The sequence below is a fragment of the Mobula hypostoma genome, chromosome 7 (genome assembly GCF_963921235.1).
Source record: "Mobula hypostoma chromosome 7, sMobHyp1.1, whole genome shotgun sequence".
In the NCBI taxonomy this organism is placed as follows: domain Eukaryota; kingdom Metazoa; phylum Chordata; class Chondrichthyes; order Myliobatiformes; family Myliobatidae; genus Mobula; species Mobula hypostoma.
In genome coordinates, this window is record NC_086103.1 from 15,981,540 (window position 1) to 16,125,718 (window position 144,179).

Genomic DNA, 144,179 nt, shown 5'->3' on the forward strand with positions numbered 1-144,179 from the left:
CTACAGCTTTGTGGGAACCACCAGAGTTCTGTGTTCTGCTGGGGCAAGGCGGACGCTGCTCTTGGTTGTATAACAGAATACAGAACACTACAGCACAGTACAGGCCTTTCGGCCCACAATGTTGTGCCAACCCTTTAACCTACCCGAAGACCAATCTGACCCTTCCCTCCATGTGCCTGTCTATGAGGCCCCTGAGCAAATCAGGGTTTTTCTCTCAATGGTCGAATGGCCTAATTCTGCTCCTATGTCTAAAACCCCTGAAGGGAACGAGAGTTGTCAAAACACAGTGAAACAAGAGAGGTTCAGAGGTGATTTGATAGAGGTGTACAAGATAATAAGACGCATAGTTCAAGTGGACAGCCAGAGACTTTTCCCCAGGGCGGAAATGGCTAATATAAAGGGGCATAATTTTAAGGTGATTGGAGGGAAGTATTCGGGGGAGGGGGGCATCAGTGGTAGGTTTTTTACACTGAGAGTGGTGGGTGTGTGGAACGAACGCCTTGCTAGGATAGTGGTTGTTAGGGACATTTAGCTAGGCACATGGATACAGAAACATGGAGGTCTAAGTGACAGATTGATCTTGGTTAAGAGGTCAGCACAACATCATGGGCTGAAGGGCCAGTACTATACTGTACCGTTGTATGTTCTAGCTGCCATTAATCCCCTGGGGCAAGGGTCAGGGGTTAACAGAAACCTTTAAAATGTATTAATGGCATCTCAGTCACCGTGGAAACACATTTTTCCCCAATTCAGAGACATCCAGGGAAATTCCATGGGATCTGGGGCCGGTTCGGCACTGGAGTGGTTAGCACAGTGCTTTACCGTACCAGTGACCGCTGCTGACTGTAAAGAGGTTTACGTTCCCCCCGAGACCATGTATATTTCCTCCGGATGCTCTGGTTTCCTCCCACATTCCTAAAATAGAGGGTTAGGTGGATGTAATTGGGAGATCATTGGGCCGGGGTGGCCTGCTACTGTGCTACATCTCCAAATAATAAATGAATCTCCCAGAGGAGAGTGTGGCCTAACAAACAAACATGGTTCCCAGTCACCAACACCCCCCCCATCTCTCCACAGCTCAGCATGTAAGGGACAAGGCCTTAAACGTGAGCTGGGAGGGGAAGCATTTACATATAGATGATCGCTTGAATGTTAGAACTCTAATTACTTTGTTTAAAAAGCAGCATTCAGGACTCCGCACCTCCCAATTGTAAATGAATGAATGGGTTTCACAGGGGGTTAAGCCCCAGCCTGTGGCAGCAATGAGACAAAGGCATTGCCCGCAGCTTCCAGTTCAGTCCCAAAACCCTGCAGACCTGGTGAATTCATTAGAAAACCCTGCCCCCTCCCACACACCCCACTCACCCTCGCACCCCTCCTCATACAACCCACCCTCACCTCTTGCACCTCCCACTTCCCTTCCCCACCCTCATCCCTCCCACCCCCACCCACTCCCACCTCCCACTCTCCCTCTCTCACCCTTCCACCCCTCTTCCATCATGCTCTCATTTCCCACACCCTTGTAGTAACCCTCCCAGAGACCCCCAGCATGTCTCTGACCCTCCCAGAAACCCCCAGCACAGCGCTAACACTCCCAGAGACCCCCCCCAGCATGTCTCTAAACCTCCCAGAGACCCCCAGCACGTCTCTAACCTTTCCAGAGACCCCCACTACATCTCTAACCCTCCCAGAGACCCCCAGCACAGCTCTAACCCTCCCAGAGACCCCCAGCACAGCTCTAACCCCTGTGTTATTTGAGTCAGTGGTCACAGCATGAAGCATTGATTAGGAGAAGGCAAAGCAGAGACTCAGCATGCAGACATTGTGCCGTCTTTGAGCTCTCTCGGACACCGAGAGAAAAATACCCACTTCCCCGGCCTCACATCTTGTTGTAGGGGTTGATGAGTGGGACGGTGTCTGCACCAACCTCATCCCCTTTGTGAATGGGAGAGTGACAGCGAGGAGAATCCGGATCATTGTCTCTCGACAGGTTGGTGTAGTCCTGCAGAGAAACACAGCATCAGAAACAGCACTCGTCGGGTTTCGGCAGGAAAAGGACCAATAGACACGGAACATAGAACAAGACAGCACGCACCCACTGCGTTGTGTTGTGCCAAACTTTAACCCCAGACCAGGCCCTCCCGGCCCTTTGCAGCCCCCAGTTTAACCCCAGACCAGGCCGTCCGGCCCTTTGCAGCCCCCAGTTTAACCCCAGACCAGGCCCTCCCGGCCCTTTGCAGATCCCAGTTTAACCCCAGACCAGGCCCTCCCGGCCCTTTGCAGATCCCAGTTTAACCCCAGACCAGGCCCTCCCGGCCCTTTGCAGCCCACAGTTTAACCCCAGACCAGGCTGTCCGGCCCTTTGCAGCCCCCAGTTTAACCCCAGACCAGGCCCTCCCGGCCCTTTGCAGCCTCCAGTTTAACCCCAGACCAGGCCCTCCTGGCCCTTTGCAGCCTCCAGTTTAACCCCAGACCAGGCCTTCTGGCCCTTTGCAGCCCCCAGTGTAACCCCAGACCAGGCCTTCTGGCCCTTTGCAGCCTCCAGTTTAACCCCAGACCAGGCCCTCCTGGCCCTTTGCAGCCCCCAGTTTAACCCCAGACCAGGCCCTTCCGGCCCTTTGCAGCCCCCAGTTTAACCCCAGACCAGGCCCTCCTGGCCCTTTGCAGCCCCCAGTTTAACCCCAGACCAGGCCCTCCCGGCCCTTTACAGATCCCAGTTCAACCCCAGCCGAACCACAGGACTATTCACAATGACCAGTTAACCTCCTGACTGCTACGTCTTTGGACTGTGGGAGGAAACCAGAGCATTTGCAGGTCATGGGAAGGAACGTAGAAACTTCTTGCAGAGGACATCAGAATTACCGAACAGAGCATAGGAACATCAGAAACAGGAGCAGGTGTTGGCCATCTGGCCCACAGAGACTTCTCCGCCATTCAATAAGATCATGGCTGATCTGGCCATGGACTCATCTCCACCTACCTGCCTTTTCCCCATAACCCTTAACTCCCACTAATCTTGGCAACTTTGTACACACAAGCTTTTAGTTTAATGCCTTCTTTTATTTCCTTAATTATCCATACTGGCTCTCTCCACCTTTCTGTCCTTGCTTTTAATGGAATATACTTTTTTGAGCACTGTGAAAAATCTCTTTGAAAATCTTCCACTGTTCCTCAACCGTCTCATGATATAGCCTGTATTCCCAGTCTACACTAGCCAAATCCTCCCTCATTGGCGCCTCCATTGTTTAGGCATAATACACTGGTTTTACGAGGGGTGATTGATAAGTTCGTGGCCTAAGGTAGAAGGAGTCAATTTTAGAAAACCTAGCACATTTATTTTTCCTACATTTACACATTTAGTCCAATGGTCGTGGAGCATATGGATCCCTTCTTTGTAGAAGTCGGCGTCTTGGACCTCCAGCAGTGGTCCACAGCAGGGGTGATTGATAAGTTCGTGGCCTAAGGTAGAGAGAGATGAGGAGAAACTTCAAACTTTCCACATTTTCACCTAGAGTTGAACTGCACGTGCATGTAACGAGAGCTGTATAACTCATCTCCTTCTACCTTAGGCCATGAACTTATCAATCACCCCGGCTGTGGACCACTTCTATAAAGAAGGGATCCGTATGCTCCACGACCGCTGGACTAAGTGTGTACATGTAGGAGGGGACTATGTTGAAAAATAAATGTGCTAGGTTTTCTCAAATTGATTCCGTCTACCTTGGGCCACAAACTTATCAATCACTCCTTGTAGATCGAAATATTGCACCCTCCATTTGTACGAGAAACTCAGTCATACTGTGATCACTCTTTCCAAGAGGATCCCTAACTACAAGATCATTAATTTTACCTGTCTCATTGCATAGGACCAGATCTAAGACAGCATGTTCCCTTGTAGTTTCAGGAACATAACATGTTGTTCAAGAAAGCCATCACAGACACATTCTATGAAGTCCTCCTCAAGACTCTACCTTGACCAACTTAATTTCCCCAATCTATGTGCAAGTTAAAATCCCCCATGATAACAGCTGTTCCATTTTTACATGCCTCAGATATTTCTCTGTTTATTGCCTGTGCCACTGTCATGTTATTAATTCGGTGGCCGGTAGACAACTCCCCAGTGATATGAACTCACAATTGAACTCGGAACTCCAATACCCTGAGCTATAATAGTGTCACATGAATTGCCATGCCCTGCCCCATCGTATCAGCATTTCCAAATTGGGATACTGTACATCTTAACATCTTGTACACCTCTATCAAGTCACCTCTCATCCTCCTTCACTCCACAGAGAAAAATCCCAGCTTGCTCAACCTATCCTCATAAAACATGCTGTCTAATCCAGGCAGCATCCTGGTAAATCTCCTCTGCACCCTCTCTAATCCAGGCAGCATCCTGGTAAATCTCCTCTGCACCCTCTCTGATCCAGGCAGCATCCTGGTAAATCTCCTCTGCACCTTCTCTAATCCAGGCAGCGTCCTGATAAACCTCCTCTGCACCCTCTCTAATCCAGGCAGCATCCTGGTAAATCCCCTCTGCACCCTCCCTGATCCAGACAGCATCCTGGTAAATCCCCTCTGCACCCTCTCTGATCCAGGCAGCATCCTGGTAAATCTCCTCTGCACCCTCTCTAATCCAGGCAGCGTCCTGATAAACCTCCTCTGCACCCTCTCTAATCCAGGCAGCATCCTGGTAAATCTCCTCTGCACCCTCTCTGATCCAGACAGCATCCTGGTAAATCCCCTCTGCACCCTCTCTAATCCAGGCAGCGTCCTGGTAAATCCCCTCTACACCCTCTCAAATCCCCTCTCCATGCAATAAAGTGTTGCAACTGCTCCCCACTGAGCCATCTGACCTTGTTCTATCACGATAGTGGCTGGTGTAACTCTAGGATCACGGTTCAATTCCCGCTGCTGTCTGTGAGGTGTTTGTATGTTCTCCCTGTGACCATGTAGGTTTCCTCTGGATTCTCTGGTTTCCTCCCACATTCCAAAGACACACCGGTTAGTAGGTTACCAAGTTGTGGGCGTGCTTCGTCAGTGCCAGTAGCGTGGTGACACCTGTGGGCTGCCCTTAACACATCCTCAGTCCGTGTTGGTGATTGACACAAGTGACGGATTTCACTGTGCCTTTGATGTTTCAACGTACATGTGACAAATAAAGCCAACCTTTAATCTTTTCTACCCATGCCTCTCCCTCCTACTGAACACAAAGCTGCTTCTTTGTTTCAAAGTTCTGATGAAGGGGCTCGGATCGGAAACACCGACTGGCTGACCTGCTGGACGCCTTGCCACCACCGAGGGCTTGTCACCACCGAGGGCTTGTCACAAAGCCAGCGAGCTCTCTACCTGTGCTGTGCACCACTTGCATTCTGTATGAGATTTTATTAACGTGTTTGTGGTGAAATTTTGGTTAATGTGCTGTTTGTGATATATTTATTTTGTGGGGTGCACCAAGGTCGAGAGGAACGTTGTTTTGTTTGCTTGTATAAATGTACAGTCAAATGACAACGAACTTGGACTTGAGGATTTCCAGCATTAGAGCAGAATCAGAATCAGGTTTATTATCACCGGCACGTGACATGAAATGTGTTAACTTAGCAGCAGCAGTTCAATGCAATACACAATGCAGAAGAAACAAAATAAATCAATTACAGTATACATATATTGAATAGATTTAAAAACCATTCAAAAAAACCAGAAATAATATACATTAAAAAGTGAGCTGGAGCTCAAATCCACAGAACAAGGGACAGAGAACCAATGTAGCAAAATGCTGGAGAAACTCCAGGAATGCTGGAGGCCTGGATAGAGTGGATGTGGAGAGGATGTTCCAATAGGGAGGGAGTCTAGGTCCAGAGGGCAAAGCCTCAGAATAGAAGGATGTCACTTTAGAACAGAGATGAGGTGGAATTTCTTCAGCCAGAGGGTGGCGAATCAGTGGAATTCATTGCCACGGACAGCTGTGAAGACCAGTCATTGGTACATTTAAAGCAGAGGTTTATAGGTTCTTAATTAGTCAGGGAATCAAAGGTTACAGCAAGAAGACCGGAGAATGGTGTAGAGGGATAATAAATCAGTCACGATGGAATGGTAGAGCAGATTTGATGGGTTGACTTGCCTAATTCTGCTTTGCACACAAAATGCTGAGGGAACTCAACAGATCAGGCAGAATCTACGTAGGGGAATAAACGGACAATGTTTCCTTAGGACCTACTGGCTTGTACTCCTTCCCCTCCACCTACCTTCTTATTGTTCCCCTTCCTTCCAGTCCTGATGGATGGTTTCGACCCGAAATGTCGACTGTTTATTCCCCTCCATAGCTGCTGCCTGATCTACTGGGTTCCTCCAGCATTTTGTGTGTGTTTCCAAATTCTGCAGAATCTCTTGTGTATTCTCTGCTCCTTAGGTGTAAAGTCCTGGGAAAGGTTTCACTGCTAATGTGATGGTTTCTCTGCAGCAGCAGTGTTTGGGTTATGGCTAGAGATAACGGGGGCTTTGGAATGAGCGACGTCCAGTGAAGGGAGTGTTTTTTCTTGTTGTGTTCCTGAGACTGAGGTGATCTGGGTCTTTTAAGCAACACACATCAAAGTTGCTGGTGAAATCAGCAGGCCAGACAGCGTCTCTAGGAGGAGGTACAGTCGACGTGTTGGGCCGAGACCCTTTGTCAGGACTAACTGAAGGAAGAGCTAGTAAGAGGTTTGAAAGTGGGAGGGGGAGGGGGAGATCCAAAATGATAGGAGAAGACAGGAGGGGGAGGGATGGAGCCAAGAGCTGGACAGGTGATTGGCAAAAGGGATACGAGAGGATCATGGGACATGAGGTCCGGGGAGAAGGAAAAGGGGGGGGGAACCCAGAGGATGGGCAAGGGGTATAGTCAGAGGGACAGAGGGAGAAAAAGGAGAGAGAGAAAAAGAATGTGTGTATATAAATGAATAACGGATGGGGTACGAGGGGGAGGTGGGGCATTAGCGGAAGTTAGAGAAGTCAATGTTCATGCCATCAGGTTGGAGGCTACCCAGACGGAATATAAGGTGTTGTTCCTCCAACCTGAGTGTGGCTTCATCTTTACAGTAGAGGAGTGGCCACATATTTTAATACCACATCCCATTCCCATTCTGACATGTCTATCCACGTCCACCTTATCTAGTACTTTCAACATTCGGTAGGTTTCAATGAGATCCCCAATCTTCTAAATTCCAGTGAGTACAGGCCCAAAGCTGCCAAATTCTCCTCATATGTTAACCCCTTCATCCTCGTGTACCTCCTCTGGACTCTCTCCAATGACAACACCTCCCTTCTGAGATCTGGAGCCCGAAACTGTTAACAATACTGCAAGTGTGGCCCGACTACTGTATTACAAAGCCTCAGCATTATCTCCTGAAAGCAGACTACAGGAAGTTAGGAAGGAAGTTGAGAAGCAGGATGACAAAGGTAGTCATTTCAGGATTACTGCCTGTGCCATGTGACAGTGAGTATAGGAATAGAGTGAGGTGGAGGATAAATGTGTGACTGAAGGATTGGAGCAGGGGGCAGGGATTCAAATTTCTGGATCATTGGGACATATTTTGGGGTAGGTGTGACCTGTACAAAAAGGATGGGTTGCACTTGAATCCCAGGGGAACCAATATCCCGGCAGGGAGGTTTGCTAAGGCTATTAGGGAGAGTTTAAACTAGAATTGCTGGGGGGTGGGAACCAAACTGAAGAGACGGAGGAAGAGGTGGTTGGCTCACAAATAGGGAAAGCTTGGAGGCAGTGCGAGAGGGAGGATAGGCAGGTGATCAAGAAGGTACACGCTCAGACATGGTTTGAGATGTGTCTATTTTAATGCAAGGAGTATTATGAACAAAGCGGATGAGCTCAGAACGTGGATCAGTACTTGGAGCTATGATGTGGTGTCCATTACCGAGACTTGGATGGCTCAGGGGCAGGAATGGTTACTTTGAATGCCGGGTTTTACATGTTTCAGAAAGGACAGGGAGGGAGGCAAAAGAGGTGGGGGCATGGCACTGTTGATCAGAGATAGTGTCACAGCTGTAGAAAAGGAGGAAGTCATGGAGGGATTGTCTACGGAGTCTCTGTGGGTGGAAGTTAGGAATAGGAAGGGGTCAATAACTCTACTGGGTGTTCTTTATACACCACCCAATAGTAACAGGGACATTGAGGAGCAGTTAGGGAGACAGATTCTGGAAAAGTGTAATAATAACAGGGTTGTCGTGGTGGGAGATTTTAACTTCCCAAATATCGATTGGCATCTCCCTAGAGCGAGGGGTTTAGATGGGGTTGGGTTTGTTAGGTGTGTTCAGGAAGGTTTCTTGACACAATATGTAAATAAGCCTACAAGAGGAGAGGCTGTACTTGATTTGGTATTGGGAAATGAACCTGGTCAGGTGTCAGGTCTCTCAGTGGGAGAGCATTTTGGAGATAGTGATCACAATTCTATCTCTCTTACCATAGCATTGGAGAGGGATAGGAACAGACAATTTAGAAAAGCTTTTAATTGGAGTAAGGGGAAATATGAAGCTATCAGGCAGGAACTCGAGAAGCATAAATTTGAAACAGATATTCTCAGAGAAATGTAAGGAAGAAATGTGGCAAATGTTCAGGGGATATTTGCGTGGAGTTCTGCATAGGTACCATACACCTATCCAGGAGTCTCTTAAAAGACCCTATTGTAATCTCCTGCACCACCGTCGCTGGCAGCCCATTCCACATGCTCACCACTCTCTGCGTAAAAAACTTACCCCTAACATCTCCTCTGTACCTACTTCCAAGCACCTTAAAACTGTGCCCTCTCATGTTAGCCATTTCAGCCCTAGGAAAGAGCCTCTGATTATCCACATGATCAATGCCTCTCATCATCTTATATACCTCTATCAGATCACCTCTCATCCTTTGCCGTTCTAAGGAGAAAAGGCCAAGTTCACTAAACCTATTCTCATAAGGCATGCTCCCCAATCCAGGCAACATCCTTGTAAATCTCCTCTGCACCCTTTCTATAGTTTCCACATCCTTCCTGTAGTGAGGTGACCAGAACTGAGCACAGTACTCCAAGTGGGGTCTGACCAGGGTCTTATATAGCTGCAACATTACCTCTCAGCTCCTAAACTCAATCCCACGATTGATGAAGGCCAATACACTGTATGCCTTCTTAACCACAGAGTCAACCTGCGCAGCTGCTTTGAATGTCCTACGAACTCGGACCCCAAGATCCCTCTGATCCTCCACACTGCCAAGAGTCTTACCATTAATACTATATTCTGCCATTGTATTTGACCTATCAAAATGAACACTTTACACTTATCTGGGTTGAACTCCATCTGCCACTTCTCAGCACAGATTTGTGTCCTATCGATGTCCCGCTGTAACCTCTGACAGCCCTCAACACTATCCACAACACCCCCAACCTTTGTGTCATCAGCAAATTTACTAACCCATCCCTCCACTTCCTCATCCATGTCATTTATGAAGAGAAGAGGTCCCAGAACAGATCCCTGAGGCACACACTGGTCACCGACCTCCATGCAGAATATGACCTGTCTACAACCACTCTTTGCCTTCTGTGGGCAAGCCAGTTCTGGATCCACAAAACAAGAACCCTTGGATCCCATGTCTCCTTACTTTCTCGATAAGCCTTGCATGGGGTACTTTGTCAAATGCCTTGCTGAAATACATATACACTATATCTACTGCTCTACCTTCATCAATGTGTTTAGTCACATCCTCAAAAAATTCAATAAGGCTTTTAAGGCACAACCTGCCTTTGACAAAGCCATGCTGACTATTCCTAATCACATTATGCCTCTCCAAGTGTTCATAAATTCTGCCTCTCAGGATGTTTTTCATCAACTTACCAACCACTGAAGTCAGACTCACTGGTCTATAATTTCCTGGGCTATCTCTATTCCCTTTCTTGAATAAGGGAACAACATCTGCAACCCTCCAATCCTCCAGAACCTCTCCTGTCCCCATTGATGGATGCAAAGATGCAAATAGTTTTTTTAACCTTTCTTTTGCCTTCCTCCTTTCTTAAAGAATGGAGTGACATTTGCAATTTTTCAGTCCTCTGGGACCATACCAGAATCAAGTGATTCTTGAAAGATCATGACCAATGCATCTGTTATCTTTTCAGCAACCTCTCTCAGGACTCTGGGATGTAGTCCATCTGGTCCAGGTGACTTATCCACCTCAAGACATTTCAGTTTGCCTGGCACTTTTTCCTTGAAATAGCAATGGCACTCACTCCTGCTCTCTGACACATACAGACCACTGGCACACTGCTAGTGTCTTCCACAGTGAACACTGAAGCAAAGTACTCATTAAATTCATCTGACATTTCCATAATGGCTTTTACAACCTTTACAGTTTCTCACAAAGATTCAACATTCTCTGACCCTACGTTACCTCCTTCTAAAGATGTAATTCCATCTCTTACCAACAGAGCCACACCACCGCCTGTGCCTTCCTGCCTGTCCTTACGATACAAAGCATATCCTTCGATATTAAGCTCCCAACAATGGACTTCTTTCAACCACAGCTCAGTGATGCCCACAACATCATAATGACCAATATCTAATTGCACCACAAGTTCGTCCACCTTATTCCAAATGCTACGTACCTTCAGTACAGTCCTGCATTCTTCACCCTTTTGAATCTTGCCTCTGTGGTACAATTTAACTCTTTGCTCTGCCTGCATTTGTACTCAGTCATTGGCTTGTCCTTCTTTCCATTCATGTTACATCCATCATCTACTTGTAAACCTGCTGGCTCATCCTCAGCTCTATCACACTCGTTCCCATCCCCCTGCCATAGTAGTTTAAATCACTCCCAACAGCTCTAGTGAACCTGCCCACAACGATATTGGTCTCCCTCGGATTCAAGTACAACCTGTCCCTTTTGTACAGGTCCCATCTGCCCCAAAAGAGGACCCAATTATTCAGAAATCTGAATCCCTGCCCCCTGCTCCAATCCTTCAGCCACACATTTATCTGCCACCTCATTCTGTTCCTATCCTCACTGTCACATGGCACAGGCAGCAATCCCGAGATTACTACCCTTGAGGTCCTGCTTCTCAGCTTCCTCCCCAACTCCCTGTAGTCTGCTTTCAGGACCTCCTCCCTTTTCCTGCCTGGGTCATCGGTACCAATGTGTACCGTGACCTCTGGCTGGCACCTCCACCCCGCCATCCAATGGAATGGTAATAAACCTGATTCTGATTCCTTGCCCCTTGACCTCTCCCCATGCCCTCTCCTGAATACAATCAAAGTACATTTTATTACCATATAAAACCCTGAGGTTCATTTTATTGCGGGCATACTCAGCAAATCGATAGCATTGGAACGCTACCAGGATCAATGAAAGATCAACCAGAGTGCAGAAGACAACAAACTGCAAATGCAAATACAGATAAATAGCAATAAATAACAAGAACACGAGATAATGAGTTAAAGAGAACCTGTTCACAGAACTGCACCATCTGCTTCCCGATCAGTCTCACAATCTGACTAAAGGACGGCCTCTCAGTGGCTTCCAATCTCCAGCACTGGGTCATGATGTCGTAGCTGGGGAACAAAGTTCAAAGGTCAGAGGTAGGCATGGGTCATCTCCCCTGTTTCATGACTGCAAGACCCTGTCTCCCAGGTCAAGGTCAGGCAGCACCTCGGCCTGGATGTCACAGCTCTCCCAGACCCCGGCGTCAAATCTCCAAAGTTGTGGGCCTCTGGGCACTGTCGCCCTGCACCCAGGGTTCAGCCACACCATAGATCATGGAGTCCACACAGAAACAGGCCCTTCACTGCAACAAAGATGCCCTTCTACACCAATCCCTTTCCTTTTTTGCGTGTGAAGCCCATTTCCCTCAGCGCCAATGATTGAGGTTCACCTCCTGCCGCTGGAGTTTGTACGCTCTCTTCACTGTTCCCTCTCGGGTGAACGGCCACACACTGAAATGCTCCCACACACACAGCCTTCGTTGCTGCGCACATGGAATTTTATTTTATCTAACGTTTTATGAAAGTTCGGTGCAGTTTTCAGGCCGTTCAAAATTTTCCTGTTCAGAGCTGTGGTTGGTCCATGCAGCTGATAAAAAAAAATCAGAATGAACTCTGGTTCTCCCTGTGACGTGTGGGTTTCCTTGCTCCAGATTTCTCCTACATTCCGAAGACGTATGGATTCGGCTTTGTGAGTTATGGGCATGACATATTGGTGGGCTGCCCCAGCGCATCCTTGGAATGCAAACAATGGAAAACCTGCAGATGCTGGAAATCCAAGCAACACACCAGGCAGCGGGCAGCGGGCCGGGTAGCAGGCCAGGCAAGGCAGCGGGCCAGGCAGGGGGCCAGGCAAGGCAGTGGGCCAGGCAAGGCAGCGGGCCGGGCAGGGGGCCAGGCAAGGCAGCGGGCCGGGTAGCGGGCCAGGCAAGGCAGCGGGCCGGGCAGGGGGCCAGGCAAGGCAGCGGGCCGGGCAGGGGGCCAGGCAAGGCAGCGGGCCGGGCAGGGGGCCAGGCAAGGCAGCGGGCCGGGCAGCATCTTGGAAAGAAGTAAACAGCCGACGGTTCGGCTCAGTACCCGATCCTTGGACCGTGCAGGTCGCTGACGCAAATGAAGCATTTCGCTGTATGATTTTATGCTTTGCGTGTGGCAAATAAAACTAATATTTATTATTTATCTTTAAACCTTTCCTATCTATCAACTTACCTCAGACCATTAAACATAGAAAACAGGACAGTAAAGGCTTTTTGGCCCAAGATGACATGTCGACTTTTTAAACTACTCTCCGTGTTTCTATCATCCGTGTGGCAATCTGAGAGTCTCTCAAAGTCCCATTCTCGAAAGGTGGGACCGTTTGGGAGGATGGGAGGTGATAGACAGGACATACAGAGATGTAGTTACACGCAAGGTGCAGGACACCTTTTGATTCCTAACTGGTGTGACAAGTGTCCTGAGCTGCTTATATTTCAATGCAAGAAGTATCGTAGGAAAGGCAGATAATAGTGATGAAGATGAGGTAGCTGGTTTACAAACAGAGGGGCAATGTGCAGTGTGGGGAGGCTATTGATAGGGTAAATTGCAGTCAACAAGATGAGTTGCAATGTAAAAGGCAGACTGTCCAATTGATCAGCTCATCTACACCCTCAGACTGTCCAATTGATCAGCTCATCTACACCCTCAGACTGTCCAATAGATCAGCTCATCTACACCCTCAGACTGTCCAATTGATCAGCTCATCTACACCCTCAGACTGTCCAATTGATCAGCTCATCTACACCCTCAGACTGTCCAATTGATCAGCTCATCTACTCCCTCAGACTGTCCAATAGATCAGCTCATCTACACCCTCAGACTGTCCAATTGATCAGCTCATCTACACCCTCAGACTGTCCAATTGATCAGCTCATCTACACCCTCAGACTGTCCAATTGATCAGCTCATCTACACCCTCAGACTGTCCAATAGATCGGTTCATCTACATCCTCAGACTGTCCAATTGATCAGCTCATCTACACCCTCAGACTGTCCAATAGATCAGCTCATCTACACCCTCAGACTGTCCAATAGATCAGCTCATCTACACCCTCAGATTGTCCAATTGATCAGCTCATCTACACCCTCAGACTGTCCAATTGATCAGCTCATCTACACCCTCAGACTGTCCAATTGATCAGCTCATCTACACCCTCAGACTGTCCAATAGATCAGTTCATCTACACCCTCAGACTGTCCAATAGATCAGTTCATCTACACCCTCAGACTGTCCAATAGATCAGCTCATCTACACCCTCAGACTGTCCAATTGATCAGCTCATCTACATTCTCAGACTGTCCCCACCGGTCAACCAAATGACCCATGATCTGGAGTTCCGTGCAGAATTCCGACCAGTTCCCTGCTGAAAAATGTGGGGGATTTTGTGTTTCTTTTACCACAGATTTGTGGCAGCCTTGTAACTACCCTTGTCAGTCCCAAGCCCGACTGCAAAAGGAGGTTTGGTCATGGGGCTGGTAGCCCATCCCGTGAAGACCTGGGGCTAGAGGAACGCCAACAGAAGCTCCGAAGAGCTCATCCCTGGGAGAGGAGGGATGCACCAAGAAGATGGGAAAGACTGCCTCAGGGCTGCTGAGCTGAAATAAATGGCAGCATTAAACGTCTCAACTACCAGAGTTTTTAAAAAAGTGAATTTGTTCCAAACCTTCATTAGTGCTGTTGGAGATGGTGATCTCCAGGATAGGGAACAGGCAGGACTCAGATATGGGCCCCTGGATACTGCTCTCAGAGCCGGTGTGATGGGAGTCCTGAGGGTTCAGCCCGTGCACTTCCCACCTGTACCGAGCCGTTCAGAAGCCGTTCCCCGGTCCAGTTTTATTGGAGAGTTCCCAATGAATCCCTCCCACTGCCCAGATCACTGTCTCATCCCTCCCCGCCCCACCGTTCCCATTGCCTCATCCCTCCCCGCCCCACCATTCCCAATGAATCCCTTCCTTTGCCTCATCCCTCCCCGCCCCATGGACTGACTGGCTTACAGCTCAGGAGGGGCGGTCGCTGGTCGTCCCATCTGAAAACCTGATCTGATCAGCTTGTAGAAGGTGCTGTCTACCGGAACTCCCGGGTACGGGCTCGAACCTGCAGTGGGAACACACACTGTTTGTCACACTGCTCAGGGAAGTTTCTGTGTGTGTGTGTGTGTGTGTGTGTGTGTGTGTGTCTGTGTGTGTGTGTCTGTGTGTGTGTGTGTGGTGTGTGTATACACAAAATGGTGCGTGTGGCTATGTGTGTCTGATAGTGTATGTGTGCACATGTATTCAGAATGGTGTGTGTGAGTGTGTGTCTGTGTGTGAGAGGGTGTACAGAATGATGTGTGAGTGTGAGAGAGTGCGTGCGAGGGCGTGTGTCTGAGGGAGACTGTGTGTGCCAGCAGCAGTGCAGGCTGTTTACCCAGAGAGAAGATCTCCCACAGGAGGATGCCGTACGACCAGACGTCGCTCTGCACCGTGTAGACGCAGTCGAAGATGCTCTCCGGGGCCATCCACTTCACAGGCAGGCGAGCCTGGGGAGGGAGCAGAGTCAGTAACACTGGCCCGGGACGGCAGCAGGGGCACTGCGGAGAGTGTCCGCGATGGGGAGGGGAGGAAAGAGGGTGGGGAGAGGGGAGGAGGGGTAGTGAGGGGAAAGGAAAGATGAGAGAAGAGGGGAGAGTGGGGAGGGAGGAGAGAGCGGGAAGGGAATGGGCAGAGTAGATGGGATGGGTGATCACTGGTGGAACGGAGAGTGTTTAGATACTGAAGATGGTTGCCCAGACTAATGGCAAGTTTAGTCTGTACTGGACATACTGGACATGAGCTATTGGGACAGGACAGGAGGTGGGTGGGAAGGACCGGGGGGTTGGGGGGAGGCTGACAGCGGCGGACAGAGAGCTGATTCAGCGGCTGCCCAGTCTCAGAACTCACGTTGCCCTTCACCACGTAGTTGGAGTCGTTCATGATGTCCCTCGCCAAACCGAAGTCGCAGATCTTGGCCACTCGGCCCTGTGAGAGCAGGACGTTCCTGGCAGCCACGTCTCGATGGATGCACTGTAATCAGATCCGGTCCAGTAGTCAGTATCCCTGGCCTGATCTCACTATCCCTCGGTCCTCCACAGCCTCATGACTCACCAGATAACCAGCCTTCAGCGCTGCGGAGTCTTTTGGCTCACAAACAGGCCCTTTGGCCCATCGAGTATGTACTGATAATCAAACACCACTGTCACCCATCCGATATCTTTCTCTCCAAATTAGACCATAACATACAGGGGCAGAATGAGGCCATTCTGCCCATCGAGTCTGCTCCTCCATTCCATCATGGCTGATTTATTATCCCTCTCAACCCCATTCTCCTGCCTTCTCCCCGTAACCTTTGACACTCTGACCAATCAAGAACCTATCAGCCTCCGCCTTTAAGTGTGCCCAGTAACTTGGCCTCCACTGCCATCTGTAGCAACGAATTGACCATAAGACAAAGGAGCAGAAGTAGGCCATTCGGCCCATCGAGTCTGCTCTGCCATTTTATAATGAGCTGATCCATTCTCCCATTTAGTCCGACTCCCCTGCCTTCTCACCATAACCTTTGATGCCCTGGCTACTCAGATACCTATCAATCTCTGCCTTAAATACACCCAATGACTTGGCCTCCACTGCTGCCCGTGGCAACAAATTCCATCGATTCACCACCCTCTGACTAAAAAAATTTCTTCGCATTTCTGTTCTGAAAGGGCGCCCTTCAATCCTTAAGTCATGCCCTCTCATACTAGACTCCCCCATCATGGGAAACAACTTTGCCACATCCACTCTGTCCATGCCTTTCAACATTCGAAATGTTTCTATGAGGTCCCCCCTCGTTCTTCTAAACTCCAAGGAATACAGTCCAAGAGCGGACAAACGTTCCTCATATGTTAACCCTCTCATTCCCAGAATCATTCTAGTGAATCTTCTCTGTGCCCTCTGCAACGTCAGCACATCCTTTCTTAAATAAGGAGATCAAAACTGCCCACAGTACTCCAAGTGAGGTCTTACCAGCGCCTTATAGAGCCTCAACATCACATCCCTGCTCCTATACGCTATTCCTCTAGATGAATGCCAACATTGCATTCACCTTCTTCACTACTGACTCAACCTGCAGGTTAACCTGAATTGCACAGATTCACACCAACTGCCCCCAGATGCCACTTGTCAGCCACACAATTCACAGTGGCTGGGTAACCCAGCAGCTCCGCACGTCACGAGGATGTGCGAGGAAACCGGTGCACCGCAGGAAGCCCATGCGGACAGAGAGAGAACCTGCAGACCGTGGAGAATGTGAATGTGAGTGTGAGTGTGAGTGAGTGTGGAGAGTGTGAGTGTGAACATGAGTGTGAGTGTGAACGTGAGTGTGAGTGTGGAGAGTGTGACTGTGAACATGAGTGTGAGTGTGGAGAGTGTGAGTGTGAACATGAGTGTGAGTGTGTATGGACAATGTGAGTGTGAACGTGAGTGTGAGTATGAGTGTGGAGAGTGTGAGTGTGAACATGAGTGTGAGTGTGAGTGTGAACGTGAGTGTGAGTGTGGAGAGTGTGAGTGTGAACATGAGTGTGAGTGTGTATGGAGAATGTGAGTGTGAATGTGAGTGTGAGTATGAGTGTGGAGAATGTGAGTGTGAACGTGAGTGTGAGTGTGAGTGTGGAGAGTGTGAGTGTGGAGAGTCTGAGTGTGTACGTGAGTGTGAGTGTGGAGAATGTGAATGTGAGTGTGAGTGTGAGTGAGTGTGGAGAGTGTGAGTGTGAACATGAGTGTGAGTGTGAACGTGAGTGTGAGTGTGGAGAGTGTGACTGTGAACATGAGTGTGAGTGTGGAGAGTGTGAGTGTGAACTTGAGTGTGAGTGTGTATGGAGAATGTGAGTGTGAATGTGAGTGTGAGTATGAGTGTGGAGAATGTGAGTGTGAACGTGAGTGTGAGTGTGAGTGTGAGTGTGGAGAGTGTGAGTGTGGAGAGTGTGAGTGTGTACGTGAGTGTGCGTGTGGAGAATGTGAGTGTGAAGTGAGTGTGAGTGTGAATGTGAGTGTGAGTGTGGGGAGTGTGAGTGTGAACATGAGTGTGAGTGTGTATGGAGAATGTGAGTGTGAACGTGAGTGTGAGTGTGAACGTGAGTGTGAGTATGAGTGTGGAGAATGTGAGTGTGAACGTGAGTGTGAGTGTGAGTGTGGAGAATGTGAGTGTGTACGTGAGTGTGAGTGTGGAGAATGTGAGTGTGTGAGTGTAGTCAGGCACCCTCCCTCTATCTGAGCCATACTCACATTTCGGGAGGACAGGAACTCCATGCCAGTGGCCACCTGATGGGAGAATCTCAGTAGATCCTCCAGGTTCAGCTGCTCCTCGTCCGCTGTACACAACACAGCAAAGCAGGACAGCGTCACGGATAGTGACCGCACGCAAGGTGGCCATTCGGCCCATCCCACCCCTTCTTCTAGCACCTTGCCAATGCACTCATCCGTTCCTTAAACCTCTACCTCCCCCCAGCCAAACTCCCTATTTACCAAGTCTCTATTGGGTAACTTGGTCATGGAATGATAGTGAGGTACAGCACGGCAACAAGCTCTTCAGCCCATCGAGTGTGTGCTGACCATTTACACAGATCTCACTATATTCTCTCCCACGTTCCCATCAACAACCCCCCAGATTCCACCACTCACTCTATGCCAAGGGGCCAATTAACCCAGCAGCCTGTGCACCATTGGACTGTGTGAGGAAAGCGGAGCACCCAGAAGGAACTGCCCGGTCACGGGGACAACGTACAAACTCCTGATGGACAGCGGTGGGAACTGAACCCGATCATAAAGTGACTGCACCAACCAGCCGGAATGACTCTCTGCCTTTGTCCGTCTGGCCCAGGTTACCACCCCAGGATAACAGGAGCGTGATGTTATTGTGCCTCAGGTGTGGGAGTTCAATCCTGGTGTCCTCTGTAAGAAAGTTTGTATGTTCTCCTGATACATGGCATGAATTTCTTCTGGGTACTCAGGTTTCCTCCCACAGTCCAAAGACAGACCAGTTAGTAGGTTAATTGGTCACTGAAAATTGTCCTGTGATTAGGCTGGGGTTAAATTGGTAGGTTGCTGTGGGTGATGCAGTTCATTATCAGAAGGACCTGTTCTGCATTGTACCAATCAGTCAGTAAGCTCGGGACAGTACTGACCACTGGCCAAGGTGCGACCCCACCCCGGACCCGGGAACAAGCATTACCAATCGGTCAGTAAACTCGGGACAGTACTGACCACTGGCCAAGGTGCGACCCCACCCCTGACCCGGGAACAAGCATTACCAATCGGTCAGTAAACTCGGGACAGTACTGACCACTGGCCAAGGTGCGACCCCGCCCCCTGACCCGGGAACAAGCATTACCAATCGGTCAGTAAACTCAGGACAGTACTGACCACTGGCCAAGGTGTGACCCCGCCCCCCCCGACCCGGGAACAAGCATTACCAATCGGTCAGTAAACTCAGGACAGTACTGACCACTGGCCAAGGTGCGACCCCACCCCTGACCCGGGAACAAGCATTACCAATTGGTCAGTAAACTCAGGACAGTACTGACCACTGGCCAAGGTGCGACCCCACCCCTGACCCGGGAACAAGCATTACCAATCAGTCAGTAAACTCGGGACAGCACTGACCACTGGCCAAGGTGTGACCCCGCCCCCCCGACCCAGGAACAAGCATTACCAATCGGTCAGTAAACTCGGGACAGTACCGACCACTGGCCAAGGTGTGACCCCGGCCCCCCGACCCAGGAACAAGCATTACAAGCACCGCTAGTGACCTGAACGCTTACCCTCGGAGTCCTGGTGTTCAGACTGAGAAATGATCGGACTGCTGCTCCCTACACTCATCCTCATGGGCATGTAGTTGCCCGACCTGCGGGAGAGAAGAGGGCAGAGCGTTGGTTCGTGTCCTGGGAAGGATTAGGGGAGGAGACACAACATGATCTGTCCAACTGGAGGTGATCTAGCATTCAGTTTGAGACGACTAGGATGCAATCAGTGCTGAGGCATTGCTCAGACCGGACTTGGAGAACTGTGAGCAGCTTTGGGCCCTTTGGCATTGGAGAGGGTCCAGAGGTGGTTCACAAGAATGATTCCTGGGATGAAAGAGTTAAAGTATTAAGAGTATTTCATGGCACTGAGCCTGTCCTCACTGGAGCTTAGAAGAATGAGGGGGGAATCTCACAGAAGCCTGTCGAATATTGAAAGGCCTAGAAGGAGTGGACATGGAGAGGATGTTTCCCATAGTCTAGCACCAAAGGGCACAGCCTTAGAATAGAGGGATGTCCATTTAGAACGGAGATGAGGAGGAATTCCTTTAGCCAGAGGGTGGTGAATCTGTGGAATTCATTGCCGCAGATGTTGTGGAGGCCAAGTCATTGGGTTTATTTAAAGCGGAGGGTGGTAGATTCTTGATTAGTCAGGGAGTCAAAAGTAGCGTGGAGAAGGCAGAAGAATGGGGTTGAGAGGGATAATAAATCAGCCATGATGGAATGGTGGAGCAGACTCGATGGGCCAGAAATGCTACTCCCATGTCTTCTGCTCTATAGACAGAGAATTGAACCTGATCAGCATTCACCAACACTGTAGTAGCATTATGATCAGGCCAAGTTAAAACATAGAACAGTACAGCACAGGAACAGGCCATTCGGCCCACAATGTTGTGCTGCCCAGCTAAACACCAAATCAGAAGCACCCAAACACTAGTCCCTCCTACCTACCGCTGTTGAGGCCTCTGTCGGTCAGAGTAGACCGTGGGTATTACATCCAGCTGTCTAAGTACGCAATATACAATATGGAGGGCAAGCTCCCTGCCTCCATGCGTCTGATGAATGGCAGAGACCGATACAGTTTGGTACCAGCAGCATGACGGGAGTTGCCAGTCGGGATTGAACTCAATGTAGGACTGCCTTAGGGACTCCAGCTCCAGATTTTTCCCTCGAGGTTTATTCTCAAAGCTATCCCCATGAGTGGGTATAACCACAAGGCTGCAGAGGTTTGAGATCAGAGTTTGCCTTCTCCTAGATGAGCTGCCAACCATGGCTGACGAGCCCCATTTGACCAAAGTGACTGGCTCTAAGGTCCTAGTAACCCACCTTTGCCCCTTCTCCTGTCAGCAGAAATGGTTCCGCTGGGCTTAATAGCTAAGTCACATGTGAAGGCCAGGAGCTGGACTTGGTTGTCAGAGGTTATTTGAGGTGAATGCCATTGGGAGCATTTACTAGGTAGTGGGAGCTTGTCTCCATTACCATCCCTGGCTATAACAAACTTAAGGAACCTACACCATGTCCATATCCCTCCATCTTTCTCACATGTGCCTATCTAAACTTCTCTTGAAAACCTCTCATGTATTTGTCTCTACCACCATGCCAGGCAGCACAGACCAGGCATCCACCACTCTCTGAGTAAAAAACTCACCCCTCACATCCCCCTTGAACCTACTCCCTCTCATCTTCAATACATACCCCCTTATATTAGACATTTCAACCCTGGGAAACAGATACTCCCAGTCCACTCTATCTCTGCCTCTCATAATCTTAAAAACCTCTATCAGATCTCCCGTTGGCTTCCGACGCTCCAGAGTCATGCCCTCTAAACCAGGCAGCATCCTCTGCTCCCTCTCCAAAGCCTTGACATCCTTCCTATAGTGGGGTGACCAGAACTGTACACAATACTGCAGATGCTGCCTAACCATAAAGTTATAAAGTTGCAACGGAATCTCCTGACTTTTGAATTCAGTGCCTTGATTAATAAAAGCAAGCAGCCCATAAGCTTCTTAACCACCTAGTTGACCTGTGTCGCCACTTTCAAGGAGCTATGAACTTGGATCCCAAGATCTCTCTGTTCAACAACACTGTTAATGATCTTGCCCTTAACAGTGTACTGTTTCCTTGCATTTGTCCTTCTGAGGAGCAACACTTCACATTTATCTGCCAGTCACAGCAAACTGAGCAGTACCTGAGGGGGGGTGGGGAAGAACCATCACTGTTTCAGGTTGAAACCCTATTTGACACTTTAATCAAACTCCAGGATTATTTCTGTATGGCTGACATTTCACCGACAAGTAGAATATCCGAAAGAACCCAGGCAGTGCAGGAGACCCAGGGAGCAGACGAGATAAGCTGAGGGAGAGCTTTGACCTCAGTGCCAAGACTAGAGTGGCAAGGGAGTGTGAGTCCATGATCTTGTCCTGTTAATGTAGAGGGGGGCTTGACCTGGAAGCAGAGGAGCGGAGACAATTTAGCGATAAATGATATTTATCGCAAAATAGCAAGCCACAAGGGCCACAAATCAAAAGAGAACAAGAACTGAAGACGACGAGATAACGAGGTAACTTAAGACTTGGAGCCACTGGTTGAGGCTGGCTGGTTGGATGAGTGAACAAAGATTGGATGAGTGCTGGGTTTAAATAGGCTGCAGGTGACTCCTGTTAGCTGGGTGGAGACTGGGGGGGGGGGTGCAGGCCGGGAGGAAGGCGAGTAGAGTCACGTTTAGGGACAGAACACATCATCGCCTATCTGTATGATGCCATACAAAACAAGTGTCACATAACAATGGATAATATTAAAAAAGAGTGGGAAGAGGAGTTGGGCACAGAGATAGAGGGGGTTGTATGGAATGAGGCTTTGGAGTATGTTAACTCCTGTTCCATCAATGCCAGGCATTGTTTAATACAATTTAAAATCCTACATAGACTACATTACTCAAAAATAAGGATTCATAAAATATTCCCAGAGGTGTCCCCAATGTGTGAGAAATGCAAGTCCTCAGAGGCAAATTTGTTACATAGTTATGCTTTATGTCCCAGGATACAAGAGTATTGGAAGCAAATATTTGAGGTCCTATCGAAGGTACTAAAGGTTCAGATAATACCAGACCCCATTTTAATAATTTTTGGAACTTCTGCGAGGTCAAATAAATTCCAGGCCACCCAGCAACAACTCCTGACCTATGGCATACTTAATGGAAAGAAACTCATACTGATGTTCTGGAAAAAGGAGGAAACTCCATCACTCAGACAATGGCCGGCTGCATTAATGGATACTCTGCATCTAGAGAGGATAAGATACGTTAACAACGACAGACTCAAGGAATTTGAAAAAATCTGGCCACCATTACTGTTGTATTTAGAAGAGACCGACAGCTGAACTAAATGTGGGAGACGGTAGGACCTAAACAGCACATACAGGAGGGGTGAGGGGAGGGGAGGGCTGGGAAGGGGCAAGGAGATGGGGTGGTAGGGTTTCCTTTGCTTTTTGCTTGTTCACCATACATACATTCATTTGATTTTCATTATGGTGTTATAAGAAAGAAAAAAAAGCATTGCACTCTAGGACATTGTCAGTTGTGGTTAAGCTGATGTTGCTTCAGAATAAAAACATTTGAAACGGAAGGGGAGTTGAGAAGCCAGATGTGGGTAGGATTGATTGGAAGAAGGTTGAGCCTATGGCAGATGATGTGAACCCGGTGCGGAGGACAGAATCTCCCTCACCTCTGGCCTCCTTTCAGCTGGGATACGTTCTTGTAATGATTCTCACGGTCACTGTAGGCCAGGCTCCGCCCCTTCTGTTTCAGGAAGTTCAGTAAATCGCCGTAGTGACAGTATTCGGTGATAACGAGAACTGGGCCTGCAATAAGAGGGGATCAGGTTAAAGAGCCTGTCACACATTGTTGTGTTAGTGAAAAGCACCTCCCTCGTAAACCAAAACTCTCAGCGTCAAGCAACCAGTCCCTGCAATCATCGACTCGTAACAATTCAGATTAATAACCTCACCCACCTCGATTTAGCCCCTCTTTCTCCATCGCCATTATCTCTGTCTATTTATCTGTCTATCTGTCTCTCTATTTCTTTACCTTCCCTCTCTATATTTATGCAAACATTAAACAGTACCCCACAGAAATGGGCCCATCAGCTCATGTACTTTGCACTGAAATATTAATCTGCCTAGTTTCATTGATCTGCACCCGGACCATAACCCTCTGTACCCCTCCCTTCCATGTACCTATCCAAACTTCTCTTGACTGTTGTAATCGACCCCACATCCACCACTCGTTCCACTCTCACCGCCCTCCGAGGGAAGAAGTCCCCCTCATGGTTGCCTTAAACATTGCACCTTTCACACAAAACCTATGACCTCTAGTTCTAGTCTCACCCAAATCATTGGAAAAAGCCTGCTTGCATTTACCCTATCTATACCCCTCATAATTTTGTATACCTCCATCAAATCTCTGCTCATTCTCCCACGCTCCAGGGAATAAAGTCCAAACCTGTTCAACCTTTCCCTATAACTCAGGCCCTTCAGACCCAGCAATAACCTCATAAATTTTCTCTGTACTCTTTCAACCTTATTTACATCTTTCCTGTAGGCGGGTGACCAAAACTGCACACAATACCCCAAATCAGGCCTCACCATTGCCTTACGCAATTTCAACATAATATCCCATCTCCTGTACTCAATACGTTGATTAATGAAGGCAAATGTGCCAAAAGCTTTCTTCACAACCCTATCTACCTGTGACGCCACTTTCAAAGAATTATGGCCCTGTATTCCCAGATCCCTTTGTTCTACCACACTCCTCAGTGCCCTACCATTCACTGTGTAAGACCTACCCTGGCTGGTCCTACTGAAGTAGAAAACCTCACACTTGTCTGTATTGAATTCCATCTGCCATTTTTCCAGCTGGTCCAGATCCCTCTGCAAACTTCGATAATCTTACTCAATCTCCACTACACCCCCAATCTTCAAGATTCAAGATTGTTTATTGTTATTGTTCAGTACACAAGTGTAAAGGAGAACAAAATGATTTCTACAGCGGATCTGATGCAAGCATAAAGAACACAATGAAGGCATTCCTATAAAACTCAATCTACAAAGAACTGTTGAGTGTGACTGTGTACACATAAAAATATCTTATATACTGTATCAGATACTAGAGAGCACCCCCGTGGCTGTCCCCCTTGACAATAAGTACTCCTGTTTGAGTACTGTTGGGGGGGGCAGCCTACCTGGGGGAAACAACAGTGGCCGTGCCTCCGGCACAGAGTCTGGCCTCGTGGCTCAGAAGGGTGGGGAAAGGAAGAGGAAGACAGCAGTGATAGGGGACTCTATAGTTAGGAGGGTCAGACAGATGATTCTGTGGACACAGGAAAGAAACGTGGACGGTAGTTTGCCTCCCAGGTGCCAGGGTCCAGGATGTTTCTGATCGTGTCCAAAATATCCTGCAGTGGGAGGGAGAACAGCCAGAGGTCGTGGTACATATTGATACCAATGACATAGGTAGGAAAAGGGAGGAGGTCCTGAAAGCAGACTACAGTGAGTTAGGAAGGAAGTTGAGAAGCAGGACTGCAAAGGTAGTCATCTCGAGATTACTGCCTGTGCCACGTGACAGTGAGTATAGGAATAGAATGAGGTGGAGGATAAATGCGTGGCTGAGGGATTGGAGCAGGGGGCAGGGATTCAGATTTTTGGATCATTGGGACCTCTTTTGGGGCAGGTGTGACCTGTACAAAAAGGACAGGTTGCACCTGAATCCCAGGGGGACCAATATCCTGGCGGGGAGGTTTGCTAAGGCTACTGGGGAGAGTTTAAACTAGAATTACTGGTGGGTGGGAATGGAACTGAAAAGACAGAGGAAGGGGTGATTGGCCTCACAAATAGAGAAAGATTGGAGACAGTGCAAGAGGGAGGATAGGCAGGTGATAGAGAAGGGACATACTCAGACTGATGGTTTGAGATGTGTCTATTTTAACGCAAGGAGTATTGTGAACAAAGCGGATGAGCTTAGAGCGTGGATCAGTACTTGGAGCTACGATGTGGTGTCCATTACAGAGACTTGGATGGCTCAGGGACAGGAATGGTTACTTAGAGAGCCAGGTTTTAGATGTTTCGGAAAGGACAGGGAGGGAGGCAAAAGAGGTGGGGGCGTGGCACTGTTGATCAGAGATAGTGTCATGGCGTAGAAAAGATGGACGTCATGAAGGGATTGTCTACTGAGTGTCCGTGGGTGGAAGTTAGAAACAGGAAGGGGTCAATAACTCTACCGGGTGTATTTTATTGACCACTCAATAGTAACAGGGACATCGAGGAGCAGATAGGGAGACAGATTCTGGAAAGGTGTAATAATAACAGGGTTGTTATGGTGGGAGATTTTAATTTTCCAAATAATAATTGTCATCTCCCTAGAGCGAGGGGTTTAGATGGGGTAGAGTTTGTTAGGTGTGTTCAGGAAGGTTTCTTGACACAATACGTAGATAAGCCTACAAGAGGAGAGACTGTAGTTGATCTGGTATTGGGAAATGAATCTGGTCAGGTGTCAGGTCTCTCAGTGGGAGAGCATCTTGGAGATAGTGATCACAATTCTATCTCCTTTACTGTAGCATTGGAGAGGGATAGGAACAGGTAATTTAGGAAAGTGTTTAATTGGAGTAAGGGGAAATATGAAGCTATCAGCCAGGAACTTGGAAGCATAAATTGGGAACAGATGTTCTCAGGGAAAGGTACGGAAGAAATATGGCAAATGTCCAGGGGATATTTGCATGGAGTACTGCACAGGTACGTTCCAATGAGACAGGGAAAGGATGGTAGGGTACAGGAACGGTGGTGTACAAAGGCTGTTGAAAAACTAGTCAAGAAGAAAAGAGAAGTTTATAAAAGGATCAAAATATTAGGTAATGATAGAGATCTAGAAGATTATAAGGCGAGCAGGAAGGAGTTTAGGAATGGAATTAGGAGAGCCAGAAGGGGCCATGAAAAGGCCTTGGCAGACAGGACTAAGGAGAACCCCCCCCCCCCCCAAGGCATTCTACAACTATATGCAGGGCAAGAGGATAAGACGTGAGAGAATAGGACCAATCAAGTATGACAGTGGAGAAGTGTGTATGGAACCGGAGGAGATAGCAGAGGTACTTAATGAATACTTTGCTTCAGTATTCACTAAGGAAAATGATCTTGGCGATTGTAGGGATGACTTACAGCGGATTGAAAGGCTTGTGCATGTAGACATTAAGAAAGAGGATGTGCTGGAGCTTTTGGAAAGCATCAAGTTGGATAAGTTTTCGGAACCAGACGAGATATATCCCAGGCACTGTAGGAGATGAGTGAGGAGATTGCTGAGCCTCTGGCAATGATATTTGCATCATCAATGGCGACGGGAGAGGTTCCGGAGGATCGGAAGGTTGCAGATGTTGTTCCCTTATTCAAGAAAGAGAGTAGAGATAGCCCAGGAAATTATAGACCAGTGAGTCTTACTTCAGTGGTTGGTAAGTTGATGGAAAAGATCCTGACAGGCAGGATTATGGACATTTGGAGAGGTATAATATGATTAGGAATAGTCAGCATTGCTTGTCAAAGGCAGGTCGTGCCTTATGAGCCTGATTGAATTTTTTGAGGATGTGACTAAATACGTTGATGATGGTAGAGTAGTAGATGTAGTGTATATGGATTTTGGTAAGACATTTGATAAGGTACCCCATGCAAGGCTTATTGAGAAATTAAGGAGGCATGGGATCCAAGGGGACCTTGCTTCGTGGATCCAGAATTGGCTTGCCCACAGAAGGCAAATATTGATTGTAGATGAGTCATATTCTGCATGGAGGTTGGTGACCAGTGGTGTGTCTCAGGCATCTTTTCTGGGACCCCTACTCTTTGTGATTTTTATAAATGACCTGGATGAGGGCTGTCAGAAGTTACAGCGGGACATTGATAGGTTGCAAAACTGGGCTGAGAAGTGGCAGATGGAGTTCAACCCAGATAAGTGTGAGATTGTTCATTTTGGTAGGTTAAATATGATGGCAGAATATAGTATTAATGGTGAGACTCTTGGCAGTGTGGAGGATCAGAGGGATCTTGTGGTCCAAGTCCATAGGATGCTCAAAGCTGCTATGCATGTTGACTCTGTGGTTAAGAAGGCAAATGGTGTATTGGCCTTCATTAATCGCAGAATTGAATTTAGGAGCCGAGAGGTAATGTTGCAACTATATAGGACCCTGGTCAGACCCCACTTGGAGTACTGTGCTCAGTTCTGGTCGCCTCACTACAGGAAGGATGTGGAAACTATAGAAAGGGTGCAGAGGAGATTTACAAGGATGTTGCCTGGATTGGGGAGCATGCCTTATGAGAATAGGTTGAATGAACTTGGCCTTTTCTCCTTGGAACGATGGAGGTCGAGAGATGACCTGATAGAGGTGTATAAGATGATTGAGGCATTAATCACATGGATAGTCAGAGGCTTTTTCCTAGGGTTGAAATGGCCAGCACGAGAGGGCATAGTTTTAAGGTGCTTGGAAGTAGGTACAGAGGAGATGTCGGGGTAAGTGTTTTTTTTTTACGCAGAGAGTGGTGAGTGTGTGGAATGGGCTCCCGGCGACGGTGGTGGAAGCGGATACAATAGGGCATTTTAAGAGACTCCTGGATAGGTACATGGAGCTTGAAAAACGGGTAACCCAGGGTAATTTCTGGACTTCTGGTTATGGCGTGGTGCTGAGCAGACGTGTGTCAGAGCTGCTCCGAAAAGCTTTGAAATTACGCAACCAAACAACCTCGAATTACCTGAACAGCTCCAGTTTGTCTGATTGGAATTAAAATTGTACATTGTTATTATTTGACAAAGGAAAGACTGTCTAAAATGTTTCCCAATGTTGATAGTCAATGTGATAGATGTAAAACTGAGACAGCTATATTGACACATGTCTTGGTTGTGTTCTGTATTGAAACATTTTTGGAAATCTACTTTTTCTACAATTTCTAAAGTTTTAAGGATTAATTTACAACCTAATAAATTGACAGTTTTGTTTGGTATAATCCCTCAATATATTCATGGTATTTCTCTATCAGACCAACATGTAATTGCATTTGTTACATTATTAGCCAGAAGGGCTATTTTATTAAAATGGAAAGATGCCTCTGCTCCCACTTTGATACAATGGTTCTCTCAGGTGATGTTATGTCTTAGTTTGGAGAAAATCAGAAGTCGAACTTTTGATCCTCGGTTTGATTTCGAGAAAAGGTGGGGTTCATTTGCTTGCTATTATCATCTGATTTGAGTTAATTAATCTAGTTTCCTTCTGATTTTTGTTTAAATGGATTTGAGTTGGCGGATTGATGTTTTTCCTTTATGGAAGCTTGTTTGACGTATAGCTCCGGGGTTGTGCTCCCAATGGGTTTTTTCCCTCGTTTTTTTTTAGTTAGTAGGGGTTCTTTTTTTTCTTTCTTTTTTTCTTTCAAAAAAACATTCTTAACATTTTATTTTTTCTTCTTATTATTGATATACCTGTATTGCTTAGCTTTGTTAATCAGTTATTTGTTAATTTAATTCTTTATTGTACATATTGACATATTGACTTGATTATCTTAATGTGTTTTTTGTTGATCGTTAAGAATAATTAATAAAAAAGATTTTTAAAATGAAAATGGAAACTGAGTGATAGCCTAAGTGCCACAGAAACCAACAAAGCGACGCAAAAGTCTTCGAAGTTAGACCCCACCTGTAACCATGCGGTGCAAGCTAACGACAGTGCTAGTGAAGAAGAGGCAACCGCTAGCGCGGCAGCAGGCCCAAACCAAAGCCTAAATGCTATTCAGACAATGAAAGATGACCTTGCGTCGAGATTTGATGGGCTACTAAACGCTATTCGGGAGTACAAGCTGATCTGAAAGCTGTCACAGTGCGCATTACAGAAGCCGAAGATAGAATTAGCACTGCTCAAGATGATATCGCCTCTCTGCGTAATCAGAATACAACCATGAAAGCAGCTATGGAGGCGTTAGTGTTTAAAGTGGATGATTTGGAAAAACCGTAGCCGCCGTTCCAACCTTTGCCCGGTGGGTCTTCTGGAGAAGGCGGAAGGGGCTGATATGGTCGATTTTTTGGAAAAATGAATCCCCGAGGTGCTTGGTGCTGAAAACTCCCCTGGGCCCTGCTAATTCAGAGAGCGCACAGAATTGGCAGGGCTAACGAAGTTGAAGTACCGTTGGCTAAGCGACCCAGGGTATTGATAATGAAGTTCCTAAACTACGCGGACAAGACCCGGGTTATGAAGGCTGCCAGGCTGGACGAACCTGTACTTTTCGACAATCAGAGAATCATGTTTTTCCCCGATGTCTCTGCTGAACTCCTCAGGCGAAAGAAAATCTTTGATCCAGTGAAGAAAGAGTTAGCCTCCCTCTCCATCCCGGACCTATGGTATGGGATAATTCACCCCGCTAAACTGCTGGTGACCTACAAAAGAAAACGCCACACCTTTGACAGTGCACCGGCAGCGGAGAAATCTGAAGACTACAACTTGGAGGCTGTGGGCAAGTGAGACAGTACAGCAGTTTTTTGACTTTTGCGTGAATAGGTATGTTCATGGTGCCTACGGGACATAAATTAATGCTAACGAACATTAGCGGTGTGTTACCCACTGCATTGTTTATGTTAACGAATTTGCATCGGTTCCCATTATCTTCAGTGGCACTGTAACTACGACCAGGTTAAATTTGATGAAGACTCTTGGTATAATTTGGTTGTAGTATTCTCTACTAATGATAACGTTGGGGCTCTGTTCTGGCTGTTGGCCATGCTGTTCCTCACCATGACGATGGCACGGGACCAGTTAAGCTCCATAACTGGGCCCTCTTTCGGAGCCGTCAGGAGGTGTTCATCGTGGGGTAGGTAGGTGTATTTCAGTTCGGGAAGTATACTTAGTTATGTTTACAATGTCCTAGTTATTATTTACTGGTTTTTACTCTTTTTTTTGTTATGTTGTAATCTCAGTTAGCAGTCATTCTAAATCAATTCAGCTCAACATGATTGAAATTATAATGTATTGTCCATTAATGAGGCAACAAAAAGTTTGATGAGACTGAAGCAATCCTATTTTGAGCAGGGTGAAAAGGCGCAGTAAACAGATACAAACAGAAAGGGCAATAAATTCCACACAATCAGATGAGGAGGTGACAACTGCTGACCCAAAAGAAATAAACAATATCTTTTTGAGATTTTACCAAAATCTGTGTAACTCAGAATATCCAGATTCAGCTCCACAAATACAAAAGGAATTTCTCAACTTGTTAGAATTTACACCCCCTGGATGAAACGTCCTTGACCTTGAGTTTAACTTAAACCTAAAGTTAAAGGCATCCGTTAGTCTTGTGAGAGCATGGATCTGCGCCTAGAAAGTCTTCACTCTGGGCAAGGTTGTATGGAAGACCGGCAGTTGTCCATGCTGCAAGTCTCCCCTCTCCATGCCACTGATGTTGTACAAGGGAAGGGCATTAGGACCCATACAGCTTGGCACCGGTGTCGTGGCAGAGCAATGTGTGGTTAAGTGCCTTGCTCAAGGACACAACACGTTCCCTCAGCTGGGGCTCGAACTCACAACCTTCAGGTTGCTAGTCGAATGCCTTAACCACTTGGCCACGTGCCCACACAGAGTTTAGCTTAGAGGCTAAAGAATTGTCTGAAGCTATAACTAACATGAAGGGAGGGAAAACTCCTTGGCCCGATGGAATTCCGATTGAAATATATAAAATCTTTAAGACTAAATTAATACAACCTCTGCTTGATATGTATCAGGAGTCATTTGACACTGGATCCCTTCCCCCCTCTCTTAATATGGCAGTAATTACACTGCTGTTCAAACCTGGAAAACCACCGTCCCTACGTGGATCTTATAGGCCAATCTCACTTCTGAACAATGATCTCAAAATTCTCTGTAAGGTATTAGCTAGGAGGCTGGAGCCACTCTGGCCAAAAATGGTCCACCCTGACCAAAACGGATTTGTTAAGGGAAGGCAGGGCTTCCACAACATTTGAAGAGTGCTTAATAGACTTTATGAAAAATCTGGAAGCTCTGATAGCGCTATTCTGTCATTGGATGCCAAGAAAGCCTTCGACAGAGTGGAATGGCAATATCTATTTAAAGTTTTAGAAAGATTTGGTATAGGGGGAAAATTTCTAAGGTGGATACAGCTTCTTTATTCTAACTCACAGGCTGAAATTTTAACTAATGGGTTTTTTTCAGCACCTTTTAAACTCCAATGGGGAACAAGACAGGGCTGTCTCCTATCTCCCCTCCTGTTTATCCTGGCCGTTGAGCCACTTGCTATGGCAATTCGAAAACAAGCTAATATAGCAGGAATAACTATAGGAGATATAGAACATCGCATAGCCCTGTATGCGGATAACGCAATTTTGTTTTGCTCCAACTTGAAACAAACATTAATTGACCTGATAAGTACTTTTGGTACTTTTGCAGGCTATAAAATAAACAACAACAAATCTGCAATATTATTCATGGATAAAGATGAGAGACTCAATCCCTCACTTCAAACTCCGTTTATGGTGTCAGAACAGGGTTTTACTTATTTGCGTGTTAACATTACTCCTACTATTGATAAAATTATCCCAACTAATTATAATCCTCTTACAGACTCAGTTATTCAACTTATAAATAGATGGATGAAATTGCCCATATCTTTGATTGGACACATAAACATTCTAAAAATGTCAATTTTACCGAAGTTCCTGTACCTTTTCCAATCTATCCCACCTTCTCCTCCATCATCTTTCTTTTATTTATTAAAGAATTTTTTTTCTAATTTTATCTGGAATAATAGACGTCCAAGACTCAGGCTTTCCCTGTTATATTTGCCGTATGATAGAGGCGGCTTACAGCTACCAAATCTTATATGGTATTTCTGGGCTGCCCAAATTAGAGAAGGAGTGTTTTACTTTGTTAAGGATCACTCCCCTACTTGGGTCTTGGTGGAATGACAGTGGATCAATATCCCTCTAGAACTATATGTGTATTCAGCAAATAAGAAAAAACTGGTCAAACAAACTAAAAACCCTTTCGTAAAAAATACAATAATGGTTTGGCATGATGCTGTTGCTCATGGTGGGGGACATGGTGGAGGATTACAAATACCTGGGGATACGAATTGACAATAAACTGGACTGGTCAAAGAACACTGAGGCTGTCTACAAGAAGGGTCAGAGCCGTCTTTATTTCCTGAGGAGACTGAGGTCCTTTAACATCTGCCGGACGATGCTGAGGATGTTCTACGAGTCTGTGGTGGCCAGTGCTATCATGTTTGCTGTTGTGTGCTGGGGCAGCAGGCTGAGGGCAGCAGACACCAACAGAATCAACAAACTCATTCGTAAGGCCAGTGATGTTGTGGGGATGGAACTGGACTCTCTGACGGTGGTGTCTGAAAAGAGGATGCTGTCCAAGTTGCATGCCAGCTTGGACAATAACTCCCATCCACTACATAATGGACTGGTTGGGCACAGAAGTACATTCAGTCAGAGACTCATTCCACTGAGATGCAACACAGAGCGTCATAGGAAGTCATTCCTGCCTGTGGCCATCAAACTTTACAACTCCTCCCTTGGAGGGTCAGACATCCTGAGCCAATAGGCTGGACCTGGACTTATTTCATAATTTACTGGCATAATTTACATATTACTATTTAACTATTTATGGTTCCATTGCCATGTATTATTTATGGAGCAACTGTAACGAAAACCAATTTCCCCCTGGATCAATAAAGTATGACTATAACTATGACTATGATTTGGGAGAGACATCACAGTTATCCCAGTTTACTCCTATCTTTGGTAATGATAGCTTCTGGCCCGGCAGAGCTGGCCCTAGTTTTAAAACTTGGTCGGCCAGAGGCATAGCTAAGGTGTCTGATCTTTATAATGGCAATACATCTATGTCATTTGAAGAACTCAAGGCCACATATGGAATTCCAACAAAACACTTTTTTAAAATACCTTTAGTTGCGAAGTTTTATTATGTCTAGGCAAGATTACAGTTTGACACTCCCTCCTTTATCTACCCTAGAAGACATCACTCTGAAATTATCTGAAGCTAGGGGACATGTGTCTGTATTATACAATTTGTTTGCAAGTAAATGCAAAGAGTCATCAAACAACATACTACAAGCATGGAGAACTGACTTGCATGAGAATCTGTCAGAAAGAAGCTTGTTCCTTAGTTCAAACCCAATCAGTGAACACTCATTCGAAATTACTACAATACAAGCGGATAACGAGACAGTACATTACTCCAGTCAGGTTTCATCACTTTAACCCCAACATTCCAGACACAGGCATTAAATGTAACCACCAAAAGTGGTCTCTGTTCCATTGTATGTGGGAGTACCCCCAGATAATCTGCTTCTGGAAGAAGGTGCTGGATTTGATTAGTCAGATTATTGGAAAAAAGGTGCCCCTTGATCCTAAATTATGTATTCCGAATATTTATCCAAAGGACTTTGTAACCTTCAAAATTGTAAGGTCTCTGCTTAATATTTGTTTTTTGGAAGCCAAACACTGCATGGCCTATTCATGGGAGAAACCAACAACCAGTGGACTCTCACAATGGCTGAAAGGGATGTCTTCTTATCTTGCTCTAGAAAAGATAAGCTACATCACAAAACACAAACTTGGCAAATTTCGGGAAATTTGGGACATTTTCTACAAGTTTCTGGAGAACAATATTCAGGATGATGAAAGTAACAAACTGAATTGACCGCTTTTTTAATGGTGGGGTGTTTGCTCTTTTTGTGTGTTTTTTTTTCTTTTGATTTCCCATGTTTTTTTTCTTTTCTTTAACTTTGTTGTACTTTCAAACCTATGGATGATCTAATGTGTTTTCTTTTTATTCTGTAAAAGCAATAAAGAGATGTTTAAAAATAACCCTAGGTAATTTCTAAAGTAAGTACAAACTGGCACAGCATTGTGGGCCAAAGGGCCTGTATTGTGCTGTAGGTTTTCTATGTTTCTATATAGTGCATACTTGGTGTCATATGCAAATATGTTGATCCAGTTTACCACATTTTCATCTAGATCAGTGATATCGATGACAAACAGCAACGGACCCAGCACCGATCCCTGTGAACTCCACTAGTCACAGGTTTCCGGTCAGAGAGGCAACCATCTACAAGTACTGTACAAAAGTCTTAGGCACACCTAAAAAAAATTCTGTTAAGCAAAGTTATTTTCAAAAATAATTAAATAAAAACATAAGAACATAAGAAATAGGAGCAGGGGTCGGGCATCTGGCCCGTCGAGCCTGCTCCACCATTCAATAACATCCTGGCTGATCTGACCATGGACTCATCTCCACCTACTTGTCTTTTCCCCATAACCTTTAATTCCGCTTCTATGCAAAAATCTAATCGGCCTTATCTTAAATATATTTACTGAGGTAGCCTCCACTGCTTCATTGGGCAGAGAATTCCACAGATTCACCACTCTCTGGGAAAAAAAGCAGTTCCTCCTCATCTCCGTCCTAAATCTACTCCCTCGAATCTTGAGGCTATTTCTAGTCTCAAAAATTTCTAAGTATCAAAAAAGTACTATAAAAAGTAATAAACAGTAAAAAAATTAATCAAATCAATATTTGGTGTGACCATCCTTTGCATTTAAAACTACATCAATTCTCTTAGGTACACTGTTGTGCAGGTTTCTAAGAAAATCGGCTGGTAGGTTGTTCCAAGCATTTTGGAAAACTTGCCACATTTCTTCTGCAGACTTTGGCTGTCTCACTTGTTTGTCTCTGCAAGTAAGCCCAGCCAGCCTCGATGATGTTGAGATCAGGGCCATATCATCTTTTCCAAAATTTGTTGTTCTTCCTTTCACTGAAGATAGATCTTTATGTGTCTGGGCTCATTGTCCTGCTGTAGAATGAAGTTGGGACCAATCAGACGTCTCCCTGATGGTATTGTGTGATGGATGAGAATCTGCTTGTACTTCTCAGCACTGAGGATTCCATTAATTCTGACCAGATCAGGAACTCCATTTGCAGAAATACAGCCCCAGACCTGCGGGGAACCTCCGCCATGCTTCACTGTTGGCTGCAGACTCTCATCACGTAGTGCTCCACAGCTCTTCTACGGACAAACTGCCTCCTGTTTGACGCATCAGTTCAGAACACCCGCTGCCGTTGTTCAGCACTCCAGTACATGTGTTTTTGTGCATAGGTGAGTCTCTGGGCTTCGTTTCCAATTTAGAGGAATGGCTTTTGGCAGCACCTCTTCCACGAGACCACTTCTGACAAGACTTCTCTGGACTGTGGAGGGGTGTTGTTGGGTTCCAGTGGTTTCTGTGAGTTCAGGACATGTTCTGATTGAGAAGGGACATCAGCTTGATGTATCTCTGGTCTGCTGAACTCAGTTTCTGTGGCCAACCATTGCATTTCTGGTCTTCATCCTACCCATTTCTTTGTGCTTCTTCAGAATAGCTTAGTCAACACAAATTGAAATTTCTGCCTGGGAGAGACTTGGCTGATGCAGAATGACCACCTTATGTCTTGTGTCTCTTAGCATGGTGTAACATTTGGTGATTTGAAGGTTAAACTGTCACATCGGCCACTCCCTCACCTTTTAGTTTGGTTGTCCTTTGCCCAGTTTGATTCCTTCTATACCTGTTTCTATTTCAGTTAATCAGTTTAGTTCATTCCACTCATTATGTCATTGATCATTAGCAGCTGTTTCTTACCTTCGTTTAATCATGCACTGGGCTAGATGCCTACAGACTAATCAAGTTTTTATTTGAAAAGTCTGTTACTTAATACTTTCTTTAAAGAAATACAAAAAATTTCTCTAACATTTAACGTTTTGGAAAATGAATGTTTGTAAAACTAAAACTTGCTCTTTTCCACTGACACGCTAATGCAAAGATGAAAAATAAATGTCTAAGACAAAAGGTATATTAAAGATTCAGAGGCCTAAGACCCTTGCACAGTGCTGTGCAACCACACTTCAGCTTCTCCCCGTAAACTCCAATGTGAGTCCAAGTTACTGCCTCATCCTGAAAGTCAAGCAACTGAACCTCAGAACATAGAACATGAACCAGTATAGTACAGGAACAGGCCCTTCAGTCCTCAGTGTTGTGGTAAACCAATTAAATTAGTCATCAAATGGCTGACTAATCCCTTCTGCCTACACAATGTCCATTTCCTTCCATTTTCCTCACATTCATGGCCTGCCTAAACGTCTCTGAAAAGTCCCTAATGTATCTGCAGAGCATCCTGAGCAGCTGCATCACTGCCTGGTTCGGAAATTGCACCATCTCGGATCGCAAGAGCCTGCAGCGGATAGTGAGGTCAGCTGAGAAGATCATCGGGGTCTCTCTTCCCACCATTACAGACATTTACACCACGCGCTGCATACGTAAAGCAAACAGCATTGTGAAGGACCCCACGCACTCCTCATACAAACTCTTTTCCCTCCTGCCATCTGGAAAAAGGCACTGAAGTATTTGGGCTCTCATGACCAGACTATGTAACAGTTTCTTCCCCCAAGTCATCAGACTCCTCAATACCCAGAGCCTGGACTGACACCAACCTACTGCCCTCTACAGTGCCTATTGTCTTGTTTATTATTTATTGTAATGCCTGCACTGTTTTGTGCACTTTATGCAGTCCTGGGTAGGTCTGTAGTCTAGTGTAGTTTTGCGTAGTTCAGTGTAGTTTTTGTATTGTTTCATGTTGCACCATGGTCCTGAAAAACATTGTCTCGTTTTTACTGTGTACCGTACCAGCAGTTACGGTCGAAATGACAATAAAAAGTGACTTGGCTTGACTTGACCACCACGCCAGACGGCACAATCCAGGCCCCCGACACTCTGTATAAAAAAAACTTGCCCCTCTCATCTTTGAACTTAGCGCGTTTTGCCCTCTGGTACTAGAACGTTTGTACCTTGGAAAAAAGATGCTGTCTGTCTACTCTGTCTGTGTCCCTCAATCTTATAAACCTCTATCAGATCTCCCGTCAGCCTGCACCGCTCCAGATAAAACAACCCAAGTTTGTTCTACCTTTTGGTATATCACAGGTCTTCAATTCCAGACCCCGTGAACCGCTTCTGCACCCTCTCCAAAGAGGGTATCTTCCCATTATGGGTGACCAGAACTGCACCGAACACTCCAGATGTGGCCTGACTAGAGTTTTATAAAGCAGCAACATATCTTGCTGACTTTTGAACTTAACGCCTTGACTAATAAGCAAGCATGCCATAAGCTGCCTCAGCCTCCTTGTCTGCATTCTCACAATCTTTCATGTACGAGGGTGAGGGAATGTTTTGCTTCTCCCACCAGACCGTCCCTGTACCACCCTCCCGCCCTCCTTCCTCTCTCACCTCGGAGTGTGCATGCCCCCAAGAGGTTGACCACATTGGAGTGCTGGCCCAGGTGGCTCAGTATCTTCAGCTCGGAGATCAGGGCCTCTCTCTCGGTGGAGTGGGCACTGGCTGTGGACGCAGAGAGAAAGAGACTCAGGAGAAGCCACAGTCTGGTCGTCTCTGGCAGTAATGGCTGCAACCGGGTCAAGCAGGCAGCCCGGAGGAAATGACATACCAAGAGTGTGGGTCAGAGGAGAGAACTAAAGGGAGGGACCTGAGAGCCAAAACTCCACCATGGACGGACCCAAGCCCGGCTGTGAAAGAAGGGGGGCTGGGCATGGGGTTAGCAACCCCATCTTGTTAAAAACCCAGTGCCAACAGACACTCCAAAGGTCTCATCCCTGGGAGAGGAAGGATACAGAAGGAGATGGGTTACACCTGGGAACAACATGAAACACAGGCCCAGGACAGAGGGCTGTTGGCAGCCTATGCCCCAGTCGGGTTGATGGGCCTTAAGAAGAAGGAGGCCTGAGGGGTGACTTAGAGGTGCTGAGTATGTGGGATGAGCTGCCAGATGAGAGGGCAGAGATTGGCACAATTATAGTGCTTAAAAGCCTCCGGAGTCCACGGTGAAGGTAAACTACTGGCATGACCCTTGGTGTCGGAGATGGGAAGAGGGTTGTGACTGTGGAGGGAAGGGTGAGGAGGGAATTACGCCTTGGCAGAAGGGCTGAGGGTCTTGACCCCTCCGGTATCAGTGGCAGGGAAAAGGTCATGAACCCAGTGTCAGAGACAGAGAGAAGGTCGTGACCCTGATGTTGAAGTTTGGGAAAGGACCATGAAGCCAGGAGGGGTGACGAGAGGGTTATGGCCCAGGTTGGAGGTGAGGAGAATGTCACAACCCTAAGAGGGGACATGGAGAGGGTTACACTCTGCGATACGAGGATCATGACCCTGGCAGGGGGAGCGGCAGGAAGGTCGAACTGAACTCTTACGTTTCAGCATCTTGACGGCCACTTTGGTGGCCTCGTGTTCCTGACCCAGGCCGAAGGCCGTCGCCTCCACCACCTTCCCAAAAGCTCCCGCACCAAGCACCTTCCCTGGGAAGAGAAGCATTTAGGATGAGACCCATCCGACTGGCCCCCGTTCTCCACATCTTCCTCACATCCCTACCCTATCCATGTCCAAACACCCCTCAACCTCCTCTTCACCCCCTCCACTCCCAATCCCTCTCTCCACCATTCCCTTCACCCTGTTTATTCCCAATTCCCTCTCAAACTCCCTTTCACCCTTTCCACTCCCAAATCTTCCCTCAACCTCCCCTTCACCCCATCCACTCCTAACCACTCACTCCATCCACCACTCTATCCACTCCCAAACCCCGTCTCTATCCTTCCCTTCACCCTATCCACTCCCAAATCCTCCCACAACCTCTCTCACCCTATCCACTCCCAACCACTCTCTCCACCCACAACTCTATCCACTCCCAAACCTTCCCTCAAACTCCCCTTCACCTTTTCCACTTCTAACCTCTTCACCCCATCCATTCCCAACCCCTCTCTCCACCCACCACCATACTCACTCTCAATCTCTCTCTCTACCCTTCCCTTTACCTTATCCAGTCCCAGCCCCTCCCTCAACCTCCCCTTCACCCTATCCACTCCTAGCCCCTCCCTCAACCTCCCCTTCACCCTATCCACTCCTAGCCCTTCCCTCAACATCCCCTCAACCCTATCCACTCCCAATCCCTCCCCCAACCTCCCCTTTACCCTATCCACTCCCAAAACCTCCCTCAACCTTCACCCTTTCCACTCCTAACCCCTTCACCCCATCCTTTCCCAACCCCTCTCTCCACCCACCACCATATTCACTCTCAATCTCTCTCTCTACCCTTCCCTTTACCTTATCCAGTCCCAGCCCCTCCCTCAACCTCCCCTTCACCCTATCCACTCCTAGCCCTTCCCTCAACATCCCCTCAACCCTATCCACTCTGAAATCCTCCCTCAAACTCCCTTCACCCTATCCACTCCCAGCCACTGTCTCTACCCTTCCCTTCACCCTACTCACTCCCACCTCCTCCTTCCACACCCATCTGCTGTCCTCCCATTACTCTCTCACCTTACTCCCCTCAGCCTAACCTATCATGGGTTTATCCTCACTCCTTTAACCCTCAATCCACCCCTCACGCATCCCCCCTGTCATTTTTTTATTTCTTTTATTGAGGTACCATACAGAACTGCCCCCCCCCACCGCCCAGCGAGCCGCACTACCCAACAACCCACTGATTTAACCCTAGCCTAATGACAGGAAAATTTACGATCGCCGGTGACCCTGTCTTTGGAATGTGGGAGTAATCGGACACTCAGAAGAAGCCCATGCGTTCACAGGAACAAACATATAAATTGATTTATGGAGGACACCAGAAGTGAACTCGAAACTCCAACTCCCTGATGTGTAATAGTGTTGTCCTATCCCACACCCACCAAACCTCCCCTTATCTCACCCCCAACTGCCACTCTTCCCCCTGTTACCCATTACCCACCCACTCCTCTCCCATCAACGACTCCACCACCTTTCCCTTCCCTGCCCACCATACCTCTGGGATGTGAGGTTCAGGCCTTGTCCCGAGAAACCCTGGACACCAGGACTGATCCCAGAATCAGGATGTGATGAGTTTCGAACCCCCGATTCTCACTTGCTGTCCTCTCTGGACACACAGCCGGCTCCCCCCCGCACCCCCACACACCCCTGAGGCCCCTGGTGCGAGGGGTGGAGGGAGAGTCTGTACCTAGGCGGAGTTTCTCCCTGGGGAACTCCCACTTCTCGTTGTAGGGCAGCTGGGTGGGGTCGATAAAGGTGTAATCATTCCCGTTGACTGCCTCGATGATCTTCCAGCGCACCTCGTACTTGGGTTTCTGGAGGATTGTAAGAGTGCAGAGGTTAGAGAGAAATGGGGGTGTGGTGGTGAGATAGAAATGGGATGAGGTGGTGAGATTAGAAATGGGGGTGTGGTGGTGAGATTAGAGAGAAATGGGGGTGTGGTGGTGAGATTAGAGAGAAATGGGGTGAGGTGGTGAGATTATAAATGGGGGTGTGGTGGTGAGGTTAGAGAAATGGGGGTGTGGAGGTGAGATTAAAGAAATGGGGGTGAGGTGGTGAAGTTAGAGAAATGGGGGTGGGGTGGTGAGGTTAGAGAGAAATGGGGGTGTGGTGGTGAGATTAGAAAAATGGGGGTGTGGTGGTGAGATTAGAAATGGGGGTGAGGTGGTGAAGTTAGAGAAATGGGGGTGGGGTAGTGAGGTTAGAGAAATGGGGGTGGGGTGGTGAGGTTAGAGAAATGGGGATGTGGTGGTGAGATTAGAGAAATGGGGGTGTGGTGGTGAGGTTAGAGAAATGGGGGTGTGGTGGTGAGGTTAGAGAAATGGGGGTGGGGTGGTGAGGTTAGAGAAATGGGGTGTGGTGGTGAGATTAGAGAAATGGGGGTGTGGTGGTGAGGTTAGGGAAATGGGGGTGGGTGGTGAAGTTAGAGAAATGGGGGTGTGGTGGTGAGATTAGAGGGGAATGGGGGAGGGAAATGGGGGTGGGTGGTGAGGTTAGAGAAATCGGGGTGGGGCTATGGACCCCCCCCCCCCCCCGGCTGGTGCCTGTCCTGGGTAAGACTGACCTGTTTGTACTTGTAGAAGAGGAAGGCCACAATGAATATCAGGAACACCACCATGAAGACAGAAACCCACAGCACCCTGCTGTACAGCAGGTTGGCCTCAGGGTGACCTGTCAGATTAAAGGCAAATATTAACTTTATTTGTTGCACGCACATCAAAACATTGAAACATACGATATGTCGTTTGTGTCAATGACCATCACGGTCCGAGGGCAGGGGAAGCCCGCAATTGTCGCCAAACTCAACAGTGCCAACACAGCCTGCCCACAATTTACTAACCCTAACCCATACACGTTTAGAAAGCTGGGGCTTTATAAGCCTTTGGTCAGACCACACTTGCAGTACAGTATTGTGAGTAGTTTTTGGCCCCTGATTTAAGGAAGGATGTGCTGACATTGGGAAAGGTCCTGAGGAGGTTCATGAGAATGATTCCAGGACAGAAAGGGTTTACATATGAGGAATATTTGACGATTCTGAGCTGGAACTCACTGGAGTTCAGAAGAATGAGCCTGGATCTAATTAAAACCTTTTGAATATTGACAGGTCCAGATATGTGGAGAGGATGTTTCCTGTAGAGGGTGAGACTGGGACCAGAGGACATAGCTTCAGAATAGAGCGACCTCCATCTAGAACAGAGATGAGGAGGAATTTCTTTAGCCAGAGGGTGGCGAATCTGTGGAATTCATTGCCAAGTCATTGGGTATATTTAAAGTGGAGGTTGATATGCTCTTGATTAGTCAGGGTGTCAAAGGTTACGGAGAGAAGACAGGAGAATGGGGTTGCGTGGAATAATAAATCAGCCATGATGGAATGGTGGAGCAGACTCGATGGGCTGAATGGACTAATTCTGCTCCTGGGTCTTAAAGTCTTTTGGAATGTAGGAAAAAACCAAAGCATCCAGAGGATACCCATGCGGTACGTACAAACTAGTTACAGGCAGCAGCGGGAATCGAACTGTTATTGATGGTACTGTAAAACATTACACTAACTACCTGGAGAGATGGGTTGTCGCCCTGGGGACTCCAGAGGGCATGGGATCCCCCCTCCCTCTTCCCGTTCTCCCAGACTTCCCCCCCCCCCCACATGTCCACCTGTTCCCCTGTCCTTATGACCAGAGTGTACTGAAAATCCTGGCTTCACCTACCTCATCCTCATCCCCTTCCTCAACTTCCCTCACCCCCCCTCACCCTCAATTCCCTCCTGAACTCTTACTCCCTTCCCTCACCCTCACCCTTACTCTACTCTCTCAATTTCCCTCATCCTCACTCCCTTCCCTCTTCCCCACTCCTCTCCCTCACCCTTGCTCTCTTCTCTCAACCCAACTCCCCTTCCCTAACCCTCACTCCCTCTCTCAACCTTCCTCACCTTCACCTCACTCCCCTCCCTCATCGTCACTCCCTTCCTTCATACCCTCTCCCCTCCCTCACCCTCATTCCCTTCCCTCACCCTTATTCCACTCTCTCAATTCCCTTACTCTCACTCCCTTCCCTCTCCCCCACTCCTCTCCCTCACCCTTGCTCTCTTCCCTCACCCCAGCTCTCCTTCCCTAACCCTCACTTCCTTTCTCAACCTTCCTCACATTCACCTCACTCCCCTCCCTCAGCCTCACTCCCTTCCCTCATCCTCTCACCTTCTCCCTTCTCCTCCAACCTCGTTCCTACTCCCTCAGCTCACCACCTCCTACCCCTCTGTTCAACCACCTATCCATCTCTCATCTCTCAGCCTCTCCCTTCATTCACCACCTCCTCCTCCCTCAATCCCTTCCCGCCTCTCCTGACATCCTTTTGCCCCTCCGTCACCCCTCTCCCTAACCCTCTTTCTCATTTCTGGCCCCCCTCTCTCACCTTCTTCTCTCCATCTCTTTCTCCTTTCTCACCAATCTCCCCATCTTTCACCCCTCCCAAACCCGGCCCGGCCCCAACCAGCACCTCCCTGCTCTGGGGCCCAGAGCCGTAGCTCTATATCTGACGGACCGTGTCCTCGGACTTCCCTCCCTCAATCCCAGTATAACTGCACAGGAGGAAGTGATTGCAGAGGGAAGTGCAGGAGATTTGCTCAGTGTCAGCAGTAAGGGAATTGGTAGACTGCGGGGTTGTGATAACAGAACTCTTCAAAAATATCCACAAGACCACACAAGTTCTCATTCATCCCTCCCATCTGTCCAACAATCTCTGACACCCTACCATCAGGCAGGAGAGACCATAGCACTAAGACGAGGATTGTTAGGATAGGGAGCAGCTTTCCCCCCAGGTCGTGAGACTACTGAACTCCCTGACACCACACAGCTCTTACAGTAGCATTATGCTGTTCACTTTTTAACTTGTATTGCACTTGTATTGTTTATGAATTTATTTGTGGTAATAGTACTTTGTGTTGTGCGCCTTGGCCTGAAGGAACGTTGTTCCATTTGGTAGGTACGGCTGAATAACAATAAACTGAACTGGAGCTTAAAGAAGGTGAGCTTGGGTTTGAAAAAGGGAAGTCTCTCTGACAATCCCCAGGAGGTATCTGAGAGTGTGGCTCGTGAGGTAACTGGCCGACACGGTGCCGCGATGGTGTAGCTCTCAAAGTGAGAGTTCAGTACTAGTGCTGTCTGTGATAAGTTTGTACGTTCTCCCCATGACCCCACAGGTTTCCTCCTGGAGCTCCTGTTTCCTCCCACAGTCCAAAGACGTAACGGTAAGTAGGATAATTAGTCTTTGAAGTTGTCCTGTGATTAGGTTTGGGTTAAATCATTGGGTTGCTGGGTTACACAGCTCATTGGACTGGAAAGGCTTGTTCCACTCTGAATTGCTAAATAAAATAAGATTAAGAGTTTTAAGATTTAAGGAAGGACTTTGATAAAGTTCCACATTACCAGTCAACAAGGGGGAGACTGATGATAGGTCAAAATTACAGTCAATAAGATGAGCTGCAATGTAAGAGGTGGACAAAATGGAAAAGGGTGACTACAGGACTGATGGTGAGGTATCTGAATGTGCGCAACAGATGGAATAAGGTCAGTGAACTTGTAGCACAGTTACACATTGGCGGGTATGACGTTATAGGCATCACTGAATCTTGGCTGAAAGATTGTAGCTGGGAGCTTGATGTCCAAGGATACACATTGTATTGACAGGCAGGTGGGCAGAGGGGGCCACGTTGCTCTTCTGGTAAAAAATCATTTGAAAGAGGCGACACACATAAAAATTGCTGGTGAACGCAGCAGGCCAGGCAGCATCTCTAGGAAGAGGTGCAGTCGACGTTTCGGGCCAAGGCCCTTCGTCAGGAATAACTGAAGGAAGAGAGAGTAAGAGATTTGAAAGTTGGAGGGGGAGGGGGAGATCCAAAATGATAGGAGAAGACAGGAAGGGGAGGGATGGAGCCAAGAGCTGGACAGGTGATTGGCAAAAGGGACATGAGAGGATCATGGGACAGGAGGTCCGGGAAGAAAGAAAAGGGGGAGGGGGGAAGAAAGAGGTGACATAGAGTTGGACAGAGCTAAGGAATTGCAAGGGTAAAAAGACCCTGATGGGAGTTATATACAGACCCCCAAACAGTAGTAAGGATGTGGTCTACAAATTACAGCGGGAGATAGAAAATGCATGCCAAAAGGCCAATGTTTCAACAGCCATGTGGGGTTTCAATATGCAGATAGACTGGGGAAAGCAGGTTGGTGCTGGAAGTGTATGCTCATGTATTTTAGTAGAAGAAATAAAGGATAGACTATTTTCTAACTGGAAGGAAAACTCAAAAATCGGAGTCCTTGCGCAGGATTCCTGAGCCGATGGTGAGGAAGTCAAATGCAGTGTCAACATTCATTTCAAGAGGACTAGAAAATAAAAGCAAGAATGTAGTGTTCACACTTTATAAAACACTCGTGAGGGCTCACTTGGTGTATCGTGAGCAGTTTTGGGCCCCTTAGAAAGGATATGCTGACACTGGGGATGGTTCGAAGGAGGTTCATGAAAATTATTCCAGGTTTCAAAGGCTTGTCATATGAAAAGCATTTGATGGCTTTGGGCCTATACTCATGAGTGTAGAACATAGAACATAGAATAGTACAGCACAGTACAGGCCCTTCGGCCCACAATGTTGTGCCGACCCTCAAACCCTGCCTCCCATATAAGCCCCCACCTTAAATTCCTCCATATACCTGTCTAGTAGTCTCTTAAACTTCACTAATGTATCTGCCTCCACCACTGACTCAGGCAGTGCATTCCACGCACCAACCACTCTCTGAGTCAAAAACCTTCCTCTAATATCCCCCTTGAACTTCCCACCCCTTACCTTAAAGCCATGTCCTCTTGTATTGGGCAGTGGTGCCCTGGGGAAGAGGCGCTGGCTATCCACTCTATCTATTCCTCTTATTATCTTGTACACCTCTATCATGTCTCCTCTCATCCTCCTTCTCTCCAAAGAGTAAAGCCCTAGCTCCCTTAATCTCTGATCATAATGCATACTTTCTAAACCAGGCAGAATCCTGGTAAATCTCCTCTGTACCTTTTCCAATGCTTCCACATCCTTCCTATAGTGAGGTGACCAGAACTGGACACAGTACTCCAAGTGTGGCCTAACCAGAGTTTTATAGAGCTGCATCATTACATCGTGATTCTTAAACTCTATCCCTCGACTTATAAAAGCTAACACCCCATAAGCTTTCTTAACTACCCTATCCACCTGTGAGGCAACTTTCAGGGATCTGTGGACATGTACCCCGAGATCCCTCTGCTCCTCCACACGACCAAGTATCCTGCCATTTACTTTGTACTCTGCCTTGGAGTTTGTCCTTCCAAAGTGTACCACCTCACACTTCTCCGGGTCGAACTCCATCTGCCACTTCTCAGCCCACTTCTGCATCCTATCAATGTCTCTCTGCAATCTTTGACAAACTTCTACACTATCTACAACACCACCAACCTTTGTGTCGTCTGCAAACTTGCCAACCCACCCTTCTACCCCCACATCCAGGTCGTTAATAAAAATCACGAAAAGTAGAGGTCCCAGAACAGATCCTTGTGGGATACCACTAGTCACAATCTTCCAATCTGAATGTACTCCCTCCACCACCACCCTCTGCCTTCTGCAGGCAAGCCAATTCTGAATCCACCTGGCCAAACTTCCCTGGATCCCATGCCTTCTAACTTTCTGAATAAGCCAACCGTGTGGAACCTTGTCAAATGCCTTACTAAAATCCATATAGATCACATCCACTGCACTACCCTCATCTATATGCCTGGTCACCTTCTCAAAGAATTCTATCAGGCTTGTTAGACACCATCTGCCCTTCATGAAGCCATGCTGACTGTCCCTGATCAGACCATGATTCTCTAAATGCCTATAGATCCTATTTCTAAGAATTCTTTCCAACAGCTTTCCCACCACAGACATAAGGCTCACTGGTCTATAATTACCCGGACTATCCCTACTACCTTTTTTGAACAAGGGAACAACATTCGCCTCCCTCCAATCCTCCAGTACCATTCTCGTGGACAACGATGACATAAAGATCCTAGCCAGAGGCTCAGCAATCTCTTCTCTCGCCTCGTGGAGCAGCCTGGGGAATATTCCATCAGGCCCCGGGGACTTATCTGTCCTAATGTATTTTAACAACTCCAACACCTCCTCTCCCTTAATATCAACATGCTCCAGAACATCAAACTCACTCATATTGTCCTCACCATCATCAAGTTCCTTCTCATTGGTGAATACCGAAGAGAAGTATTCATTGAGGACCTCGCTCACTTCCACAGCCTCTAGGCACATCTTCCCACCTTTATCTCTAATCGGTGCTACCTTCACTCCTGTCATCCTTTTTTTCTTCACATAATTGAAGAATGCCTTGGGGTTTTCCTTTACCCTACTCGCCAAGGCCTTCTCATGCCCCCTTCTTGCTCTTCTCAGCCTCTTCTTAAGCTCCTTTCTTGCTTCTCTATATTCAATAGACCCATCTGATCCTTGCTTCCTAAACCTCATGTATGCTGCCTTCTTCCTCCTGACTAGATTTTCCACCTCACTTGTCACCCATGGTTCCTTCACCCTACCATTCTTTATCTTCCTCACCAGGACAAATTTATCCCTTACATCCCGCAAGAGATCTCTAAACATCGACCACATGTCCATAGTACATTTCCCTGCAAAAACATCATCCCAATTCACACCTGCAAGTTCTAGCCTTATAGCCTCATAATTTGCCTTTCCCCAATTAAAAATTTTCCTGTCCTCTTTGATTCTATCCTTTTCCATGATAATTATAAAGGCCAGGGAGCGGTGGTCACTGACCCCCAGATGCTCACCCACTGAGAGATCTATGACCTGACCCGGTTCATTACCTAGTACTAGATCTAGTATGGCATTCCCCCTGGTCGGCCTGTCCACATACTGTGACAGGAATCCATCCTGGACACACTTAACAAATTCTGCCCCATCTAAACCCTTGGAACTAATCAGGTGCTAATCAATATTAGGGAAGTTAAAGTCACCCATGATAACAACCCTGTTATTTTTGCACCTTTCCAAAATCTGCCTCCCAATCTGCTCCTCTGTATCTCTGCTGCTACCAGGGGGCCTATAGAATACCCCCAATAGAGTAACTGCTCCCTTCCTCTTCCTGACTTCCACCCATATTGACTCAAAAGAGGATCCTACTACATTACCCACCCTTTCTGTAGCTGTAATAGTATCCCTGACCAGTAATGCCACCCCTCCTCCCCTTTTTCCCCCCTCTCTATCCCTTTTAAAGCACTGAAATCCAGGAATATTGAGAACCCATTCCTGCCTCGGTGCCAGACAAGTCTCTGTAATGGCCACTACATCATAATTCCATGTATGTATCCAAGCTCTCAGTTCATCACCTTTGTTCCTGATGCTTCTTGCATTGAGGTACACACATTTCAGCCCTTCTACCTTACTGTCTTTACACCGTTTATTCTGCTTCTCTTTCCTCAAAGCCTCTCTATATGTTAGATCCGGCTTTAGTCCACGTACTTCTTTCACTGCTCTATCACTCTGGGTCCTCATTCAGTAGAATGAGGGGTGACCTAATTAAACCTACTGAATGGTGAAAGGCCTCAGAAAAGTGGATGTGGAGAGGATATTTTCTATTGATAGGAGAGTCTAGGACCAGAGGACACAGCCTCAAACTAGAGAGACATTCATTTAGAGTGGACTGGGGAGGATGCTGTCCTGTGGTGGGGAAGTTTAGGACCAAAGGCACAGCGTCAGAATAGAGAGACATCCACTTAGAATAGAGATGAGGAGATGATGTTTCAGTAATGGGGGAATCTAGGAACAGAGTAAACAGTCTCAGAATAGAGAGAACGTCCATTTTGTGGGTGTTGCACAAGTTTTCCAGCAACTGCAGAATCTCTTTTCTGTTTAAAATTCCATGACACGTGTCAGTGATAATTAAACAAATTAAGAATATATATAAAATAACTTTTAAACCATTGTTCAAACCAGATTTGGAGTATTGTGAGCAGTTTTGGGGCCCATGGGAGGTTCATTAGAATGATTCCAGGAATGAAAGGGTTAATGTACTAGGTGTGTTTGATGGGTCTGGGACTGCACTTGCTAGAGTTTGGAAGGATGAGGAAAACCAACAAATATAGAAAGGTCTGGATAGTGTGTGTAACCCTCTCACCGTAGTTAGCAGCTTCTGTGAATTCAACCCAACAGCAACATATCTCTACAACACACGGGGAATAACGATGAGAAGAACATTTCCAAAAAATAAACACGTCTTGGGTAAACATGGTTCGGGTAAACACAAAAACATAAAATTTTTAATGTTCCTTTAAGGGGAAAAAAAAGGCTATCACTTGTATGAAGACTGATACACCCAAGCAAATCTGCTGTTCACCAAGAAGCAATAATTTAATCTACAGCAGTATAAACTTCAATTGAAATTTGTATTTTAAACTACAACAATCAAAGTAAAGAAAAGGACCCATCATATATAACGTGCACGTAATCGTCGGAGCTCGAGCTGGATTACCCATCTGGTTTGCTTCACTCCATTTACTCATGGTACAGAAACAGTTCTGTGCTGAAAAGTCAGTCCAAGCGAAACATAAATACCCACACAGCATACAAGGACAAGGAGTCGAACTTTCTCCAAGGTTGTATGATAACTAGCTAACTAAAAAGTTATCTGCATATTCTCTGTGAGACCAAAGTTGATATGAGGATTTTCTGACATCAGTGTCTATACTTCCAAATTTACTTCTGAGCATTTCACCATGTCCTTCATTCAAGTTTGTTATCTATCTCCATCCTTCCGTCTTTCTTCTGTGCTCCCTGTAGAAAATGGCTTACCGTTCTCTCCAGAATATTACCCAGACAAATCCTATTGGTTAACTTAAACAAGCCTAATTTATTGATCAAGTGATTTTTATTTTAAGCAGCAAAAATGAAACACTCAATTGTATAAGGGAACTTTCTTCTATACGTATAGCCGACCAGTGGTGCAGTGCCATCTGCACTGGACTTTGAGGTGAACGGTCCTGGCTTCAAGTCTGGCCGGTTTCTTGCATGCTTTCCATCCGTTCTAGACTGAGCATCGAGCTAGCAACTTGGCCTTGTGAAAAACAGACAAACACCAAAGAAACAGCAAGGTTGCTACCCAATGTGCCAAAGGAGCAGAGAGGAACTAGCTAAGTAACTTCCTTTTATATACGTTTGCAGTTTGCGAAAATCTGCAGAAAATAAAATGCCCAAAGCGTAACTATATTAATGAAATAAAGCATGGTCTTAAACCAGGGCATTACAAGTGGATGTGGAGAGGATGTTTCCCGTAGTGGGGGATTCTAGGACCAGAGGGAACAACCTCAGAATAGAGGGATATCCATTTAGAGGAGACCGGTGTGGAGGGGGATGAGGAGAACGGAGGGGGATGAGGAGGCCGGAGGGGGATGAGGAGGCCAGAGGGGGATGAGAACGGAGGGAGATTAGTAGAAAGGAGGGGTATGAGGATGCTGGTGTGGAGGGGGGATGAGGAGGCCGGAGGGGGATGAGGAGAATGGAGGGGGATGAGGAGAACGGAGGGGAATGAGGAGAACAGAGGGGGATGAGGAGAATGGAGAGGGATGAGGAGGCTGGAGGGAGATGAGGAGAACGGAGGGGGATGAGGAGGCCGGGGGGGGGGGATGAGGAGAACAGAGGGGGATAAGGAGGCCGGAGGGGGATGAGGAGAACAGAGTGAGACAAGCGGCTTTTGGGGATATTGGGGAAGATTTCATCTTTAGGTTTTACTCACTGCTGATTAATACATGGAAGGTCAGAGATGAGTTCATTTCTTGATTGGATGCCAAGAACTTGTAGAAGCCACTCTCAGTTTCTTTCACACGTACCAGTGACAAAGTGCTCTTGTACCTGTCAAAAGTCACGTTCTGGAGTCACACTGGGACAAGCCAGTCGGCCCAACCCGTCAATGCTAACCAACCAGGTTCTTCTGCTCTGATGCTGTTTACCAGCAGTCAGTGTGGAGGATCCATTCCTCCCCTCAGTCTGTGTGTTCCACCCTCGTCCCCAGCTCCCTGGTCCCTCACCTCTCCCCTCAGTCCGTGTGTTCCACCCTCGTCCCCAGCTCCCTGGTCCCTCAGCTCTCCCCTCCCCTCAGTCCGTGTGTTCCACCCTCGTCCCCAGCTCCCTGGTCCCTCAGCTCTCCCCTCCCCTCATTCCGTGTGTTCCACCCTCGTCCCCAGCTCCCTGGTCCCTCACTTCTCCCCTCCACTCTGTGTGTTCCACCCTCGTCCCCAGCTCCCTGGTCCCTCACTTCTCCCCTCCCCTCAGTCTGTGTGTTCCACCCTCGTCCCCAGCTCCCTGGTCCCTCACCTCTCCCCTCCTCTCTGTGTGTTCCACCCTCGTCCCCAGCTCCCTGGTCTCTCACCTCTCCCCTCCCCTCAGTCTGTGTGTTCCACCCTCGTCCCCAGCTCCCTGGTCTCTCACCTCTCCCCTCCCCTCAGTCTGTGTGTTCCACCCTCGTCCCCAGCTCCCTGGTCCCTCACCTCTCCCCTCCTCTCTGTGTGTTCCACCCTCGTCCCCAGCTCCCTGGTCCCTCACCTCTCCCCTCCCCTCAGTCCGTGTGTTCCACCCTCGTCCCCAGCTCCCTGGTCCCTCACCTCTCCCCTCCCCTCAGTCCGTGTGTTCCACCCTCGTCCCCAGCTCCCTGGTCCCTCAGCTCTCCCCTCCCCTCAGTTCGTGTGTTCCACCCTCGTCCCCAGCTCCCTGGTCCCTCACTTCTCCCCTCCCCTCAGTCTGTGTGTTCCACCCTCGTCCCCAGCTCCCTGGTCCCTCAGCTCTCCCCTCCCTTCAGTCCGTGTGTTCCACCCTCGTCCCCAGCTCCCTGGTCCCTCACCTCTCCCCTCTTCTCTGTGTGTTCCACCCTCGTCCCCAGCTCCCTGGTCTCTCACCTCTCCCCTCCCCTCAGTCTGTGTGTTCCACCCTCATCCCCAGCTCCCTGGTCCCTCACCTCTCCCCTCCCCTCAGTCCGTGTGTTCCACCCTCGTCCCCAGCTCCCTGGTCCCTCACCTCTCTCCTCCCTTCAGTCTGTGTGTTCCACCCTCGTCCCCAGCTCCCTGGTCCCTCACCTCTCCCCTCCCCTCAGTCTGTGTGTTCTACCCTCGTCCCCAGCTCCCTGGTCCCTCACCTCTCCCCTCCTCTCTGTGTGTTCCACCCTTGTCCCCAGCTCCCTGGTCCTTCAGCTCTCCCCTCCCCTCAGTTCGTGTGTTCCACCCTTGTCCCCAGCTCCCTGGTCCCTCACCTCTCCCCTCCTCTCAGTCGACAAGGAGGCCTGTTGCCCATGGCTTCACATCCCACCGAGTGGTACAGCACAGAACCAGGCCGCACAGACCAAGTAGTTCATGATGGCCAGTGTCCTCCCTGTTGATTCCAATTGCTCACATTTGGCCCATAATCCTCCTAGCCCCTTCCTGCCATGTACCTATCCAAAATGCCCCTCAAATAGGACTCGGACTGACTGACCGGTGTCGGATTAATGAACAGCCTACCACCAACGAGGTCTCATCTCATCTCTCAGACAGTGGGCTTTTTACTGCTTACCTGTGGTCTGCTACATGTGCATTTCGAGTTAACTTATTTATGGTAATACTTTGCTTTATGTTCTGTGTGTGATATATGTTTTGTAGGGGCACTGTGGTCCAGAGAAATGCTGTTTCGTTTAGATGTATATGTGCACAATCAGATCTCAATAAAGTTGAATGTGAAAATGTTGCCATTGTACCTGCCTCTTCCACTTCCTGTGGCGCTCATTCCAGATACTGTACTCACTAGCCCCTGTGTGAAGAAGTTACCTCTCAGGCTGCTTTCCAATCTCTCTGCTCCTGTATCTGTGTCCTGTAGTGTTGGACTTCTCAGTCCTGGGGAAAAGGCCATCCCTGTCCACTGATCCACAGCTTCTGTGAGGGCTCCCTTCCTGCCTGCTCTCCAGGGCATAAAGGTTCAATGTGGCCCACCTCTCCCTATCACAGACATTACAGCACAGGAACAGGCCCTTCAGTTCTTTGTGTTGTGCTGAAATAATTAGGCTAATTATGGGTTTGGGATACATCTCTGCCAAAGGAGGTGTAGGGCACTCCTTCCCTCCGCTAGCCTGCAGGTCACCCTTGGGCAAGGTGTAGCACCTGCTTAGCCCCCCATCAGGGTCACATGAATCCATGGGAGCAGGTGGTGGGTGGTGTGAGCAGCCGGTGCAGATCACAAATCCTGGTTATGTGACCACTGATGCCAGGCAGACAGTCTCTGAAGAGTATTGGTAATGACTGGGATCACCCGTCTTGTAAAGACACTGCCCAGAGGAAGGCAATGGCAAACCAGTTCTGTAGAAAAATTTGCCAAGAAGAATCATGGCCATGGGACACGGCTCATAATGGTGGTGGTAATTAAGCTCATCCTTCTAAGGTCCATATCCCTCCATTGACTGCATATTCATGTGTACATCCATTGTACATATCTGCCCCTACCACCACTCTGCAGGTTATAAACACTTGCCCTCTACATCTCCTTTGAACTTGCCCCCAATCCCCCCACCAAAAAGCATGCCCTCTGGTATTACACATTTCAACCCTGGAAAAAAGAAGACTAGTCAATTATCCTATCGTGTCCCTGAAGATATTATAAACCTCTATCAGATCTCCCCTCATATCTCTGCTACTCCAGATAAGACAAGCCTAGTTAGTCCACCCTCTCCTTTTGGTACATGCCCTCTAATCCAGACAGCATCTTGTAAACCTCTTCCAACTCCCATAGTCCACACTGCACTGTATTCTCCTAATGTGCCTAAGTTCTTCTGCAGACTCTCTGCTTCCTCAACACCACCTGCCCCTCCACCTATCTTCGTATCATCGGCAAACCTAACCACAAAGCCATCAATTCCGTCATTCAAATCATAAAAAGATGCAGTCCCAACACCGACTCCTGCAGAACACCACTAGTCATCGGCAGCCAACCAGAAAAAGATCCTTTTATTCCTATACTTTGCCTCCTACCAGTCAGCTAATCTCCTATCCAGGCTAGTGCCTTTCCTGTAATATCACGGACTCTTATCTTGTTAAGCAGCCTCATGTGAGGTACCTTGTCAAAGGCCTTCTGAAACTCCAAGTAAACAACATCCACCGATTCTTCTTTACCTCTCCTGCCCGTCATTTCCTCAAAAAATTCCAACAGATTTGTCAGGCAAGATTCCTGCTTTAGAAAACCATATTGACTTTGGCCTATTTTATCATGTGCCCGAGAACACGTCCTTAACAATTAACTCCAACATTTTCCCAACCACCAAAGTCAGACTAACTGGCCTATAATTTCCTTTCTTTTGCCTCCCTCCCTTCTTAAAAAGAGTGGAGTGACACTTGCAATTTTTCAGTCCCCTGGAACCATTTCAGAAACTACTGATACTTGAAAGATGCCTCCACAATCTCTAAGATATTATAAACGAGCCTTTTGAAGAGGTGGTCACAACCAGAGTACAGGCTTCAGACAGTAGATGGGAGAGCACCAGGAGAGGTAAGAGGATTAAGAAGTCAGTGCAATTCCCCTCAGCAACAAGTCACCTCCCGACCCCCCTTTGGAAACTGCCAGGGGGGTCGGGAGGTGACTCATCAGACCACAGCAGCAACAGTCAGCTGGTGCCACCGTGGGGGGCTCTGAGACTCGACCGGGAAGGGTAAAGTCAGGCAGTGCTACAGATCAGAATCAGGTTTGTTATCACCGGCATGTGAAATTTGTTAACTCAGCAGCAGCAGTACAAAGCAATACATAACAATATTCGAAGCAAGAAGGCTACGAGCGGAACGGCTAAGGAATTTTGGAGAGAAGGCATTTTACTACTCGGGATAAAGAGAGGCAAGACTGCGCAGGCGCGTGACGTTAGCCAGTAGAGCGGGAAAAGTTTTCAAAGAAGACCGCCATATCCAGTGGGCAGCAGAGTGAGAGGAAGCAGAGTGATAGGGCTTTGGCTCAATGGGCAGTAACGAGGCGAGGTAGGTTTACCTGTGTTAATTATGGAAAGGAAGTATGTGTGTGAGGCCGGTTTTCTGTGCTCAGTGTTAGATGTAGGAGGTCCTGGAGTCTCCCAGCCTCCCGGACGGCCATATCTGCACCCGGTGTGTCGAGCTGCAGCTCCTAAGGGACCGCGTTAGGGAACTGGAGTTGCAGCTCGATGACCTTCATTTGGTCAGGGAGAGTGAGGAGGTGATAGAGAGGAGTTACAGGCAGGTGGTCACACCGGGGCCACGGGAGACAGACAAGTGGGTAACAGTCAGGAGGGGGAAGGGGAAGAGTCAGGTACTAGCGAGTACCCCTGTGGCTGTACCCCTTGACAATAAGTATTCCTGCTTGAATACTGTTTGGGCGGGACAGCCTACCTGGGGGAAGTGACAGTGGCCGTGTCTCTGGCACAGAGTCTGGCCCTGTGGCTCAGAAGGGTGGGAAAAGGAAGAGGAAGGCAGTAGTGATAGGGGACTCTATAGTTAGGGATCAGACAGGCGATTCTGTGGACTCAGGAAAGAAGTTCGGATGGCAGTTTGCCTCCAAGATGGGTCCTGGATGTTTCAGATCGTGTCCAAGATATCCTGCAGTGGGAGGGAGAACAGCCAGAGGTCGTGGTACATATTGGTACCAATGACATAGGTAGGAAAAGGGAAGAAGTCCTGAAAAAAGACTACAGGAAGTTAGGAAGGAAGTTGAGAAGCAGGTCCACAAAGGTAGTAATCTCAGGATTACTGCCTGTGCCACGCAGCAGTGAGTATAGGAACAGAATGAGGTGGAGGATGAATGCGTGGCTGAGGGATTGGAGCAGGAGGCAGGGATACAGTTTCTGGATCATTGGGACCTCTTTTGAGGCAGGTGTGACCTGTACAAAAAGGACTGGTTGCACTTGAATCGGAGGGGGACCAATATCCTGGCGGGGAGGTTTGCTAAGGCTACTGGGGAGAGTTTAAACGAGAATTGTTTGGGGGTGGGAACCGAACTGAAGAGACTGGGGAAGAGGCGGTTGGCTCACAAATAGAGAAAACTTGGAGACAGTGTGTGAGGGAGGATAGGCAGGTGATAGAGAAGGAACGTGCTCAGACCGGCGGTTTGAGATGAGTCTATTTTAATGCAAGGAATATTATGAATAAAGTGGATGAGCTTAGAGCGTGGATCAGTACTTGGAGCTATGATGTGGGTGGCCATTACAGAGACTTGGATGGCTCAGGGACAGGAATGGTTACTTAGAAAGCCAGGCTTTAGATGTTTCAGAAAGGACAGGGAAGGAGGCAAAAGAGGTGGGGGCGTGGCACTGTTGATCAGAGATAGTTTCACGGCTGCAGAAAAGGTGGACGTCATGGAGGGCCTGGAAGGTGGAGATTAGGAATGGGAAGGGGTCAATAACTCTACTGGGTGTTTTTTATAGGCCGCCCAATAGTAACAGGGATATCGAGGAGCAGATAGGGAAACAGATCCTGGAAAGGTGTAATAATAACAGATTTGTCGTGATGGGAGATTTTAATTTCCCAAATATCAATTGCTATCTCCCTAGAGCGAGGGGTTTAGATGGGGTTGGGTTTGTTAGGTGTGTTCAGGAAGGTTTCTTGACACAATATGTAGATAAGCCTACAAGAGGAGAGGCTGCACTTGATTTGGTATTGGGAAATGTACCTGGTCAGGTGTCAGGTCTCTCAGTGGGAGAGCATTTTGGAGATAGTGATCATAATTCTATCTCCTTTACAATAGCCTTGGAGAGCGATAAGAACAGACAAGTTAGAAAAGCATTTAACTGGAGTAAGGGGAATTATGAGGCTATCAGGCAGGAACTTGGAAGCTTAAATTGGGAACAGATGTCATCAGGGAAAGGTATGGAAGAAATGTGGCAAATGTTCAGGGGATATTTGTGTGGAGTTCTGCATAGGTAAGTTCCAATGAGACAGGGAAGTTATAGTAGGGTACAGGAACCGTGGTGTACAAAGGCTGTAGTAAATCTAGTCAAGAAGAAAAGAAAAGCTTACGAAAGGTTCAGAGAGCTAGGTAATGTTAGAGATCTAGAAGATTATAAGGCTAACAGGAAGGAGCTTATGAAGGAAATTTGGAGAGCCAGAAGGGGCCATGAGAAGGTCTTGGCGGGCAGGATTAAGGAAAACCCCAAGGCATTCTACAAGTATGTGAAGAGCAAGAGGATAAGACATGAAAGAATAGGACCTATCAAGTGTGACAGTGGGAAAGTATGTATGGAACCGGAGGAAATAGCAGAGGTACTTAATGAATACTTTACTTCAGTATTCACTACGGAAAAGGATCTTGGTGATTGTAGTGATGACTTGCAGCAGACTGAAAAGCTTGAGCATATAGATATTAAGAAAGAGGATGTGCTGGAGTTTTTGGAAAGCATCAAGTTGGATAAGTCACCAGGACCAGATGAGATGTACCCCAGGCTACTGTGGGAGGTGAGGGAGGAGAATGCTGAGCCTCTGGCAACGATATTTGCATCATCAATGGGGACAGGAGAGGTTCCAGAGGATTGGAGGGTTGCGAATGTTGTTTCCTTATTCAAGAAAGGGAGTAGAGATAGCCCAGGAAATTATAGACCAGTGAGTCTTACTTCAGTGATTGGTAAGTTGATGTAAAAGATTGTGAGAGGCAGGATTTATGAACATTTGGAGAGGTTTAATATGATTAGGAATAGTCAGCATGGCTTTGTCAAGGGCAGGTCGTGCCTTACGAGCCTGATTGAATTTTTGAGGATGTGACTAAACACATTGATGAAGAAAGAGCAGTAGATATAGTGTATATGGATTTCAGCAAGGCATTTGATAAGTCACCCCATGCAAGGCTTATTGAGAAAGTAAGGAGGCATGGGATCCAAGGAGACATTGCTTTATGGATCCAAAATTGGCTTGCCCACAGAAGGCAAAAAGTGGTTGTAGACGGGTCATATTCTGCATGGAGGTCGGTGACCAGTGGTGTGCCTCAGGGATCTGTTCTGGGACCCTTACTCTTTGTGATTTTTATAAATGACCTGGATGAGGAAGTGGAGGGATGAGTTAGTAAATTTGCTGATGACATAAAGGTTGTGGGTGTTGTGGATAGTGTGGAGGGCAGTCAGAGGTTACAGCGGGACCTTGATAGGATGCAAAACTGGGCTGAGAAGTGGTAGATGAAGTTCAACCCAGATAAGTGTGAAGTGGCTCATTTTGGTAGGTCAAATATGATGACAGAATATAGTATTAATGGTAAGATTCTTGGCAGTGTGGAGGATCAGAGGGATTTTAGGGTCCAAGTCCATAGGACGCCCAAAGGATCTATGCAGGTTGACTCTGTGGTTAAGAAGGCATACGGTGTATTGGCCTTCATCAATCGTGGAATTGAATTTAGAAGCCGAGAGGTAATGTTGCAGCTATATAGGACCCTGGTCAGACCCCACTTGGAGTACTGTGCTCAGTTCTGGTCGCCTCACTATAGGAAGGGTGTGGAAACCATAGAAAGGGTGCAGAGGAAATTTACGAGGATGTTGCCTGGATTGGGGAACATGCCTTATGAAAACAGGTTGAGTGAACTCGACCTTTTCTCCTTGGAGCAATGGAGGTTGGAGAGGTGACCTGATAGAGGTGTGTAAGATGATGAGAGGCATTGATTGTGTGGATAGTCAGAGGCTTTTTCCCAGGGCTGAAATGTCTGCCACAAGAGGGCACAGGTTTAAGGTGCTTGAGAGTAGGTACAGAGGAGATGTCAGGGGTAAGTTTTTTACACAGAGAGTGGTGAGTGCATGGAATGGGCTGCTGGCAACGGTGGTGGAGGCGGATACGATAGGGTCTTTTAAGAGACTTGTGGGTAGGTACATGGAGCTTAGGAAAATAGAGGGCAATAGGTAAGCCTAGTAATTTCTAAGGCAGGGACATGTTCGGCACAACTTTGTGGGCTGAAGGGCCTGTATTGTGCTGTAGGTTTTCTATGTTTCTATGTAATAATAGAGAAAGAAAACAAATAAATCAGTAAATCAATTATAGTAAGTCTATACATAAAAATAGTTAAATTAAAGATAGTGCAACAACGCAAATAATATACATTAAAAAAATGTGGTACTGGTTCAATGTCCATTTAGGAATTGGATGGCAGAGGGGAAGAAGCTGTTCCTGAATCATTGAGTGTGCGCCTTTGGGGTTCTGTACCTCTTTCCTGAGAAGAGGGCATGTCCTGAGTGATGGGTGGGGGGGGGCGGCGGTGGTGGTCCTTAACAATGAAAGTCACCCTTCTGAGACATTGCTCCTTGAAGATGTCTTGGATACTATGGGGACGAGTACCCATGATGGAGCTGACTAATTTTACAACTTCCTGCAGCTTCTTTTGATCCTGTGTCAGAATGCTCTCCATGATATATCTACAGAAGTTTTTTAGTGTTTTACGTGACAAGCCAAATCTCTTCAAACTCCTAACTAAATATAGCTGCTGTCTTGCCTTCATTATAGCTGCATCAATACTTTAGTCCAGGTTAGATCGTCAGATCTTGACACTCAGGAACTTGAAATTGCTCATCTCTCCACTTCTGATCCCTCTATCAGGACTAGTTCTTGTTCCCTCATCTTACTCTCCCTGGTCCACAATCAGCTCTTACGTCTTACTGATGTTGAGTGCCAGGTTGCTGCTGAGACACCATTCCACTAGTTGGTATATCTCGTTCCTGTATGCCCTCTCGTCACCACCTGAGATCCTATCTGAGTTACAGGGGTCTCAGTAATTGGGGGACAGAAAGGAGACTCTGGGATGGTGTGTTGCCTCCCTTGTGCTAGGGTCCATGATGTATTGAAGTGACTGCAGGATTTTCTCGAGGGGGGAGGAGGTCAGCCAGAGGTCGTGGTGCATATTGGAACCAATGACATTGGCAGAAAAGGGGAAGAGGTTTTACGAGGTGAGTCTATAGAGCTGAGGAAGAGTCTGAAGAGAACAACCTCCAAGGTAGTAATCTACAGATTTACTCCCACTGCCACGGGCTCGTGCAGGTAGGGATGGGTGATAGCATGGATAAATGAGTGGCTGAGGAGATGGTGCAGGGGACAGAGTTTCAAGTTCGTGGATCATTGGAACCTTTTCTGGCGAAGAGGTGACCTGTACAAGAGGGACAGATTGCACGTGAATTGGATGGGAACCAATATCTTGGTTTGGAGTGAGACATCCCGGGAGAGTTTAAACTAGTTTTGCAGGGTCTGGGAACAGGAGCATCAGATCAGTAAGGGGAGGATTGGACCAGAAGGTAGATGTCAGGGAAGGTATTGAAAATCAAAATAACAGGTATGATGGCCGTACTGGACCTGGTGTTGGGTAATGAGCTCGGCCAGGTGACTGACCTTGCAGTGGGTGAACAGTGACCACAACTCCTCAACTTTCAGGATGGCTATAGATAAGGATAGGTATGGTCCTTGTGGGAGAACTTTAAATTGGAGTAGGGCAAAACATCAGAGGGACAAAGGGACTTAGGAATCCTTGTGCAAGACTCCCAGGTGGTAATTTACAAGGTGAGTCTATGATAAAGAAGGCAGATGCAATGATGGAATTTATTCTAAGGGAATAGAATATAAAAGCAAGGAGATAATGCCGACCCTTTATAAGACACTAGTCAGGCCACACTTGGAGTATTGTCAACAGTTTTGGGCCCCTTATCTCAGAAAGGATGTGTTGTCATTGGAGAGAGTCCAGAGGAGGTTCATGAGGATGATTCTGGGAATGAAGGGGTTAACAAATGAGGAGCGTTTAGGTGAGGGTTAGGGTCTCATTGAAACCTACCAAATGTTGAAAGGAGTAGATAAGGTGGATATGGACAGGATGTTTCCTATGGTGGGGGTATCCAGAACTAGAGGGCACAGCCTCGTAATTGAGGACCAACCTTTTAGAACAGAGGAACGGAGCAATTTCTTTAGCCCGAGAACAGTGAATCTGTGGAATGCTCTGCCACAGACTGTGGTGAAGGCCAAGTCTGTGGGTATGCTTAAGGTGGAAGTTGATTGTTTCCTGACTGGTCAGGGCATCAAAGGATATGGTGAGAAGGCAGGTGTATGGGGTTGAGTGGGATCCGGGATCAGCCATGATGGAACGGCGGAGCCAACGTGATGGGCTGAATGGCCTAATTCTGCTCCTTCGTCTTATGGTCTTTTGGTCTAAATTATGAGGGCATTGGCAGGAGCTAAGGAGAGTTAATTGGGAGGGTGTTTTAAGACCAATTGCAGAGTACAGCAAAGGCATGTTCCTGTGGGAAGGTAGAATGGGGATGGAAAGATAAGAGAATCTTGGATGTCCAAAAAGTTGATGAAAAAGGAAAAACTTCAGAAGTCAGGATCAAACGGAGCACGTGAGGAGTATACAGAAGACAGAAAAGAACTAAAGAAGCAAGTTAGGAAAGCCAGGAGGATCAGACAGGATTTACACAACAATGCCAAACACAAGACAATATACGAAGGACACTTCACGTTATGGATCACATACAAAAAAATAAAACTGAAGCAATAGTGATAAGCGTGGACGCTGAAAAGGCATTTGATTCAGTTAATTGGAACTTTCTTTACAGAGTTTTACATAGATTTGGTTTCCATGACACAATCATTAAAACTATACAGGCACTATATGACAACCCTACTGCTAGGATTAAAATCAATGGATATTTATCTAATATTTTTACCATAGAAAGGGGCACGAGACAGGGTTGTGCATGCTACTCTTCGCATTATATCTGGAACCATTAGCTCAAAACATCAGACAAAATGAAGATATCAGGGGAATTACTATCAAAGGGACAGAGCATAAATTGGCCTGTTATGTGGATGACATTTTAATCTATTGAGGGCAGCCAACGTACTCTTTACAATCCTTTGAACAATATGGTCAATTATCAGGATACAAGATCAACATAGATAAAACTTAATTACTTTCATATAATTATAGCCCACCAAGAGAAATTGAAAGTAGATATCCCTGGGCATGGCAAACAGAGTCTGTCAAATGTTTGGGCATCATTATGCCAAAAGATTTGGCAAAATTATCAGAATGTAATTGTCAGCCTATATACAAACCCCATTTCCAGAAAAGTTGGGATATTTTCCAAAATGCAATAAAAACAAAAATCTGTGATATATTAATTCACGTGAACCTTTATTTAACTGACAAAAGTACAAAGAAAAGATTTTCAGTCGTTTTACTGACCAACTTAATTGTATTTTGTAAACATACACAAATTTAGAATTTGATGGCTGCAACACACTCAACAAAAGTTGGGACAGAGGCATGTTTATCATTGTGTTACATCACCTTTCCTTTTAATAATACTTTTTAATCATTTTGGAACTGAGGATACTAATTATAGTAGATTTGCAATTCGAAATTTTGTCCATTCTTGCTTGATATAAGACTTCAGCTGCTCAACAGTCCGTGGTCTCCATTGTCTGATTCTCCTCTTCATGATGCCCCATACATTTTCAATAGGAGATAGATCTGGACTGGCAGCAGGCCAGTCAAGCACACGCACTCTGTGTCTTCAAAGCCACGCTGTTGTAGCCCGTGCAGAATGTGGTCTGGCATTGTCCTGCTGAAATAAGGCTGGACGTCCCGGGAAGAGACGTCGCCTTGATGGCAACATATATCTCTCTAAAATCCTAATATACGCCTCAGAGTCAATGGTACCTTCACATACATGCAACTCACCATGCCGTGGGCACTGATGGACCCCCATACCATCACAGATGCTGGCTTTTGCACCTTTCGCTGATAACAATCTGGATGGTCGTTTTCATCTTTGGCACGGAGAACTTGACGCCCGTTTTTTCCGAAAACTAGCTGAAATGTCGACTCATCTGACCATAGCATACGGTTCCAGTCTTTCGGTCCATCTGAGATGAGCTCGGGCCCAGAGAACTCGCCGGCATTTCTGCATAGAGTTGATGTATGGCTTCCTCCTTGCGTAATACAGTTTCAAGTTGGATTTCTGGATGCAGCGATGGACTGTGTTGAGTGACAATGGTTTTCCGAAGTACTCCGAGCCCAGGTGGCTATAATTGTCACAGTAGCCTGACAATTTCTTAGGCAGTGCCGCCTGAGGGCTCGAAGATCACGCACATTTAACAGTGGTTTCCGACCTTGCCCTTTACACACTGAGATGTCTCTGAATTCCCTGAATCTTTTCACAATATTATGTACTATAGATGTTGAAAGACCTAAATTCTCTGCAATCTTGCGTTGAGAAATGTTCCTTTTGAACTGACTAACAATTCTCTCACGAATTTTGGCACAAAGGGGTGAGCCACGACCCATCCTTGCTTGCAAAGACTGAGCCTTTGATGGACGCTGCTTTTATACCCAGTCATGATACCTCACCTGCTACCAATTAGCCTGCTTAATGTGGAGTCTTCCAAACCGGTGTTACTTGAATATTCTGTGCACTTTTCAATCTTATTTTAACTCTGACCCAACTTTTGTTGAGTGTATTACAGCCATCAAATTCTAAATTTGTGTATGTTTACAAAATACAATTAAGTTGGTCAGTAAAACTATTGAAAATCTTTTCTTTGTACTTTTGTCAGTTAAATAAAGGTTCACGTGAATTAACATATCACAGACTTTTGTTTTTATTGCATTTTGGAAAATATCCCAACTTTTCTGGAAATGGGGTTTGTGTAAAAAAATTAAGGAAGATATAACAAGATGGAACCTAATTCCTTTTTTTAGTCTCAGTTCAAGGATTGAATCTATTAAAATGAATATACTGCCCAGACTATTATATCCCTGTCAGACCCTACCAATAGAGATTAATCAAAATCAATTCAATGAATGGAACAAAATGTATTCAAGATATATATGGCAAGGTAAAAGGCCTAGGGTTCTTCTCAAAACTTTGCAATTAGCCAAGGAAAAGGGGGGATGCGGCCTACCTTCTCTTTGAGATTATTATTTTGTATCACAGTTGAGAGCTGTGATATGTTGGTGCAACCCATCATACGACACTCAATGGAAAAACATTGAGGGGGGATACTTTCCATCCCCATACAGGCAATTTTGGCTGATAACAACCTACAGAGGCACATAAATACTATTGATAACCCATGGGTGAAATGGACTCTTAAAATATGGAAAACTATTATAAAAGAATATAAACTAGAGGGAGATATTGCAATTCCTAAATGGTGTGCATATGACTCGGATTTTACGCCGAATAAACTGGATACTAGATTTAAGGAACACACATCAAAGTTGCTGATGAACGCAGCAGGCCAGGCAGCATCTCTAGGAAGAGGTACAGTCGATGTTTCAGGCTGAGACCCTTTGTCAGGACTAACTGAAGGAAGAGCTAGTAAGAGATTTGAAAGTGGGAGGGGGAGGGGGAGATCCGAAATGATAGGAGAAGACAGGAGGGGGAGGGATGGAGCCAAGAGCTGGACAGTTGATTGGCAAAAGGGATACAAGAGGATCATGGGATGGGAGGCCCAGGGAGAAGGAAAAGGTGGTGGGGGGGGGGAGCCCAGAGGAAGGGCAAGGGATATTGTGAGAGGGACAGAGGGAGAAAAAGGAGAGTGAGAGAAAGAATGTGTGTGTATAAATAAATAACGGATGGGGTACGAGGGGGAGGTGGGGCATTAGCGGAAGTTTAAGTCAATGTTCATGCCATCAGGTGGGAGGCTACCCAAAGATGAAGCCACACTCAGGTTGGAGGAACAACACCTTATATTCCATCTGGGTAGCCTCCAACCTGATGACATGAACATTGACGTCTCTAACTTCCGCTAATGCCCCACCTCCCCCTCGTACCCCATCCGTTATTTATTTATATACACACATTCTTTCTCTCTCTCTCCTTTTTCTCCCTCTGTCCCCCTCACTATACCCCTTGCCCATCCTCTGGGTTCCCCCCACCCTTTCCTTCTCCCTGGGCCTCCTGTCCCATGATCCTCTCGTATCCCTTTTGCCAATCACCTGTCCAGCTCTTGGCTCCATCCCTCCCCCTCCTGTCTTCTCCTATCATTTTGGATCTCCCCCTCCCCCTCCCACTTTCAAATCTCTTACTAACTCTTCCTTCAGTTAGTCCTGACGAAGGGTCTCGGCCCGAAATGTCGACTGTACCTCTTCCTAGAGATGCTGCCTGGCCTGCTGCGTTCACCAGCAACTTTGATGTGTGTTACTCTCTACTTGTACATAGTTTTCTCCTTTTGCTTGTTCTTTCTTTCCTCTCTTTTTTATAAGTGTATACCTCAGATAAATAGTATGTGGAGATTTGTGGCATATATGACTACATGATATATATATATAGAATATCTGAAATACATCTTATGGAAATGTTTGTTTGATGATGAACTTCAATAAAAAAAAATTATAAATAAAAAGGAAAGCAAGGAGAGGCCATGGAAAGTCCTTGGCAAGTAGAATAAAGGTGAATCCCAAAACATTCTATACATACATCAAGAGGAAAAGGATAACTAAAGAGAAGATGGGACCACTCAGGGATAAAGGGGAAAACATTTGCTTGGATGCAGAGAATATGAATGATGTACTTAATTGAGAACTTTACTTCAGTATTTACCAAGGAAAAGGATGTTGAGGACCAGGAGATCAGTACTGAGTGTATAAATGCTTCAGGGCCTTTAGAGGTCAAGGAGGAGGAAGTGTTGGTCCTCCTAGAGGTCAAGGAGGAGGAAGTGTTGGGCCTCCTAATGAATATTAAGGCGGATACGTCCTCAGGGCCTGATGGGATTTACCGCAATTTATTGACGGAGGCAAGAGACGAGATTGCTGGGCCCTAGACCTGGAGGACTAGCAAGTGGCTAACGTTGTACCTCTATTTAAGCAGGAAACAAGAGGAAATCCTGGAAACTAGAGCCCGGTGAGTCTCACATTAGATGTCGGGAGACTGCTGGAGAAAATTCTTCGGGATAGGATATATGTGCATTTGGAAACCCATGGCCTAATTAGGGAGAGTCAGCGTGGCCTGATGCACATCAGGTCATGCCTTATCAACAGATATTTTCTGACAAAATGACGAGAGAGAGATTGATGAGGGTAGGGCAGTGGATGTTATGTGGCGCGTGGCCAAGTGGTTAGGGCGTTGGGCTCACAATATGAAGGTCGTGGGTTCGAGTCTTAACCACACACTGCTCCAGTCCACCCAGCTGAAAATGGGTACCAGCAAAATGCTGGGGGTTAACCTTGCGATGGACTGGCGTACTATCCGGGACGTACTCTCAGTCGCTTGACGCCACAGAAACCGGCATAAGCACTGGCCTGATGGGCCACAAAGGCTCGGGACAGACTTTAACTTCTAAGGGCAGTGGATGTTGGCTACGTGGATTTCAGTAAGGCATTTGACAAAGTCTCTCATGGGAGGCTAATCCAAAAGATTAAGATGCACAGGATCTGTAGCGAATTGGCTGTTTGAATTCAGAACCGGCTTACACATAGAAAACAGGGGGTCGTTGTTGGAGAGACTTATTCCAGCTGGGTGTCTCTAATGAGTGGAGTTCCGCAGGGATCTACGCTGGGATCTCTGCTGTTCGTGATATATGCACATAACTGACTTGGATGAAAATGTAGATGGTGGGTTAGTAAATTTGCAGATGATACCAAGATTGGAGTTGTACGTAGTGAGAAGACTGGCAAAGAATATGGCGTGACATAGATCAGTTGCAGATGTGGGCAGAGAAATGGCAGGTGAAGCTTAACCCAGATAAATGTGAGGTGTTACAGCTTGGTAAGGCAAAATGCAAGGAGTTAGTACACTGTTAAGGACAAGACCCTTAACAGTGTTGTTGAACAGAGAGATCTTGGGATCCAAGTTCATAGCTCCTTGAAAGTGGCGACACAGGGTGATAAGGTGGTTGAGAAGCTTATGGAATGCTTGCTTTATTAGTCAAAACATTGAGTTCGAAGGTCAAGAGGTTGCAACTTTATAAAATTCCAGTTAGGTCACATCTGGTGTATTGTGTACAGTTCTGGTCACCCACTATCAGATGGGTGTCAGTCCTTGGAGAGGGTGCAGAAAAGGTTTACAAAGATGGTTTAGAGGGCATGTGCTATAATGAGAGGCTGGATAAACTTGAGCTATTTTCTCTGGAGCACCAGAGGCTGAGGGGAGATCTGAGAGAGGTTTGCAGGATTATGAGAGGCAGATCGAGTGGACAGAGCACCTGTTTGCCAGGGTTGAAATGTCTAATACCAGAGGGCATGCATTGAACGTGACAGGGGGTAATTTCAAAGGAGATGTGAGTTTTTTTTACAGAGATTGGTGGGTGTCTGGAATGCACTGCCTGGGTGGTGGTAAAGGCAGATACATTAGAGACTCATAAGAGACAATTGGATAGGCACATGAAAGCATTCTTCTAGGGTGCATCACAACCTGGTATGGAAGTTGTCCTGACCAAGACCGGAAGAAGCTGCAGAAGATCGTGAACATGGCACAGCACATCACACAAACCAATCTTCCGTCCTTGGACTCACTTTACACCGCACGCTGTCGGAGCAGTGCTGCCAGGATAATCAAGAACACGACCCACCCAGCCAACACACTTTTCATCCCTCTTCCCTCCGGGAGAAGGCTCAGGAGCTTGAAGACTCGTATGGCCAGATTTAGGAACAGCTTCTTTCCAACTGTGATAAGACTGCTGAACGGATCCTGACCCGGATCTGGGCCGTACCCTCCAAATATCCGGACCTGCCTCTCGGTTTTTTTGCACTACCTTACTTCTTGTTTTTCTATTTATGATTTATAATTTAAATTTTTAATATTTACTAATTTTAACTATTAAAAAAAAATTTAATATTTATTATTGGTAATCCAGGGAGTGTGAAGCGCAGATTCAAATATCGCGGTGATGATTGTACGTTCTAGTACTAATTTGGCGACAATAAAGTATAAAGTATGTGAGGAAAATGGAGGGATAAGGACATTGTGTAGGTGGGACGGATTAGTATTTGGGTGTTTTTGCTTTGCTTTTTAGCTGGTTCAGCACAACATTGTGGGCTGAATGGCCTGTTTCTGTGCTGTACTCTTCTAGGTTTAAGATGTTATAAAGTCGTTTGGTGAAAGCCACATGACCATGGAAGCCACAGGCCTGAAGAACCTTCCAGCAATCGAGTGGCCCAGGACACAGGACTCTGGTGATCTGCTGTCAGCGGCCTGTGCCCAGTAGGGGTGACAGGCCTAACTGCATATCAAAGCCGAGAGCCAGGCGGAAGGTGGGTGGTTGCCAGAGTGGGGTTGGGACGGGGACCATGTTCCCAGTAGTGCCGGGTTACCTGTACTCCTCTACAGTGGTCATGGTTGTTGTGTGATCGGTGTAGTTGCTATTGCTCGGGTAGATCCAGTGATAGTCCAGCATCTCGGGGTATGACTCAACCATCACGCTCAGCTGCAAGTTGGCCCCGAAGTCTACGTACAGCTCGGTCTTCTGCTCCGTGAATACTTGGAGGTAAGGCTCTTCTGCAGAGACGTGACATGACAAGGCAAAGATAAAGATTAGCTCTATTTGTCACATGTTCTTTAAGGTTGTCATAGCCAGTGTGGTAATGGGGACAAGCTCCCACTACCTATTAAATTCTCCCAATGGCATGCAACTCAAACAGACTCTGACAACCAAGCCCAGCTCCTGGCCTTCACGTGTGGCTTGGCTTCTAAGCCCGGTAGAACCGTTTCTATCGACAGGAGAAGGGGCAAAGGTGGGTTACTGGTGCCTTAAAACTTTGGACACATGGGGCTCATCAGCTTATCTAGGAGAAGGAAAACTCTGATCTCAAACCTCCGCTGCCTTGCGGTTATACCCACTCATGGGGAAGGCTTCGGGAGTAAACCCTGAGGAAAATCCAGAGCTGGAGTCCCTAAGGCAGTCAGTCCTGGGTTGAGTTCAATTCCTGTGACATCAAACTTTATCGGTCTTGGATTCATCAGCTGCGTGGAGATGGGGAGGGAGCCTGTTGCCCGGGCAACAGCTTTCCCATCCTATCGTTCTAATTTGCATACTGCCCAACCAATGGATGGTCTCTTGCTGAACATCAAAACATCGAAACATACAGTGAAATATATTATGTGCGTCAACAACAACACAGTCTGTGGTTGTGCTGGGGGCAGCCCGTAAGTGTCACCACGCTTCCGGCGCCAACATAACACGCCCACAACCCACTTAACCCTAACCCGTACGTGCTTGGAAGGTGGAGGAAACTGTGAGCTTTCCCTGGCTATTCCAGTTTCCTCCCACACTCCAGACATACCAGCGAAGTTCATTGTTCGTTGTCCCATGATTAGGTTCCAGTTAATTGGGGGTTGTTGGGTGGTGTGACTTGAGGGACCGATTCCACACTCTATCACTAAATAAATGCATCAATAAACACAGCACATATGAGGCAGTCACGCAAAAACACGGTATATCCTGATTTGATGGAGACAGCCGTGAGAAGCACAGAGGAACATCTGGAGAAACTTCTGAAATGCCCGTTTCACTGCCGCTGCTACTGTGCGATCGAGAATCTCCGGAGGGGAAGGCCCCAGATCCTCGGCTTTGCCTATTGCCTGTTGCCGGGGTCGGGGTCGAAGCGCTCGGCAGAGATGGTGCTCCGTGTCGGAGGGCTGGTTGGAGGCTCGAAGTTTTCGGACAGACTCAAGAGTCGGCTGTGGTCGGGTGCTTCCAGGGTGCTGCATCGGCAAGTTTGCGGCGCTGGAGGTTCATGGCAGGGAGAGTTTCTCTTCCTTCTACCGTCTGCGTGAGATGATGGGACTTTCGAGAGACTTTGAGACTTTTTTTTACCATGCCCATGGTCTGTTCTTTATCAAATTATGGTATTGCTTTGCACTGTTGTAACTATATGTTATAATTACGTGGTTTTTGTCAGTTTTTTTAGTCTTAGTTTGTCTCATTCTGGAGGAACATTGTATCATTTCTTAATGCATGCATTACTAAATGACAATAAAAGAGGACTGAGTGTCCTCATAATCTAATATCCCGGCCCTGACTGTCGGTGCGTGGGTGACAGCAAGAACAAGCTCACGACAGTCTGCTCACCAGGTGCTCGTGTAACTGGAGACAAAAACAGTCCAGGTTGTCTTTCACTTGGGAGGGGCCAGTCCCCAACCCAACCCAGCGTGCCCCACCACCTCCAGCGTCTCTCACAGGTGCAGCGGCCACAGGCGACCCCACGGCTTGAGGGCTTGTTCTGCCCTACAACCGGGGCCTCCCCCGCTGTCGGTCTCGCCAGAGCCCCAGTGAATGGGCTACACACCGGAGCAGGGCCAGGGAGATGACTGGGATGGGCGAGGTTTGACTGGGTCCGCATGAGCGCCCACAGGAAGGATGGAAAACCTGCCATGGATATTGCAGGGGAAATGTGGGAAGGCGGCAGGCAGGGGTTGGGTTACGGCAGGGAGCTGCTCCTGATTAGAACCAGAGTCCCGTTTATTATCACAAACATCTGCTGTGACATTTGTGGTTTTATGGCAGCAATACAATGCAATACGTAAACAAGTACGATAAATTATAATAAAAATAAACAGTTAAAAGAAGAGGAAAATGGTCATAGGTCATTGTCTGATGGTGGAGGGAACGTTGAGTCCTGTACCTTCCCCCTGATGGTAGCAGTGAGGAGAGGGCGGTGGGATTCTCCACGATGGATGTTGCCTTCATGAAGCATCGCCTTTTGAAGATGTCCCTGATGTTGGTGTCCATGATGGGGCTGGCTGAGTTTACAACTTTCTGCAGCCTTTTCCGATCCTGTGCAGCGGCCCCTCCGCACCAGACGGTGATGCAGACAGTTAGACTGCTCTCCACGGTCCATCTGTAGAAATTTGCTAGTGTCTTTGGTGACATATAAAATATAGCCAATGTCACGTCTTACTCATGATTGCATCCTGGGCCCAGGACAAACCCTCAGAGATGTTGACACCAAGGAACTTGAAGCTGCTGGCCCTTCCCACCGCTGTCCCCTCGTGTGTCGAGTTCCTGCGAGCTGTTAGGAGCCTGAACTGTCTCTAAGTCAGAGCTGAACTCGTGGGTGAAGGACCTGCACGGTGCTGTACTGTTCCATTTTCCATATTCTTCTCCAACAATCATCGCTTTGTCATGGTGAAGAGGCTTGTGAATGCCTGAAATCCCAACAGTGCAGTTTCGCCTTAGATCCTCATAGGCTCATCCACGGTGGCAAAGGTTAAGGGGGAGGATCCGGACAAAAGTGACACAACACTGGAGCCAACCACAGCGGTGAAGAGGGATCACTGCTCAGCGCTCGCGGCCTTACCTGCCTGCACCCCAGACGCTGACTGTAGCGGCTCGGGAGAGACAGCAAGCGCACGTGTACCACTCACAGCCGGCTGAAGATCCGTCTCCATCCTTCCTGTCCTAACCACCGGCTCGTGTTCTCAGGATGTCAATAATGTGGGCAGAACCAACAAGTGGTTGCAATTTGGCCTTCCTGCCTGTAGAGGTGGAAAAAATGGAATCTGGGCTTCCCGGAGGGAATCTCTACAGGAATGAAGAGAGAATGATTTCTCCAGTCACCATTATTGTGAGCAGTTTTGAGCTTCATATTGAAGAAAAGACGTGCTGGCATTGGAGAGGGTCCAGAGGAGGTTCACGAGAATGATTCTGGATATGAAAGGGTTAACATATGAGGAGTGTTTGATGGCTCTGTGCCTGTACTCACTGGAATTTAGAAGAATGAGAGGGGGATCTCATTAAAACCTATCAAATATTGAAAGGCTTCAACAGAGTGGATGTGGAGACACAGATAGAGTGGATGTGGAGAGGATGTTTCCTATAGTGGGGGAGTCTCGGACCAGAGGGCACAGATAGAGTGGATGTGGAGAGGATGTTTCCTATAGTGGGGGAGTCTAGGACCAGAGGACACAGATAGAGTGGATGTGGAGAGGATGTTTCCTATAGTGGGGGAGTCTAGGATCAGAGGACACAGATAGAGTGGATGTGGAGAGGATGTTTCCTATAGTGAGGGAGTATAGGACCAGATGGCACAGATAGAGTGGATGTGGAGAGGATGTTTCGTATAGTGAGGGAGTCTAGGACCAGAGGACACAGCATCAGAACAGAGGGATGTCCATTTAGTACAGCATGGGATTTCTTTAGCCCAAGGGTGGTGAATCTGTGGAATTCATGGCTGTGGAGGCCAAGTCATTGGGTATATTTAAAGCAGAGGTTCTCTATTCAGGAGAATAGAGTTGTAGGAATAATAAATCAGACATGATGGAATGGCAGAGCAGACTCGATGGGCTGAATGGCCTGATGGATTATGTCAGTATTAACAAGCCTGATTCTGTGGGATTGAATAGCCTTTTCTGTTCCCATTTTTCACGTCCCCACAAGGAAATGGTTGCAGTTCACAAATACTTGAGAGCGTCTTCGCAGAAGATGAAACATAAAGGGCTCCCGGAAACAGTAAGGAACCAAGTGCATCATGAGAATGAGGAACTCCGTGGGTAAGAATATGCAATATTACAGAAGTTGAGCCTGAGAAGAATGATGAATCCCACCGACCCAAAAACAGCCACCTTAGAGTAAGCAGATTTCAGCCTCTGTAGACTTAGGATGGTACAGGGCCCTAGAGGAATATGTGAGCCCTATTTTAGAAAGGACAGAGAGGGGAATCTGGGAACATTGGACTATTTATTGGACGATGAAGAAGGCTTATGGCACGCTTGCCTTTATTAATCGAGACACTGAGTTCAAAAGTCAGGAAATTATCTCATAGAAAAATACAGCACAAAACAGGCCCTTCTGCCCATCTAGTCCATGTCAATCCATTTAAACTGCCTACTCCCATCGACCTGCACCGAGACCAAACCCTCCATACCCTGGACATCCATGTACCTATCCAAACTTCTCTTAAAAACGGAAATCGAACCTGCATCCACAACTTGTGCTGGCAGCTCATTCCACACTCTCACAATGCTCTGAGTGAAGACGTTTCACCCTTCACCCTTGACCCATGGCCTCTAGTTGTAGTCTCACCCAACCTCAGTGGAAAAAGCCTGCTTGCATTTACCCTATCAATACCCCTCACAATCTTGAGACCTCTATCAAATCTCTCATTATCCTTTGTTGCAGCTTTATAAAACTCTGGTTAGGTCTGGTTGCCCATTCCAGGATGTCAAGGCTTTAGAGAGGGTGCAGAAGAGATTAGCCAGGATGCTGCCCACTTTTGAGGGCATGTGCTATACTGAGAGGTTGGACAAACTTGGCTGTTCTGGGGTGGTGGTAGAGGCAGATACACTGGAGACTTTTAAGAGGTGTTTAGATGGGCTCACAAATGTGAGGACAATGGAAGGATATGGACATTGTGTAAGAATGAGAGATTAGTTTAGACGGCTATTTGGTTGCTAATTTAATTGGTTCAGTACAACACTGTGGGCTGAAGGGCCTGTTCCTGTGCGGTACTGGTCGATGTTCTGTGCTCTATATATTCGCCAAGATGCTGGAATGCTGCGTGAAGGTTGTAACAATGAAACACCTGAAGGAGAGATGTGCGCATCGAGGGGTCAGTGATGGAAAGGCTGAACAGCTTCAAGTTCCTGGACGTCGGCCTCTCTGAGAATCTCTCCTGGGCCCTACACACTGACGCAGTCACAAAGGAGGCACAGTGGCTACAGTTCATTAGGAGTTTGAGGGGATTTGGTAAGTCAAGAAAGACTCTAGCAAATTTCTACAGATGTACCACGGAGAGCATTCGAACTGGTTGCATCACCGTCTGGAATGGAGGGGCTGCTGCACAGGACCGGAAACAGCTGCAGGGGGCCGTAAACCCAGCCAGTTCCATCGTGGGCACTGGCCTCCCAGCTTCGAGGATCCATCACGAAGGATCTTCACCATCCAGAAGAGGCTCTCTTCTCATTACCACCATCAGGAGGTACAGGAGCCTGAAGAATTTTAAGAACAGCTTTGTTTCCTCTGCCTTCGTATTCCTGAGTGGTCCATGCTGACTACCTGTTTATTCCTCTTCTGCACTTTTTAATTTGTAACTTATAGAAATATTTCATATCTTGCTCTGTACTGCCGTCACAAAGCAACACGTTTCGCAACATATGTCAGTGATAATCGACCTGATTCTGATTCTGAAGTAAAGGTTTTGTGGCCAGTCTTCTGGAATTGCTTGAGGGCGTCATTTATGGGGCACATAAGCAGGAACCCATGGGTGCCCTGGATCTGAATTTAATCTTCTATTCCCTGTGTTATAAGGAAAGGTTGAATAGGTTATGATATTATCCCCCGGCACAAAAGAGATTGAGGGGAGATTTGAGAGAGGTATACAAAATTATGAGGGGTATAGACAGGGTAAATGCAAGCAGGCTTTTTTCACTGAAGATGAGTGAGAAGGGAACTAGAAGTCATGGGTTAAAGGTGAAACATTTAAGAATATGAGAGGGAACTTCTTCATCGAGACACAGAGCACTACAGCACCAAAACAGGCCTTTTGGCCCATCTAGTCCATGCTAAACTATTGTTCTGCCTAGCCCCATCAACCTGCACCAGGACCATAATCCTCCATACACTCTCCCATCCATGTACCGATCCAAACTTCTCACAGAGGTGCACCGTCAGCACGACCCCATTTCAGCCCAGGGCGTTGGAGTGGGGAGTGCAGTCCCTATGCAGTCGGTACGACCATCCTGTGAGAGCATGCGTCTCACAGAATGATAGTATCCGGCTTCCTGCCACAGTAAACAGACCAGCCGGTCCTGTGATTCAGCTAGGGTTAAACTGGTGGGTTGCTCGTTCCGCGCTGTACTGTATCTATAAATAAATAAATATCAACAGCAAACCCGCATTCCAGCGCCCTCTGAGTGAAGACATTCGCCCTTCACTATTCCTGCGCCTGCGGCCCCCTCCTCAGCCCTTGCGATCCTTCACTCTGCCAACGGCTTATCAGCAAAGGAACGCAGCCCCAGGTTGCCCCCCCCCCCAGCACAAGAGATTCACTCCTGCTGACCCTGTCTTTGGACACTCACACCTGGAGTGAGGGGGCTGCTCTCGCCATCTCCCCACCCTCAGGCACAGAGACGGTCAGGGTTCACAAATCACAATCAGAACCAGGTTTCATATCACCAGCTTGTGCCACGAAATTTGTTGCTTTGTGGTGCAGTACGTTGGAATGCATGTAAAGCCATAAATTACAATAAGCATATATAAAAACTTGAATTAAATTAGTAGTACAAAAAGAGAGGGAAAATAGTGAAGTAGTGAGGAGGTGTTCGTGGGTTCATTATTCATTCAGAAATCGGATGGCAGAGGGGAAGAGGCTGTTCCTGAATCATTGAGTGAGTGTCTCCTGGCTCCTGGACCATCGCTTTGCTGGTAACAGTGAGAGGAGGACATGTCCTGGGTGATGGGGGTCCGTGACGATGGACGCCACCTTTCTGAGACATCACTTTTGAAGATGTCCTCGATGCTGCGGAGGCCGTTGTCAGTGATTGAGTTGACTGAGTTTGTAACATTTTCCCGATCTGGGCCAGTGGCCCCTCCGTGCACAGTCAGTCAGGGACATCCTTACCAATAACATGCAGAGAGGAGACAGACTGCAGCTCCACAATTTCCCCAGACTCTTCCCCCTTCAGCAGGCAGGTGTAGATCCCAGTATCGTTCTGGCTCACATTCAGAATGCGTAGCTCTGAGGTTAGTCTGAATTTATCCCCATATTCCCGACGTTCTTTCAATTCGAGAACCTGGTGAGGGAAAATGCAGTTACAAATGGATCTCTGCGTTTGTCCAAGCAGGAGGGAAGTCCAGAGCGTTCGGTCCAAGAGTCACAACCCTTCCCCATCCCACAGACACTCTCCCAACCCACTGAATCCCCTCCCACAGCCAACAGATACTCTCCCCATTACTGACTTCCCACCCACTGAATCCCCACCCACAGCCTATAGACACTATCCCCATCACTGACTCTCCCCGCCCACTGAATCCCCTCCCACTGTCCACAGACACTCTCCCCATCACCGACACTACTGATACCCCTACCCACTGAATCCCCTCCCATGGACACTCTCCCCATCACTGAATCCCCTCCCACAGCTCACAGACACTCTCCCCATCACTGACTCCCCACCCACTGAATCCCCACCCACAGTCACAGACACTCTCCCAATCACTAACTCTCCCCACCCACTGAATCCCCTCCCACAGCTCACAGACACTCTCCCCATCACTGAATCCCCTCCCACGGACACTCTCCCCATCACTGACTCTCCCCACCCACTGACCCTCCCACAGCTCACAGACACTCCCCTCCTCACTGACTCTCCCAGAGCTCACTGACTCTCCCATTTTTCTCTCTCTATTTCTCATTGAATCTCACCTGTTTCAGAACGGAAGTACAGTACAGGAAGAGACAGGTGGAGATGTGACCTGAAGTCTGCTGTTAAGGAGGGGAGGTGGAGGACCAGAGGATGCTGAGTCTGGGAGACAGCGTTCCCTGGCTCAGTGAAAGGATCTAGAAGATTGAACCTCTGATTAAACCCACAGGTTGATCATGATCTGCAGCTGGACAAGAGGCACAGGTCCGGAATTGTTACTCAGCCACCAGGGCTTACAGAGATGGGGTGGGGGGAGAGAGAATCCCCCTGGATTTTCACCTTCTGTTTACTGGACGGCTTGGAGAGATCAGACATGGAGACGATGATTCCAGTAGTGGGGGAGACTGGCACCAGAGGGCACAGCCTCAGGATACAAGGACATCACTTTAGAACAGAGATGAGGAGGAATTCTTTAGACAGAGGGCGGTGACTCTGTGGAATTCGTTGAGAAGGCTGTGGAGGTCAGGTCATTGGGTGCGTTTAAGGCAGAGCTTGATGGGTTCTTGACTAGTAAGAGGTTAACGGTTACTAGGAGAATGTCGGAAAACAAGATTGAAAAAAAAATTCAGCCATGGTGAAATAGTGGAGTAGACATGATGGATTGAATGGCCGAATTCTACTCCAGTATCTTCTGGTCTTATGATGGAGGGTTCTGGCCGAGCTTCCATGAGAGGGACTCTCGTAAAAGCCCACCCCAGTGAGGTGAGCGAGTTGGCCAATGACCAGGTCCCACGTAACCCCAGGCAGGTGGGAGGAGGCTCCCAGCGCTGGTGTGGGTCTCCCTCCTACTGCTCTACTGGAACAAAACAAATCTGACTCGATAAAAAAGGAGAATAAATTTCAAACTGACCTTTCCCTGCGGAGTTACCCAATTCACAATTATCCTGAGGCTGTCACTGAGGCCAGTGCATGTCGCCACGAATGGTTCCCCTCTCAGACGCAACTGATGCTTGGGTTCGACTGAAAGATGGAACTCTGGAATTGGACAAGAAGTGGCTGAAAGATTGTGGAGAGAACGTTCTTTTCCCCAAGCAAAGGCTCCGAAACTCTCAACGTTTCACACAATTCTTCACTGTGGCACTGAATGCACGGTTACATCATGGTCTGGTACGGCAGTCCGAATGCACAGGAACAGAAGAAGCTCCAGAGAGAGATGGAGTCATGCCAATATATCACAGGCACATAACTCCCCACCATTGGTAGTGTCTACAGGAGGTGCTGCATCAAGAAGGCAGCATTGATCACCATCATCCAGGCCAGCTCATCTCCTACTGGCTCCTCTCGGGAGAAGGTACAGAAAACAAAGCCCTAGACCACCAGGTTCAGCAACAGCTACTTCCCCTCAACCACCTCGCTTTTGAACCAACTGGTACAAGCTTCAGTAAAGCAACACTGGGACCACTCTGCACCTTTTTGTTCTGATTATATTCTATCATGCTTAATTTTGCATATTATTTATCTCTGATTTATATCTTTTCCAGTGACTGTTGTTTATCTGACGCTCTGCGAGCCAGTGATGCTGTTACAAGTAAGCTTTTCGTTACAGCTGTGCAATATTCTGTGGAAGTTGGCACAATGCTACTACAGATTAGCGCGTCGCAGGTTGGAGTTTAATCCTGGTTTCCTCTGTAAGGAGTTAGTTTCTATGTTCCCCCCCATGGACGTGGGTTTGCTCCCACAGTCCAAAGGTGTACCAGTTAACAGGTTAATTTGTCATTGTAAATTGTCTTCTAGTTAGGTTAGGGTTAAATTGGAGGTTGTCAGGGGTGCTGGGCGAAAAGCTGGAACGGTCTGTTTTGTGTTGCATCTCCAAAAATTATCAAATAAACTTCAGTTTGACTTTATGCCTTTGAGAAAGACAGCAGGTTTATCTTGAAACACACAAAAAATGCTGGTGAACACAGCAGGCCAGGCAGCATCTATAGGAAGAGGTACAGTCGACATTTCGGGCCGAGACCCTTCGTCAGGGCACAAGTCCTAATGAAGGGTTTCGGCCCGAAACGTCAACTGTGCCCCTTCCTATAGATGCTGCCTGGCCTGCTGTGTTCACCAGCAATTTTTGTGTGTGGTGCTTGAATTTCCAGCATCTGCAGGTTTCCTCATATTTGAGGTTTATCTTGAAACCCTGATTTGTCAGGTCCCGATATCTGGCTTCAAACTCACACCTCTGTCCCCTGTGGACAGACAAGGGTCTGTAAAACCCAAACCTTTGTCTCCTGTGGACTGTGAGGGGTCTCGACACCCTCATCTCTGTCTCCTGTGGACTGTGAGGGATCAATAACACCCACACCTCTCTCTCCTGTGGACAGTGAGGGGTCTCGACACCCCTAGCAAATTTATAGCAACTTTTTCATTTTGCTATTCTGCCAATATGCCCTTGCTTGAGGAGACTTCTGGGGTATTCAGAATAATTGCTTATTAATTGAAATAGTTTGGCACAGTCTAGATGGGCTGAAGGGCCTGTTTCTTTAAATGTTCCCATCAGTGAATTATAGGGAATGATTGCTTTTGGAACGCAGGTTATTGAGAAGGGCAACCTGTCTCTGATATCCCTCATACTTTGCCCCAGTCACCTTAAAGTTATACAGACACAATGCTGCAGGAAATCGTCAGGCCAGGCAGCATCTCTGGAAAAGAGTACAGTTGACGTTTTGGGCCGAAACTCTTCGGCAGGACTCCGAATGGTCTTGGCCCGAAATACTGGCTGTACTCTCCGTGGACTGTACATTGCTTGAGTTTCTTCAGCATTCTTTGTGTTTGGATTTCCAGCAACTGCCGATTTTCTCTTGTTTGACCTTAAAGCTGTGCTCCCTTCTGTCGCCACTTCCGCCCTGGGAACAAGAACTCTGTGCCTCCCATCATCTTGTACACCTCAATCAAGCCCCCTCTCACTCTCCTTCGCTCCAAAGAGAAAAGCCCTAGTTTGCTCAAACTATTGTCATGAGACATGCCCTCTAAAGCAGGCCAAATCACCTCTGCATGCTCTCGAAAGCTTTCTATAACGAGGTGACCAGAAGTGAACACATTATTCCACGTGTTGTCTTATCGGGGTTTTATAGAGCTGCAACGTTCCCTCACGGCTCTGGAACTCAGTCCCTGTCTAATGATCACACCATACACCTTTTAACCACTTTATCAATCTGCACTGAGTTGTTACGTAATTATCATACAAGTGGTCGGTTCACAAGTCTATTTCTCTTGCAGTTATTTCTGTGTGTTCTTCAGTCTGCTTCAGCCACCTCTCCAGCCTTTGCTGTCCATTCCAGATGAAGGGTTTCTCCCACAAACATTGACTGTTTGTGCTGCCTGACCTGCTGAGTGTCTCCAGCTTTCTGTGTTGTGCCTGATCCCAGAGCCTGCAGTCCGATGTGTCTCCCTCACTGTTTAAATTTCATTCCATTGTTTCACTTTGAATCATTGCTTTTTCAAAGTCATTGTCAGATCCTCTTATTTTATGATCACTCTTCCCCAAAGACGTCTTGACACACCTCATATTCTGTCTGGGTAGCCTTCAGCCTCATGGCCTGAACATCGATTTCTCTAACTTGTTGTACTTTCTTCCTCCTCCCCTTTTTTCCATTCCCCATTCTGGTTTTCCACTTACCCCCTTCCCCTCTGACCTGCCCTTCACTTCCCTCTGGTTACACTTCTCATTCCCTTTCTCCCATGGTCCACTCTCTCTCCTATCAGATTCCTCCTTTCACCTGTCACCTCCCAGTGTCTCACTTCAACCCTCTCCCCCACCCACCCACCTTCCCCCTCACCTGGTCTCACCTGTCACCTCCCAGTGTCTCACTTCATCCCCCCTCCCCCACCCACCCACCTTCCCCCTCACCTGGTCTCACCTATTACCACCTATTCTGGCTTCTGCCCCATCCTCGTCTTTCCAGGTCTGAAGAAGGGTCTCGGCCTGAAATGCTGACTGTTTATTCCTCTCCATAGATGCTGCCTGACCTGCTGAGTTCCTCCAGCATTTTGTATGTGTGGCTCTGGATTTCCTCAATTTGCAGAATCTCTTGTGTTTTTGACAACAACACATTCTCACTGGACAAAATCAGATCTGGAATACCTTTCCCTGGCTGATCCCTCAGCACGTTGATCTGGAAGAGCGCCTTGTTAAATTAGCCCAACAAAGCTGATTTGCTCAGCCTGTGAACTCCTCTGTTATTTACCTTTTCAACATTTGAGATTCCAAACTGTTTAATGTTATTCCCAGTGCCCCAGTGTAAAGGCGAGTGAACGAATTGTTACTCTGCATCCGATACAGCTCAAAAACCCACAAAAGATAAAGAACGCAATATTTAAAAAGACACAATAAATAGAAATACATAAGATAGCTTATATACATAGATTAATTGTACTACATGTCCATAAAGTGACGCTAGGCACAGGAGTGTCTGTACGTAAGGTGACTGACAGGAAATGATAAAGTAGTGGTGGTTGGGGGTGTGGAGGGGTGGGTTAGTGGGTGGAGGTGTTGATCAGCCTCACTGCTTGGGGAAAGTCACTGGTTTTGAGTCTGGTGGTCCTGGTGTGGGTGCTTTTGATGGGAGTGGGACAAACAGTCATGAGCAGGGTGGATGGGTTCCTTCATGATGTTATTAGCCCTTTTCTTTAGACATATCCTTGATGGTGGCTAGGCGGGTGCTGGTGATGCACTGGGCAGTTCTGACTACCTGTTGTGGAGCCTTCCTGCCCACGACAGGACAGTTTCCATATCGAGCAGTGGTGCAACTTGTTAGGATGCTCTGTACTGCACATCTGTATGACCCTCCCTCAGTACCGACCCTCCCACAGTGTGACCCTCCCTCAGTACCACCCCTCCCACAGTGTGACCCTCCCTCAGTACCACCCCTCCCATAGTGTGACCCTCTCTCAGTACCACCCCTCCAACAGTGTGACCCTCCCTCAGTACCACCCCTCCCACAGTGTGACCCTCTCTCGGTACCATCCCTCCCACAGTGTGACCCTCCGTCAATACCACCCCTCCCACAGTGACCCTCCCTTAGTACCGACCCTCCCACAGTGTGACCCTCCCTCAGTACCAACCCTCCCACAGTGTGACCCTCCCTCAGTACCGCTCCTCTCACAGTGTGACCCTCCCTTGGTACCACCCCCCCACCATGTGACCCTCTCTCAGTACCACCCCTCCCTCAGTGTGACCCTCCCTCAGTACCACCCCTCCCACAGTGAGACCCTCCCTCAGTACCACCCCTCCCACAGTGAGACCCTCCCTCACCATGCCTGTTTGCTTATATACATGCAGACTTGCAGCGATCCAGTCTCTACGTATCAGAGGGCAAATTGAGATGAGATGAGTCAAAGGCCGAGTGTCATAGAGTTGCTGTTTGACTATACTTGTCTGTGATGACACTTTCAAGGAATTACGGATCTGTATTCCCAGACCTCTTTGATCTACCACACCCCTCAGTGCCGTACTGCTGACAAAGTCCTATCCTGATTCGTCCTCTCAAAGTGCAACATCTCACATCTGCCATTTTCAGCCCATTTTCCCAGTTGCCCAAGAGCTGTCTGAAAGTGCTTTGGGTCTTCACAAATAAACCAGCACCTAGATAAGTGTCATATAAAAATAGTCACAATTTCAATTCCTGTTTCTTAGCCTCACTTCTCCTTCGCCTCCCAGATTACCTCAGCAGTCCTGACCACATTGCGAGCAGCAGCATTGCCACACTTTATGCCTGACCTGTCTGCTCTGCTGTGATGTTCACAGATGAGCCTGTCTCTCTGAGGGAATGTGCACATCTGCTGAGATGTTGCAACTTCAGGAAGGCCTGCTGCGTTTCTGGGTGTAGGGATGAGTACGGCCCAGGGCAGGAGACAGGCGTCGGACCCCAGCAGCTCCTGTAGTGCATTTCACTCTCCAGTATTGTTGTTTGGAGTTTTAATTCCACATGAAATTATTTTCACTCCCCAATCTCATCCCGGTCCGGGCTCATCCCTTCAGTTTTTCAAAGGATCGAGCCACCAGTTTTCCTTTTAAGTTGCAAAGTCTTCCGGTAGACTTTATTTATTTGAAAATGTATTTTCTTTGGAGGTATGGCACGTTAACAGACCCTTTTGGCCCAACGAGCCCTGGCCACACAATTATCTAGTTAGAGATTCAGCACAGAACAGGCCCTTCTAACCCAATGAGGCATGCTGCCCAGCGATACCACTCATCTATTAACCCTCATCTAATCAGGGGACAATTTACAATGACCCATTAACTTACTAACCAGTATGTCTTTGGACTGCAGGAGGAAACCGGAGCACCCGGAGGAAACCCAAGCATTCACAGGAAGGACGGCAAGAATTGAACCCAGATCCCTGGCACTGTAACAGCATTCCGCTAACAGTTCCCGATCTGAGAGCGACAGGCTTATCAGTAAATACCATTATGGTCATCATTATCAGATTTATTGTCCTGATACAAGTTGTTTGTGGCAGTAGTACAGGAATATGCATAATAATAAAAAAACTATAAGCTACAATAATCAATCAATCAATGAACAGAGTAATAAATAATCCTTGTGTAATAATAAACACACGAGATTCTGCTGATGCTGGAAATCCAGAGCAAAACACATAAAATGCTGGAGGAACTCAGCAGGTTGGGCAGCATTTATAGAGAGGAATAAACAGCCGAGACCCTTCATCGTGACTGGAAGAGAAGGGGGAAGGTGACCGAGCTGCCTCCCTGCGTTAGAGCCATTTGCCTGTGTTGGCCCATGTCTTTTTAAGTAGAGCAGAATATTAGACATACAACAGTATAGTACAATACAGGCCATAAGGCTCAAAGATCAATATAACCCTTCCTGCCAAGAACTCCTGGTGGCCAACCATTTTAATTCCACCTCCCCCCCATTCCCACTCTGACATGTCGGTCCTTGACCTTCTCTTCTGCCACAACCAGGCCACTCTCACATTGGAGGAGCAACACCTCATATTCCAGCTGGGGTGCCTCCAACCTGTTGGTATAAACATCAATTCCTCCAACTTTCGGTCATTTCTCTCCACTCCCCCTTACCTCTTCTTCAATTCCCCGCTTTGGCCTTCCCTCACCTCTTTCTGTTCTTCTCACCTGCCCAACAGTTTCCCCAGTGTCTCTCCTCCTTCCCTTTCTCCCACGGTCCACTCTCATCTCCAATCAGATTCCTTCTTCCTCAGCCCTTTATTTTTCCAATTTTCACCCCCCCCCACTTCTCACTTGATCCCCTTCCCCACCCACCTGACCTTACCTATCACCTACCAGCCTGACCTCCTTCTCCTCCTTCCACCTTCTTAATTTGGCTTCCACCCACCTTCCTTCCCAGTCCCTCCATGACCCACGTCTGTGGCCGGTCTCCAGACCCATATGGGGAAGGAGGACACACACAGATCCAGGAGAAACTCACTGGCAGCAGCTGTGGTGGGAAGTGGACAGTTGACATTTCAAGGCTAAAACGAGGAGAGATGGAAAGGGAGGAGCAGGAGCTTAGAACATAGACCAGCACAGGAACAGATCCTTCAGCCCACAATATTGCGCTAAACCAATTAAATTAGTCACCAAATGGCCAACTAAACTGATCAATTCTGCCTACACAGCTCGCAGGTGATTGGTGGATCCAGGTGGAGAGGGTAAGATAGGCAGGTGAGGTGGGTGAGGGCGGGAGTGTCAGAAGCTGGAAGGTGACTCTTTATTCCTCTTCGTAGATGTTGCCTGACCTTCCTCCAGCATTTTGTGTGTGTTGCTCTGGATTTAAGCATCCGCAGAATCTCGTGTGTCTCCAGGTCGGGGTTACCTGAACCACTGTAACAATTCCCACAACCTAAATGTCCCAAAACAAGGAATTAAATTTGAATTGAAGTTCACAGTCACCGGAACATTCGAAACCCGGCCTGGGAGATTCAATCCCACAACTCAGCTCCCAGCCCAGGAGATCTTTCCAGCACCTTCTCCTGCACATCTTTATCATGGAGACCAGAACAGTTTAGTGCATTTTCACACTCCTAATTTAAAAAGTGAAAATCAAATAAACTGCAGATGATGGAAATCTAAATTAAAATCAAAAAGTGCCAGGAATAGTCAGCAGGTCAGTCAGCGTCTGGGGGAAGAGATACAGGGTTGAGTGTTTCTTGCATTTTCTGATTTTGCTTTTAATGCAAATCCACTTGAATTCATTGGCTGATTTTTGCCTTGTTATTGGTGATTGGTTTATTATTGACACATGGACTCTGAGATACCGTGAAAAACTTTAGAAGACATTTACCAGAAGATGTTTACGTGGAGGAGGTTAGAGAGCCATTAGTCCATACGACTCAGGAGCAGAATTGGGCCATTTGGCCTTTTGACTTTGCTCTACCGTTCCATCATGGCTAATTTATGATCCCTCTCAACCCCATCCTTGTAACCTTTAACACCCTGACTAATCAAGATCCTATCCACCTCCTTTTTAAATATACCCAATGACTTGGTTTCCACAGTATTTTGTGGTATGTGCTGTAACGAGAGGTTGGACAAACGTGGGTTGTTTTCTCTGTAATTGGTTCAGTACAACACTGTGGGCTGAAGGGCCTGTTCTGGTCTATGTTGTTCTGTGTTTAGTGTACATGCCATCCAGACTGATCATTCCATACAAACGTACAGAATGCAGAATAAAAGTGTTACAGTTACAGAGAGAGTGCAGTGCAGGCAGGCAAGCAGGTGCAAGATCCATGATGATGGAGATTGGGAGGTCAGGAATTCACCTTTAGCACACAGCAGTGGGGTAGAAGCTGTCCTTAAGCCTGGTCCTATGTGATTTCAGGCTTTTGTATCTTCTGTCCGATGAGAGAGGGGAGAAGAGAGAGTGTCTGGGGTGGGTGGGGGCTTTGATTATGGTATCTGCTTTTCTGAGGTGGCAAGTTAGACAGAATGGCCGATTCTGTGGTAGACTGGACTGCGTCCACAACTCTCCGCAGCCGCCTGCATTGTTATTTTCCCTTGTCTGCGCCTCTGCTCCCAACAACATCTGCCCTGGGCTAAGCTCGTTACGTCCATTAATGACAGCGCTGATGAACTGGCGGGTGTGAGTCTGACGAGTCTATGTCTTAGGGACAGTGCTCTGCCTTCCAGAGGGTACATTGGCAGCGGAGGGTCTTTGCAGAATCTCGGGTGGTGATGGGGCGGCGTACAGCAATGTGATAGATCAGCTGGCTGAGTGGTGACACAGTGCACTCAATGTCAATTAAACTAAGGAATTGATTGTGGTCTTCAGAAAAGGGAACACACACTCATGGAGGAACCAGCAGTGGAAAATATGAGCAGTTTAAAGTTCCTAGATGTCAACATCTCTGAGGATCTTTCCTGGGCCCAACATATTGATGCAATTACAAAGAAGGCACGACAGCAGCAATATTTCATTTGGGACATGAGAAGACTTGGGATTTCCCCAAAAACTCATGCAAATTTCCACAGATGTACTAGAGAGCATTCTAACCGGTTGCATCACCAACTGGTACAGAGGGGCCACTACACAGGACTGGAAAAAGCTATGGAGTGTTGTAAACTCGGCCAGCTCCACCATAGACACTAACCTCCCCAGCATCGAGGACATCTTCAAAAGAAGATGTCTCAAAAAGACGGCATCCATCATGAAGGACTCTCATCACCCAGGACAGGCTCACTTCTCATTGCTACCCTCAAGGAGGAGGTACAGGAGCCTGAAGACACATACTCAGTGTTCCTCACTATTTTTGCACTATTTATTAACTTCTCACGTATTTTGCCCGGTAACTAACACTATTTGTTTACCTCGCGATTCCATGAGCAACATTCAGCCCAACAAGCCTCACTGCCCAGCACCCTCCGATGTAACTCTCGCCTAATCACAGGACAATGTACAACCAGTTAACCTGCCAACCGTACGTCTTTCGAATGTGGGAGGAAACCCACACGGTCTCAGGGAGAACATACAAACTCCTTAGAGGAAGCAGAATCGACCTCTGAACTCTGAACTCTGACACCCCAAGCAGTAATTGTGTCGCAATACAGTGAAAATGAGTTTGCAACTCTCGTACTCAATGCTATAAAACAATAAACAAACAATAAATAAAATCAAGTAACCAGCCAGTACAAGCAATGTCCAGCAGTACAAAAGCGAAACTCAGATGCATGACACCATAAAACTAGTATTAAAGTAGCAATATAACAAATTTTATGGATGATGCTTGATCGATTGGTTCAGAGCAATTATGGCTCTGGGGGAAAAAGCTATTTTTCAGTCTGGAAGTGCGGGCATAGAAAATCTTATAACGTCTGCCAGATGGAAGAAGTTCAAACAGACGATTGCATGGGTGTGTATTGTCCTTACAGATGCTTGTAGCTTTCCTTAGGCAGCGAGAGCTGTAGGTGTCCTCCAGGGCTGGGAGCTGTGTCCCGATGATCTTCTGTGCGCTAGAGACGACCCGCTGAAGTGCTTTCCTATCAGCTGCTGTACATCTGAGATACCACACAGAGATGCAGTGTGTTAAGATGCTCTCTATGGTGCAGCGGTAAGAGGTCACCAGCATCTGTTCAGGTAGACCAGCTTTCTTCAGCGTCCTGAGGTGTGCTTTCTTAACTATTGTAGTGGTGTTAGTGGACCATGTAAGGTCTTCTGAGATGTGTATTCCCAGAAACCTGAGACTGGACACTCTCTCCACTATGTCTCCGTTAATGTAGACTGGAGTGTACTTGTCATCACGTGACCTTCCAAAATTGATAATTAGCTCCTTAGTCTTTGCTGTATTAAGAGACAGGTTCTCTGAGCACCAGCTCACTAAGTTCTGTACGTCCAGTCTGTACACTGATTCGTCTCCGCTGGAGATCAACCTGATCACTGTTGTGTCGTCTGCGAATTTGACGATGGTGTTGGTGTTAACTGCAGGTACACAGTCGTAAGTGAAGAGGGAGTAGAGTATGAGACTCAATACACAAGCTTGTGGTGTAGCAGTTTTGTGACATGTGCCAGTGATAATAAAACCGATTCTGATTCCAACATATTTGAATTTCAGATGATATCAGTGGAGGTCTGAGCTTGTGCTTTTCCTGTAATGTTAGTTCCCTATTCTAACTTCCCAGTTCCATACTGATTCTCTCAGACAAATACTGTCTGGGTGATCATCGGCACAGATATGTGAGGGATCTGTGGTTTTGATGTGTTTCAAACACTCTGCTGAAGTTGCTCACCAAAATTCACATAAAATCCTTACAGGGTGGCTCAGGCTGGATACAGGAATGATGAGGAATCTGGGAGCGTGCTCCTAGGACTGAAGTGAAGAAAGATTTGTTCAGGCGAGGGTGGTGAATCCCGTGATTCTTTGATTCTGAAGACCATGAGGCACAGGAGCAGAATTGGGCCACTTGGCCCATCGGGTCTGCCCCACCAAAGAGATATATTATCCCGCTCAGCCCCATTCTCCTGCCTTCCCATAACCTTTGACACTCAGACTAATCAACCCACTTTAAATATACTCGGTGGCTTGACCTGCACAACCATCTGTGGCAAGGAATCCCACAGATTCACCATTCTCTGTCTCAAGAAATTCTTCCTCATCTCTGTTCTAAAGGGACATCCGTCTATTCTGAGGCTGTGCCCTCTGGTCTTAGACTCTCCCACTATAGGAAACATCCTCTCCACATTCACTCTATCTCAGTCTTTCAATATTCGAAAAGTTTCAATGAGGTCCCTCCCCCCATTCTTCTAAACTCCAACAAGTACAGGGTCAGAGCCATCAAACATTCCTCATACATTAACCCCTTCGTTCCCGGAATCATTCTTATAAACCTCATTTGGACTCTTCCCAATGCCAGAGCATCCCTTCTTAAAAAAGGGGCCCCAAACTGCTCACAGTACTCTAAATGTGGTCTGACCAATGCCTTATAAAGCCTCAGCATATGAAAAAAATTGAAGACGCAGAGGCTCAGTCACTGAGTTCGTCCCAAAGAGAGGTGGATGGGTTTGTGGATGTTAAACAAACAGAGTGGTATGAGGCATAGTGTATGGTGACATATATTTACCTTGAAATTTGAACACCCCAAGCACAGGGGAAGTCAGGGTCTATGGAGGGGAATAGACAGTCGATGTTATGGGTTGAGACTCTCTCTCAGGTCTGGTTAATCTGGGAAAGCTATGATGGGGATGAAAGCTGACATCTCTGTTTGCTCTTGATGCTTATGCAGTAAATTGGTAAATGGGTTTGTCATTGTCACACGTACAATGGAAAACACACACACAAAACGCTGGAGGAGCTCAGCATGTCAGCAGCATCTATGGAGGGAAATAAACAGTTGACACTTTGGGCTAAAACCCTTCATTTCCAGTCCTGATGAAGGGTCTCAACCTGCAATGTTGACTGTTTATTCCCGTCCATAGATTCTGCCTGGCCTGATGAGACCCTTCAGGATTTTGTGTATGCTGCTCGGGATTTCCAGCATCGGCAGAATCTCGAGCGTTTACAGTGAAAATCTTTGTATTGCAGGCCATATAAACAGATCAGATCATTACACAGTGCATTGAGGTAGAACAAAGTAAAACAAGAACAGATGCAGAATAAAGTGTCGCAGTTACAGACAGAGTGCAGTGCAGGCAGGCAATAAGATCAGAACAAGGTAGATGGTGAGGTCAAGAGGCCATCTTATCATACAAGGGGACCATTCAATAGTCTTTTAACAATGGGTAGAAGCTGTCCTTGATCCTGTTGTTAATGTACTTACCTCAACCACTTCCTCTGGCAACTTGTTCTACGGAGATATCACCCTCTGGGTGAGAAAGCTGCCCTTCGGGTTCCTATTAACTCTCTCCCCTCTCACCTTAACCCTACACCTTTTAGCTTTAATTCCCCAACTCTAGGGAAAAAAGACTGTGCACATTCACCCTATCTACACCCCTCATGATTTTATACACCTCTATAATATCACCCCTCACTCTCCTTTTCCCCAGTGACTTTTCCCCTCTGTTTCCTTTTCCCCAATTGACAATAAACTGGACTGGTCAAAGAACACTGAGGCTGTCTACAAGAAGGGTCAGAGCCATCTCTATTTCCTGAGGAGACTGAGGTCCTTTAACATCTGCCGGACGATGCTGAGGATGTTCTACGAGTCTGTGGTGGCCAGTGCGATCATGTTTGCTGTTGTGTGCTGGGGCAGCAGGCTGAGGGTAGCAGACACCAACAGAATCAACAAACTCATTCGTAAGGCCAGTGATGTTGTGGGGATGGAACTGGACTCTCTCACGGTGGTGTCTGAAAAGAGGATGCTGTCTAAGTTGCATGCCATCTTGGACAATGTCTCCCATCCACTACATAATGTACTGGTTGGGCACAGGAGTACATTCAGCCAGAGACTCATTCCACCGAGATGCAACACAGAGCGTCATAGGAAGTCATTCCTGTCTGTGGCCATCAAACTTTACAACTCCTCCCTTGGAGGGTCAGACACCCTGAGCCAATAGGCTGGTCCTGCACTTATTTCCTGGCATAATTTACATATTACTATTTAACTATTTATGGTTTTATTATTACTATTTAATTATTTATGATGCAACTGTAACAAAAACCAATTTTCCCCAGGATCAATAAAGTATGACTATGACTAAAGTCCCAAATGCCCAACTTCTCTCCAAAACTCACCCCCTCAAGTCTCCACAACAACCAGGTAAATCTCTGCACTTCTTTCAGTTCAATAACATCTTTCCTAGAGCAGGGCGACAGAAACTGCACACAATACTCCAGATGCAACCTCGCCTTCATCCTGGACAACCACACCTCCACCTTCCAGTTTCTGCACTCAGTACCTTGACTGATAGAGGCTAATATGCCAAGAGGCTTCTTCCCCATCCTGCCTACCAGTGACTCCACTTTCAGAAAACCATATACTCTGACACCAACACTCCCCAGGGCCCTGTGTGTTTTCTCTGCAAGTCCAACTTGCATTTGCCTCATCCTGTTCTTCCAGGCTCTGCGGAGAAAGTCGGTGTACTTGGACCACCCGGTGGTGCCTGCTGTCTCTTGGAGCATTTTCTGTTCGGCTGCCGGTGACTAGAGGTGTTCCACAAGGGTTGCTGTCGAGTCTGCTTCTTTTAACAAGCACGTGAAAACCTTCTTACTCTAACTTCTCTTCTTCCGTTCCAGCCCTGATGAAGGGTCTCGGCCCAAAACGTCAACTGTTTACTCTTTTCCGTACTTGTTGGCTGGCCTGTTGAGTTCCTCTAGCATTTTGTGTGTGTCACTTCTTCTTACATTGTATGCCAATGGTTTGGATGACAGAATTGATAGTTCTGTGGCCACATTTGTTGGCAATACAAAGATAGGTGGAGGGGCAGGCAGTTTTGAGGAAGTAGAGAGGCTGCAGAAGGACTTTAGACAGATTTGGAGAATGGGTAAAGAAATGGCAGATGGAATACAGTGTCGGGAAGTGTATGATCATGAACGTTTGTCGCAGGAATAAAAGCGTAGGCTACTTTCTGAGGAGAAAATTAAAAATCTGAGGTGCAAAGGTACTTGGGAGACCTTGTGCAGGATTCCTTAAAGGTTGATTTGCAGTTGCAGTCTGTGCTGAGCAAGGCAAATGTGATGTTAGCATTCATTTCAAGAAGACTAGAATATAAAAGGAAGGATGTGCTGACATTGGAGAAGGTTCAAAGAAGGATCATGAAAATGATTCTGAGATCGAAAGGCTTGTCAAATGAGGGGAGTTTGAAGATGCTGAGCCTGTATTCACTGGAATTTAGAAGAATGAGGGGAGTGGGATCTCACTGAAACCTTTCAAATGTTGAAAGGCCTCGATAGAGTGGACGTGGAGAGGTTGTTTCCTAGAATGACGGAGCCTAGGACCGGAAGGCACAGCCTCAGAGTTGAAAGGAGATGAGGAGGAATTTCTTTAGCTGGAGGGAGGTGAATCTATGGAATTTGTTGCCACAGGCAGCTGTGGAGGCCACACTTAAGGTGGAGGTTGATGGATTCTTTATAAGTCAGGGAGTCAAAGGTTACGGGGAGAAGAGAGGAGAATGGGGTTGAGGGAGGTAGTAAGTCAGACTTGACTCAATGGGCCGAATGGCCTAATTCTGTTCCAATGTTTTATGGTCTCAGGGTGTAAGTATGACAGGGTCTCTAGTGAGTCTGGGACCTCGGAAGGAGAAGGGACAGTAATGAAACGGGCTAATATTGAGTCTTGCTGCTTACGAACAGGTGAGCTTTGTATCTGGGGAGCGTTGCCAAGGCACCGGGTAAGGGGAGAGGGGAAAGATTTAGTAGGAACTTCTTTACACAAAATAATAACAACAACTTTATTTATGGGGCACTTTTCAATCAGATGATGTAGTTCAAGCGGCTTTATAATGGGATAGAAGTGCAAACATGGAAATAAAATAAAAATAACCATGAAACTAAAAGACAGAGGGATGTTAGTTAAAAGCAAGATTAAATAAATAGGTTTTGAACTGGTGCTTAAAAGTGTCAACTGAACATACATCCCTTATAGTTTTAGTTATTGAATTCCACAGTTTTGGAGTGTAATTCAAAAATGCTGACTTGCCAATCATCTTTTGAGGGAGATTGTTTAAATTTAAGAAACTGACAGGACAAACCTGAGAGCTCGAGCAGAACTATAAAACAAAAACAATTCTGTGATCCCAGACCACTGAGAGCTTTAAAAGCAAGTGAGAGAGCTTTAAAACCAATTCTAGAAGCGGTCCAGTCAGCATTGGGAGCAGAGCACAGCAAATTAAATAAAGGTACAGATGAGGCAAGCGGGGTGCCCATTGTCGGGAGTGGGCCAGCAGTGACAGTAAGAGCTCCAGGCTTTGACTCAAGAGGCTTCGATGAGAAGACCGTGGATCTGCACCTGGAAAGTCTTCACTCTCCAGGGCGCAGGCCTGGGCAAGGTTGTATGGAAGACCAGCAGTTGCCCATGCTGTAAGTCTCCCCTCTCCACGACACCGATGTTGTCTAAGGGAAGGGCATTAGGATCCATACAGCTTGGCACCAGTGTCATTGCAGAGCAATGTGTGATTAAGGACACAACACGTTCCCTCAGCTGGGGCTCGAACTCACAACCTTCAGGTAGCTAGTCCAAAGCCTTAACCACTTGGCCACGTGCCCACACTTGATGAGGAGAGGCTGAGGCCAAAGTCACGGGCTAGAGGATTTGGTCTTGGTTGGCCAACGTGCAATGCAGGCAGGATGGCAGATATGGCAGTGGAATGCTCCTCCTGTAGGATGTGGGAATTCATGGAACCTGATCGTCTCCCTGATGACTGCACTCGTGGGAAGTGCAGCCAGCTCCAGCTCACGAAAGACCACATTAAGGAGCTGGATGAACTCAGGATGATCCGAGAGGCAGAGCAATCAATAGATAAGACTTTTGAGCAGGTGGTTACACCCAGAGTGCAGAATTCAGGGAGTAGATGGGTGAACACCGAGAGAGGTAAAGGGAGAAAGAAGTCAGTGTAGGGTCCCACTGCGGCCATGGCCTTCAGCAACAGGTTTTACCCTTTGGATACTGCTGAGGGGGGTGACCTATCTGGGCAAGGCAGCAGCAGCCAGACCAAAAGCTCTGTGGTTGGCTCTGAGCTTCAGAAGGGTGGGGTGAAGCCATGCAGAGCAATAGTCATAGGGGACTCAATAGTGAGGGGAACAGATAGAAGATTCTGCAGTAGCTGAAGAGAAACCAGGATAATGTTTTGCCGCCTCGATGCTAGGGTCCAGGATGTCTCTGAGCGGTTGCAGAATATTCTTGAAGGGGAGGGTGAGCAGCCAGAGGTCATGGTATGTACTGGTACCAATGACATAGGCAGGAGAGGGGTAGAGGTCCTGTGTAGTAAGTTTAGGGAGTGAGGAAGGAGGTTGATGAGCAGGACCTCCAAGGTGGTCACCTCCGGAGTACCCCCAGTGCCACGGGCTAGTGAAGGTCAGAACAGGAAGATAGTGCAGATGAATGAGTGGCTGATGAGATAGTGCAGGGACCAGGGTTTCAAGTTCTTGGATCATTGGAAACTTTTCTGGGGAAGGGGTGACCTGTACAAGCGGGACGGGTTGCACCTGAACTGGAGGGGAACCAATATCCTGGGAGGGAGGTTCGCTGATGCAGCTGGGGAGGGTTTAGACTAGATTTGCAGGGGTGTGGGAATGGAAGTGAAGAGGACGAGGCAGATGATTGAGCAAAGAAGCACTCAGCCAGGTGGTTTGAGATGTGTCTATTTTAATGCAAGGAATATCATAAACAAGGTGGATGAACTTACAGTGTGGATCAGCACATGGAGATATGATGTTGTGGCCATTACAGAAACTTGGATGTCTCAGGGGCAGGAATGGCTGCCGAGTGTGCCAGGCTTTAGATGTTTCAAAAAGGACAGAGAGGGAGGCAGAAGAGGTGGGGGAGTGACACTGTTAATCAGGGATAGTATCCTGGTCGCAGAAAAGGAGGATGTCATGGAGGGATGGTATACCGAGTCAGTGTGGGTGGAAGTCAGAAACAGGAAAGGGGCAATAACTCTGCTGGGTGTTTTTATAGACCCCCAATAGTGACAGGGATATCGAGGAGCAGATAGGGAGGCAGATTCTGGAACGGTGCAATAATAGGGTTGTTGTGATGGATGATTTTAACTTTCCTAATATTGACTGGCATCCTTAGAGCAAGTGGTTTAGATGGGGTGGAGTTTGTTAGGTGTGTTCAGCAAGGTTTCCTGATGCAATATGTAGATAAGCCAACCAGAGGAGAGGCTGTACTTGATCTGGTGGGGAAATGAACATGGTCAGATGTCAGATCTCTCAGTGGGACAGCATTTTGGAGGTAGTGATCACAACTCCATCTCCTTTACCATAGCGCTGGAGAGGGATAGGAGAAAACATTTAGTTGGGGTAGGGGGAAATATGCTATTAGGCAGTAAATTGGGAGCAGATGTTCTCAGGGAAATGCACGGCAGAAATGTGGCAAATGTTCAGGGAACATTTGAATGGAGTTCTGCATAGGTATGTTCCATCGAGGCAGGGAAAGGATGGGAGGGTAAAAGAATCATGGTGTACAAAGGATGTAGAAAATCTATTAAGAAGAAAAGAAAAGGTTCAAGACACTAGATACTGTTAGAGCTCTAGAAAATTAACTCCTTCGAGTTTAAGAATGAAATTAGGAGAGCCAGAAGGGGCCAAGAAAAGGCCTTGGTGAGCAGGATTAAGGAAAACCCCAAGGCATTCTACAAGTATGTGAAGAAGCCATGAGAGAATAGGACCAATCAGGTGAATAGTGGAAACGTGGAGTCGGATGAGGTAGCAGAGGTACCTAATGAATACTTTGCTTCAGTATTCACTATGGAAAAGGACCTTGGCAATTGTGGGATGACTTACAATGGACTGAAACACTTGAGCATATAGACATTAAGAAAGGGGATGTACTGGAGCTTTTGAAAAGCATTAAGTTAGGTAAGTCACTGGGACCAGATGAGATGTACCCCAGACTACTGTGTGAATCGAGGGACGAGATGGCTGAGCCTCTGGCAATGATCTTTGCATCATCAATGGGGATGGGACAAGTACCAGAGGATTGGAGGGTTGTAAATATTGTTCCATTGTTCAAGAAAGGGAGTAGAGATAACCCAGGAAATTATAGACTAGTGAATCTTACTTCAATGGTGGGAAAGTTGTTGGAGAAAATCCTGAGAGGCAGAATTTATGAGCAGTTGGAGAGACATAATCTGATTTGTCAAGGGCAGGTCACGCATTATGAACCTGAATGAATTCTTTGAGGATGTGACTAAACACATAGATGAGGGTAGAGCAGTGGATGTAGTATATATGGTTTTCAGTAAGGCACTTGATAAGGTTCCCCATGTGAGGTTCATTCAGAAAGTAAGGAGGCATGGGATCCAAGGAGATCTTGCTTTGTGGATCCAGAATTGGCTTGCCCACAGAAAGCAAAGGGTGGATGTATGTGGATCATATTCTGCATGGAGGTCAGTGACCAGTGGTGTTCCACAAGGATCTGTTCTGGGACCCTTCCTCTTTGTGATTTTTATAAATGACCGGGATGAAGAAGTAGAAGAGTGGGTTTAGTAAGTTTGCTGGTGACACAAAAGTTGGGAGTGTTGTGGATAGTCTGGAGATGCAGAACTGGACTGAGAAGTAGCAGATGGACTTCAACCCAGATAAGTGTGGAGTCCTTTATTTTGGTAGGTCAAATTTGAAGATAGAATATATTATCAATGGTAAAACTCTTGGCAGTGTGATCAGCGCAATCTTGGGGTCCGTATCCATGGGACACTCAAGGCTGCTGCGCAAGTTGATAGTGGTGTTAAGAAGGCGTATGGTGTGTTGGCCTTCATCAACTGTGGGACTGAGTTCCAGAGCCATGAGGTAATGTTACAGCTATATAAGACCTTGGTTAGACCCCATTTGGTGTTCTGGTCACCACACTACAAGAAGAATGCGGAGACCATAGAGAGAGTGCAGAGATTTACAAGGCTGTTGCCTGGATTGGGAAGCATGCCTTATAAGAGCAAGTTGAGTAAACTTGGCCTTTTCTCCTTGGAGGGACAGAGGATGAGAAGTGACCTGATAGAGGTGTACAAGATGATGAGAGGCATTGAACGTGTGGATATTCAGAGGCTTTTTCCCAGGGCTGAAATGGCTTGCACAAGGGGGCACAGTTTTAAGGTGTTTGGAAGTAGGTACAGGGGGATGTCAGAGTGAAGTTTTTCACACAAAGAGTGGTGAGTGCGTGGAACGCACTGCCAGCAAAGGTGGTAGAGCTGGATACAATAGGGTCTTTTAAGAGACTCTTAGATAGGTACATGGAGCTTAGAAAAATAGAGGGCTATGCGGTAGGGAAATTCTAAGCTGTTTTGAGAGTAGGTTACATGGTTGGCACAACATTGTGGGCTGAAGGGCCTGTAATGTGTATGTTCTGTGATTCAGAAAACTAATGCAGAGTAGCTTGTACAGGAGTGATACGTTCGCTCTTCCAGGTTTTGGTTAAAAGTCTAGCAGTGGTGTTCTGAATGAGTCGAAGTTTGTCAATAGTAGGGCCAGTAAAAGGTGCATTACAGTAATGTAGTCCAACAGATATAAAGGTTGGTAGCTGTGGAACGAGTTGCCAGAGGACATGGTTGATGAAGGAACGTAAACAAGATTGAAATGACAGTTGAATGCCAATACAGGCAAATGGGACCAACTTGGAAAGGGTGTCTTGGTCAGCATGGAGCAGTTGTGTCAAAGGGCCTATTTTCGTGCTGTGTGACTATGAAACCAAAGTGAGTCGGGAAGTTGAGGTCGGAAGATCAAACCGTGATAGGTGAGTTCTGGGTTGGTCCAAAGTTGGAGGCCCAGTGCCTATGCCTGAGAATCTGGACCCAGGGACTGGAGGCCAGAGCCTGGGAGTGGCCTGCCCCGGGTTTGGAGGCTTGTTTGTGTGTGTGAATGGGTGGGTAAGGGGCTGCTTTTGCTGCTGTTATTATGATCATGCACTTTATTGTCTGCCTGCACTGTACTTTCTCTGTAACTGTGATAGTTTATTCCACATTCTGTTCTTGTTTTCCCTTGTTCTCCCTCAATGCACTGTGTAATGATCTGATCTGTATGAACAGTGTGCGAGACAAGCTTTTCACTGTATCTCGGTACATGTGATAGCAATAAACCAATTTACAACATGTGATGTTCTTGGAACCTCTCTGCTCTCTGCCCACAAGGCTTACAAACCTCAACATTAATTTGCAGATAATGGAGAGAGTGCAGAGGAGATTCACCAGGATGTTGCCTGGATTGGAGGGTTTAGTTACGGATTATAGAACATTAGAGCACAGTACAGACCCTTCGGCCCACAATATTGTGCTGACTTATATCAACCTACTGTAAGATCAATCTAATCCTTTTCTCCCACATAACCCTCCATTTTTCTATCATCTATGTGCCTGTTGGAGTCTCTTAAATGTCCCTAATGTATCTGCCTCTACCAGCACCCTGGCAGTGTGTTCCACACCCACCACTCTCTGTGTGAAAAAACCTCCACCTGACATTCCCCTAGACTTCCCCCAAACACCTTAAAATATCCCAAATGTCCCCCCATATTAGCCATTTCCACCCTGGGAAAAAGTCTCTGGCTGACCAATTTATCTATGCCTCTCATCACCTTGTAAACCTCTCTCCCTTTCCAAAGAGAAAAGCCCTAACTCGCTGAACTTCTCCTCAGAAGACACACTCTCTAATCCAGGCAGCAACCTGATAAATCTCCTCTGCACCCTCTCTAAAGATTCAAAGCCTTCCTATAATGAGGAGATGAGGAAATCAGGGTGAATGGGTTCGGCTTGAAATGTGAACTGTTCATTCCTCTCCATCGATGCTGCCTGACCTGCTGACCTGCTCCAGCATTTTGTGTGCGTTGCTCTGGATTTCCAGCACCTGCAGAATCTCGTGTTTATCTTTTTAAAAGGTGGAGTTTTACCATCAAATATACACAGATAAAGGTGAGATCTCTGGAGGACTACTGTGTGCAGGGACAGAGCTCGGGGCGTAAAGCTTGTCTCGCACACTGTTCACACAGATCAGATCATTACACCATGCGTTGAGGTAGAACAAGGTAAAACAATAACAGAATGCAGAATAAAAGTGTCACAGTTACAGAGAGAGTGCAGTGCAGGCAGACAATACGGCGCAAGGTCATAATGAGATAGATTGTGAGATTGAGTCCATCTTACCATACTAGGGGACCATTCAATCGTCTAATACGGTGGGGTAGATGCTGTCCTTCAGCCTGCTGTTATGTGTTTTCAGGCTTTTCACTCAATGGCAGAGGGGAGAGGAGAGAATGTCTGGAGTGGGTGGGGTCTTTGATCGTGCTGGCTAATTTACTGAGGCAGTGAGAAATGTCTGTGGAGGGGAGGCTGGTTTCCGTGATGTGCTGAGCTGTGTCCACAACTCTCTGTAGTTCCTTATGGTCTCGGACAGAGCAGTTGCTGGACCGAGCCGTGAGCAGGCGTTCCTGGGGATCCTGTTTATTCAGCCTGTGTTTTCTCTCTGGGGGTGGGAGACATTCCCAGTCTGCTCCCCACCCTCCACCCGGCACACCCTCCTATTCTACATTTCACCACGTTTTGACCACGTTCGCTCTCTCTGACTGACCCCAGTCAGCACTGATCGGAAAACTGGACGGCACAGTTGTGACACTATTACAGCTGGGAATTCAATCCCGGCACCTTCTGTAAGAAAGTCCCCCATGGAATGCATGAACTCCTCCGCGTGCTCCAGTTTCTCCCACAGTCCAAAGACGAACCGGTTAGTAGGTTGATTGGTGATTGTAAATTGTCCCGTGATTAGGCTGGGTTAAATCGGGAGCTGCTGGTAGTGCATCTCGAAGGGCAGAAAGGACCTGTCCAATGTTGTATCTCTAACATTTGCAGAGTGCTGTGGTCACTCTGGTTCACCCTGTCAGAGACACCCTCCTTCCTGTATGGTAAGGAGCTTCTCTTCTCCGCTCTGATGAAGGGTCTTTAACCTTGTTTCACTTCCTACAGAAGCCGCTTGGCCTCCTGAGAAACTCTAGTATTTTAATTTAGATTTCCAGCATCTGCATTTTTATTTTTATTTTGATTAACACTTCCTTCACAAACTGCTGCCCCGAGGGTCCATGGGAAATGTGGCCAGGGTGGACATTTTGCGCCACAATCTCTTCACTTATTGAGATTTCCCTGATATAACTTCTGCAAATTCCTTCCCCTCCCCTTCTCTCCATTCCCCATCCTGGTTCCTCTCTCAACCCTTCCCTTCTCCTCACCTGCCCATCACCTCTTTCTGGTTCAAAGTTCATTTATTATCAAAGTATGTATACTTTATACAACCTTGAGATTAGTCTCCTTGCAGACAGCCACAAAACAAAGAAACCCAACAGACTCCCTCAAAACAAGACTGTCAAGTACCCAATGTGCAGAAAGAGAAAAAAACAAATCCCTTCTTTCCCTTTCTCCCATGGTCCACTCTCCAATCCAATCAAATTCCTCCTTCTTCAGCCCTTTACCTCTTTGACCTATCACCTCCCAGCTTCTTATTTCATCCCTCCTCCCCTACACGACACACCTTCCCCTTCAACTGGCCTCAGTATTACATCCTTGCTTTTATATTCCACACCCTCTAAGGCATTGGTCAGACTGCACTTGGATAATTATGGGCAGTTTTGAGGCCTTTATCTAAGAAAAGATGTGCTGGCATTGGAGGGGGTCCCGAAGAGGTTCAAGAAAAATTCTGGGAATGAAAGGGTTAACGTGAGGAGTGCTTGATGGCTCTGGGTCTGTATTCACTGGAGTTTAGAAGAATGAGGAGGAATCTCGTTGAAACCTATCGAATATTGAGAGGTCCAAATAAAGTGGTTCTTGATTAGTCAGGGTGTCAAAGGTTACGGGGAGAAGGTTGGAGAATGGGAGGGAGAATAAGTCAGTCATGATGGAATGGTGGAGCAGACTGGATGGGCTGAATGGCCTCATTCTGCTTTTATGGCTTATAGATTCATCATGGCTTGATATGACGAATGCTCTGTGTGTGACCACAAGAAACTTCAGAGAGTTGTGGACACAGCTCAGAACATCAGAGCAACCAGTCTCCCCTCCATGGACTCTGTCTACACTTCTCACTGTCTCAGTAAAGCAGCCAGCATATTCAAAGACCCTACCCACCCTAGACATTCTCTCTTCTCCCCTCTCCCATCGGGCAGAAGATACAAAAGCCTGAAAGTACATCCCACCAGGCCCAAGGACAGTTTCTACCCCACTGGTATCAGTGAAAGCACGTCCCACCAGGCCCAAGGACAGATTCTACCCCACTGTTATCAGTGAAAGCACGTCCCACCAGGCCCAAGGACAGATTCTACCCCACTGTTATCAGTGAAAGCACGTCCCACCAGGCCCAAGGACAGATTCTACCCCACTGTTATCAGTGAAAGCACGTCCTACCAGGCCCAAGGACAGATTCTACCCCACTGTTATCAGTGAAAGCACGTCCCACCAGGCCCAAGGACAGATTCTACCCCACTGTTTTCAGACTCTGTTGTAAGGAGCTTGTGTGCTCTCCTCATGACCATGTCGGTTTCCTCCCATGTTCTAAAGACATATGGGTTGGTAGAATATTTATTTATTTATTGAGATACAGGGTGGAACAAGCTCTTTCAGAGCTTCGAGTTGCACCATCCAGCAACCCCCTGATCTGAGCCTAGTGTAATTTACAATGACCTTTGGAACGTGGGGGGAAACTGGAGCATCTGGAGGTAACCTACACGGTCACAGGGAGAACACACAGACAGTGTGTCTTACAGGCAGTGGTGGGAATTGAACCCGCTTTGCCTGTACTGTAAAGTGTTACGCTAACCACTATGCTGCCATGCCAGGAACTGGTCATGTGAGTGTAATTGCACGGTGTGGGCTCATTGAGCCACAATGGCCTGTTACCATGCTGTATCGCAAGTTAGAAAAATAAAGTGGTAGAATAAGTAATTAAATAATAGAATGAGACTGAGAGGCAAAATAAATCATCCAGAGCGGACTTGATGGACCGAATGGCCCTATTTCTGCAACTATGTCTATGGTTTTATCAATAAGACTGCTCTGAATGGCTGGTATGGAGGCTCTAATGCACAGGACTGCAAGAGAATGCAGACGATTGCAAACTCAGCCAGCGCAAATCTCCCCATCTTCGAAAACATCTCAGAAAAGGTGGCATTCATCCTGACGGATGCTCACCCGGACAGGATGTGTGCTCCCCTCGTTGCTACCATGAGGGAGGAGACACAGAGCCGGAGGGAACACACTCAGCGTTTTAGGAGCTGCTTCCTGCCCTCCACCCTCACATTTCTGAACGGACAACGAGCTGTGTTGTTCTCATTTTGCACGGCCTGTTCATTTATTATATATTTCTCTTTGTAGCTCATAGTATTTTGTGCATTGCGATGTACTGCTGCCGTAAGACAACAATGTCAGTGATATTAAACCCGATTCTCATGCGGAAGAGAGGCTGAACTGAGCGGTTTGAGGTGATTCCGGCTGTGACAGAGACCTGTACCGTGGAATATTCAGACTGAGCAAGATAGATGGCGAAGGTTTCCCATGTGATTCAGCATCCTCCCACCTCCCAAAGGATAATTAGTCATTTAAATTGTCCTGACATTAGATTAGAGTTAAATCGGTGGGTTTCTGGCCTATATAAAGGGCAGATATTTAAGATGAGAGGGGAAAGATTAAGAGAGATGCGAGGGGCAGGCAGTCATTTTACACAGAGAGCCTGGAATGGGGTGGTACAACAGAAATGTGTAAGGGTCATTCGAAGAGACACGCGATGCGTCTGGGTACAGATGGATGTGGAGCACGTACAGGAAGATGGGATTAGTTTAATTCAGCAGCTTGCCCGATGGGAGAGGTGAGAAGAGGGAATGTCCTGGTCCTGAATCTTTGATTATGCTGGCTGCTTTACTGAGACAGTGAGAGTGTAGAGAGAGTCGATGGAGGGGAGGCTGGTTTCTGTGATGTGCCGAGCTGTGTCCACAACTCTCTGCAGAGTCTCCCTATGAGAGGGAAAGAGAATGGGATTGAGAGGGATAATAAATCAGATTTGATGGGCTGAATGGCCTCATTCTGCTCCCATGATTTATGGTATTTGGAGGGCATCCAGTATCAGGGACTACAAGTACGTGGGAGGGAAGGGCACTGTGATTTATGCAAGAAGCAGAAAACCTACAGCACAATACAGGCCCTTTGGCCCACAAAGTTGTGCTGAACATGTACTTACTTTGGAAATTACCTAGGGTTACCCATAGCCCTCTATTTTTCCAAGCTCCATGTACCTGTCCAGGAGTCTCTTAAAAGACCCTATCGTATCCGCCTCCACCACCATCACTGACAGCCCATTCCACGCACTCACCACTCTCTGCGTAAAAAACTTACCCCTGACATCTCTTCTGTACCTACTTCAAGCACCTTAAAATTGTGCCCTCTCATGTTAGCCATTTCAGCCCTGGGAAAAAGCCTCTGATTATCCACATGATCAATGCCTCTCATCAACTTTAACACCTTTATCAGGTCACCTCTCATCCTCTGTTGCTCCAAGGAAAAAAGGCTGAGTTCACTCAACCTGTTTTCATAAGGCCATGCTCCCCAATCCAGGCAACATCCTTGTAAATCTCCTCTGCACCCTTTCTAGAGTTTCCACATCCTTCCTGTAGTGAGGTGACCAGAACTGTGCACAGTACTCCAAGTGGGGTCTGACCAGGGTCCTATATAGCTGCAACATTACCTCTCGGCTCTTAAACTCAATCCCACAGTTGATGAAGGCCAATGCACCGTATGCCTTCTTAACCACACAGTCAACCTGCACAGCAGTTTTGAGTGTCCTATGGACTCGAACTCCAAGATCCCTCTGATCCTCTACACTGCCAAGAGTCTGACCATTAATACGATAGTCTGCTATCATATTTGACCTACCAAAATGAACCACCTCACACTTATCTGGGTTGAACTCCATCTGCCACTTCTCAGCCCAATTTTGCATCCTATCGATGTCCCACTGAAACCTCTGACAGCTCTCCACACTATCCACAACACCACAAACCTTTGTGTCATCAGCAAATTTACGAACCTATCCCAACTTCCTCATCCAGGTCATTTATAAAAATCACAAAGAGTAGGGGTCCCAGAACAGATCCCTGAGGTACACCACTGGTCACCGACCTCCATGCAAGATATGACCCATCTACAACCACTCTTTGCCTTCTGTGGGCAAGCCAGTTCTGGATCCACAAAGCAAGACCCCCTTGCATCCCATCCTTCCTTACTTTCTCAATAAGCCTTGCATGGGATACCTTGTCAAATGTCTTGTTGAAATCCATATACACTACATCTACTGCTCTTCCTTCATTAACATATTTAGTCACATCCTTAAAAAATTCAATAAGGCTTTTAAGGCACAACCTGCCTTTGACAAAGCCGTGCTGACTATTCCTAATGATATTACACCTCTCCAAATGTTCACAAATCCTGCCTCTCAGGATCTTCTCCATCAACTTACCAACCACTGAAGCAAGACTCCCTGGTCTAGAATTTCCTGGACTATCTCTAGTCCCTTTCTTGAATAATGGAACAACATCCGCAACCCTCCAATCCTCCAGAACCTCTCCCGTCCCCATTGATGATGCAAATATCATTGCCAGAGGCTCAGCAATCTTCTCCCTCTCCTCCCATAGTAGCCTGGGGTACATCTTGTCCGGTCCCAGAGACTTATCCAACTTGATGTTTTCCAAAAGCTCCAGCACATCCTCTCTCTTAATGTCTATATGCTCAAGCTTTTCAATCCATTGTAAATCATCCCTACAATCGCCAAGATACTTTTCCACAGTGAATACTGAAGCAAAGTATTCATTGAGTACCTCTGCTATCTCCTCCGGTTCCATACACACTTTTCCACTGTCACACTTGATTGGTCCTATTCTCTCATGTCTTATTCTCTTGCTCTTCACATACTTGTAGAATGCCTTGGGGTTTTCCTTAATCCTGCCCACCAAGACCTTCTCATGGCCCCGTATGGCTCTCCTAATTTCATTCTTAAACTCCTTCTTGCCTTATAATCTTCGAGATCTCTATCATTACCTAGTTGTTTGAACCTTTCATAAACTTTTCTTTTTTCTTGACTAGATTTACAACAGCCTTTGTACACCCTGGTTCCTGTACACTACTATCCTTTCCCTATCTCATTGGAACGTACCTATGTAGAACTCCACGCAAATATCCCCTGAACATCTTCCACATTTCTGCCGCACATTTCCCTGAGAACATCTGTTCCTAATTTATGCTTCCAAGCTCCTGCCTGATAGCTTCATATTTCCCCTTACTCCAATTAAACACTTTCTTAACTTATTTGTTCCTCTCCCTCTCCAAAGCTATGGTAAAGGAGATAGAATTGTGATCACTATCTCCAAAATGCTCTCCCACTGAGAGATCTGACACCTGACCAGGTTCATTTCCCAATACCAGATCAAGAACAGCCTCTCCTCCTGTAGGCTTATCTATATATTGTGTCAGGAAACCTTCCTGAACACACTTAACAAACTCCACCCCATCTAAACCCCTCACTCTAAGGACATGCCAATCAATATCTGGAAAATTAAAATCTCCCACCACGACAACCCTGTTATTATTTCTAGAAACACACATCAAAGTTGCTGGTGAACGCAGCAGGCCAAGCAGCATCTATAGGAAGAGGCGCAGTTGACGTTTCAGGCCAAGACCCTTCGTCAGGACTAACTGAAGTTAGTCCTGACGAAGGGTCTCGGCCTGAAACGTCGACTGCGCCTCTTCCTATAGATGCTGCTTGGCCTGCTGCGTTCACCAGCAACTTTGATGTGTGTTGCTTGAATTTCCAGCATCTGCAGAATTCCTGTTGTTTGCGTTATTATTTCTAGAATCTGTCTTCCTATCTGCTCCTCAATGTCCCTGTTACTATTGGGTGGTCTATATAAAAAAAAAGCCCAGTAGAGTTATTGACCCTTTCCTGTTTCTAACTTCCACCCACAGAGTCTCAGTAGACAATCCCTCCAAGACTTCCTCCTTTTCTGCAGCCCCTGCCTCTTTTGCCTCTCTCCCTGTCCTTTCTGAAACCTCTAAAACCCAGCACTCAAAGTAACCATTCCTGCCCCTGCACCATCCAAGTCTCTGTAATGGCCACAACATCGTAGCTCCAAGTACTGATCCATGCTCTGAGCTCATCCGCTTTGTTCACAATACTCCTTGCATTAAAATAGACACATCTCAAACCGTCCATCTGAGCACGTTCTCTATCACCTGCCTATCCTCCCTCTTGCACCGTCTCCAAGCTTTCTCTCTTTCTGAGCCAACCACCCTTTCCTCTGTCTCTTCAGTTCGGTTCCCAACCCCCAGCAATTTTAGTTTAAACTCTCCCCAATAGCCTTAGCAAACCTCCCTGCCAGGATATTGGTTCCCCCTGGGATTCAAGTGCAACCCGTCCTTTTTGTACAGGTCACACCTGCCCCAAAAGAGGTCCCAGTGATCCAGAAATCAGAATTCCTGCCCTTGTTCCAATCCCTCAGCCACGCATTCATCCTCCATCTCACTTTATTCCTATACTCACTGTCACGTGGCACAGGCAGTCATCCCAAGATTACCTTTGAGGTCCTGCTTCTCAACTTCCTTCCTAACTCCCTGTAATCTGTTGTCAGGACCTCCTCCCTTTTCCTACCTATGTCATTGGTACCAATGTGTACTACGACCTCTGGCACCTGGGAGGCAAACTACCATTCATGTTTCTTTCCTGCATCCACAGAATCGCCTGTCTGACCCCCTAACTATAGAGTCCTCTATCACTACTGCCATCTCTCCCTTTCCCTGCCCTTCTGAGCCACAGGGTCAGACTCTGTGCCGGAGGCACGGCCACTGTCACTTCCCCCAGGTAGGTTGCCCCCCCCAACAGTACTCAAACAGGAGCACTTATTGTTAAGGGGGACAGTACTCTCTAGTATCTGACTCCTGCCCTTCCCTCTCCTGACTGTGACCCACTTATCTGTCTCCCAAGTCCCTGGTGTTTTTGTAGTGAACACTGCTTATCCGCGGCTGCGTGTCTGCAACGCTGCTGCAAAGAAGTTTTTCTTTGCGCCTGTGGGCTTTGTGTAACTGGGCCAGTGTAGGAGTTTAAGGTCTGAGGCTTTATTATTGAGAGGCTTTGGCATTGAGGCACAGGTGAGTAGCAGGGAAGAAAAGGTAAGTATTGTTCAGTAATTAACTTTAAAATAAAATAAATTAGAACTAATTAAATGAAGTAAATGAAAATAATGAATTAAATAAATTCATTAAATGATTTAAACCCAGCACTCTGTGTAAAAACCTATCTCTGACGTCCCACCTGTTCTTTCCTCCAACTACCTTCAGATCCTGCCATCTGATATCAGCCATTTCCATGGTGGGAGCAACACTAAACTCCATCTGCTCTTCGAGAGGAACGTCTGTCTAAGGCTACGTCCACACTAGACCGGATAAAACCGTAACCGAAGCTTTTTCTCTTCCGTCCACACTGAAACGGCGTTTTTCTCCCCCGAAAACGGAGCTTTTCTAAAACGCTCTCCAGAGTGTGTAAGTCTGAAAACGCCGGCTGGGCGGCGTAGTGTGTGCGGGGTAACCGGAACTTTTTAAAAACGCTGCCATGACCTGGCGGCAGCGTGGTATTTCATTATTTTCTTGAACGCAACCTCCAACACCACAACAACAATGGCGGACGGCTTCATGTGTGCGTTGTGTACTTTATTGTCTACTTTAATTTCAACCTCCCACAAAACCTAACAATTTCAGAACAGACAGCAATGAGACTGAAGCCAGAAGAGTTCAAAATGTACTCACCAAATACTTTGACCCATAACTTACTGAATACTGAATAAATAACTATACTCACTTTGCCCTGTTTTCTGTCCTTGCTTGTATGAAGGTGGTTTACCTATTTATGCAAGTACTTCTCTGATAATAGACGTGTAACAGTCTAATGTAACATTGTATGGGAATACAAGATAACACTGATGCAGACATGTTTTACACATTTAACAAGGTGCTTTATTAATGTATTGCTTGTGCAAACATTCAATAGATGCAATTGTCACTACTTCCAAAATGTCATTTTTAAGTAGCAGCTTATGTTTGGCATAGATATGAAAATGTTAAGGCCAAAAAGGGAAAATTGTAAGTTTCACTTTTACTCAGGTAAAAATAAAATCACTTTTGCCCAGTAACTCGTTTTATTGCACGTTAAATACAGCAAAATAATACAGAAGGACATAGCAAAAGTAAAGGCAAACAAATGAGGTAACAGCAAACAACAGGAATTCTGCAGATCTGACGAAGTCCTGACGAAGGGTCTCGGCCTGAAACGTCGACTGCATCTCTTCCTAGAGATGCTGCCTGGCCTGCTGCGTTCACCAGCAACTTTGATGTGTGTTGCAGGTAACAGCAAATTTCACTTTTGCCCAGTAACAGGCCTTATTGCATTTAGTTGTAGCTGTCATCCCTTTCATCGGTGAACAGACTATGGCCGTAGGAAATGTTTCCAGGGTGACCCCTCTGTGGGAGTGGGGAAGATGTTGGTGGGGCCACCCGGGGGTCTGTGTGTCCGTATGTGTAGTGGCTGTGAGGCTGGTATTGTGGCAGTGAAAAGTACTGGAGGGAGCCATCATATTCCTCATCATTGCAAATCCCTCTGCAACAGAGTTAGTCAGTTTGTCAATGGTCGCCGTCAGCCGGGTCATACTGTCCATGAACTCCCTGTCGGTTGCCTCCATACGCTGCAGTGTTTGTTTTTTCAGTTTTAAGACCTCCTGCGCGAGAGCCAACAGCTGTCCGTCGCTTGGCAATTTCCTTTGAAGTTTTTCTAGTCTGTAACTGGACAAACGCGCACCAAGTCTTTCATGGCGAGATTCCACACCAAACATGTCGCAGCCATCACCTGTTGCTCAGTCTGAACTGTCGGAATTGGGCGTGCTCGTCGAGGCGGCTGAATTCTGTAGATGCGTTCTGCACATGCCTAGTAGGAGGAAGTTGGCCCAAGTACCCGTTTTAATGAGGACAGAGGTACTTTCAAAAACCTTTGGTGTGGACACCTATCGTTTTTACACAAGACTGGCGTTTTCAAAATTTTCCGGTCTAGTGTGGATGTAGCCTAAAATGGCAGTGTGGAGACTTTGCCGTTCCCCTTCTCTAACACCTTCCACCACACTGAGAAGGCGGAGACCATCACAGACCTGTGGCCTATCAATCCAGACGATAAGGTCAGCAGAGTAATTCTAGATGGCTATTCAGCCCATCACTGGCCAAAGTTCAAGGTTCATTTTATTGTCAAAGTATGCATATACTATACAACTCTCGGCGGGAGGAGAAGATGGCAGTGCGACGCGCACGCGCAGCTCTCTGGTGAAATGATATCGTATCTGTTAAATAGAGGCTGTGGACAATTCTGATTTGATGGAGACAGACGTGAAAGCACAGAGGAATATCTGGAGAAATTTCTGAAACACCAGTTCGCTGCCGCTGTTACTGGGCGATCGAAAATCTTCCAGAGGGAAGGCCCCAAAATCCCCGGCTTTGCCTGCTGCTGGCGACCGAGGCTGAGGTTGAATCGTTCGGATAGAGATGGTGCTCAGTACTTGGTGTCGGAGGGCTGATCAGAGCTTGAAGCTTTCGGACGACTCAGAGTCGGACTGTGGTCGGGCATGGCAGGGAGAGTTTTCTTCCTTCTCCTGAGAGACTTTGAACTTTTTTTACTGTGGCCATGGCCTGTTCTTCATCAAGTTATGGTATTGTTGCACTGTTGTAACTATATGCTATAATTATGTGGTTTTTGTTAGTTTTTCAGTCTTGGTCTGTCCTGTGTTTTTGTGATAATCACAACGGAAGAATATTGTATCATTTCTTAATGCATGCATTCTAAGTGACAATGAAAGAGGACGGCGTGTCCTCATAATCTAATCTAATCTAATATTTGTCTTCTCCAGATAGTCACGAAATACAGAAATATCATGGGTGGATGAAAGAAAAGACATCAACTCCCCCACCCAGCATGAAAAAGAAAAGAAACAAAACTCACATACCCCCCAAATCACCCCCACAACAAAAACCAACCACATTAACAATCCCCGACCCTCTCACTGACAGAAAAGAACAGGGACAATAACAATCCCTGACCCCCTCACTTACGGAAAAACAACAGTGATAATAACAAACCCGACCCCTCACTTACGGAAAAACAACAGTGACAATAACAATCCCAAACTCCCTCACCCACAGAAAAACAACAGTGACAATAACAAACCCGACCCCTCACCCACAGAAAAACAACAGTGACAATAACAATCCCGACCCCTCACCCACAGAAAAACAACAGTGACAATAACAAACCCGACCCCTCACCCACAGAAAAACAACAGTGACAATAACAATCCCGACCCCTCACCCACAGAAAAACAACAGTGACAATAACAATCCCGACCCCTCACCCACGGAAAAACAACAGTGACAATAACAAACCAGACCCCTCACCCACGGAAAAACAACAATGACAATAACAAACCCGACCCCTCACCCACGAAAATACAACAGTGACAATAACAATCCCGACCCCTCACCCACAGAAAAACAACAGTGACAATAACAATCCCGACCCCTCACCCACAGAAAAACAACATGTGACAATAACAATCCCGACCCCTCACCCACAGAAAAACAACAGTGACAATAACAAACCCGACCCCTCACCCACGGAAAAACAACAATGACAATAACAAACCCGACCCCTCACCCACGAAAAAACAACAGTGACAATAACAATCCCGACCCCTCACCCACAGAAAAACAAAAGTGACAATAACAAACCCGACCCCTCACCCACGAAAATACAACAGTGACAATAACAATCCCGACCCCTCACCCACAGAAAAACAACAGTGACAATAACAATCCCGACCCCTCACCCACGGAAAAACAACAGTGACAATAACAAACCCGACCCCTCACCCACAGAAAAACAACAGTGACAATAACAAACCCGACCCCTCACCCACAGAAAAACAACAGTGACAATAACAATCCCGACCCCTCACCCACAGAAAAACAACAGTGACAATAACAAACCCGACCCCTCACCCACAGAAAAACAACAGTGACAATAACAAACCCGACCCCTCACCCAAGGAAAAAACAACAGTGACAATAACAATCCCGACCCCTCACCCACAGAAAAACAACAGTGACAATAACAATCCCGACCCCTCACCCACGGAAAAACAACAGTGACAATAACAATCCCGACCCCTCACCCACGGAAAAACAACAGTGACAATAACAAACCCGACCCCTCACCCACAGAAAAACAACAGTGACAATAACAAACCCGACCCCTCACCCACGGAAAAAACAACAGTGACAATAACAATCCCGACCCCTCACCCACAGAAAAACAACAGTGACAATAACAATCCCGACCCCTCACCCACAGAAAAACAACAGTGACAATAACAATCCCGACCCCTCACCCACAGAAAAACAACAGTGACAATAACAAACCCGACCCCTCACCCACGGAAAAAACAACAGTGACAATAACAAACCCGACCCCTCACCCACGGAAAAAACAACAGGGACAATAACAATCCCGACCCCTCACCCACGGGAAAAACAACAGTGACAATAACAATCCCGACCCCTCACCCACAGAAAAACAACAGTGACAATAACAAACCCGACCCCTCACCCACAGAAAAACAACAGTGACAATAACAAACCCGACCCCTCACCCACAGAAAAACAACAGTGACAATAACAATCCCGACCCCTCACCCACAGAAAAACAACAGTGACAATAACAATCCCGACGCCTCACCCACGGAAAAACAACAGTGACAATAACAAACCCGACCCCTCACCCACGGAAAAACAACAGTGACAATAACAATCCCGACCCCTCACCCACAGAAAAACAACAGTGACAATAACAATCCCGACCCCTCACCCACAGAAAAACAACAGTGACAATAACAAACCCGACCCCTCACTCACAGAAAAACAACAGTGACAATAACAATCCCGACCCCTCACCCACAGAAAAAACAACAGTGACAATAACAAACCCGACCCCTCACCCACAGAAAAACAACAGTGACAATAACAATCCCGACCCCTCACCCACGGAAAAACAACAGTGACAATAACAATCCCGACCCCTCACCCATGGAAAAACAACAATGACAATAACAAACCCGACCCCTCACCCACAGAAAAACAACAGTGACAATAACAAACCCGACCCCTCACCCACGGAAAAAACAACAGTGACAATAACAATCCCGACCCCTCACCCACAGAAAAACAACAGTGATAATAACAATCCCGACCCCTCACCCACAGAAAAACAACAGTGACAGTAACAAACCAGACCCCTCACCCACGGAAAAACAACAGTGACAATAACAATCCCGACCCCTCACCCACGGAAAAACAACAGTGACAATAACAAACCCGACCCCTCACCCACGGAAAAACAACAGTGACAATAACAATCCCGACCCCTCACCCACGGAAAAACAACAGTGACAATAACAAACCAGACCCCTCACCCACGGAAAAACAACAGTGACAATAACAAACCCGACCCCTCACCCACGAAAAAACAACAATGACAATAACAATCCCGACCCCTCACCCACAGAAAAACAACAGTGACAATAACAAACCCGACCCCTCACCCACGGAAAAACAACAGTGACAATAACAATCCCGACCCCTCACCCACAGAAAAACAACAGTGACAATAACAAACCCGACCCCTCACCCACGGAAAAACAACAGTGACAATAACAATCCCGACCCCTCACCCACGGAAAAACAACAGTGACAATAACAAACCAGACCCCTCACCCACGGAAAAACAACAGTGACAATAACAAACCCGACCCCTCACCCACGGAAAAACAACAGTGACAATAACAATCCCGACCCCTCACCCACGGAAAAACAACAGTGACAATAACAAACCCGACCCCTCACCCACGAAAAAACAACAGTGATAATAACAAACCCGACCCCTCACCCACAGAAAAACAACAGTGACAATAACAATCCCGACCCCTCACCCACAGAAAAACAACAGTGACAATAACAATCCCGACCCCTCACCCACAGAAAAACAACAGTGACAATAACAAACCCGACCCCTCACCCACAGAAAAACAACAGTGACAATAACAAACCCGACCCCTCACTCACGGAAAAACAACAGTGACAATAACAATCCCGACCCCTCACCCACGTAAAAACAACAGTGACAATAACAAACCCGACCCCTTACCCACAGAAAAACAACAGTGACAATAACAAACCCGACCCCTCACCCACGAAAAAACAACAGTGACAATAACAATCCCGACCCCTCACCCACAGAAAAACAACAGTGACAATAACAATCCCGACCCCTCACCCATGGAAAAACAACAGTGATAATAACAATCCCGACCCCTCACCCACAGAAAAACAACAGTGACAATAACAAACCCGACCCCTCACCCACGAAAAAACAACAGTGACAATAACAAACCCGACCCCTCACCCACGAAAAAACAACAGTGACAATAACAAACCCGACCCCTCACCCACAGAAAAACAACAGTGATAATAACAAACCCGACCCCTCACCCACGGAAAAACAACAGTGACAATAACAAACCCGACCCCTCACCCACAGAAAAAACAACAGTGACAATAACAATCCCGACCCCTCACCCACGAAAAAACAACAGTGACAATAACAATCCCGACCCCTCACCCACAGAAAAACAACAGTGACAATAACAATCCCGACCCCTCACCCACAGAAAAGTACAGTTGACCAAGGCACCAAACTCCCACACCCCCCAGTTACACACAAAAAATTGACAGGTCACCCACCCACCAATTGTCCACAAAAAAGAAAACAGTGAAAGACGAAAGGAAACCAATATAAAGTACAGTCCGATAATCACATGAATCTCAGAATATGGGAGACATTCTAATTCCCATACTAATTGCCTGTCCCCTGTTACTGCCTCAAAGCCCATTCCCAAAGATGTGTTGTCATAGAGACACAGAACACAAGACTCCAAATTTGCCCTCACCAGTGTCATATACAACTCTACCATAACATCCCATCTTCTGTACTCAATACTTAGGTTTATGAAAGCCAATGTTGCCAAAAGCTATCTACCTGTGATGTTATTATCAATGAATTATGGACCCGTATTCCCAGAACCCTCTGTTCTATCGTACTCCTTCCTGTCCTACCCTGTAAGGCCTATCAAAGTTCAAAACCCCAGATCACAGAAGCTCTCAGTATAAGCACATCCCTTAACACTGAGGGTACTTTCGCATCCTTTGACTGGATAGGAATGTTCCCTCAGCCCGTCTTCCCTGCTTCCCCCGTATCGGGGTTCAGTGGGATCAGTGGAGGAGAGGCGAAGGAGTGACGTCCCTACCTGCCCAGCAGACCACAGGAAGAACGAGGACGGGGACCCACGGATACATGGTGGTCCCCAGCCCGACGGTTCGGAGCCCAGCGTTGTTGCTCAGGACATGAGGTGCTGCCCAGCCACACTGAAGTAATTTTTAACGAGTCAGCAGGAATCTCCCACTCAACTTCTCCTTTGGTGTTCTGCTCTGACAAATCCGAGTGTCACCCAAAATAACCATTGACTCAACCCACCAACAACCACACCACACCACACACAGGGCACTTTTTTGAAACATGGAACTGTTCTGCTCAGTGGGGGCGGGGGGGGTCGAGTTAAATCCAAGTCCACTTCTGGAGTGTCACCGCTTCCCATTTCCACACACTCTTCCAAGTGCCCCCCTCCCACAGTGTGACCCTCCCTCAGTACCACCCCTCCCACAGTGTGACTCTCCCTCAGTACCACCCCTCCCACAGTGTGACTCTCCCTCAGTACCACCCCTCCCACAGTGTGACCCTCCCTCGGTACCACCCCTCCCACAGTGTGACCCTCCCTCAGTACCATCCCTCCCACAGTGTGACCCTCCCTCGGTACCACCCCTCCCACGGTGTGACCCTCCCTCAGTACCACCCCTCCCACGGTGTGACCCTCCCTCGGTACCACCCCTCCCACAGTATGACCCCTTCAGTACCACCCCTCCCACGGTGTGACCCTCCCTCGGTCCCACCCCTCCCACGGTGTGACCCTCCCTCAGTCCCACCCCTCCCACGGTGTGACCCTCCCTCGGTACCACCCCTCCCTCAGTATGACCCTCCCTCGGTACCGCCCCTCCCACGGTGTGACCCTCCCTCGGTCCCACCCCTCCCACGGTGTGATCCTCCCTCGGTCCCACCCCTCCCATGGTGTGACCCTCCCTCGGTACCGCCCCTCCCTCAGTGTGACCCTCCCTCGGTACCGCCCCTCCCTCGGTGTGACCCTCCCTCGGTACCGCCCCTCCCACGGTGTGACCCTCCCTCGGTCCCACCCCTCCCACGGTGTGACCCACCCACGGTACCACCCCTCCCACGGTGTGACCCTCCCTCAGTACCACCCCTCCCAGTGTGACCCTCCCTCAGTACCACCCCTCCCACGGTGTGACCCTCCCTCGGTCCCACCCCTCCCTCAGTGTGACCCTCCCTCAGTACCACCCCTCCCACGGTGTGACCCTCCCTCGGCCCCACCCCTCCCACGGTGTGACCCTCCCTCAGTACCATCCCTCCCACAGTATGACCCTCCCTCAGTACCATCCCTACAATGCTTGTAACCCAGTCGCTGTGGCATTTTCTTGCGAGGTCGTCCCACACAAAGCGGTATACAGGTACTTGTTTTTGAGGGGAATGGCCACAGGGGTGCTCTGCTCTAACTACCTATTCACATTTCCAGTTCTCCTGACGGTCACCCAGCTACTCGCTTCCTGCAACTTCGGGTGACTCCCTCCCTGTGCTCTGATCGATCATCTCCTCACTCTGCTGTACAAGCCGATGGTCATCCAGCTGCTGCTCCAGACCCCTAACACGGTCTCCAAGGAGCTGCAGTCCGAAGCACTTCACGCAGATGTCGTTCCTGGGGAGACTCTGGGTTTCCCAGGACTCTAATATCCGGCACGAGGAACGCGCAACTGCTATTCACTATACCCGGCACAGAAAGAGAAAAAAGAAATCCTTAACGGAAGTCTACCCAAAGCCAACTGCCTCCTTTGAGCCAATGCCTGACACTTCTACTCTCGCCACTGGCCTGCTCCTGACAATGGCCGCTCCGCTTGTCCCTCCTGTCGTTTTATGTAGTTTGCAGTGCTCTGTATCTCTGCAATGGCCAAACACCCGCGAAGCTCGGCGTCACCGACCAGCAAGAAACCTCTGCTCCTGCCGCCGACAGGACCTCTGCAATTTAATCCCAGCCTAATCATGGGACAATTTACAATGACCAATTAGCCGACCAGGTAGGTCTTTGCATTTTTGGAGGAAACCAGAGCACCTGGAGAAGATCCATGCGTTCTCAGGGAGAAGGTACAAACTCCTTACAGGCGGTGGTGGGAAATGAACCCGCGCCACCACGCCGCTACCAAGCCGTCCTCCGCTGCTGTCACCATCCACTGCAAGATTTGATATGTTGTGCATTCAGAGATGCTCTTCTGCATGCCACTGTTGTAACGTGTGGTTATTTGAGTTACTGTTGCCTTCCTGTCAGCTTGAACCAGTCTGGCCATTCTCCTCTGACCCCTCTCATGAACAAGGCATTTTTGCCCACAACACTGCTGCCCATTGGATGTTTTTTTTTTGTTTTTCACACCATTCTCTGTAAACTCTAGAGACATCGGACACAGAAAACCTACAGCACAATACAGGCCCTTCGGCCCCCAAAGTTGTGCCAAACATGTCCCTACCTTAGAAATCACTGGACTTCCCCATAGCCCTCTATTTTTCTAAGCTCCATGTACCTATCCAAAAGTCTCTTAAAAGACCCTATCATATCCTCCTCCTTTGCCGGCAGCCCATTGTACACACTCACCACTCTCTGAGTAAAAAACTTACCCCTGACATCTCCTCTGTACCTACTCCCCGGCACCTTAAACCTGTGTCCTCTCGTGCTAGCCACCAACCCTGGGAAAAAGCCTCTGACTAGTCCACATGATCAATGCCTCTCATCATCTTATACACCTCTATCAGGTCACCTCTCATCCTCTGTCGCTGCAAGGAGAAAAGGCTGAGTTTCTCAACCTGTTTTCATAAGTCATGCTCCCCAATCCAGGCAACATCCTTGTAAATCTCCTCTGCACCCTTTCTATAGTTTCCACATCCTTCCTGTAGCGAGGCGACCAGAACTGAGCACGGTACTCCAAGTGGGGTCTGACCGGGGTCCTACTGTGCAGTCCAGGAGATCAGCAGTTTCTGAGATACTCAAACCACCCCATTTGGCACCAACAATCATTCCATGGTCAAAGTCACTTAGATTGCATTTCTTCCCTATTCTGATGTTTGGTCTGACCAACAACTGAACCTCTTAACCAGGTCTGCATGATTTTATGCATTGAGTTGCTGCCACACGATTAGCTGATTTAGGTATTTGCATTACCCAGCAGCTGTTCCTAATAAAGTGGCCACTGAGAGTGTGTACAGGACGTTGTTTAGACCCGACTTGGATACCATGCACAGTTCAGGTCCCCTCGCTCCAGTGAGGAGGTGGTTACAACTGAGAGAGTGCAGGAGAGACTTCGTGGGAATTGGCCTGAAACAGAGGGATTTAGTCAGCAGGAGAGGTTGTGACAGACTTGGTTACTGAAGACATCGGTCATGTCTGCACATGGGCTTGAGTTTCAGCTCAAGACACTGGCGTAGCATAGAGGTTAGCATAGCACTGTTACAGTTCGAGTTCAGTGTTCAATTCCTGTACTGTCTGAAACGAGTCTCTGTACATCCTCCCTGTGGCTGCGTGCCTTTCCTCTCACAGTCCAAGGTCGTACCGGTTAGGAGGTTAATGGTCATTTGAAATTGTCCTGTGATTAGGCTGGGGCAAATTGGTGGTGTGGCTGACTGGACAGTGTGACCGGCTGGACGGTCTGATGGCTGGACGGTGTGGCTGACTGGACGGTCTGATGGCTGGACGGTGTGGCTGACTGGACGGTGTGACTGACTGGACAGTGTGACTGGCTGGACGGTCTGATGGCTGGATGGTCTGATGGCTGGACGGTGTGACCGGCTGGACGGTGTGGCCGGCTGGACAGTGTGGCCGGCTGGACGGTGTGGCCGACTGGACGGTGTGACCGGCTGGACGGTGTGACCGGCTGGACGGTGTGGCCGACTGGACGGTGTGACTGACTGGACGGTGTGACTGGCTGGACGGTCTGATGGCTGGACGGTCTGATGGCTGGACGGTGTGACCGGCTGGACGGTGTGGCCGGCTGGACGGTGTGGCCCGACTGGACGGTGTGGCCGACTGGACGGTGTGACCGGCTGGACGGTGTGACCGGCTGGACGGTGTGGCCGACTGGACGGTGTGGCTGACTGGACGGTGTGACTGGTTGGACGGTGTGACCGGCTGGACGGTGTGACCGACTGGACGGTGTGGCCGACTGGACGGTGTGGCTGACTGGACGGTGTGACCGGCTGGACGGTGTGGCCGACTGGACGGTGTGACCGACTGGACGGTGTGGCCGACTGGACGGTGTGACTGACTGGACGGTGTGGCTGACTGGACGGTGTGACTGGCTGGACGGTCTGATGACTGGACGGTGTGACCGACTGGACGGTGTGACCGGCTGGATGGTGTGACCGGCTGGACGGTGTGACCGACTGGACGGTGTGGCCGACTGGACGGTGTGGCTGACTGGACGGTGTGACCGGTTGGATGGTGTGACCGGCTGGACGGTGTGGCCGACTGGACGGTGTGGCCGACTGGACGGTGTGGCTGACTGGACGGTGTGACCGGCTGGACGGTGTGGCTGACTGGACGGTGTGACCGGCTGGACGGTGTGGCTGACTGGACGGTCTGATGGCTGGACGGTGTGACTGACTGGACGGTGTGACTGGCTGGACGGTGTGACCGGCTGGACGGTGTGACCGACTGGACGGTGTGGCTGACTGGACGGTGTGGCTGACTGGACGGTGTGACTGGCTGGACGGTCTGATGGCTGGATGGTGTGACTGGCTGACGGTGCCACTGGCTGGGCAGGAAAGATCTGCTTTGCACTGTATCTCTAAATAAAGGGTCTCAGACCAAAATGTTGACTGTTTATTCCCCTCCATAGATGCTGCCTGACCTGCAGAGTTCCTGCTGCATTTTGTGTCTATTGCTAAAGTTGAAGAGTGTTGGAGTTGGAGGGCAGCTGTAAATTTCATCGTTGAGGGACAGCCTTCTGGAGATTTATAAACCTTTACATGGTACAGATCAGGTAGTCAGTTACATCCTCTCTCCCAGAGTGCGGGGGAGATGTCTAACACTGCAAGGCACAGGTTTAAGGTGGGAGGGAAAGATTTGAAAGGAACATTTGGAGCAACTTTTTCCACACAGAGGGTGGTGAGTAGACAGAACATAGAAACACCAGAGCAAAGTGCAGAGCATTTGGCCCGCAAGGTTGTGCTGACCCTTAACCTACTCTTAACAAGCCCAGCCTGTGTAGTCTCTCCTCTCGGGGCAACACCCTGGTTAAACTCCTCTGCACCTTGAATAAGACCACCCCGGGACTAATATTCAATGTGGTGTCTGGGGTTTGAGGGTGAAATAAACACCAATCGAACACTGTAGAGAGTTACGAGTGAATGTGTGTGTGTGTGTTTGAGAGAGAGGGAGAGATTTGTGTGCTTGTTTACGTGTGTATGTGAGAGATTCGTGCATGTGTGTCAGAGAGGGAAAGATTTGTGTGTGTGAGGGAGAAATTTGTGAGTGTGGGCATGTGAGAGAAATTTGTTCATGTGTATGCATGAGAAATTTGTGAGTGTGTGTTTAAGATTTGTGTATGTTGAGAGGTTTGAGAGTTTGTGAGAGAGAGAGAGCGAACAAGTCCACGTTAGAGAGGGACAAACAGGAGTGGGAGGCCATTCAGCCCCTCCACACTGCTAACTCTCTCACTCTCCCTACACCTTCTGGTGCCTCTCCTGCGCCAATGTTTGTCCATGTCCTTCTGAAACAGATTGGGCGACTTGCCTTCCACTGCCTCCCAGTGGTAGCAGCCAGTCTGTCAGATCCACCACGGAGCTGTTGAGCAGAATGTACGGCTAAGAAGAACACAGTTCCCTTTTCCCAATCCCCGCCTCTGTAAATGATGGAGACAGGTTTCTCACTCTGATGAATCAATAATCCATTGGAAGACAGGTCAGTACATATCAGGGCCAGACCCTTCCGCCCCTCATGTTTCTGCTGACCATACCAAATTAAACCAATCCCATCTGCTTGCACATGGTCCGAATCTCTCCATTCCCAGGACACATCGCCACCATATCCACTTCCAACATCACCCCAAGCAGCATCTTCCATGCACCCAGCAATCTGTTCTCTTCTCACCTTAAACCTGTGCCCTCTCTTATTTAAAACTTCCACCTTGAGGTAACAATTTTCATTCCCTACATTATTTATAAGGTGGTGGGGTGGAGATGCGTCTTCACCAAAGGAGGGGTAAGGCCCTCCTTCCCTCCGCTCGCCTGCAGGTCTCCCCTGGGCAAGGTGCAGCACCTGCTTAGCCCCCCCACCCCCATTCAGGGTCATGTGAAGCCATGAGAGCAGGTGGTGGATGGTCATAGAACATAGAACAGTACAGCACAGTACAGGCCCTTCGGCCCACAATGTTGTGCCAACCCTCAAACCCTGTCTCCCATATAAGCCCCCGCCTTCAATTCTTCCATATACCTGTCTAGTAGTCTCTTAAACTTCACTAGTGTATCTGCCTCCACCACTGACTCAGGCAGTGCATTCCACGCACCAACAACTCTCTGAGTAAAAAACCTTCCTCTAATATCCCTCTTGAACTTCCCACCCCTTACCTTAAAGCCATGTCCTCTTGTATTGAGCAGTGGTGCCCTGGGGAAGAGGCGCTGGCTATCCACTCTATCTAACCTCTTATTATCTTGTATACCTCTATCATGTCTCCTCTCATCCTCCTCCTCTCCAAAGAGTAAAGCCCTAGCTCCCTTAATCTCTGATCATAATGCATACTTTCTAAACCAGGCAGCATCCTGGTAAATCTCCTCTGTACCCTTTCCAATGCTTCCACATCCTTCCTATAGTGAGGCGACCATAACTGGACACAGTACTCCAAGTGTGGCCTAACCAGAGTTTTATAGAGCTACATCATTACATCGCGACTCTTAAACTCTATCCCTCGACTTATGAATAACACTCCATAAGCTTTCTTAACTACCCTATCCACCTGTGAGGCAACTTTCAGGGATCTGTGGACATGTACCCCCAGATTCCTCTGCTCCTCCACACTACCAAGTATCCTGCCATTTACTTTGTACTCTGCCTTGGAGTTTGTCCTTCCAAAGTGTACCACCTCACACTTCTCCGGGTTGACCTCCATCTGCCACTTCTCAACCCACTCCTGCATCCTATTAATGTCGCTATGCAATCTTCGACAATCCTCTACACTATCTAGAACAGCACCAACCTTTGTGTTGTCTGCAAACTTGCCAACCCACCCTTCTACCCCCACATCCAGGTCATTAACAAAAATCACGAAAAGTAGAGTTCCCAGAACTGATCATTGCGGGACACCACTAGTCACAACCCTCCAATCTGAATGTACCCCCTCCACCACGACCCTCTGCCTTCTGCAGGCAAGCCAATTCTGAATCCACCCGGTCAAACTTCCCTGGATCCCATGCCTTCTGACTTTATGAATAAGCCTACCGTGTGGAACCTTGTCAAATGCCTTACTAAAATCCATATAGATCACATCCACTGCACTACCCTTATCTATATGCCTGGTCACCTCCTCAAAGAACTCTGTCAGGCTTGTTAAACACGATCTGCCCTTCACAAAGCCATGCTGACTATCCCTGATCAGACCATGATTCTCTAAATGCCCATAGATCCTATCTTTAAGAATCTTTTCCAACTGCTTTCCCACCACAGACGTAAGCCTCACTGGTCTATAATTACCCGGACTATACCTACTACCTATTTTGAACTAGGGGACAATATTCGCCTCCCTCCAATCCTCCGGTACCATTCCCATGGACAACGAGGACATAAAGATCCTGGCCAGAGGCTCAGCAATCTCTTCCCTTGCCTCATGGAGCAGCCTGGGGAATATTCCGTCAGGCCCCAGGGACTTATCCATCCTAATGTATTTTAACAACTCTAACACCTCCTCTCCCTTAATATCAACATGCTCCAGAACATCAACCTCACTCATATTGTCCTCACTATCATCAAGTTCCCTCTCACTGGTGAATACCGAACAGAAGTATTCATCGAGGACCTCGCTCACTTCCACAGCCTCCAGGCACATCTTCCCACCTTTATCTCTAATCGGTGCTACCTTCACTCCTGTCATCCTTTTGTTCTTCACATAATTGAAGAATGCCTTGAGGTTTTCCTTTATCCTACTCGCCAAGGGCTTCTCATGTCCCCTTCTTGCTCTTCTCAGCCCCTTCTTAAGCTCCTTTCTTGCTTCCCTATATTCAATAGACCCATCTGATCCTTGCTTCCTAAACCTCATGTATGCTGCCTTCTTCCACCTGACTAGATTTCCCACCTCACTTGTCACCCATGGTTCCTTCACCCTACCATTCTTTATCTTCCTCACCGGGACAAATTTATCCCTAACATCCTGCAAGAGATCTCTAATCATCGACCACATGTCCACAGTACATTTCCCTGCAAAAACATCATCCCAATTCACACCCACAAGTTCTAGCCTTATAGTCTCATAATTTGCCCTACCCCAATTAAAAATTTTCCTGTCCTCTCTGATTCTATCCTTTTCCATGATAATGCTAAAGGCCAGGGAGCGGTGGTCACTGTCCCCCAGATGCTCACCCATTGAGAGATCTGTGACCTGACCCGGTTCATTACCTAGTACTAGATCTAGTATGGCATTCCCCCTCGTCAACATACTGTGACAGGAATCCATCCTGGACACACTTAACAAACTCAGCCCCATCTAAACCCTTGGAACTAATCAGGTGCCAATCAATATTAGGGAAGTTAAAGTCACCCATGATAATAACCCTGTTATTTTTGCACCTTTCCAAAATCTGCCTCCCAATCTGCTCCTCTGTATCTCTGCTGCTACCAGGGGGCCTATAGAATACCCCCAATAGAGTAACTGCTCCCTTCCTCTTCCTGACTTCCACCCATACTGACTCAAAAGAGGATCCTGCTACATTACCCACCCTTTCTGCAGCTATAATAGTATCCTTGACCAGTAATGCCACCCCTCCTCCCCTTTTTCCACCCTCTGTATCCCTTTTAAAGCACTGAAATCCAGGAATATTGAGAATCCATTCCTGCCCTGGTGCCAGCCAAGTCTCTGTAATGGCCACTACATCATAATTCCATATATGTATCCAAGCTCTCAGTTCATCACCTTTGTTCCTGATGCTTCTTGCATTGAGGTACACACATTTCAGCTCTTCTACCTTATTGTCTTTACACCATTTATTCTGCTTCTCTTTCCTCAAAACCTCTCTATATGTTAGAATTGGCTTTACTCCATGAACTTCTTTCACTGCTCTATCGCTCTGGGTCCCATCCCCCTTGCAAATTAGTTTAAACCCTCCCAAGCCATGCTAGCAAACCTACCTGCAAGGATATTGCTCCCCCTCGAGTTCAGGTGCAACCCATCCAATCTGTACAGGTCCCACCTTCCCCAGAAGAGATCCCAATGATCCAAAAATCTAAAACCCTGCTCCCTGCACTGACTCCTCAGCCACGCATTCAACTGCCATCTCCTCCAATTCTTACCATCACTGTCACGTAGCACTGGCAGCAATCCTGAGAACGCCACTCTAGCATACAAGCAGCTGGTGAACATCACAAATCCTCGTTATGTGACCGCTGATGCCAGACAATCTCTGAGAGAATTGATAACAGCTGGGGTCATCTGTCTTGTAAAGAGACTGTCCACAGGGAGGCAATGCCAAACCACCTGTGTAGAAAACTTTGCCAAAAACAATCATGGTCATGGAAAGACCGTGGGTTTTCTACGTCATACATTGTGGCACAAAACAATCAAACCTTATATATTCCTGTCACACTTGAGAATAGGACCAATCAAGTGTGACAGTGGAAAAGTGTGTATGGAACTGGAGGTACTTAATGAGTACTTTGCTTCAGTATTTACTACGGAAAAGGATCTTGGCAATTGTAGGGATGACTTACAGCGGACAGAAAAGCTTGAGCATATAGACATTAAGAAAGAGGGTGTGCAGGAGCTTTTGGAAAGCATCAAGTTGGATAAATCATTGGGACCGGACGAGATGTACCCCAGGATACTGTGGGAGGCGAGGGAGGAGATTGCTGAGCCTTTGGCGATAATCTTTGAATCATCAATGGGGACGGGAGAGGTTCCAGAGGATTGGAGGGTTCTCTTATTCAAGAAAGGGAGTAGAGATAGCCCACGAAATTATAGACCCATGTGTCTTACTTCAGTGGTTGGTAAGTTGATGGAGAAGATTCTGAGAGGCAGGATTTATGGACATTTGGAGAGGTATAATATGGTTAGGAATAGTTAGCATGGCTTTGTGGAAGGCAGGTTATGCCTTACGAGCCTGACTGAATTTTTTGAGGATGTGACTAAACACATTGATGATGGTAGAGTAAATGTAGTGTATATGGATTTCAGCAAGGTACCCCATCAAGGTTTATTGAGAAAGTAAAGAGACATGGGTTCCAAGGGGACATTGCTTTGTGGATCCAGAAATGGCTTCCCACAGAAGGCAAAGAGTGGTTGTAGATGGGTCATATTCTGCATGGAGGTCAGTGACCAGTGGTGTGCCTCAGGGATCTGTTCTGGGACCCTTACTCTTCGTGATTTTTATAAATGACCTGGATGAGGAAGTAAAGGGATGAGTTAGTAGGTTTGCTGATGACACAAAGGTTAGAGTTGTTGTGGATAGTGTGGAGGGCTGTCAGAGGTTACAGTGGGACATTGATAGGATGCAAAACTGGGCTGAGAAATGGCAGATGGAGTTCAACCCAGATAAGTGTGAAGTGGCTCATTTTGGTAGGTCAAATATGATGACAGAATATAGTATTGATGGTAAGACTCTTCGCAGTGTGGAGGAACAGAGGGATCTTAGGGTCGGAGTCCATAGGACACTCAAAGCAGCTGTGCAGGTTGACTCTGTGATTAAGAAGGCATACGGTGTATTGGCCTTCATCAATCGTGGAATTGAATTTAGGAGCCAAGAGGTAATGTTGCAGCTATATGGGACCCTGGTCAGACCCCACTTGGAGTACTGTGCTCAGTTCTGGTCGCCTCACTACAGAAAGGATGTGGAAGCCATAGAAAGGGTGCAGAGGAGATTTACAAGGATAAAACAAAAAAGTTTGGCACAACATTGTGGGCCGAAGGGCCTGTATTGTGCTGTAGGTTTTCTATGTTTCTATGAATCCTTACAGTGCATTACATACAGGTTGGAATGTCATTGAAGGCCAAGGAGACTGTACTGTGCTTCGATGCTCCCTGCTCTATCACCCACTCTAACCTTTGCCAACCTTCCTACTGCAATGCCACCATTTTTACATCGTATCTAGTCGACTCATTGAATACTAATCCCACTGATTACTGGACAGTAGAAATGCCAACCTTACCCTGACCGTATACCCTACTTCCAATGGACCTGTTTTTTACTGTGACTCTCCAAGAGGGCCACAATCTTCTCACAGCGAGACAAGACCATAAAATTTAGGAGCAGAACTAGGCCATTCGGCCCATTGAGTCTGCTTTACCATTTCATCATGGCTGATCTAATTTTCCCTCAGCCCCAAACTCACCCCTTCTCCCCATATCCCTTCATACCCTGACCAATCAAGAATATATCAAGCTCTGTCTTAAATATACATAAAGACCTGGCCTCCGCAGCTGTCTGTGGCAACGAATTCCACAGATTCACCACTTCCTGGCTAAAGAAATTCCTCGTCTCCATTCTAAAGATCCCTCTATTCAGATGCTGTGTCCTCTGGTCTTACATTCTCCCACCATAGGAAACATCCTCTCTATATCTACTCTATTGAGGCCTATTAACATTCGATAGGTATCAATGAGATCCCCCCCGCCATTCTTCTGAATTCCAGTGAGTACAAGCCCAGAACCAGTAAATGCTCCTCAAATGACAAACCTTTCTATCCCAGAATCATTTCTGTGAACCTCCTCTGAACCCTTTCCAATCTTTTTTTAAGGGGCCCAAAACAGCTCACAATACTCCAGGTGAGGCCTCATCAGTACTTTATAAAGCCTCAACATTACCTTGCGTTTATATTCCAGTTCTCTCAAAATTAATGCTAACACCACATTTGCCTTCCTCACCAGACCCAACCTGCAAATTAGGACATCTTGCACAAGGACTCCCAAGTCCCTTTGCACCTCAGATTTTTTAATTCTCTCTTCATTCGGAAAACAGTCTACCTTTTATTTCTTCTATCAAAGTGCGTAGAAACATAGAAAACCTACAGCACAATACAGGCCCTTCAGCCCACAAAACTGTGCCGAAAATGTTCTTACCTGAGAATTACCTAGGGTTACCCATAGCCCTCTATTTTTCTGAGCTCCATACACCTGCCCAGGAAGTCTTGTAAAAGACCCTATCGTTTCCACCTCCACTACCGTTGCCGGTAGCCTATTCCACGCACTCGCCACTCGGCAGAAAAAAACTTACCCCTGACATCCCCTCTGTACCTCCTTCCAAGCACCTTAAAACTGCGCCCTCTCGTGTTAGTCATTTCAGCCCTGGGGAAAAGCCTCTGACTAGCTACACGATCAATGCCTCTCATCAGCTTACACACCTCTATTAGGTCACCTCTCATCCTCCATGGCTCCAAGGAGAAAAGGCCGAGTTCACTCAACCTATTCTCATAAGGCATGCTCCCCAATCCAGGCAACATCCTCCTAAATCTCCTCTGCACACTTTCTATGGTTTCCATACCCTTCCTATAGTGAGGTGACCAGAACTGAGCACGGTACTCCAAGTGGGGTCTGACCAGAGTCCTATATTGCTGCAACATTACTTCTCGGCTCTTAAACTCAATCCCACAATTGATGAAGGCCAACGCACTGTATGCCTTCTTAACCACAGAGTCAACCTGCACAGCAGCCTTGAGTGACCTATGGACTCGGACCCCAAGATCCCTCTGATCCTCCACACTGCCAAGAGTCTTACAATTAATATTATATTCTATCATCATATTTGACCTACCAAAATGAACCACCTCACACTTATCTGGGTGAACTCCATAAACTATGATTATACACTTCCTTATTCTGTATTCCATCTGCCACTTCTTTGCCCATTCTCCAAATTAAGTCCTTCCGTAGCCTTTCTGCTTCCTCAAAACTACCCGCCCTTCTCCTTTCATTAAATTGACCACAAAATTAGCCACCAAGCATCAATTACTTCATCCAAATCATTGACATATAACAAAAAAAGGATTGAAGTACTGGTTGCGTCCTTTTTCCCGGTATCTTTTGTATGTTCTGTTTCCTCTCCGGGTTTGTGGGTCGCGCCTATCGTCAATCCTCCTTGTTGTGGGTTGACTTTAGGATTTATGGAGTCTATTATTAATTTTGTCTCCTGGAATACTAATGGTCTTAATCATCCTATTAAAAGGAAAAAAGTTTTTAAAGTGTTCCGGAGACTTAAAGCACAAATTTTATTTTTACAAGAGACCCATGTACGGAGGGGGGACAGACTATGTTTTTTCATATTCTGGAAGGGACAACAATTTCATTCGAACTCCAATGCTAAGATTCGAGGCGTCTCTATTTTTATAGATTCCTCAGTTACTTTTATACAACAGGATATTATCTCTGATCTGAATGGTAGATTTTTATTGGTTAGTGGTTTACTATTTAATAAAAAAGTAGTTTTGGTTAATGTTTATGCTCCTAATATGGATTGTCCGGAATTTTATAAATCATTGTTTGATCAGTTTCCGAATTTGAACGAGTTTTCATTGATTTGGGGCGGAGATCTTAATACCTGTTTGTCTCCAGCTTTGGACCGTTCGGCTCCTTTACGGACTTTACCTAATAAATCTGCAAATCTGATTAATTTTTTCCTTTCTGATTCTGGGTCGACGGACATTTGGCATTTTCTGCATCCTCAGGAAAAAGATTTTTCCTTCTTTTCACATGTTCATCATTCCTATTCAAGAATTGATTATTTTTTCGTTGATTCTCATCTTATTCCTTCAGTGATTAAATGTGATTATGATTCTATAACCATTTCGGATCATGCTCCACTTAAGCTTTCTATTAAAATTATGGCCAATATACCAAATAATAGACAATGGCGTTTTAATTCGCTGTTGCTTCAGGACTCGGACTTTGTTAATTTTATGAATGAACAGATTGAGCTTTTTTTTACAATTAACCATACAGAAGATATTTCGGTTAACACTCTTTGGGACACTTTTAAAGCCTATATTCGGGGTCAGATTATTTCGTATTCTGTGGCTTTGAGGAAGAAACAGAAGCAGGAGGAGATGGCAATTGTGGACAAGATTAAAGAAATTGATAAGAAATATGTTATGGCTCCTTCTGAGGAGTTATACAAACAAAGAATTGAACTTCAAATGGAACACAGTTTATTACTCTCGTCCTCGATTGTAAACCAATTAAAGAAAACAAGAAGTGACTTTTATGTTCACAGTGACAAAATTGACAAGCTGCTGGCTAATCAATTGAAATCTAATTATGTTAAATCTCAAATCAATCAGATTTATAACCAAAATGATCGATTGATACTGGATCATGTGGGGATTAATCAAACCTTTTGTGATTTTTATTCTTCTTTATATCAATCAGAGTCTCCTCGAGATTCTAAATATACGAATGATTTTTTAGATAAGTTAAACTTCCCTCAGATTTCACAGGATATGTCTTCTTTATTAGATACTTCCATTACAATGGATGAGATTAAGAATGTTATTTTTTCTATGAATCCGGGGAAAGCTCCTGGCCCTGATGGGTTTACCGTTGAATTTTATAAATGTTTTGCTTCTTTATTGATTCCTTGGCTCTGTAGGGTTTTTGAGGCTTCTTTGAAACTTGGTAAACTTCCTGAATCTTTTAATAGAGCATCAATTTCTCTAATACTAAAGAAGGATAAAGACCCTGCTCAATGTGCATCTTATAGACCAATATCTTTATTAAATGTTGATTCTAAAGTTTTTTCTAAGTTATTAGCAAATAGACTAGAAAAAGTACTTCCTTCTATTATTTCGGAAGACCAAACGGGTTTTATTAAAGGTCGTTACTCTTTTTATAATATTCGTACATTGTTAAATATCGTTTATACTCCCTCACAAAATGTTCCTGAGTGTGTTATTTCTTTAGATGCCGAGAAAGCTTTTGATAGAGTAGAATGGCCTTATTTATTTAAGGTGCTTGAAATGTTTAATTTTAGCTTGAAATTTATATCCTGGATTAAACTGTTATATCACTCCCCTGTAGCCTCGGTTCGTACTAACTCTTTAAACTCACCTTTTTTTCCTCTCTTTCGTGGTACTCGACAAGGCTGTCCTCTTAGTCCCCTATTATTTGATATTGCATTAGAATCTCTTGCAATTGCTATTCGAGAATCTTCAAATATTACTGGGATAACTCGGGGATTAAAGTCCCATAAATTATCACTCTATGCTGATGATTTACTTTTATATATTTCTAATCCTGAGAGATCCATTCCTGCTGTTTTAGAGTTATTAGCACAATTTGGTCTTTTCTCAGGTTATAAATTAAATCTTAGTAAGAGTGAACTTTTTCCGATTAATAAACATCTTCCCTTATATTATAAATTTCCATTTAAATTGATTAATAATTACTTTTCATATCTTGGGATTAAAATTACTTGTAAATACAAAGATTTATTTAAGACTAACTTTTTACCATTAATAGACCATATTACTCAACTTTCATCTAAATGGTTTCCCTTATATTTAACTTTGATTGGTCGTATTAATGCAGTTAAGATGTTCTTTTTGCCAAAATTTTTATATGTGTTTCAGGCATTACCAATTTTCGTTCCTAAATCTTTTTTTGATAAAGTTGACTCTAAAATTTCTTCATTTATTTGGCAGAATAAGAATCCGAGACTGGGTAAAATACATTTACAGAAAGCTAAGAGAGATGGAGGTTTAGCATTACCTAACTTTAGATTCTATTATTGGGCTATTAATATTCGACATATGAAATTTTGGTTACTTGACCAGGATATACTATCTATTCCTAAATGGGTAGCATTGGAATTACAATCTGTTCAGGGTTATACACTTGGTTCTATTTTAGGCTCCTCTCTCCCTTTTGATTCGAAACGTCTTAAGCAGGTCTGTAACCCGATAGTTAAATATGCTTTGCGCATTTGGTTTCAATTCAGAAAATTTTTTGATCTTAATCAATTCGGGTTAGCGATTCCTATTTTAGGTAACATATTTTTTCCTCCCTCTTCTACGGATCGCGCTTTTCAAACTTGGAAGACTAAGGGTATTTTACGGTTTTTGGATTTATTTTTAGATGGTTCCCTTATGTCTTTTGAACAACTATCTAATAAATATAACTTATCAAGAATACATTTTTTTAGATATTTACAAGTTAGAAATTTCCTAAGTACTATACTTTCTTCCTTTCCAATGCTTCCTCCTACATATATTTTAGATTCGATAATTAACCTTAATCCATGTCAGAAAGGTGCATCGGTTATGATTTATAATATTATTATGAAACTTAGGAAAGCTCCATTTGATAAGATTAGGGTAGATTGGGAACAGGAATTGGGGCTTACCATTTCTGTGGATGATTGGGGGCAGATTTTACAATTAGTTAATACTTCCTCTATTTGTGCTAAACATTCCCTAATTCAATTTAAAGTGGTTCATAGAGCACATATGTCTAAAGATAAGTTAGCGCGTTTTTACTCGCATATTAATCCTTTCTGTGATAGATGTTCGGGGCAGATAGCCTCTTTAACTCATATGTTTTGGTCTTGCCCTACTTTGGAAACTTTTTGGAGAGATATTTTCAATATTATTTCTAAGGTATTAAATATAGATATCTCTCCTCACCCTATTACTGCTATCTTTGGACTACCTAAAATTTCTAGTAATCTTTCCCCTTCAGCCCGTAGAATGATTGCATTTCTTACTTTAATGGCGAAAAGATGTATTTTACAACATTGGAAAGAGCTTAATGCTCCAACTACCTTTTTTTGGTTCTCTCAGACGATTTTATGTTTGAATTTGGAGAAAATTAGAAGTAACCTTTATGATTCTTCATTTAAATTTGAACAGATTTGGGGACCTTTTATTCGATATTTTCATTTAATGTAATATTTACCCTTCTTGTTTTTTTTTTCACTGTTTTTAATGGAGGTCGGGATTGAGGACGTGATTTTAAGTTTAACTCTGTTTGGTTTCAAGTTAGCCCATTGCTTTGCCTTGCTTTTAGTTAGCTGCACGGTGGGTTTTTTTTTGGGTTTTTTTTTTCTTTTTTTTTCCATTGATATATATAAAATTTAGTATACTATTATGTTATCTTGGTTTCTTATGCTTAAATTACATTGTTTGTAGTATTTTCTTTTTGGTATTGATATCTTTTGGAATTTTATTATACTTTAACATTGTATTAATGTTTATATGGCTTACCTTTTTTGTATACTTACTCAATAAAAAGATTTAAAAAGAAAGACATATAACAAAAAAGGAAGTGGTCCCAACACAGACCCCTTAGGAACACCACTAGTCACTGGCAACTAACCGGAAAAAGCCCCCTTTATTCCTACTCTTTGCCTCCTGATAGTGGCCACTGCTTTATCCCTGCTAGAATCTTTCCTGTAATACCACGGGCTCATAGCTTGGTAAGCAGCCTCATATATGGCACCTCATTAATGACCTTCTGAAAATCCAAGTGCGTAACATTAACTGATTCTCCTTTGTCTATCCTGCTTGTTATTTCTTCATAGAATTCCAACAGATTTGTCAGGCAAGATTTTTCCTGAGGAAACCATACAACCTATTTTATCATGTGCCTGCAAGTACCCTGTGACCTCATCCTTAATAATCGACCCCAATATCTTCCCAAACACTGAGGTCGGACTAATTGGCCTGCAATTTCCCTTCTTCAGCCTCTCACCGTTCTTGAAGCATAGAGTGACATTTGCAGTGCTCCAGTCCTCTACAATCATGCCAGAATCCATTAACTCCACAATTCAGCCACCTACTCCAACAGCCTCATCCGTCAACCATCTGGTCCAGATGACTTAGGGGGCATGTGTACCTCAATGACCTGTGGGCTACGCTGAGGGTCGGTACCTCTGTTGTTCATTACCGTGTGGGTAACAGTGAGTCAGAGTGTTGTGACGAGGGTACAGTCAGGATATTTCAGAGACTCCTAAATAGGAACATTGATGATAGAGAAATGGAGGGTTATGTGGAAGGGAAGGGTTAGGTTGATCTTAGACGAGGTTAAAAGGTCGTCACAACATTGTGGGCTGAAGGGCTTACACTATCGTGTTCAGATATAACTATCACAGTGAGGAATAGGGCTCGGGGAGTGATACAGGACAGAGTACAGGCACACTGTTTGGCAGGATGGGGAAGAGGGCTTCTGGTCTCTGGCATTGAGAGACCATTCTCAGTCTGGGCATTGAGTACAGTGTAGGAGTTAGGATTGTGATGGGGTCCTGAATTACCCTTATGAACTGTGCTTTTGAAAAGAGAGAGAGAGAGAGAGAGAGAGATGAAGACTAACTGTTGGACTGTCACTTTAAGGCATGAGAAAGAACTGGGTAACTTTTGGATTTCTGCTGAGCTGGAGATGGCACGAGCAGCTCGTAAGTTGCTATGGTGACTGAGGGTGTTATTTGATGGACAATCGATGTTATGATTTTTTGACAGCGTGTTCATACTTCTCAAGGACATTTGCCTGCTGGTACATTTCTTACACTGAGAAGGAAAGGAGGAGTTATTTGACTGACAATTGGTACTCAGTATGGTGAGATAAATAGGAGGTCAGATGATATAGACCTCAGACATATGTTTTGGACACTGAATGAGCTTTGTTGTGCCTGCAGAAAAAGTGGGTTTTTGGAGGATCGATCAGGTGGATTGATCAGTCAGTGGCTCTTGCAGTGAAAAGAAAAGGCAGTGACCGGTGGGGAGTTGTCCATGTGTCCTTGCCTGGGTTGATAGCTCCACCACAGAAAACCGGTCCCCTTTGTTGTGGTCACAGTCGGTGACTTTTCAAGGATCTTGGAGGACAACGAGAAGATCGACAGCGTCAGCGCACCTGAAGACTCAAATCTCTCTCTCTCCCTCTCTCCATCACTACTCAACTCAATACCATGAACTGAAATGAACTTTACTCATCATCGTATGACTGTATCTTTCTACCCCTAGACTTGAAGCTTGATTTACATATATATTTCCACACTTACTGATTTATTTACTTAGATATAATCATTGCTAACCTGTTTGATTTATCTACATTTATATTACTGTATTGCGTAGTTACTAATAAATATTATTAGTTTATAGCAATATCTCACTCCAAAGTGTTTTCCATCTCTGCTGGTTCTTTATTCCCGTCAAGGGGTTCATGACAGGATGTAATTCTGCAGTTGTACAACACGTTGGTGAGGCCAGATTTGTTATATTGTGTTTAGATATGGTTACCCTACTACTGGAAAGATGCCATTAAGCTGGAAAGAGTGTAAAAAAAAATTTACAAAGGTGTTGTCTGGTGTCAGGGGACTGAGTTAGAGAGTGAGAGCTTGGGAAAATCATCTCACAGTCTCGAGAGTGGAGGAGACTGGGAGGTGATCATAACTGATCTTCACACTGCATACAGATGATGTAGTTCAAGGGGATTGGCTAGAAGAGACCAGTTGGGCTGAAAGGCCTGCTCAGGGATTGAAGAGTGTCTGTACATTAGGTGACCAACAGGAAATGACAAAGTCATGGTGGTTGAGGGGTGTGGAGTGGTGGGTTATGGGTGGAGGTGTTGATCAGCCTTACCGGTTGGGGAAAGTCTGGTGGTTCTGGTGTGAATGCTACGTAGTCTCCTCCTTGATGAGAGACCATGAGCACGTTAATATCACCAGCATACATGGTGAAATTTGTTGTTTTGTGACAGCAGTACAATAGTAATAAAAATCTATAAATAGCAATAAGTACATATAAAAATAAATTAAATAATAAGTATAGAAGAGGGAAAAATAGTGAGGTAAAGATGATGGGTTGATCTGATGGCGAAGGGCAAGAAACTGTCTTCAAACATTGAGTGGGTGTCTTCAAGCCCCTGTACCTCCTCAATGGTTACAATGAGAAGAGGGAGATGTCCTCTGTGATACGGGTCTGTAATGATGGGTGCAGCCTTTTTGAAGCATCACCTTTCGAGGATGTCCTCGATGCTGGGGAGGTTAGTGTCTATGATGGAGCTGGCTGAGTTTACAACTTTCTGCAGCTTTTTCTGGTCCTGTGCAGTGGCCCCTCCGTACCAGACAGTGATGCAGCCAGTTCGAATGCTCTCCATGGTCCATCTGTAGGAATGACCAAATCTCCTCAGACTCTGAATGAAAATTAGCTGTTGTTGCACCTTTTTGTAATTGCATTGATATGTTGGGCCCTGAGAAGGGCGGGTGAGATCCTATCTGATGTTGGCAACACACACAAAATGCTAGAGGAATTCAGCAGGTCAGGCAGCATCTCTGGAAAAGAGAGTCAACATTTTGGGCCATTGCAGCAGAAGAGGCCATGGACTGACATGTGGGAATGGGAAAGGGAAGTGCAATTAAAATGGGTAATCCCTTGGAGATCCTGTTTTTTCTGGCGGATGGAGTGTAGATGCTCAGCGAAGTGGTCTCCCAATCTTACGTTGGGTCTGACCGATATGCAAGAGGCCACACCGGGAGCACTGAACACCCTATATGACCCCAACAGACTCACATGTGAAGTGTTGCCTCACCTGGAACGACTGTTAGGGGCCCCGAATGGTAGTGAGGGAGGTGTAGGGGCAGGTGTAACACTTGTTCCGCTTACAAGGATAAGTGCCAGGAGGGAGATCAGTGGGCAGAGGTGAATGGCCAAGGGAGTCACGTAAGGAGCGAAAAGCAGAAGGTGGGGGGTGGGGGAGGGTAAGATGTGCTTGGTAGTGAGATCCCATTGGAGATGGTGGAAATTACAGAGAATTATGTGCCCGACACAGAGGCTGGTGAGGTGGTAGGTGAGGACAAGAGGAACCCTACCCCTGGTAGGGTGGCGAGAGGATGGGGTGAGAGCAGACGTGCGTGAAATGGAAGAGGTGCAGTTGAGGGCAGCGTTGATGGTGGAGGAAGGGAAGTCCCTTCCTCTCAAGGAGTAGGACATCTCCTTTGATCTGAAAGCAGATGAGGTGGAGACACTGGAATTAAGAGGAGGGGATGGCATTTTTAAAAGTAACAGGGTGAGAAGAGGTATAGTCCAGGTGGCTCTGATAATAGACATCAGTAGATAAGTTGTCTCTGGAGACAGACAGCGAGATCGAGAAAGGGGAGGGAATGGACCAGGTAAATTTGAGGGCAGGGTGGAAGTTGGAGGGAAAATGGATGAAATTGACAAGTTCAGCACAGGTGCAGGAAGCAGCACCAATAAAGTCATTGATGGAAAAGCACGGGATGGGCACCATCGTAGATTTGGAACATAGACTGTCTAACGTAGCTGACAAACAGGCAGGTATAGCTGGGACCTATGCGAGTGCCCATGGCTACGTTTTATTTGAAAGAAGTGGGAGGAGCCAAAGAAGAAATTACTGAGAGTGGGGACAAGTTCCTCTAGACAGAGGGGAGTGGTGATGGAGGGGAATTGGTTAGGTCTGGTGTCCAGAAAGTTCCTCTAGACAGAGGGGAGTGGTGATGGAGGGGAACTGGTTAGGTCTGGTGTTCAGAAAGGAATGAAGAGCTTTGAGGCCTTCCTGGTGGGAGATGGAGGTGTATAGGGACTGGACATAAGGGCCAGGGAACTTGTCGAAGGTGAAGATGAAAGATGCCACTGGCCCTGTATCCTAGACTCTGATTTACACCAGTGCAGCATCTCCCACCCTCCGCCCGAGGCCACGCCCCCTTCACAGTTAACGGCCCTGTCGCCAAGGTGAAAGCGCTTTATCTGCTGAGCGGGACCACGCTGTCGTAAAACGGAGAAAGCGTGGGTTTACGGCGGAAGCCAATGTCGGTGCGGGCGGCAGGCGAGGCCGAGGCTTGCGGCCTGTGCGGGGGCCCCGGAGCCCGGTACACCTGCCCCCGCTGTAATCAGCCTTATTGCTCGTTACCCTGCTACCGGCGTCCGGAGCACCAGGCCTGCGCTGAACTTTTCTACCGTGACGCGGTGCTATCAGAGCTGAGGGGAGCGCAGGCGGACGGCGCCGAGCGGCAGCGGCTCCTTGACGGCTTAAGATGGCTGCGGGAGACCGAGGACATGGATCCGGATCCGGATCCGGACCCGGACCTGGACCCTTCCGCCTCCACCTCCCGCCTTTGGGCCGCCCTCAGCGACCGCCAGCGGAGCGACTTCGAGCGCCAGCTGCAGAGCGGCGAGGCCGCGGCCTGGCTGCGCGAGTGGAGGCCGTGGTGGGAGCGCAAGGTGAGGAGGGGCGCCCCCTGTGGTGGGTAGAGACGTGACCTCCCGGTGAGGGAAGCAGCGCCCCCCGTGGTGGGTAGAGACGTGACCTCCCGGTGAGGGAAACAGCGTCCCCTGTGGTGGGTAGAGACGTGACCTCCCGGTGAGGGAAACAGCGCCCCCTGTGGTGGGTAGAGACGTGACCTCCCGGTGAGGGAAACAGCGCCCCCTGTGGTGGGTAGAGACATGACCTCCCGGGGAGGGAAACAGCGCCCCCTGTGGTGGGTAGAGACGTGACCTCCCGGTGTGGGGAAACAGCGCCCCCTGTGGTGGGTAGAGACATGACCTCCCGGGGAGGGAAACAGCGCCCCCTGTGGTGGGTAGAGACGTGACCTCCCGGTGTGGGAAACAGCGCCCCCTGTGGTGGGTAGAGACATGACCTCCCGGGGAGGGAAACAGCGCCCCCTGTGGTGGGTAGAGACATGACCTCCCGGTGAGGGAAACAGCGCCCCGTGCGGTGGGTAGAGACATGACCTCCCGGGGAGGGAAACAGCGCCCCCTGTGGTGGGTAGAGACGTGACCTCCCGGTGTGGGGAAACAGCGCCCCCTGTGGTGGGTAGAGACATGACCTCCCGGGGAGGGAAACAGCGCCCCCTATGGTGGGTAGAGACGTGACCTCCCGGTGTGGGAAACAGCGCCCCCTGTGGTGGGTAGAGACATGACCTCCCGGTGAGGGAAACAGCGCCCCGTGCGGTGGGTAGAGACATGACCTCCCGGTGTGGGAAACAGCGCCCCCTGTGGTGGGCAGAGACATGACCTCCCGGTGTGGGAAACAGCGCCCCGTGCGGTGGGTAGAGACATGACCTCCCAGTGTGGGAAACAGCGCCCCAGGTGTTGGGGAGAGGGCGGTAAGTGTTTGGGGAGAATCTCCATCAGGGAGGGAAGGAGATATCTCTGCAGGAACTCTCCACACCCAAGGAATGACACCCCTGCCCATGGGTGTCGCTGTGCCCAGAGGATTGGGTATAGTTATCCTAGGGGTTACAATGGAGTTGGGTCTGTTCCTGGAACTGGGGTCTGATGGGATTGGCACTTTGCCGAAAGTCACACCATGGTGGGGAGCGGACATAGGATCTTCAGGCTCTCCCTTTGTCTGGGTGATGGGGTTCCGAGGGGATGGGGGGCAGGTCCTGCCTCTTCTGGGAAGAGTGTGCAGAGACCCTGGACAGGACTCCCTCCTCCCAGCTCAGATTTGAAGAGTGACGTAGGGAATATTGGGCTGGAGTGAAAGATGATTGAAGAAGAGAGCATGTCTTAATGAGAATAGGTTGAGTGAGCTAAAGGAAGAATGTGGAAGCTTTAGAGAGGGTGCAGAGGTGATTTACCAGGATGCTGCCCTTAACACAGGAGATTAGTGTGCAAACTTAAAGCACACGGTATTGGGGGTATGGTATTGATGTGGATAGAGAATTGGTTGGCAGACAGGAAGCAAAGAGTGGGAATAAACGGGACCTTTTCAGAATGGTAGGCAGTGACTAGTGGGGTACCGCAAGGCTCAGCGCTGGTACCCCAGTTGTTTACACTATTTATTAATGACTTAGACGAGGAATTAAATGCAGCATCTCCAAGTTTGCAGATGACACAAAGCTGGGCGGCAGTGTTAGCTGTGAGGAGGATGCTAAGAGGATGCAGGGTGACTTGGATAGGTTAGGTGAGTGGGCAAATTCATGGCAGATGCAATTTAATGTGGATAAATGTGAGGTTATCCACTTTGGTGGCAAAAACAGGAAAACAGATTATTATCTGAATGGTGGCCGATTAGGAAAAGGGGAGGTGCAAGGAGACCTGGGTGTCATTGTACACCAGTCATTGAAAGTGGGCATGCAGGTACAGCAGGCAGTGAAAAAGGTGAATGGTATGCTGACATTCATCGCAAGAGGATTCGAGTACAGGAGCAGGGAGGTACAACTGCAGTTGTACAAGGCCTTGGTGAGACCACACCTGGAGTATTGTCTGCAGTTTTGGTCCCCTAATCTGAGGAAAGACATTCTTGCCATAGAGAGAGTACAAAGAAGGTTCACCAGATTGATTTTAAAAACGCAAACAACAGGAATTCTGCAGATGCTGAAAATTCAAGCAACACGCATCAAAGTTGCTGGTGACGCAGCAGGCCAGGCAGCATCTCTAGGAAGAGGTACAGTCGACGTTTCAGGCTGAGACCCTTCGTCCTGATGAAGGATCTCGGCCTGAAACGTCCATTGTACCTCTTCCTAGAGATGCTGCCTGGCCTGCTGCGTTCACCAGCAACTTTGATGTGTGTCACCAGATTGATTCCTGGGATGGCAGGACTTTCATATGATGAAAGACTGGATCGGCTAGGCTTATACTCGTTGGAATTTAGAAGATTGAGGGGGGATCTGATTGAAACGTATAAAATTCTAAAGGGATTGGACAGGCTAGATGCAGGAAGATTGTTCCCGATGTTGGGGAAGTCCAGAACGAGGGGTCACAGTTTGAGAATAAAGGGGAAGCCTTTTAGGACCGAGATGAGGAAAAACTTCTTCACACAGAGAGTGGTGAATCTGTGGAATTCTCTGCCACAGGAAACAGTTGAAGCCAGTTCATTGGCTATATTTAAGAGGGAGTTAGATATGGCCCTTGTGGCTAAAGGGATCGGGGGTATGGAGAGAAGGCAGGTACAGGGTTCTGAGTTGCATGATCAGCCATGATCATATTGAATGGCGGTGCAGGCTCGAAGGGCCAAATGGCCTACTCCTGCACCTATTTTCTATGTTTCTATTAGAGAGCATGTCTTATGAGGATAGGTTAGTAAGCTAGGAGTGAAGGAGGATGAGAGGTGACTTGATAGAGGTGTACAAGATGATAAGCAGCATCGATCAAGTGGACAGTCAGACTTCTTCCCAGGGCAGAAATGACTAATGTTAGGGTGTGTGGAGGAAAGTCAGAGATAGGTGTTTTTTTTTTAAAACAGAGTGGTGGGTGTGTGGAACACATGGCCAGGGGTGGTGGTAGAGACAGAAACATTAAGATAGGCACGTGAACGATAAAAAAAATGACAGGCTATGTGTGAGGGAAGTAGGTTAAAACACCATGTGCTGAAAGGTCTGTAATGTCCTCGACTCTTCACGAGGCAGGGGCAGGGTCAGGGTCAGGGTCAAGTGGTCTCACTTCATCTGGTTGGTAAAGGAACTCTTTCCTGAGGGAGTGGGGTTGGGGTTTGACCACCAGATCCCTCACACCGTCAGACACACACTTCCTAAGCACAAACTGATCCACAGTTTTTTTTAATTCCAAGGTGGTGGAAGAAGTTGAGACCAGTGGGAAAATCCAGGATGAGCGCCCTGTGGTCGGCAGCGCAGAGAAGGACAGAGGGACAGAAATGGACCTGGAACCTGAGTGGGAGACAGATGAGGCCGTTCCTCCTGTCTGCACCAATATCGCTCCTCTGGAGACTCTGACTGCCAGGCCATCCCCCCTCATCTCATATAGTGTGGTCAACGTTCTCTATGCCTACGCGTTCTCCATGAGACTTGTCAACGGGGACGTGGTGGGAGAGATGCGGCAGGAGTTTGTGGAGACGGTGATGGCCATTTCGGAGACTCTGAGTGCCAACAGCGTGTACACGTCCACCGCCAGCGCTCTGCAGGCTGGTGCTGAGTCCGTTCGCAACTGCCCCTCTGCTTCCAATCCCTTCCAGGCTGTGAGGGCGATGGAGGACACATCGGCCCTCCTCGCTGGGAGCAGTGGGCTCCACACCCTGGCCGCACTCTCCCACCTTGGCCGCATCCTCGGCAAGGCCCAACGATGCCAGCAGAGGAAGCCCAGCAAAGACTATTGCTACAGAGCTCGGAAGAAATGCATGTTCCTCCTGTCCTGGGTGAACGAGAAGCGGCTCACTCTGGCCATCCTGTCCTTGGAAGCACAGCAAGAGTTCACGGCCTCCCTCCGTCACCTGCTCCACGTGGAGGAAGGAAAATCAAAGCTGGAGAAGGCCTGGGGTGCAAAACGTCCGCCGGAGAAGAAGGTGTTAATTGAGGAACTGGATTCCTGATCCCTGTGTCAGTCTCAATGGTGGCACAGAGGGTTAGAATGGTCCACACAGTTCTACGTGTTCCTTCATAAAACAACTCACTCTTACTGCGATAGACAGATTAAAAAATCTAAAGAAAGCACCAAATGTCCCTTCACAGCTGACCTCTCTTTAACGCAAAAGCTTATGCACTCAAAAATACATCAAGTGCGAACATCAAGAGAGTGAATAAATTTAAATTAAAATATAATTACTGTCTGTAAAATGTAATTACAGTCAATTCCCACTGCTCCCAGAAGCCCCCCACTGTACCCACTGTGACCGTGTGTTCTGGGCACAAACATATCCCTAGAAGAGGGGCAGGCAGTCGGCCCTGGCAGAGCCCTCGACTGTCTACCACCTGGACCTGAGCAGCAGCCCCTTCAGATACTCAAACGGGGACGGCAACCTCTCACACTCCATGTCAGCGTGGTACACTGACCCCTCCCGGCCACAGAATGGGGTGTCAGTGAACCTGCTCAGCAGTAGCCACCCACTCCTCTAGGGAAGAAACCTTCAGATTCTTTTATTTTTTCACCTTCCTACTGGCCACCTGAACCCGCCCCTCAGCGCTGTGCCCTCCCTCACATCCCACCTGAACTTACCCCTCAGCGCTGTGCCCTCCCTCACATCCCACCTGAACTTACCCCTCAGCGCTGTGCCCTCCCTCACATCCCACCTGAACTTACCCCTCAGTGCTGTGCCCTCCCTCACTTCCACTGCTGGAACAGGGGTGGGGGAACAGCATGAGAGAGTCAGTGGGAGCCCAGCGGTGTTGTCCTGTGCCTCCAAGGCGGAGTTGGGAACCTAGCAGTTTGGGCAATTCCTTCAAATACGTCCAAACTCTTTGCTGGCGTGGCATTGCAAGCGGCCCATAGCCGCGGGATGATGTAAGGATGCACCTGAAGTCGACCCTCGGCATCCCCGCCCCACTCCAGGTGCACGAGCTGGCGGCTGAAAACCCCCTCAGAGGTGACCCGTACCACATTGGGGTTACTTTTGGCTGCAACTCACCCAGAGGGCACAGTTGGGCCAGGAGCGCCACATCAGGGATATGGGAGTGGGTGGACGTTGGAGAGTACCTTCTGTACAGGGGCCAACACCAACTCCACTCACAGGAAACCCTCCCCACCCTCAGGGCCAGAAACACATCTCTCGCTGACCTCAAATAGAAAATAGTTTTCCCCGTTCAAAACCGGTGCTGCAATAATGTCCTCACAAAACCCATGGCTTTTACAGCGGCGTTCCTGCCGACTGAAGCAGGTACAATACACTGCACAGCATTTTTAATCAGTGACCCTCTTCACAAACAGTAACCCCCAAACCCACAGCCTCCTCATACGGCTGCAGTGTCTACAATTTGCAGCCCACTATGACAGACCACTGTGCAGTCTGAAATTCAACTGTACTGCCGGCATTTTGCAGTTCTACACGCATAGAGTCTGAAAAAGAAAACTCTTTATACAGGGCAGGGAAAGTCTGTGCAAAGGAAAAAGTTCAGTGCCGCTGTGAAAATGAAGGCATCTCCCTTGCCAGTCTGCTTCCTCCAGCCGCTCTGGTCCCTTTGCCCAATTGCATTGGGCCATGCCCGTCCAGAGGGAGGGAATTTCCACTGGTAGAAAACTGAATAAATCCACTCCTGCTTCCAACAATGTTTAAGACTTGAACTTTGGCAACCTGCTGTTCAGTGTTTGAGAGACACGGGCCAAAAACGTTACAGAGCAGAGCCCTTCCCGGAAAGAAACTGTTCTTTTAGGATTTTGCTGCAAAATTTTCAACTTTAGGACAGGGAGCTCTGTGAGCCTCACCTCAGTACCGAACAGTATAATTCTCCCTCGTACCGCCCCTCCCACAGTGTGACCCTCCCTCAGTACTACCTCTCCCACAGTACCGCCCCTCCCTCAGTACCACCCCTCCCAGTGTGACCCTCCCTCAGTACCACCCCTCCCAGTGTGACCCTCCCTCAGTACCGCCCCTCCCACAGTGTGACCCTCCCTCAGTACCACCCCTCCCAGTGACCCTCAGTACCACCCCTCCCACAGTACCGCCCCTCCCAGTGTGACTCTCCCTCAGTAAAGCCCCTCCCACAGTGTGACCCTCCCTCAGTACCGCCCCTCCCACAGTGTGACCCTCCCTCAGTACCACCCCTCCCACAGTGTGACCCTCCCTCAGTACCACCCCTCCCACAGTGTGACCCTCCCTCAATACTTCTATTTGTGCAAACCAGAATCCCATTCCTGGCTTCGGGGACTCAGCAAATCTTCCCGTTCTCTGGTAACATTAAGTGAAAATAAACCAACTAATATAACTAAGGACAGTCATAGCTTTTCTGCTCAGGTAGGGTGAGACTAGAATAGAGGTGATGGGTTAAGGACGAAAGGTGAAACACTCGGGCTGGTGCGGGCTGCCAGTGGAACTGGGGGAATGGCAACACTGAAGAGAAGCTTGGACGAGTACCTGGATGTGTGGTCTCGATGGCACTGGGCTGGGCAGTATGCCTCTGCACAAGATGGGCTGTTGGCTCTCCACTCCACACTGCTGATGAAGCTAAAGGAACAGCAGAGACGGGTACACTTTGGTGCCACCAGTGACACAGAAGTTGCCCATCAGTGTTGAACTCAATGTACAGATTCCAGCTCCAGATTTTTCCTCAGGATTTACTCTTCCCCATGAGTGGGTATAGGCGCAAGGCAGCGCAGGTTTGAGATAAAAGTTTTCCTTCTAGATGAGCTGCCAATGATGGCTGACGAGTCCCCCACCCCGCCGCCCGAAATGACTGGTTTTAAGACTGTGACAAATAAAGCCAATTAAATTACTTAAGTTCTAAGATCTCATATGTCAACTACGACCAAAAATTTAACGAGTTATTAAAAGCATTTTAATGTGAAAATGAATTGTTTTTCAAATAGACAACCCTAGTTTATTTACACAAACTGAACGACAGAATAAACCACTCACTGAGCGATGTGTGTTGCTGCTGTCAAATGATTTGAACTTGATCACAGTTTGCTAACACACCCAACTCACAAATGCGACACAGGTACCCCAAACCTTGCAGGCCAATGTCTTGCTATCTAATTCCAACATGTGAAATCTTCTGGACAGTTGCCTCACTCTCTTCTCTCGCACACCGAGTGGTCTCTGCCTGGCGACTCAGAACTTTCAGAGTACTTTCTCATTTATTGCACAACTCCATTGTATTCTCAGGATGGTGTCATTGAAATTGTCTGAGAAATGAAAAATGTGGAAGCAACACACAGAACGCTGGAGGAACTCAGCTGGTCAGGCAGCAGCTACGGAGAGGAATAAACAGTCAACGTTGTGGGATGAGACCCTTCATCAGGACTGGAAGGTGGACAAGACAGAAGGTACAAGTGAAGCCAGGAGGGGGGATGAAGTAAGAAGCTGGCTGAAAAGGTAAAGGGCTGAAGGAGGAGGAATCTGAAGGAGTGGACAGTAGACCACGGGAGAAAGGGAAGCAGGAGGGGCACCGGGGAGGTGATGGGCAAGTGAGAAGAGGGGTGAATGGGGACTGGAAAACGAGACAGCTTACTCTCCTCCATAGATACCGCCTAACTTGAGCTCCTCAAGCATCGTGTGTGTTGCTTAAAATAAAAATAATGCGATTAGAGATATTCCACAAAGGATGTTAATGACTCGCATGTCTGTGAGGGAAGGGTGGGGTCAGGGTACCGATAACACCTCAGAATCTCTGGATTACCTTCCAGGCTCAATGACAGTGTGATGGAGAAAGAACGGCTGTCCCAGGCTGCAGATCCGGTGATGCTCAGTGTCAGCGGCCTAATCCCTGAACCCTTTGATGCTTGGTGTCGAAAGCCAACACACGCCCCACCGCAGAGTGCCGACGATTCTAACCAACAAATTCTCCTGCCCCGCTAGGCGAAAGAACCAAACACCAAACTCAAAGGGTCCAGGGGCTGGGGAACCACCACCTGTGTCAGGCCGACGAGAGACGCTCAGCTCTGCTCTATGGGACGGAAAGCCACAGATCTGGTTCTCAGATTTCCACATCACTCTCCTTATCATTATCATGGTCACCGTCGTAAAATTCGTTGCCAGCGTCGGGCCTAGGACAGACAACATAGAACATTACAGCCCAGCACAACTCTAAGATCCGTCCTACACAGAGTTAGATATGGCCCTTGTGGCTAAAGGGATCGGGGGTATGGAGGGAAGGCTGGTACAGGGTTCTGAGTTGGATGGTCAGCTATGATCATACTGAATGGCAGTGCAGGCCCGAGGGGCCAAATGGCCTACTCCTGCACCTATTTTCTATGTTTCTATGTTTCACCCCTCTCGGGATTGCTGCCCATGCCACATGCCAGTGAGGGTAATTGGATGGTTTGGCAGATGAAAGAGAGGCTGAGGAGTTGGTACATGGAGCAGGGGTTCAGATTTATGGATCCCTGGGATCTCTTCTGGGGGAGGTATGACCTATACAAAAGGGATGGTTTACACAAAAACCCGAGCAGGACTAACATTCTTGTGGGCAGGTTTGCTCGCGTTGTTTGGGAGGGTTTCAACTAATTGGCAGGGGGATGGAAATTGGAGCGAAAGTGCAGAGGCAATGTGTAGTGAGGAGAGGCTGTAGGCAGGGCAGAATTGCAGTCAACAGGATGAGTTGCAATGAAAAGGGCATACAAAATCAAAAAAGGTGAATACAGGGCTGAAGGTATTAAATTTGAATGTGCGCAGTATAAGGTAGATGAACTTGCAGCAC

At 47.2% G+C, this 144,179-nt stretch overlaps 3 protein-coding genes across 5 annotated transcripts in view; 1 reads left to right on the plus strand and 2 right to left on the minus strand.

Annotated features, from left to right (window-relative positions):
• Positions 1–1,617: 1,617 nt before the first annotated feature.
• LOC134348845 (macrophage colony-stimulating factor 1 receptor-like) lies at positions 1,618–113,250 on the minus strand. Its single transcript, XM_063052626.1, has 17 exons — positions 113,098–113,250; positions 76,945–77,069; positions 75,293–75,464; positions 68,048–68,231; positions 50,553–50,668; positions 41,321–41,427; positions 40,445–40,571; positions 38,652–38,756; positions 37,675–37,785; positions 23,036–23,171; positions 19,335–19,417; positions 17,800–17,885; positions 15,442–15,564; positions 14,930–15,041; positions 14,518–14,617; positions 11,457–11,562; positions 1,618–2,002 (listed from the first exon to the last, which is right to left on the minus strand). Exons 1-17 carry the CDS (start codon positions 113,144–113,146, stop codon positions 1,880–1,882), a joined length of 1,965 nt encoding a protein of 654 aa, XP_062908696.1. The 5' UTR covers positions 113,147–113,250; the 3' UTR covers positions 1,618–1,879.
• A 21,687-nt stretch (positions 113,251–134,937) lies between these two features.
• On the plus strand, positions 134,938–139,429 carry znhit2 (zinc finger, HIT-type containing 2). The gene is made up of 2 exons (XM_063053089.1): positions 134,938–135,372; positions 138,665–139,429. Exons 1-2 carry the CDS (start codon positions 134,959–134,961, stop codon positions 139,418–139,420), a joined length of 1,170 nt encoding a protein of 389 aa, XP_062909159.1. The 5' UTR covers positions 134,938–134,958; the 3' UTR covers positions 139,421–139,429.
• Positions 139,430–143,390: 3,961 nt separating this feature from the next.
• Positions 143,391–144,179, minus strand: part of hdac3 (histone deacetylase 3) — an 88,429-nt gene continuing 87,640 nt past the window's right edge. For all 3 annotated transcript variants that reach the window (XM_063053086.1, XM_063053087.1, XM_063053088.1), the window contains one exon: positions 143,391–143,526. In XM_063053086.1, coding sequence (XP_062909156.1) covers positions 143,457–143,526 — 70 coding nt within the window. In that variant the 3' untranslated portion in view covers positions 143,391–143,456. The remainder of the gene's footprint in view (positions 143,527–144,179) is intronic.

Bases quoted from the DNA above. Each gene is read 5' to 3' on its own strand.
- LOC134348845 (XM_063052626.1), bottom strand. From the start codon at position 113,146: ATGTATCCGTGGGTCCCCGTCCTCGTTCTTCCTGTGGTCTGCTGGGCA. The intron at 50,669-68,047 runs GTAACCCGGCAC...GACTTTTGACAG, and splicing joins ACCACTGTAGAGGAGTACAG to GTACAAGAGCACTTTGTCAC. The intron at 14,618-14,929 runs GTAAACAGCCTG...TTCCCACTGCAG, and splicing joins GTGGGAGATCTTCTCTCTGG to GTTCGAGCCCGTACCCGGGA.
- znhit2 (XM_063053089.1), top strand. From the start codon at position 134,959: ATGTCGGTGCGGGCGGCAGGCGAGGCCGAGGCTTGCGGCCTGTGCGGG. The intron at 135,373-138,664 runs GTGAGGAGGGGC...TTTAATTCCAAG, and splicing joins GGCCGTGGTGGGAGCGCAAG to GTGGTGGAAGAAGTTGAGAC.